This window comes from Psammomys obesus, unplaced genomic scaffold (genome assembly GCF_907164565.1).
Source record: "Psammomys obesus unplaced genomic scaffold, mPsaObe1.curated_primary_1811, whole genome shotgun sequence".
Taxonomy (NCBI): Eukaryota; Metazoa; Chordata; class Mammalia; order Rodentia; family Muridae; genus Psammomys; species Psammomys obesus.
The window spans coordinates 10,953,719-11,097,897 of record NW_026596244.1 but is presented as its reverse complement, the minus strand read 5'-3'; the positions used below and the strand labels follow the sequence as shown (position 1 = coordinate 11,097,897).

Genomic DNA, 144,179 nt, shown 5'->3' with positions numbered 1-144,179 from the left:
AAGTAAAAATAGTCACACATGGGAGGGACATTTTCATTAGAAAGAAGGAACACTTTGAAAATGTCAGTCTTCCAGAGCTGGCTTCAGGAAACCCCAAACCACCAGGGAGCTCTGCTCCATAATGAGCTTCTGAGATCAGGTGGCCTTCCAGCATCCTCTCTTCTGAGTTCCATGTTGTGAAAGCTGCTGAGATTCCTTTACTGTAATGGCTGTCTGCAGTTAATACTTGGGGGTGAGGGAGGCATCATTTCCTGTGGGATCCTTCATCTTCATTACAACTGCTTTCCTCAATGTGGAGAAGGCAGCTTTTGCTAGGACCTCTTCAACATCCACAGTGCCAACGTTCCCACTGTCTTACCACCTTTAGCTTTACTTGCAACTAATTGGAATTTTTCTTCCAGTGTTACCACTTACTGTCCATTTGCTGTAGTCTCCTCTCTATTGCATAGCTGTGTCTGTCAATGACTCATTTCCGTAAAATGTCACGAGTTTATCATTGTGAGTCAGGTAGGCAACACAATTCTCTCTCTCTCTCTCTGTCTCTCTCTCGATGTATGCATGTGTGTGTGCACGTAGCTGCGTGTGTGACGTGACTATTAATTATGCAGTCACACTCAGTTAACATGTCATGGTTAACTGGAATTGGAATTCTGTGCCTGGAAGACTGGTGTTGTTCACATGCTTTTAGTAACTGAAATCCAAGCTCCATTGATCTGTGCAGAAGGAAGGCTGTGCATGCAAGCCAGGAGGTTGAAGCAGCTGGCCACACTGCATGTAATCATGTGAGTTTTATGGATAGTGAAATAGTCATTAGGTTTGGGGATAAGTACCCCTGTGTTTTGGTCTAGTTTTATTTCACATATACTTATAGTTATTCCAAGGCTGCTTTTTAATTCAGGGTTGTCTCAATTTCTGTTCACTTCTGTCACTTGAAGGATAAAAGAGTTATTTTGGCTCATAGCATTAGAGGTTTCAGCTCATGGTTGCTTAGCTGCATTGTTTGTGACCTATGGCAAGGCAGTCCACTTGGTGAAAAGGGGTGTGTTCTGTCAATAACAGAGGGGTATAAAGGAGACAGGGACTCCAAATGCCCTTTTATAGCATGTTCCTAGTGATGTAACTTCCTTCCTGGGAACACCTGAGAACACCAAACACTGGCAACTAAGCCTTTTTAACCTGTGGGCCTTTGGGGGATGTATCCAAACTCTGACAAATTCATATGCTGAAATATGAACACTTGTGGGAACAAAAGCCAAAATTCTAAACATTCTTGGGTCAGAAAGTCCATTTATATCTCACAGGATTAGTATTAATTTACTGTCTGCATTAGCCCTTTATCAATTCTTCTTCTTTTCCTTGGTGTGTGCTACATGGCACAGGCTTTCTTTGTTATCACCATACTTTTGTTTCTTATTCATACATGTGCACCTCTACAGATTTTGTTTTCTTTTCCCTTGGAGTAATCTCAATGGCACGTTCTCCTTTTTAACTTTGCACAGTGTCATTCACTGGCTCTTATGGGAATCTCAAGTGCAAACAGGTTCTCTTTTAATCAATGCTGCTAAGTAGACCACTGTGTTTTAGTAAAAGTAATAAAGATGAGAGCAGTTGTGATGCCATTGTCTAGTGGATCTGTAGACTGAAATGAATCATAGTGCCAGTGTCTGATTTTCATAAACAATGTCTCCATTTCATCTCTTCCTGGCAAGCCCTCAGATTATGGCTGCAGGCAGTATGTGTACTTCTGTTTTACTAGTAAGTGCTGCCAGATTATGTTACCTGAGTTCAACTGATTAGTCAGTCCTTCATTAATGATGATTAAAGAGAAGGGTTTGTATTCTGGGAAAAAACAAACAAACAAACAAACACTTCAGTGTGTTTTGATGGTTTGAAAGGCAAACCACACTGAAGTGTGTTTTGATGGTTTGCCTTTCAAACCATCAAAACACACTGATCAGATATTCTACCACTGAGCTACACACACTTTCTCATATTCAGCCCATGATATTGATTACTCAACACAGCACACAACCCAAAAGCATAACTCTAGCCCCTACTACTTCTAGAACACCAGTTTGCATTGGCCTTTTACCAATAATCCCTTTATTCTTTTTTTCCTTGGTGTTTGCTGCATTATGTCAACTTTGACTTCATGAAAGCTGAAGGATTTGGAAGTTAATATCTTACAAGTCATCATTTGATTTTTTGTTAGTTTGCTTCTTAATTAGTTAGTTGCAGGTAACAGCTATATGACATTGTGAGGTATTCACCAGGGAAGATGGCTTAGACATGGGTTTAAATCAATAGCCAGCTAGCAACCACACTGGATGCTTGGGATCCCAGCATAGTCCTGAGCCTTTCTCAGGATGAGCTTTTAAAGCACAAAATACCATGGGTTGAATCAGTTAATAAAAACAGTTAGCCAAAAGCAGAACTAGAAATCTCACAACCAAGGTTAGCACACTTAGAGACTTTCCCATAGCTATAGCTCTTGTTTTAGTTTTGGTAGGAGGTGCTGTCTATAGATTGAGTTTTAAAGCCTGAATGGTACTCCCACCATGGAGCCAGCTGTGCTAAGGTCTAGGGCCCTGTTACAATGGTATATAATCAGTTTTTAAAACTAAAGGAATGAGTACCACGACACATTTCAAAATCCAGTGACTACAACTCATATGATTGTACATGCAATTTGACCAACTCCTTCCAGCTTCTGCCACTGACTTTCCTGCCATGACTGACTGCATCCTGGAACTAGAAGCCAAAATCATCCCTTCCTTAGGCTGTTCCTATGAAGTGTTTTGTCATAAGGACAGGAAAAGTGACTACTGCAGAGGTTAGAGATTTGGATTCTAGGACTTTTTACCTCATTTCTACATCCTGGAAGACACAAAAAAGAAAGATACTGTCACTGTCCTCCAGAATGAGCTGGTCCTGCCAGCGAGGCATACTGTACACTTGTTATATTTACAGCATGTGGGGGCATCTACAAGTCAGTACTTGACCTCTAAAATATGCTAAAGTGGTGGCTCAAGCCCCTAGCCTGGAGTGTGGAAGAGCCATGTGACAGCTAGGGAGAATCTTGATTTAAAAAAAAAAAAAAAGTACTTGACAGGCAGGGGTGCCCTGTCCATTGGTATTAAAATACAAACCTCAGTATAGTTTAAAAAAATTCAAGTGGAGGAAAATGAAGATTTCCTGACTTAGTGAAGATATCTTGCATTTAATGGCTTTTGCTTCCATGTAAAAAACCTTCATATAATTGTGTCATATGTCAGAGAAATTCTGTGAGTGACTTAGAAACCTCTCTTGGTTGCTCAAAGTAACACACAGATAGTAAAATAAATAATTTATAAAATTATATATTAGTAAAATATATATTTATTTTAAATATAAAATTAAAGTTCTTTAAAAACTATAAATCATATTTTAAATATGTTTAAATAGGATATTAGATGCATATTAAAAGTATTTATATTAAGTGATATGATTGCATTGTTTTCTTAACATAGTTGTTTTCAATTGCAATTTACCCAATTTTTTCTTGTCTTGTCTTATTTCATTATTATTCAACTTCATTTCTGATAGTTAACTCACAATTCATATATTTTAACAGTGTCACTTAATAGCAGATGATTAAGAAAATTCGTTGTATTAATTTGCATTTTACAATCATCACTTAGAAGAGCGGAAGCCATGTGTGATCTAGTAGGAGCCAGTTTTATGCAGCAATCATTCCAAAGACTTTGACTTTGGAATGAGCACCTACTTAAACACATTTCAAGATTTAAAACAATTTGCATTTTCTGTTTGACTAAAAGCAATGATGACAGTGTGCATGGTTTTGGAGGTCTTTTCCGTCCAGAAATAAAGGCCCCGTATTCATTCTATACTCCACCTGACAGGAGGCCTTGTAAGCTGAAGCATTTGCAAATGTGCTATGTGTAGTGCTATGTGCAGTTACTAGAACTGAGGTGTGCCAATGCTGTCGATACCCTGAGCTATATTTAGAAGCTTGACGGAAGACTTTGAGGGAGGCAAGCAGGTAGGCCACCAGAGAGATGACCATCTGTGTCTTAAGTGGAAGGAAGGGCTGAAATGGGCTGCAGTTGAATAACTGAAGATTAATTGACAAAACTTAACTCAAGACTATGATCCAATCACTGGGTTAAAAAAGGTCAAAGTTCTTGGCAGGTTAAAGTCCATTGGCTTTATCAGCAAGGCTGGGCCCAGAAAGGCAAGGTAATTATCAGATGAGGTGGTTATTGAGGTGCACCAAGGAATGCTTAATCCATAAAACAGCCTGATCAGCAGGACCTGAGGGTTAGTTCTCAGCTAGTAGTAGCTACTAGTCTTCAGAGGTTATTTCAACAAGGGACCATATTTAGCTGGGTCCTTTTCTTTTTTTGGCAGTTTTAAGTCTTCCATGTTCTTTAACAGTGATGGTCCTACATCAGCACTTCCAGAACTGGGTCTGTGGATACAGTCAGCAGGTGTAGGTTCAAACTCGCAAGTCCCATTTCTGTTTCTTTTCACTTTAAAAAAATTTTTATTTTTTATATTAATTACAGGTTATTTACTTTGTATCCCAGCTGTAGCCCCTCTCTCATTCCCTCCCAATCCCACACTCTCTCCCTCATCTACTCCCTGTCCCTAAATCCACTGATAGGGGAGGTCCTCCTCCCCTTCCCTCTGAGCCTAGCCTACCAGGTCTCATCAAGACTGGCTGCAATGTCCTCCTCTGTGGCCTGGCAAGGCTGCTTCTCCCTTGGCGGTGGGGGGAGGTCAAAGAGCCAGCCACTGAGTTCATGTCAGAGACAGTCCCTATTCCCCTTACTAGGGAACCCACTTGATGCTGAGCTGCCATGGCCTATGTCTGAGCAGGGGTTCTAGGTTATATCCATGCATGGTCCTTGGTTGGAGAATCAGTTTCAGAAAAGACCCCTGTGCCCAGATATATTTGGTCCTTGTGAAGCTCCCGTCCTTCCTCACACTGAAGGCCTCTACATTCACTAGCACCCTGTCCTTCTATTTCTGTTAGATAAGAGGTAGTCCTTTTGGAGACCTTGGGGTGAACTTGTCAAGAGGCCAGGGGCTATTTTCTTTTGGCCTCCTATAGCTGGCTCTGCTTCACTCCCACCATCTTGGGCAAAGTGCCAGACCTATAAAGCCAGAAGTTTTGTTGGGGTTTAGTAGAACATTGCCTATTAAATATCTTAGAATCAGCATCACATTTGTACAACTATTTAAAATTCAACATGAACTTTAGAAATGTGTACTTTGAGAACGGAACTCAGAAGTGCACCGAGAATGATACATTAGCAATGAAGAGGAGGTCTCTAGGAACATTTCTATTACTGTATCTTTATCACAGCTTTTATGATTATTATAATCTGATCTTTGGTCCCTAAAGGTTCCTGGGGTATGTCAGATATTACAGCAAATTGATTTTCCTGTGTTGTTGGGCTATAAAATGTCATCTTTCCAATTGTCAACCCAAGTATCTGGAAATGAGATTGGGTGGTTTTACTTATGCCAGTCCCTGAGGAACAATGCGCATATTGAGCAGGCAGACCAGTGAGGTTGTGTTTCTCACAATCCATAGGACAAATCCCTGAAAAAACAGGAATTGCCCTGGCCAATGGGGAGACAGCATTCGGAGCTTAGTTTGATTATTAGCATCCCTGTAAAAAGTTGGACATGGCCCCAGTGCTGGGGAGGGAGGTGGAGTTAGAAGCCAGTCTAGCTGAAAACAGGGGAGCTTCAGGTTCAGTGATAGACACTGTCCTAAGGACTCAATGCAGAGAGCAATAGAAAGAGACTGCCAACATCCTCCTGCAGTAGAATATCATATGCACATGTGCATATACTACACACAACACACATGCATACAACACAAGTACATACAAAAGGATTCCTCTGCCCAGCATCTTTCAAGCACTAGAATGATTGACACAACTGTAGTGATCTCAAGTTGGTTCCCAGGTGCAGGCCTAATAACTATGTCAACCTTTTCTGCTCTTGTCAAGCTTACCTGATACTACAGCTCTTCATGGTAGTCAACAAAAATTTTAATCTCCCTCTCTTTCCATGAGGATTCCCCATCTCTGCTTACACCATTCCCCTCCTCCTCCTTTAAAAAAGTAAACATTTTATCTCTTTCCCAAGGAGAACAGCTGTTTTGCTCCCATTAGACTTTGGTCTTATTCCACATCATCCTATCTCCTGCACTTCTGTGCCATCCTACCATATATTCTACTCCATGCCACGAGTTACAGGTTGGGTCTGGAATATTTCCCAATGAACCACATATTAAAAGCTTGATTGCCAGGCCCTGACACTACTGTGAGATTATGGGGCCTTGGGTAGAGACGAGCCAGAGATGTACCCTTGAAGGGGTATGTAGACCCTGAGATGTCCTTTTTGCCCTCTGCAGCTCTGCAGGTAGCCTGTCTCAGCACAGATGCAAAGCAGAAATATCTGAAACTGTAAGCAAAAAGAGAACCCCCTTCCCCTCCTTTATCTCCTACATTCATTGTGCAATGTCATCTCATCCTACCCCACCGCAGCCCATTTTCAACTCTTAGATCCTTAATGGCCCCTTTCCTCCTTTTGCATTTGAGCTCCCCAACCTTAAACACAAAATGAAAGAATTTGATAGTGTTTAATCTGCCCCTAGCCCCTGGAATTTGTGGCCCCTGTCATTTCTTAATCTGGAACTTGGCATCTATAGCTGCTTCACGTGGCCACTGCTCTATTTCCTCACCACATGATGACCTTTCAGGTTCCTCACAATCCAGTTTGTACTTCCCAAGTGTGGCTTGGGTTCCCACTCATGGCTCAGGTTGCCTGGATTTCTCCGCAGATAAGCCCTTTGCAAACCCACTGTTTTACATCACCCTTTCTTGTTTCAGTTTACCTCCTTCTCTCCCACAAAAGATACATCAAAGAAATGCCTACATTTCCCCAAACTCTAATTTAGTATTTACTTTCTGTCTGCATGTGTCCAGAATTGTGACTGCTCCCTGTCTGGCTTCCTTTCCTCCACCATGACCCCTATACACTGACATTAGACACTGGTCTTCCTCCACCACTCCCAAAATTGACCACAGTGAAATCCAACGTATTTTATTCCTCTCCTTTCTTGCTCTCCTCTGCTTTCTTCCCCTCCCCTCCCCCTTCCTATCCCTTTTTCCCTCCTCTTCCCTCGAATCTCCTCTCCTCCTCTTTGCTCCATTTCTTTCTTTTCTTTTCTTTTTTCCATGCTGAGGATTGATCCCAGGGCTTCCCTCATGCTAGACAGGTTCAACCACTAAGCACATCTGAAGCCCTGACATATTTCTATAGTGCTGTAGTTTGGTGATCATTTTTTGTATATGACTATCTCCACTACTAGCCTAAGTAAAACAAAGACTACTCTTTACTCACTATTTGGTATACAGCACCTAGTACAGTACTCTTCAAGTCTTCACTAGAGGTTGATTGGGGTTGTAACTTAGTGGTTGAACTCATGCTTTGCATGTGTAAGACTTTGACTTTAGTCTCCAGCATTGGAAAAATAGTTGCATAATCAACAAATCTGCAATTTGCTGGGAGTGATCTGCAATTTCTTTGTGAATTCACCATCTATTCTAGACCAGTGGTGCTCAATCTGTGGGTTATGACCCCTTTTGGGGTCACATATTATACAGCCTGCATATTATTTACATTATGATTCACAATAATAGTAAAATTACAGTTATGAAGCAACAACAGTAATTTTTTGGTTGGGGGTTCCCACATATGAGGAACTGTATTAAAGGGTCACAGCTTTAGGAAGGCTGAGAACTACTATTCTAGACAGTGCTAAGCACAGCTGTACTAAACAGGCTAATTTACTGTTTTTTTTATTTTAACTTTTATTAATTACACTTTATTCACTTTGTATCTCCCCATAAGCCCCCCCTCCCCTCCTAATCCTACCTTCCCTCCCCCTTTTCCATGCATGCCCCTTCCCAGGTCCACTGATAGGGGAGGTCTTCCTCTCCTTCCTTCTGATCCTAATCTATCAGATCTCATCAGGAGTGGCTGCATTGTCATCTTCTGTAGCCTCCCCTCAGGGGGAGGTGATCAAAGAGCAGGCCAATCAGTTTATGTCAGAGGCAGTCCCTGTTCCCTTTGCTATAGAACCCACTTGGACACTGAACTGCCATGGACTACATCTGTGCAGGGGTTCTAGGTTATCTCCATGCATGGTACTTGGTTGGAGTATGAGTCTTTGGAAAGACCCCTGTGTTCAAATTTTTTTTGGTTCTGTTGCTCTCCTTGTGGAGCTCCTGTCCTCTCCAGATCTTACTATTTCCAACTTCTATCATAAGATTCCATGCACTTTGCCCAACAGTTGGCCATAAATCTCAGCATCTGCTTTGATAGTCTGCAGGGCAGAGCCTTTCAGAGGCCCTCTGTGGCAGGTTCCTAACTTGTTTCCTGTTTTCTTCTTCTTTTGATGTCCATCCTCTTTGCCTTTTGGGATGGGGATTGAGCATTTTAGCCAGAGTCCTCCCTCTTGATTAGTTTCTTTAGGTGTACAGATTTTAGTAGGTTTATCCTATATTATATGTCATATGAATGAATATATACTGTGTGTGTCTTTCTGCTTCTGGGATAGCTCACTCAGGATGATCCTTTCCAGTTCCCACCATCTATCTGCAAATTTCATGATATCCTTGTTTTTCATTGCTGAGTAATATTCCACTGTGTAGATGTACCACAATTTCTGTATCCATTCTTCAGCTGAGGGGCATCTGGGTTGTTTCCAGCTTCTGGCTATTACAAATAAAGCTGCTACAAACATGGTTGAGCAAATGTCCTTATTTTATACTTGAGCCTCTTTTGGATATACGCCTAGGAGTGGTATAGCTGGATCTTGAGGAAGCAGTATTCCTAGTTGTTTGAGAAAGCACCAGATGGATTTCCAGAGTGGTTATACAAGTTTACCTTCCCACGAGCAGTGGAGGAGGGTTCCCCTTTCTCCACAACCTCTCTAGCATGTGCTGTCACTTGAGTTTTTTATCTTAGCCATTTTGATGGGTGAAATCTCAGGGTTGTTTTGATTTGCATTTCCCTGATGGCTAATGAGGTTGAGCATTTCTTTAAGTATTTGTCTGCCATTCAATATTCCTCTATCGAGAATTCTCTGTTTAGCTCTGTTCCCCATTTTTTAAACTGGATTACTTGGTTTGTTGCTTTTCAGCTTCTTTAGTTCTTTATATATACTAGATATAAGTAGAAGAAGATATCAGAAGATGGAAAGATCTCCCATGCTCATGGCTTGGCAGGATTAACATAGTAAAAATGGCCATCTTACCAAAAGCAATCTACAGATTCAATGCAATTCCCATCAAATTACCAACACAATTCTTTACAGACCTTGAAAGAAAAATTCTCAACTTCATATGTAATAACAAGAAACCCAGAATTGCTAAAACAATCCTCTTCATCCCTGATCTTAAGCTGTACTATAGAGCAACAGCAATAAAAACTGCATGGTACTGGCATAGAAACAGAATGGTGGATTAATGGAACCGAACAGAAGACCCAGAAATAAACCCATACACTTATGGACACCTGATGCCAAAATGGAAAAAATATACAATGGAAAAAAGATAGCATCTTCAACAAATGGTGTTGGTCTTACTGGATATCTACATGTAGAAAAATGCAAATAGATCCATACTTATCACCCTGCACAAAACTCAAGTCCAAGTGGATCAAAGACCTCAACATAAAACCAGACACATTAAATTGATTAGAAGAAAAAGTGGGGAATACCCTTGAACTCATTGGCACAGGAGACAACTTCCTGAACAGAACACCAACAGCACAGGCTCTAAGAGCAACAATCAATAAATGGGACCTCATCAAGCTGAAAAGCTTCTGTAAAACAAAGGACACCATCATCAAAACAAAACAAGTGCCTATAGATTGGGAAAGAATCTTCACCAACCCTCTACTGTTTTTTTAAACATGGTATTACTTTGCAGCCCAACCTGGCCTGACCCCTCAGCTATTCTATTCCCACCTCTTAATGCTAGGATTTCAGGCATATGCCTTCATGCCCAGCTTTAAACAAGGTTTTTTTTCCCCTCTCTTTTTCATGAGTCTCTTTTTCTAAAGCTACTGTCATCTTCACTCTTTTCATGTTTAGCACCATTTTCCTGTTTGCTCCTGAATAGATCCCTTTTTTAAAACAAGATACCAAGAATCAGGAAATAGAGACCACAGAGTCCCAGAATGTATGAAAGGAGAAAGCTAGCACCTGCATTATTCTTTCTGACAGGACTGAGTGTGAACAGATTGCTTAAGTCCCAGTTCACACTCCTTACTGCCATCATGAACTGCATCCTCCAACTGTGAATCACAATATCAAGTTGCTTTGGTCACATATCTTGTCACATCAGTGAGAATAGAACAATTCAGTCAACTTTGGCCATTCTGGCATTCATTCAAGGAGCAGTAAACAGATAGAGCTTACTGACTGTATTAGGCACTGTGACAGACTGGAGAATCAACTGGGAGCACGCTCTAGAGAGGAAGAGAGGTGATGAGCACTGACATTCATTGCAGTGAAGTGCTCTGCAGGCACAGGATCACAGAAGGTAAGCACCAATGCTCCCAGCCTGGTCTGTGTGTGTGCCCACTAGTAAGAGAGGGAGCAGAGGAGTCAGGAGGCAGGGGGAAACAGCGAGGGAGGAGAAGGAAAAAAGAGGAGAGGACAAGAAAGAAGGGAGGATGAGGAAGGGAGAGAGAGAAAAAGAGAAATCAGGGAGGGTTAAGAAAGGGAGAGAAGTGGGGAGGAAAGAAAGAGGAAGACAGTAGCAGACAGACATGAAGGGAGGGGAGAGGTGGATGGGGAGAGAGAGAGGGAGGGAGGAGGTAGAGTGCAGAATGGAGAAAAAGGCAGAGAGGGAGGGAGGGATAGGTGGAGGAGCCCACACAAGAGCACACTAGAGACAGTGTCCTGAGAACCAAGCAAAGGTTGTTACTATGCAAAGACTGGCAGTGGCAGGTTTCCTGGAAGGAAACAGGGGAAAGGGATTCTGAGCTCTGGGGACTGAGGCAACTTTCAAATGTGGCTAAAGATACAGGTGAGACTTAGTGTCTGCTTTGAAACACTGCTAGGTAGAGTCTTTCAGATGTCTTTTGCGGTAGGCTCCTGTCATACTTTCAATGCACATCCCATTTGTCTTTCTAAATGAGGATTGATCATCTTCGCCCGTGTCCACTTTCTTGATTATCTTCTTTAGGTGTGTAGATTTCATTATGTTTATCATATCTTGTAGGTCTATATATGAAAGAAGGGGAGTTAGTATGATGTGGAAAGGATAGGAGCTCTACAAGGACCAAATATATCGGGGCACAGGGTCTTTTCTGAGACTGACACTCAACCAAGGACCATCTATGGATATAACCTAGAACTTCTGCTTGGATGTGGCCCGTGGTAGCTCAGTAACCAAGTAGTTTTCCAAAGTAAGGGGAACAAGGATTCTAACAGGATCTCAAGGGCAGGCTCTTTGACCTCCCCACCCCCCCAAGGGAAGAGCAGTCCCGTTAGGCCACAGAGGAGGACTTTGCAGCCAGCCCTGAAGATACCTGATAAAATAGGGTCAAATGAAAGGGGAGGAGGTCCTCCCCTATCAGTGGACTTGGAAAGGGGCAGGGAGGAGACCAGGGAAGGAGTGTGGGGTTGGGGAGGGAATGAGGGAGCAGGATACAGCTGGGACACAGAGTTAACAAAATGTAACTAAAAAGAAAAATAAAATTAAAAAAACAAAAACAAAAAAAAGAAATTGCTGAAGTAGAAAATTTAAAAAAAAAGATACAGGTGAGAGTGAGGATGTTATTATTTATTAAAAAGCATTAGGCTGGTTAACCGATATTCTCTGCAAGAAGTTTATTAGGAGGGAGGGGGGAGCAGGACATGGGGAGAGAGAGAGAAAAGGGAAGGGGAGCCCCGAGAGAGAGGGGAGAGGGAGAGAGAGAGAGAGAGAGAGAGAGAGAGAGAGTGTGTAAGAGAGAGACCACCTGTTGGGTTGGCCCTTTAAAGGGACAAGGTAACCATGCCTTCCAGGTGTGGCCATCTGGCTGGCGACACATGATGACATCATAAGTTGCTGGGTAACCCGGGAGTAGGTTGTGTTCCAAAATACTAACAGAGGAGGGGAGCCCCTGACAGCACAGTCAAGACTTTTCCTTTATAGAACTCTCACCAAACACAATCAGTTACACATCTCAGAGCTCACCATTGCTTTCAACCAGCTCTCCCTTCTTCCCATCTGCTTTTAAGTGAAATCATCATACCCTACCCTCCCAGTTCAAAGAAACATTTCTAGGGGAGTGTCCTCATTTCTGACACCTAGAAACATCACCTACTCATTACTATTGAGGCAGAGTCTTTCTTGCCTCTTTTATGAGTGGCTCTTGATCTTGTATTAGAGTTGCATCTGCTTTTGGACACTATGAGCTTCTTGAAGGACACAGGCAGGCTGTTCTCCCCCTAGCCATCTTTCCAGCTGAGCACAGTCAGGCCCATGGATCACTTCTCCATAAAGCTTTAGTAAACACTTAAAATTAGCATATAATACTGAAGATAATTCTTTATCTGGCAACAAGAAAACATGTTTAGTCAATGAGATTATTAAATGTACCTACGTGCTTGGAGGGCAGCTTTTGTTTAGGGCATTTAAAGCATGTTGCATAAGTAAATTCAGTAGTTTGAGGTTCATTTACCTTGCACAACATTCATGGTGTCCTACTGTTTTATTAAGGGAAAGTAAAGCTACTAGGGTCAGCATGATGGTCCAGTGAGTGCAGTAGTTTGAAAAATAAATAAATGTATCCCATAGCCTTGGGCTTTCAAACACTCGGTCCCCAGTTGGTGGTGTTGTCTGGGTAGATTGAGAAGGTGTGGCCCTGCTAGAGAAAATATGTCACCATTTAAGCTTTGATATTTTCAACAAATGTATTTCTAAATAAAAAGCCACTAGTGGAAAGTTAGAACTTTTTAATTTTGTGGGAACTCTAGGTTTTTTTTTTTCCTGTGTATTTACTTGCTAATTATATTTTTATGAAGATAAAGATACAGGTGATTTGTTCATGCACATGGATACCCTTTAGGAGTAGTTATATTAAATAAATATATTTTAGGAAAATTATTTTTCATCTATTTAACTTTAGTATTCTCTTAAAAAGTTCAAAAAACAAAAACCCAAAACAAACCAAAAACCCTAAAATCTCCGTTCCCAAGTGTTTTTTTTTTTTTTTTGAGGAGAAGTGATGAATTTCTGGATAAACTGTCTCAAAGTGAGACTGGAGAATTTTAGAGTATGTCCACCTAAAATACAGTAAGGGGACCTTATCACTACTTCTGAGAAGCTGTGGACACAGGGTAGTTGTGAAGAGCTACCCTCAGAGCTGGGCTGTATTTCTGAAATAGAGTGCTTGCCTGGCATGCCAGGGCCCTGGTTTGATCCCCAGCAATAGGAGGGTGGGGATTTGCTTGCACCAAAGAATCTATGTTAACAAAAGTATCTATGAGTCACACAACCTTCCTTCTCTGATGCAGTCTATCCGTTCTGCTGTCTAGTGTCCCGAGTCTTTCCCTTACATCTCAGGATGCTGTGTCAGCGCTAAGCCCCTGGCTCAGGTGTGGCTCTTCTATCACTTAGCAAACCTATTTGTTTCTTTAAACTGTGGGTCAGCAAAGGGCCCCAGAAGGGAGGGTGATGGTTTCTCTCCCCAAGAAAGCAATGTTACTATATTCAGCTGCTATCCTACCTTTATTTTGGAGATATTCAGTATTTGAATAAGGTACATTTCCTCTTAGACTGCCATCATCCCTTACACATTCAGCCTCAAAACAAGTCTAATTGTGCACAAGCAGCACTTAAATACAGATGGTCTCCAAATATGGCTGCAAAGCACGGCTCAGACACTTCTGAATTATTTAAAGCAATATAATATTATCTTCTGGGAGGTAGAAAACTTTCCACCAGCTCCCTCCTGGTCCTCACCCTGCCTACTTGTTACTCAGTATTCATTTGTCAAGTAGTCTGAGTTGGAGATTGTTTTGTTATCTGGTATTGCTCTCACTTGGTGTTCATGACCAAGCTGCTTTAATCAGCAGAGGTGACCAGTACTAGTGGACTTTAAGTATTACTTCAGAGCACTGGAGAGACAAGTGTGACAGGGGGAGGAGCACAGCTCTCCCATGAATACCAGTTGGGGAGAATTTGCTTTAGAAAGAGAAATGCTTTATCCAGTTTAATTACCCAATTCAACGCTTCCATGGATCATATAAATTGTGCTGTCATTGCTTTCTGCCCCATGGATGGTGAGCACTGTTTCCACACTGCTGTCACATCCCATCCTTTTCTTAGTGTTGCATGGGTCAGAGAGAGGGAGAGGTGAGCTAGAGACAGAAGCAGTGGCAGAGAATGGATCTTGAAGCGCTGCAGCTTGGTGGCAGGAAAGCTGTGCCCACCCCAGGCCACACACAGGGAATCAGGGGGTAATTTTTAAATAGGATGGCCACTATTGGTATTTGTATAATATTGGAATCTGTAACAGAACATTTAAACTTTAATATGTTGATCTAAAATTACAATTTCTAGTTTTATTAAGTAGAAAAGCTGTGTCCACTTGTCTTCTCTGCAATGTCATCACCATCTACTCCCTGTCATGCTCAAATTTTCCTGAGGACAAAGGGCATGATTTATCATTCCTCCTAAAAACCTCACTATGGAGTTGACAAATCTGTTCTTGATGTTTCCTCTAAGTACTAAGAAACAACACTTGGGGCTACCTCTGAATATATTCTTGCTTAATATCTTGAGTTGCTTAATGCTTGCTTAGACTGATTGCCAAAGATGGATGAGCCCAATTAAGTTCTGGACAAATCCACTTGAGAGCTGAAGCCCTTCCCTTATAGCGTCTGATGACTCCTCACAAAAGGAAGCAGGAAAAATGGTTCTGTTTTGAACAAATCGATATGGAGCCAAGCTCAGGTCTGCCTTTCATTATGATTTGAGGCTTAGCCTCATTGCTTCATTCCTACAGCCCGATTCTATGGAAACCCACATTCTCGGGTTTCATTTAGCACTCCCCCTGCAAGAGGATCTAGTTATGTATGTTCTGCTTTTGTGTAAAATTTATGAAAACTAACAGAAAATTCCCTTGGAAATTTGGTCTCTAAGGAATGTGAAGCCACGTTTAGCACATTAAAGGAAGTAGTTAAGATGGCTGGCATTGTGCACAGGTGTACTAAGTCACCCCAACACTCTTCCATGTTTATGAGCTTTTCTCAACATTAAGGCATGTTTATATTTTAAAGCAAAAATTTTAAAGAATTTTTAATAGCCATGCCATTCTATACATATTTTTTATTCTTAAATTTTTTTCATGTAACTCAAGAATGAATCTTTTAAATAGTCAGTCTTAATGTGCAAATAAAAGTACCTATTCATTTTGGGGTTGAAAAGTAATAAATGCCATGATGTTAACTATATATACCCATAATATGTAGCTACCTGTTTGTGGTGGTGCTGCTGCTGCTATGTGTGTGTGTGTATGTGTAGGTTAACATTCCAGCCCTGTAATATGCTATTGAAAAATCATGAGCTCATGGTTTCCACTGCCTTATTTTGAAAAGGGCTGCTGTTGCATTACCCAGAATTGTGGTTAGCCAATGTGGCTCCTTGCATCTTAGTCTTCTCAGTGGTCATTGCTTGCCCTAGTGGTCACCATTTGCCAGCTGCTGTTGCTCTCCATATCCTGGGCCTCACCTCCATAGACTTTCCAATGGCTTTCTTTTTTTCTTGCTTTCTTATCTCCACACTCCTGTTCCTTTATTTCCTTTGCTGCTTACTGAACCCAACTCTAACACCTATTCACTGACTTCTGAGGATACAGCTCAGAGCCTAGTGAGCACATTCTCCACCACTGTGCAGCACCCTTCTGTTGGTATAATGTTCTTTTGAAATGTATACACCTTACCCTTGCTCATTCAAATGCTGATTTCTGCTCCCCCCCTTCAATCCAGAGATTGCATTGTGATACTTATTCTAAGCATCCTGTCTCAACTGTGTGTAAACAGGCCAAAATAAAACAACTAGCCACAATGTGGTGCAAAGGGAGGAGCCAGAGGACAGGAAAGAGGGAAGGAGCCAGAGGGCAGGAAATGAGTGGGAGGAGAAGGGGCAAGAGGAGAGCTCGGAGAATGGAGCTGGAGGAAAGATCTTGGAACTATGTGGAGAGATGGACTGGACCTAAGATATCACTAAAAGCAAGCACAATGTGGGAAATCTAAATGTTAGGACACTATGAGAGCTTGGAGGTTTAGGATGGAGTAACTATTGCCCAGCATTGTGCTCTAGGTTAACTAAATAAACCCAGTCTCTGTGTGGTGATTTGGTTAGACAGCTGTTTAGGACTAACAGCAGGATTACCATAAGATATATCAATAGCAAATATTAATAGTTACTTACAACACCCCTCCTACTGTGATGAGGAGAGTGCTCAGGTGTAGTGGAATGCCGGCCTGCAGGCTTAGCCTGGACACTGTGATATTAAAATTACAGCAGTGGGGTTACCCACTGGAAACCCTCAAGCCTATTAACATTCCCCAGTTAAAGGGGGGATTGTCAGTGGACCCTCACTTCAGATTCTGGCAGCCCACCTCCAGCTGCATGTAACCCTGCCCTAGCTGCAGGTATTGAAGAGGCACTAGAGTACACAGGAGGTAAGAGAGAAGAAGGTTTGGGTAGTTTAGCTGACCCAGGATATCCACACTTCTTTAACTTCATTAAATTCACTGGTTCACCAAGATGGACTTGGATGGAATCATTTAGTTGTTCTTTTAATGTTCTGTCTGGGTGAACAGGCATTTCTATTTCTGCACATCTTACCAGGAAAAATCACAAGGCAGCCTTCTGTGTCTTCTATTCTGCTCATATGACACACTTTTCTAATTCATTCCTCCTATTTGTGTCACTAGCTCATCTACCTGAAACTTTTCTCTTTCTCTTTGTCAGGGTTTCACAATACTTACCTGGCTAAAGTCCTTAGCTAGAGGTCTTTGCTGGACAGCGAGCTGTGAAGGGGCATGAGAGGGAGGGAGGGAGAAGGCTGCTCACTGGTTCCCATATCTTGGGAGTAGGCGGGCTCACAGTGAAGATTTATTATTATTATTATTAGTTGAAGATTTTCCTACAGGGAAGATTTTTGTTCATTTCATTTTGTGGCACTGGGGATCAAACCCAAGACCTTGTACATGGTAGGCAAGTACTCTACCATGGAGCCACGGCCCTAGCTTTTTAGCTTCTTAGGAAATCTGTAAACCTTCCATCACTCTTACTGCTACCTTCCATTTGTCACCTGTGTGAATCTTCCTCCAGGGCAAGGGGGGAAAACTGATCTTCATAGGCTCTACAGATTTTAAATTGGAAAGAAACCCATTCAGATTTCGTTGTGCAGGTTCACTTTTGCTTCTAGTACAGTACAGTACGCTTACTAACAAAAAAGTAAGTGTGGTTCAGCACCCATGTGTAGCAGGGCTGTGCAAAGTAAACAGGACTTAACAGATCCAGTAGGATGCAGGCCACAGCACATGTTACTTAAAAGCTCTGTAGGGAGGTAAGACTAAAACACGTCATACAAAATCACAGAGAAATGGACTTTGTGCTAAAGTAGACTGACTAAACACTAATAGTTGAGAGGCACTGTAAAACTGGAACAGGAACTCAAGGGGAATAATTGAGTCAATGATGTTTAATTGAATGAAAATAACTGAGGCATTCATACAAATACACTTGCTGTCTGACAGAGCTGTTGCTTGGTACATGGACCTATGCTTACCTTCATGTGTTGTTTGCACCCTATGTCCTTTACTAGTTGAGCTTCTGAAATACCAATGCCTCATGCTTCATATTACCAGCATAAGAACACATCTCTGTACACTATTGATTAAATAGTGAAAGCAAGTACGTGAATGGAAAATAAAACTATCACTGGATCTGGGCTCCTTAATCTCAATAGGTAAATTCACATCAGTGACATTAAAGATCATGGTGGGAGAGGCCAGCTTGGGCTACAAGAGACAGTATCTCAAAAAAGAATCCCAGTTTAAGGGGCTTGTTCCCATTTGATGTGGTCAGGAAGCAGGGTTGAGACTACAAGACAGCTAAAGGGTTGGAATAATGACTTAGCAGTTAAAAACACTTGCTGCTCTTGCAGAAAACCAGTTAGTTCCAGCACCAAAGGAATCTCCCAGCTCCAGGAGATCTGGCACACCTTCCTGCCTTTGCGGGCACTTGCACACACAGGGCACACGTAAGCACACATATCCACTCTGAGATAAATACACTTTAAAGAGAGGCAGCCTGAGGACTGACGGTGAGCACCACCCTATCTCCAGCAGCTCCAGGGCGGCACTGAGGTCTGCTCAGATCCTGGATGTCAGGGAAAATCAACATCCACAGCTAACACATTCAAAAGGACACATAACAACTCCTGTGGCATTCCTGCAAAAAAAAAAAAAAACAAAAACAAAAAACCCAAACCAAAACAACAACAAAAAAACACTGTCTGAAGTTCTGCATGGGGAAACATGAAACACAAACTCATGTCTTAGAAAACTAACAGAAGCTCTATATTCCTCCACATGTCAATATCATGACAAAGGCACAGGACTAACAGTGGGTGGCAACACACCACGGATTGTGTTTTCTGCAAAGGCAACTACTACAACAATCAGAAAATTCAGTGCACGCCTGCAGATTAGGTAATTATATCACTGATAACTCTCTGACTTTGATAATTCTGTGATTATGTAAAGGGATGTTTTCAACTTTGAGGGAATACAGTAAAGGGTAGGATAACACCAACTTGCCAGTAGGTTGGAAAGAATGTATGTGCACACATTTGTCCACATATATAGGTAAAGGGTAGAACATTTTTGGAGAATCTGGGTGAAGATCATGTGGGAATTCTTTGGACATTTTTTTCAAATATTTAAAAATCTATTATTATGGCAAATTAAAGGCTAAAAGAAAATGTGTCTCCTTTCCCTATTGTTTGGGTCCTTTTCATTTCAGGGTTGAACATCCTGAGTGAGTTCAGCTTTGACTTTCATCTCATGTTCAATGTTCCTGAGTCACACACCTAGCTGCCTCACTGATCAGAGAATCAGAAAAAAGGGTCTAACCTGGAACCCCAGTCGCCATGGGCGGCGGTGTCTCCAGAATCAGACAGCCTACAGCCACCATATTCTACCAAAAACCAGAAAGGGCAACAGACACCAGGCCAGACATCAGCATCTAGAATTATAATCAGTCCAAACCCAGATGCCTAGACTCCTGGGAATTATTTAGAAAGACAATGACAGCTAGGATAATATGTCTCCATGAGAACAAAGCAATTCTACTACACTAGACCCTGAGAAATGCATTTTAGCTATAGTGTGAGACAGGGACTTTGAAACAGCTTTTATGAAATAGCTTTAGTTAGAAGTCCTTAAGATGTTATAAATAAATCCGTTAATGAAATTTATGAAAACACAAAAAACAGCAGGTGAAATGAAAAATGTTCAAGACATGAAAGTGGAAATAAAGTCAATGAATAAAACCCAAACTGAGAGAAAACTTGGAATAAAAATTTTAGGATCTCATACAGGATCCTCAGAGGTTCACCAACAGAATACAAGAGATGAAAGAGAGAATCTCAGGCAATGAAGACAAGATAGACTAGATACCTTAGTAAAAAAAAAACCATTAAATTAAAAAGATCCTATGAAAATAGCAAATCTAAGAATAAGACGAATAAAGGAAGTAGAAGAAACTCAGGTCAAAGGCACACAAAATATTTTCAACAAAATCATAATAGAAAATTCCCCTAACCTGAAGGAGATGCCTGCCAAGGTACAACAAACATACAGAATACCAAAGGAAATGAACCAGAAAAGAATCTCCTCACAGCACACAATAATCAGAACACTACATACAGCCCCCCCATAATAATTAAAGCTGCAAGCAACAAAGACCAAGTAGCATATGGTGATAGACTTATTAGAATAACACCCAACTTCTCTATGAAGACTCTTAAAAGGCAGAAGGGCCTGAACAGATGTTCTACAAGCTCTAAGAGATCACAGATGCCTGCCCAGACTACTATACCCAGCAAGATTTTCCATCACAACAGATGGAGATAGACATTCTATAAAACAAAATTTAATCAATATGTATCTATAAACCCAACTCTACTGGAAAGAAACCATCAACCTGAGGAGGTTAAACACGCCCAAGGAAACCCAGACCAGAAAATCAAAAGAGAAGTGAAAAGCCACACTACAACAAAAAATCAGAATCACCAAACACTGCTCATTGACAATTCTCACTGACAACAGTTGCAATTCCTTCAATAAAGAAATACAGACTAACAGCCTGGATTTGAAAACAGGATCCATCTTTCTGCTATATGCAAGAAATACACATGAACATTAAAGATATATAACAGCTGAGGATAAAAAGAATGGAAAAAATATTCCAAGCAAATGAATCCAAGAAACAAGTAGTGCAATTATTTTAATATTAATATTTTTTTAATAAAAAAAACCCAAACAAATCAGAACTCAAACCAAAACTAACTAGAAGAGATAGGAAAGGAAACTATCTTCTCATCAAAGGAAAAATCCACCAAGCAGACACTGCAATTCTTAACATCTATGTGTCAAACACAAGGTTACCCAAGTTCATAAAAGAAATACTAGTACAGCTTAAATCACATACTGACCCTCACACAGTAATAGTGGAAGATTTTAATACCTACTCTCACCAATAGACAGGTCATCCAGACACAAACAGAGAAGTGATGGGGCTCAATGACATCATAAACCAAAATCTACTAACATATTTATAAAACATTTCACCCAAGGATAAATGAACGTACCTTCTTTTCAGAAGTTCATGGAACCTTCTCCAGAATTGATTGTTGCAGGATATTTGATCACACTGTGAACTCCAAGAAAAACCTGTTTGTAGTTGTGGTGTGGCTCAGTTCTAGGGCATACACCTTTCTTTAAAATTTTATTTTATTAATTACACTTTATTCACTTTGTATCCGCCCCATAGGACCCTCCCTCCTCCCCTCCCGGGCCCACCCTTCCTCCCTTTTCTTCACACATGCCCCTCCCCAAGTCCACTGATAGGGGAGGTCCTCCTCTCCTTCTTTCTGATCTTAGTCTATCAGATCACACCAGGAATCCAAGAGCTTTTTGCTTGAACAGGGTTAAATAAAGTCAACCACAGGTCAATCGGTGGAGCAAGCAACCAGTTGACAGGGAGTGAACATAGAAAAAAACATAGAGAGTAAGAGAAAGAAGGATGGATAGAGAGATGCACAGAAGTAGAACAGAGAAACATTCATTTTGAGGGGTTTTGAGACAACATGGAGAAAGTGTTTTGTTTTGAGGTGCTGGCTGAGGAGGAAGGTCAGCGGGGTGCTTTCTCTGCCTCTTTGAGCTAGCAGGCTTTCACCCCAGCATCTGGCTCTTGAGTCTTTATTGGTAAAATCGAACAACTGAGATTTTGTTAAAAACAATCACACACTTAGACACAAAGCAGGTCTCGACACAAGATGCCTGAAATAACACCCTGCATCCTATCTGACTACCATGGATTAAAGCTAGATATCAATAACAGCAGAAACAATAAAGTCATGGAAACTGAACAACTTCCATGAAAAATGGATCAATAAAGAAATTTAAAAATATCTTAGAATTGAATGAAGATGAAAATACAACATACCCAAACTTATGGGCCACAATAAAGGTAGTTCTAAGAGGCAAGTTCATAGCACTAAGTACCTACAAAAAAAAAAAAAAAAAAAAAAAAAAAGTTGAAAGGATCTTATATTAGTAACTTAATAGAACTGAGAGCTCTAAAATAAAAAGAATAGACAATACCCAGAAAGAGAAGATGGCAATAAATAACCAAACTAAGGGCTGAAGTCAATAAAACAGAAACAGAGAAAAAAGTACAAAGAATCAATTCTTAGATAAAATCAATAAGATTGACAAACCCTTAGCCAATTAACTGAAAGGTGATGAAAGAAAATCCAAATTAACAATGCTCCATACCCAGTGGTGGATGACTAACACAAAGCCAACTCAATGGCATTCTTGGAGGTGCTTCTGTCTCATGTTTTGTGATTTTTTTTTTTTTAAACTTCATAGGTCTTTTGAGTAAATAAGTGTTTTATGTTTTTATGGGATTTCTGTATGTGTGAATATGCATGTCTCTACACTAATATGTGTTTTTTATGCTTTTTATTTGGCTTTTTCTTCTGTTCTGTCCTATTCCAATTTGTTTGTTTTCGTTTTAGCTAATTTTATCTATTATTATTCTTTAGGCGCCTGTTTATTTTCTAAGAAAGACAATAGAGGCATGGATGAAAGTAGGAGGTTAGCTGGGGGAGAAATTTGGAGTTGAGGGAAGGGAAATTGTAATCAGAATATATTGTGTGAAAAGTGTTTTCAATAAAATAAAAATAGAAAAATAGTATCTTGTTATGTTATATACCTATATATACATCTAATGTTTCCACATAAGGCTGTGCGTTTCCTTCAAAATAAAGACTTTCCTAGTCCTTTTAGTTGGTAAAATGTTATAACAACCTACTTTTTTCCTTGACTCTTAAGGTGACTTATGAATTAGCTGCTCAATTTTTAATATTACATATGCTTAAGCAACATAAAAATCAACTTTTGCATATGATTTTATTCTATAACTTAGCATGATAGGACATTAGAATGATTTTATATAATAAAGATTTGTTTAAATTTTTGTTGGGTATGGTGGGCACATGCCTTTAATCCCAGCATCTGAGAGTCAGAAGCAGCCAGCTAGATCTCTGTGGGCTTAAGGCCAGGGCTACAAGTGAGACCATTTCTAAATAAATAAATAATTTTGATGAAGTACTTGAAGAGCCCAATTTTTCCATAATTTCTATCATCATGATTCTTCCACCAGCACCTCACATAGAACTGATTTAATCCTAAAGATTGATATTAGTAAGAGTGAACTATCAACCAATGAATTAAAGAAATAAAGGCCCTTCTAACAGATGTGGACAAGGCATACGTGCTGTTAAGACAAGACTCAGTGTCTCTCATTTTCCTGTTAACATCACAATGTAAGCAAATGGCATCCTCTTGTCTGTCTTCACCACAATTTCCCTGAGTTTCCTGTCTGTAGCAGACATCAGACCTCTGCAGCCTAGTGCATGCTAACACCACTTAGAAGGTTTGGTAGCTTCTGCAGAGTCTACAGGACAAGATGGGGAATGGGAGGGTTATCTTTTGCTTAACCAGTACTGGGGATGGAGCCCAGATCCTCACATGCTCAGATGAACTACACCTGTCCATCTTACATTTTGCACCCCCTTCCTCCATTCCTGTCAGGTGAGCAAAGCCTATCCTTTGCCCTGGTTCTCTCTATTGTTTGAACCCACTCCTTCCCACCAATATATATGTCATGCTGTTTTTCTTTTCCCCTTTTTCTGAGACAGGTCCTCAACATATAGCCCTGGTTGGCTTGGGTCTCCCAATGTAGAACAGGCTGGTCTCTAAGCCACAGACATCTTCTGCCTCCTGAGTGGTAAGATTACAAGGCAGGAGTCACCATGCCAAGCAGTTAAGCTGTTCTTATTGCTATGTTTTTCTCTCCCTCCCTAATTTCACCCCCTTTAATGCTCATATACCCTCATGGAATCTTCAATTAAATAAACAAAGTGAAAGCTTCTATTTGAGCCTGTCTCTTTCCTGCGTAATTCCTTGAAATAATCTATTAGATACCTTCATTATTGTGTGTGCACAGGACCCCTTGTGGAGATCAGAGGACAGCTTTCTCCAGTTCTCTTGCTACCATGGGCTGTTCTGGACACAACTCAGGCAGCTTTCTAGTAATCTGCACTTACCTCACCTAGCCCTTTCCCTCTATCCCAGCAACTACAACTTGTCAAATATAAGTGGAAAAAAGAAGTGAAAGTGACATGGTGTGGGAACAAGTACAGGCTGATTCTGCTGAACCTCCAGGCAGGGCACAGTGCATGGCATATAGCAGGTAGGCAGTAAGGGACACATGACTGTACATGGATGGATGGAAGATCATGCCTATTTCCTCTTACCCACCTTCCTCTTTCGATGCCTTTGATGTAGTTTTCTCCTTGGAGGGGGAGCAGTGAGATTTACAATCCCCTGTGGGATGAACAAAAGTGCAGAGACAGATCAGATCACTCATAGCCCATGTTGAGCTCACAGTAGAAAACTAACTGCAGAAGGTTGTCTTCAGCTCTCCACATTGCTATGCACACACAATAATAAAGGCTTATGATAATTATTTCAAGGAATTTCGCAGAAAAGAGAAAGACCTGGGCGCAAAGGCCCAGTACTCCATGGAGTGGTGGCCTCAGGCCTCAGTCTGGTCCAGGTCCCTTCATGGGGACCTCAGCTTTAGCCCTGAACTTAGCTCCTGAGTCTTGTGGTGCTAGGCTGGCTTGCCCTTGTGGCCTTTGTCCTCGGAATTTAATCATGTACATAATACATTAGCACAGACATTCACGAGGGCCTGAGCACCCCAGAGCCCAGCCCAGCGGAGGCACCAGCTTTCCCAGTACTTGACTGTGCCGGGGTCTGCTGCAAAGCGCGCGTGGTCCAGTCAAAAGAGCAGTGCAGCGATCAGCTCTCTTTAGTCTCCCTGGGCGGCAGCGCTTTACCGAAAGCCGCAACAGCTGAGTGAGTGACGCAAAGCTAAGACCCTTGCATCAAAGAAACTTGGCGACACTCCGGTTTTGTTGGAGGATGTTGGGGTTTCTTGATGACCGTTGGAAGGCGCGCGCTCAACAGGCGCTGGAGCCGTGGAGCGTCCAGACTGTTGGGGTTCCGGTCGCGCGCGCGCGCTGGGGGAAGGGATGCAAGGCGAGCAATTCCACTTCTCCGCGTGTCACCAGAGAGCACCTGGCCGCCGTGTGTCTAAAACTGCAGAGATCAATTTAGATAGGCTCCGCAGGCCTTCGCGGCGCAGGCACTGTGTAGAATCAAAACAAATTCTTTAGTAACCCAAGGGCCACTGTTATCAATACCGGTTACAGCTGGATTCTCACTTCTCAGCGCCAAGAAAGGCGCTCCATTCGCGACAGGTGCAGAATCGTCCTTTCACGCGGCCACGCCTCTTACATCTCCCACCCCACGTGGGCTGTTTAAAGGTCTTGGGTGAGGCAGAGCCCTGGAGAAGTCAGGGTGCAGAACGCCCGCGCCCAATCCGTGTTCTCCGGCCTGTGACCACATTCGGCAGGCACGCCCTCTGCACCTCTATAAAAGCCTCAGCGAAGAGCTCTCCCGGAGCACCGCCCTCGGGCGCCCTACCTCGCCAGCTTCACAAGCGCGGCCACCACTGTTCCCAAGGGAGCCCGGCTTTACTTCCTCGCCTTCTCGACCTCCAGCACGGCGTGGCTGTGCCAGCCTCGTGGCTTCTCCTCCTCCGCTGACTCTCCTGACCCTGGGCGGCCCCCGAGGTTCCGATCCGCAGGTGAGCAGCGCCAGCGCCGAAGTCTGGCGAGCTCACCGTGCACAGCCCAGGTGCGGCCCGCGCAGAACTCTGGTCCCTGCAGGATGAAGAACCAGATGCTGGAAGCCGTGTCCCTCCTCCTGGAGAAGCTGCTTCTCATCTCCAACTTCAAGCTCTTTAGCGAGTGCGCTCCAGGAGGCACAGGGAGGAACCGTCCCTATGAAATCAGCTCTTTCCTCCGGGGCGATGTGCTGGAGGTGTCACGGACCCATTTCACCCACTATGGGATCTACCTAGGGGACAACTGTGTCGCCCATTTAATGCCCGACATTCTGTTGGTCCTGACCAATGACAAGGGACGCACTCAGAAGGTGGTCTCCAACAAGCGTCTCCTCGCGGGTGTCATTTGCAAGGTGGCCAGCATCCGTGTGGACACAGTAGAGGACTTCGCCTACGGAGCAGACATCCTCGTTAACCACCTAGACGAGACTCTCAGGAAGAAGTCCTTGCTCAGCGAGGAGGTGGCGCGCAGGGCGGAGCAGCAGTTGGGGCGGACCCCCTACAGCCTGCTGTGGAACAACTGCGAGCACTTCGTGACCTACTGCAGATACGGCGCTCGCATCAGCCCGCAGGCTGAGAAGGTATGCGACCCGTGGCAGCTGGGGCTGGGGTCCGGGGTCTTTTGGGACAACCCCTACCTCACTAGCGAGTTCTAGATTAAGTAGAGAGTTACAGTGTTTCTAGGGGAGGTCTGGTAAACAAAGACAGGCAGTTTGCCTAACAGAAAGGATATCCTCAAAATGGACAGTAAAAGGGTGTGGCCACACGGACCGCTTCTAGTGATTCCTGTTATGCTGTGTCAGTCATCCTGGTCTGCACACAGGACGTACATCTGGGGCGAGGGACTTGGAACTTTCCCCAAGAAGTGCAAGTGACAGGAAGGCATCCAGTTTTCTCTTCGTTTGGCGCATAAAGTGAATTTTCGTTATAGGCTCAAAATTCCTGGTGGGAGGACATTCCCTTTCTTCCCGTGTTTGCCTCAGACAGGTTTTTCTCTGGTGTTGTGACTTTAATTCCCATCCTCATTCATTGTTAAGTATCTCCTAGCCATCAGCCCCAAAGGTAGGTTGGACTTTAGGTTCCCGGAGATGAAAACAATTTTCAGGGCCCGTACATTTTGAAAGGTAATTTTTATCCTTACTTGGGAGTGGCACCCAAGTATTAGAACATGATGAAGTAAGCTACAAGTCCAAAGGGGAAGGAGATTATTTTTCAAAAAAAACTACTTAACTCACAAAAGATAGTTTATGTTTTTAATCCTGCACTTCATTAGCAAATGGATGCTTCTCAGCCTTGACTGTAATTATTAAAGCGGGTGCTAACATTTGCTCCTCTTAATGGATCCTGGTCAACCACACAGTAAGGTTTGGTGATATTCTGTATGTTTAGATGCTTTTGAAACGAAGAACAAGCAATCACACTCTATAGTCTAGATTTAATTGACATACCTTGAGTAATTTTTTGACACAGCAGAAAGTGAAGCTATTGGACTTTTATATATTGCTATATTAAACTTCTTACAGATTTTTTTTTAACTGAACCAGAATTAACTTATTCTAGGAATCATTTTCTATGGTAAATTTAAATACAATTACGATACAGTGCAAAGATTCAAGAGTCTCCCCCGTTAGCCAAGGCCTGTTTAGAGGTAAACTTCTTCACATTTACAAACATTAGCTCCAAAGGTATGCAAAAGAAGCCACAATGGATTTAGTTAAGAACCAAGCCAATCATTGCTGTAAGGAAAAATAGTTTTCCTTTCCAAAGTGAGACTTGCCCTTTCATACCACACAAGTGACACTGTGTTACCTTTTTCAACACAAAAAAAGGTACAAGTGCTTTTTACAAACAGTATAATATTAATCACATCAAGAGCTAGTTGGGTGGTTTCTAATTTGGAGATATTAGTGGGGCAGCATACTCTCCAGTGCAACTGAGTTTCTGTGTTTCCCTCTTCATGACCTAACAATCTAGACCCAGCCTAGAAGACTAGATTACCTCAGGAAAAAAATTCTCAGCCAAATGTTCTAATTCTAAGAACTTTTTTTTTTTTTAAATAAAAGGGGCATCAGCATATTATTTCTACTTTGACATTTTAAAAAAGATTTTTACTTTTTTGTTTCTAATTACATGTATGTGTGTGCATATGGGCACAACTGCAGGTGCCCTTGGAGGCCAGAGACTTGGCATCCTGGGAGGTGCCAGGCAGGTTGTTAGTCATCTGGAAGTCAGTGTTGGGATGAATTTGAGACCTCTGCAAGGTCTCAGCACGTATTGTTAAGCCATCTCTCCAGCTCCATGGTTTCAACCTTCTAGAAACACAAATCATTATTTGTTTCTGGGTCTGACTGTTTAAGTCTTCTTCACAGCTTTCCCATCTTAGATCAGCACGACAAAGCCATCTCTTCTCAAATCTGAGTTTACAAAAAACTTCAACGCCACGCCAGTGACTGACGAGATTCACTGGGTCCAGGTGCTTACTGCTCAAACGTGATGACTGCAGCTCTATCTCTGAACTCCACAATGGAAGGAAGGAGCTGACGTCCAAAAGCTGTCCTCTTGCATTCACACAGGTGTTATGGCACTGGCATATACACTCAAACCTCTCTAATAAGAAGCTTAAAAATGCACTGAACAAGAGCCTTTACGTTTTTGTGAGATGTTCTCATATCTTCTGCAATTCTCTTATTCTTTTTTTCTAAAAACTGACAACTTCATGGATGTATATATTTTTATCACATACCTCCTCCTACTAAAACTTCCTTCTTCTTCCAGCTGACCCACTTCTACTTCACAAATTCTCCTCTGACTTTCATGGCTTTCTGTGTCTGTGAATCAATGAGTTTAGTAGTGTCTTGGCCAGTGTTCTATTGCTGTGATGAGACATGAGGAGTGCAGCAACTCTTATAAAGGAAAGTAGTTAGTGGGGTTAGTCTATTATTATTGTGGTGGAAGTATGGTGGCAACCAGGCACTTAGGTTGTTGGAGAAACAGCTGAGAGTTCTACATCCAGATCTGCAGGCAGAGGAACAGAGAGCCACTGGGCCTGCCTTGGGCTTTTGAAACCTCAAAGCCCACCCTCAGTGACACACTTCCTCCAATAAGGCCACACCTATCCCAACAAGGCCACACCTCCTATCCTTTCTCAAGTAGTGCCATTCACTGATGACTAAGCATTCAAATACATGAGCCAATGAGGGACATTCTTAATCAAACCACCACAGCAGTTAAGATTATTTGTATAAGCATGGGTTGGGAGTTATTTATTGGAGTATGGACAACTAGCAAATGAAAAATTGACACCCTCTCCTTCATTACCCATTAACTTTCCAGTGTTGTCTCAGGAAGGGTTAACGGGCCTCCCAAGACCCTCTAAGACTTGCCTGTATTGCATGCAGGAATGGTGTCCTGGCTCAGTGCAGGCAGGCACAGCTGCTGTGAGTTCCTAGCTGTGCTGTGACCAAGAGACAGCATTTTCATGTCACTCTTTCCATCCTCCAGCTCTTATATTCTTTCCACTCCTCTCTTCCAATATTGCTTGTTTTTTTTTTTTTTAGAAATCATAAAATTGAGGCATTTTAAAACTGATATTGAGTGTCAGATTATTGCAAAATTAAAGTCTCTTTGCTTTTAACTTTTCTTGTTTGTTATACTTTTTCTGCTAATAATCTTTTGTCTAACTTGTCATTGCTAGAATGAATGCAGATACCTCTTTACAAATGACTCAATGTTTACAAAAGTGAACTTCTTGACACCTTCTATACATTTACTATTCTTTTTTTTTTAAACAGGATCTTCATGTAGCTAAGGTTGACCTTAGACTCCCAATCTAGCTGAGGATGACCCTGAATCTCTGATCTTCTGATGCCTCACATCCAACTTACACTGTGCTGAGGATCAAACCTAGGGTGTCCTGCATCTAGGCAATCTTACCTCCTGAGCCACATTTCTAGCCTTTCTGGCCTAATGGCCAAGTGCCTACAGAATAGGGGCAGGAGAGAAGGGAGGAAAGGAAAGTAAGGAGGTAAAGAGGGAGAGAAAGAGGGAGAGACAAAGAGAGAAGGGGACAGAGTACATGTTCATTCATGCACTCATGTGCATCCACACACAGGAAAGAGAAACAAGGTCTGTGTCCTGGGCTGGCCTCTAACTGTAGATAGGCAAGAAGGACCTTGAACTTCCAATATTCCTACCTCCATCTCCCAAGTGACAGGATTATAGGTATGCATCACCACACTTCATTTCTGTGGTACTGGGAGTTAAATCCTTAGCTTCACGCATTCTAAGCAGGTACTTCCCTAGCTGAGATACCACCTCAGATCCCTATTCAGCTTGACTTTAACCACTTCATGACAAAGCACTTGTTATTCTGTATCTTATTAGTTTAGTAAAAGAGACACATTTGCTGTCTGTCCTGTATATAATACTTGGATGGCTAATAGGTTATTGCATATTTCTTTAGATATTATTTAGAACTATGAATAGAGATGGACTTCCACTCACATATGGACTAAACAGCATGGTCAAGCTTGGCTTAATGACATTTTACATATATCATTAGGCTATTTACTTGTACACAGAAGGCACTTATATCAGTAATGGAATCTTACAGGACTGCTTCTACATCTGTGGTAGGTCCTCAGTTGAGGTATCACTATGAGGTCCTGACTGTAGTAGGCCTGCTCATTGCGTTCATCAATAATTTAGAATTTCAGGCAGGCACAGTAGTGCATACCTTTGGCCCCCCAGAATTCTAGGTACTTATATTTCAGGCCATCCTGTTCCAGACAGTGAGTCCCAGGCAAGCAGGGGTAATGTAGTGAAAGCCTGTCTCAAAGCAATGAAAACAAGAATTTAAAAACCAGGGCTGGAGATGGCTCAGCAGTTAAGAGTTCATACTGCACTTGCAGAGGACCCAACTTTGGCTCTCAGCGCCCTCCTTGGGCAGATCATAACTGCCTATAACTCTAGCTCCAGGTGTGGGGCTGTGTTTCTCATGTGCTGGCCTCTATGGGCACCTGCACTTATGTGCACATGCCCACACACAGATACACACATATATAATTAAAAATAATAAAAATAAATCTTAAAAAGTAAGAACTTTAGAAACTTTCCCAGCTGCTCAGGAGATTTCATTAAGCCCTGGAGTTCTGGGTCAACTTGACTAACACAGCAAGACCATATTTTAAAAAAGGATCTTGAGTCTGGAATGAATAGCAAAACTCACATGAAAACGACAGTTGTTAATTGTAGCAATGAAAATGATAACTGTCAAGAATATAGTAGTGATAATAATCACTGTACACCTTATTTTTATGCAGTATAGAGAAGAACACTATTCTTCCACATGAAAGGTATAGGTTATCTTCAGGGCTATCCCTTAAAGGTGGAAACTATATTTAATCCCTTTATTTCCAGGAGGCTATGGCAACCCAGTGTGACTAACTCTTGTCTTTAGATTGTAAGAATTATAAAAAAATCTGACTGATTTCATCAAATTTTAGGGTAGTGAAGTAGAAGAATTGCCTAATTTCTGTTCTTGTTTTAACTCAAGTTTAGAAAATTCTTCCTTAGGTTAATTTTAGAATATGATAATTAAAATTAATTAATTTAATGCTGTTGTTAATCTTTAATGCTGAGTAAATTTTACGTGATTCATTCTATAGTTTTCTATAACATTCTGAGTATTATTTCATAAGTCACTGGAAACAAAGTTTTCCTGGTGAACACAAAACAACTGGGAAGACTACTTAGTGGTGTATGTATTTCTTTTTAGCCATGGTTCTAATAGTCTCAACTTTTGTTTTCCAGTTTTATGAGACTGTGAAGATAATCATTCGTGATCAGAGAAGTTGTCTTGCTTCAGCTGTCTTGGGATTAGTGTCTATTGTCTACATGGGCCTGGCGTCATACATGACGCTTCCTGCAATTTGTATCCCATTCTGCTTGTGGATGATGTCTGGCTAGCTTCCAATTTGAATGTGCACATATGATGTCTGGAAATACGTTTCTACTTGTAGAGCACGAAACATTACAAGCATTGTTGAGAAAACTGTGGCCTGCAACACTGTGTTCTAGATAAAAAGTGATTAGGAATCTAACAAAGTGCTTACCGTGTAAGCGGGAACAACGCCTTTCTGTGTCTACTTGGGCAGTTCTGCGGCAGAGCACCATGAGCCCTTGGAAGCATAACAACCTGTCAGAGCTCAGCAGACCCAGAGAAACAGACCCTGAGGTGATAGCCACAGGAAAGCATGTGGGTTATTCTTTTCTCCTGTAGTCACTTTGCTGTTAGGCTTATCGGCTGAGATCACTAATTTTATTGTAATGTATTCTGCTTATTTAATGACTGATATTAAAGTGAAAATTTTCCCTCATTTAGATGAATATGTTTGATAATTGGCCAAAAAGAAGCCAAAGCTCACATTCTCTTTTGCCTTTCTTCATGTAATAATATAATTTCAAGTCATTCAAGAATATTATTTTCATGTTCTGAGACCAGTGTTGAAAGAGCTAAGAGTAACTGGTCAGAAAGCACAGAAATGTTTTCTCCTGTAGAAACAGTGACAGTAGCTATTCATATTTACTTTTGAATAATCAGATATCTATTTTTCTTTTTAATGCCTATATGACTACTTTCAAATACAGCAGAGATATAGGATTTACAAACTCCAGCATCTGGTGCATAAATGTGCCAAATAAATATACCGATATCTGTATACACATAGATTGATAAGTCAACTGTATTTCTGGCTGCTTTATTACACTAGTGTAATTATTAATGAGGAGCTACAAAAGTGAACAAAAATCAAGTCCAGTGTTTTTCCTGTGCCTGTGCCCTTGAATCTGTATATATACACACATATGTATGTATGTATGTATGTCACAGGATGGACACCTTTTAAAGCTAAATTTACTAATGTCCCTTAAAAAAAAGAATCTCAAATTTGTTTTACAGTCAATTTTCTACTTTAACTATGGTTTACAAACTTATGTATGTCGCAGCAGTATATAAAGCCTAAATAAGTAGAGCCAAAAAACATTACTCTGATACAATTAGTAATTCCAAGCAGGGAAAATCACTGAATCCACTGGATCATAGTGGAGAGCCAGCAGTGTTAAAAGCATGCCTTCAAGATTGTCTCTAAAAATGGCACAGGTTGGAGTCACATGGCATGTCCTGGACTTGTTTTATGAGAGGTGGTACACGCCACAATACCTGTACACAGAAGGCTGAAGTAGCAAATGGAGAGCTCCAGGACTGGATGGGCTAGAGGACAATACTGCATGTTGTCTGTTAGCTGTCAAGACTTACAAACAGGCCCTGGAGAGATGACTCCACAGCTAAGAGCTATTGCTACTCCTGCGAAGGACCAGGATTCAGTTGCCAGTAGCTTCTGTAATTCCATTGCCTAAGATTCAATACCAGGTTCTGGCCTCATGAATACAGCATACATGGTAGACAAAGATAGAGGCAGGCAAGACATACACACACACTAAAAATAAAGCTAAAAAAAAAAAAAAAAAGAAAGAGAGAAAGAAAAGAAGGAAAGAAAGAAAGGAAGAAAAAAGAAAGAAGAAAAAAAGAATCACAGAATAACCAAGCCTGTAATCTGAATGCTTGGCATGTGGAGAGAGGAAGACTCGAGTTCAAGACCACCTGTAAGACTTGTTTGTATCACCCAGAGGGGTTCAAGACCAGCTTGCACTACATAGAGAGATATTTATGGAGGAAAAGAGGGTTTTTGTCAGTGATCCAACTGGAACAAACTGAAGAACAGATTTTAGTTCCGTTGATATTTTATTACCCAGAGTTTTCCTACAGCAAATTCAGTTGGAATATAATGATAATTAAACTTTAATGTTCCAATTAAACATTTAGTTGTTTAAATGTCTTATATCACTTAAACATTGAATGGAAAAATTAAAGAATATAGGTGTTCTATGGGCCTCTTCAAACCATTAAATTACCTTAAGTATCTGTGCATTCTGACAGCCATTGTGTTAGTGCCTCCTCCCTTCTCATCCTAGTAGGAGGGGTTTAAGTGAACTCATTATAACCTTTTTGCCAGACATCAGTATTGTAGGAAGCAGAAAATACTGTTTGAAATTAAATATACTCAGTTAGTGGTTTCTCCTTACCTCCTGTAGAAATCCCTGGGCCTAGAAGTAGCATAAGCAATCTTGACTCTCTCCATGTTATTACACTAAGAATCATTCATCACTCATTGGATGTTCAGTCTGTGCTAGGCATCCAAGTGCTACAATTTCATGTCCTGGTATTATTTTACATTTTTTGAGACAGAGTCTCACTCAGTAGACCAGATTTACCTCTAATGAATTCACTCATAAAGATCATTTGACTCTGCTTCCCAAGTGCTGGGATTAAAGGTATGCTCCACCACTTGTAGCCCAATATTAATTTTTAGCCAGCTACAATAGCATGTATACAGTGTGGTGGAAATATAGAGAAACAAGCAAGTAATTCTGTCTCAAGAATTACTTGAAGGAGGCAATAACAAGCAGAAGCTGAGAAACCATGAAGTAATTTTGTTACACTGACATCATTCAAATGTACTTGGAAGAGGGAAAGAAGGGAGGTCCTGTTTGGTAAATGTTACACAGCACCAGAACTGATGAACTTGTAAATAAGAGTATCCCTTTTGTTTTTCCCATTTGCTTAGTTTGTTAACAAGGTAGGAAGAAAGATGTCAGTTATGGGAGAAACCTTGGGCCAATCATTTGTTTTCTAACCTGAGGCAGCAGGTCATAAATTTCTCTAGCCTTCATCAGTCAAAGCTCATCTTTATGATTCAAGTTCCTCATATTACTGTATTTCTATTCTATTAGTGATAGCTAAGTCATATCTGATGATGTTTTATGTCATCTCTTGATTTGTTCTTTGCATAGATGAAGGCCAAACGGTCTTACCTAATTTAAGATTAATGTAAGTGTCAGGGAGTAGGTTGTAAATGGAATGAAAAGATATATGAGACATGGGCTAAACTATATGGTCTAACAGTCATAGTTGTACTGGAGTTTCAGTGATTGACATCTGAATAGAGGTAACTGAAGGCACACAGAGAGAAGGGACTCATTTTAGTTGTTGAAACCAAAATCAGACAGTGGGCCCTGAGACTTAAATGATGGGACAGGTTTTGTAAAGAACATTCCACACATGGGAACAGCATGAGGAATGCACTGAACTCACCTACAACATGCATCATGAATAGCTGTGAGGCATTCTACATCAGCCAAAGGCAAGTAGTTTAGGGGCTAGCAGCGGTGGTGACTAGACATGCACAAACACAAAGCAATCCTGAGATACTGTAAGTCTCTTGTAAACCAAGAAGTTGGACTTTCTGGCTAGGCAGTGGAGAATTGGAGTACAGCAAAGTAACTCCAAGAATAAAGCAGAAGGATGGAGGTTGGGGTGGGATAAAGAGACCTCACAGTGAGTTTAGCTCAAGTTTTTACTCTGTCTAATAAGGATTTTCAACCTTCCAAATGCTGCAACCATTTAAAGCAGTTCCTTATGTTGTGGTAACCCACAACTATAAAATTATTTTCACTGCTACTTCACAACTGTAATTTTGCTACTGTTATGAGTCATAATGTAAATATCTGATATACAGGATATCAAATATTTGACCCCTGTGTAAGACTTGTTTGATGCCCCAAAGTGTCATGCCCACAGGTTGAGAATCACAGGTCTAGATGAATTGATTACATCAAAAGAAATTAACTTCACAACTATACATTGAATACTCCTGACCTTTGCTCTGCAAGGCATGCTCCTTTCTAAAGACACGCAATCAAGTTTGGATTGACTGTTTTAAATCTGTCAGAGCCTATTTCTTACTTTCCTGTTTTCTATTTCATATTGTTCATGTCCAAGACTAAAAGCTGTTTTCCAAGAACACGTAGTCACTGCAATGGCAGAGATTTTTTGTTATGGATAAGAAGTATATTGGAAGAATCTTCATCTTATATGATCTAGCTGGGTTTTAATTAACCTCAATTTTTTAAAGTTAAACTAAGTTTATATCGATATACATGTACTTTGAATAAAATCAGTTCTATTCCTCATTTTCTTGTCTTTCAATTTTAAATACCTAAGGGTAGACATCAAATAGTTTTTGAACTCTGTAGCCTGAAAAATATTGCCTCTCTAAGCTATTTTACTATTACTAACTGTAGCTCTATATAGTGGAAATGAAAAATTTATATGGATCTGACTGTAGACTGATACGATCTTTGTTACCCACATATTTAAGCCTACCTTAATTATGAGGGATGAAAAAACAAATCCTTCATGCATCTGAAAAAATTAGCCACAGTAACTCATTAGAGCTAGAGCTATGCAACCAGACTTTTAATGCTACCAAAGCAACCTGCAGCTGTACTCTGGCTGTAACTGAGAAGGAAATGAGGTCTAAATTGAGTACCAGGGAAGGAGGATGTTAAAGAATGTAGTTTCTCTGGGTACTGACTAGGTGCCCTATCTGGATTCTGCCTGCCCTAGTCTTGCTATCTCGGATGATGGAGGCTTGTAGGCTGGAAGACTCTCTTCATATCAGCTGGTCATTAGATCCTTTAGATCCAGGGTCCCCACCCTACAGCATCTAACTTCATTATAATCTCACTTACATACTAAATAACACATTCCAGTATTAACACAGCTAGCAAAAAAGGTAGTTCACAAATTCCTAGAAAAATCTCCTGATTCCCAGTAAGACATTAAAATTCCTTGCCTTTAATAGATCACTCTTCCCTTTCTTCTCACCCTATGTCTATAATCTTCCAACCCCCATGGGCTGAGAAGTTGATTCTAAGTTTCTTTCTCGTTTTTCATTTTCTTGGTGAAGAATAAAATTCTCCTTTACTACTCAGTTGCTGGTGGCATTATTAGCTCCACAATTCTAAGGGGAGAGGTTTGCTTGAGGGCAAAGGGTAACAATATTGTTAGGCATCCAATTAAAAATTAGAAGAGTAAAGACTACAGAGATATCCCAGCAGTTAAAAATGCTTGCTGGTCTTGCAGAGGACCTGGGTTCTGCTCCTACACCCACATGAAAACTCTCAACTGCAGATAATTCCAGTTCTAGGAGATGTGACAGCCTCTTCCTACCTCATTTGGCACCAGGCATGCATATGGTGTACATACGTACATGCAGACACTCAAAACACATAAGAAATTAAATCTTAAGAAATATCAGAAGCCTTCAAAACACTGAGGAGTTACTTCTCTCTCATGAATTTTGAAACCCACCTCTGGTGACCTTAGTAACATTAATTTTAAGAAAAGAGAAAAAAAAATCACAAGTGCCTTTTGACAAAATTTGAAACATCATTCAAAAGAAAGGAACATGGAGGCAGCAAGGCTTTGTTAAAGCTCTAAGAGAAGGGTATTTTCTCCTGGTAAAGTATGATTATTTTACAGACTTTTTTCTTTAACTAAAAAAAGAAATCTACTCTGTTTTATGCTTTTTGTTTAAAAGCTGGGAAAAAAGTTATCTCTCTGCTCCTGATAAAGAACAAAGACTAATATTGTATTGCTCTCCTGTTAAAACTAAGAGTTAATTAAACAGAACAAAAGAATTAATTCTAATGGTCCTATCAATGATCTGTGCAGGAAAATGCCCCAGAGGAAAGCTGTCTGTTACAGAGACTTTAGAAAACTATATAACACCTACCCAGACATGTCTTTATGATGGTCTTGGGCTGTCCACAATCAGTCTGTGAGAGTTTTCCTCTGCCAAGGCTGCTTTGGCCTTTGCCTACTCTCAACTCTTTCAGTTCTATAGTAAATACTGCCTATTTTCTCTACTGTGATCTATGTGTCATTTGAATCCATTCAATAGGGAACACAAGGTTAGGAGGCCAAGGGGGAAGCCAGAAGGAGATCGCTAGAACACTATCAATACTGAAGTAAAGAGATCTCTGTTTTCTAGGCCATTTCAGGAACAGGCCACAATGAACATAAAGGCACAAAGCGATGTGAGAGCACCTAACACAGTGGAGTTCATACAAACTAAGAATAATGCTTTTTGTGTTTAAGCTGTGCTTTCAGAAAGACATTCCCTGTCACAATGGCTAAGATCAATAACACAAGTGACAGCTCATGCTGACAGTGATGTGCAGCAAGGGGAACACCTGTCCACTACTGGTAAGGTGCAAACTTGTATGGCCACTATTGAAATCAGTGTGGTGGTTCCTCAGGAGGATGGGAATCGATCCACCCCAAGATCCAGCTGTACCACTTGTGGGCATATACCCAAAGGATGCTTCATCCTACCACAGAGCTACTTGCTTAACTGCTGCTCTACTCATAACAGCCAGAAACTGGAAACAGACTAGATGTCCCTCAGCAGAAGAATGGGTAAATAAAACTTGGTACATTTATACAATGGAATATTATTCTGTTGTTAGAAATAATAAAATCATGAAATTCACAGGTGAATGGATGGAACTAGGGAAAAAATCATCCTGGGTGAGGTATTCCAGACCCAGAAAGACACACGTAGTATGTATTTGCTTATATGTGAGTATCAGCTGTTAAATCAATAGTAACCAAACTGCAATTCATAGAAACATACAGGTTAGCTATAGAGTAAGGGACTAGGGTAGCAGACAGCTCTCATTAGGAAATAGTTATGAGTGGGTGGGGTCTGGGATAGGAAGACCATGTGGGGAGGGGAAGGCAAGAGACACAGAAAGGAGGGAATACTGAGAGAAAGCTAAAATAAACGGCCATATGAGAGGTAGTGTGGAAACCTAATACAGTAGAAGCTTCCTAAAATACATACATACATGAAGGCAATCTAAATGAAGTCACAAAATAATGGGGGAGACAGAGCCCTAACTGGTCATCTCTTGTAACCAAATAAAGCATCCAATCTCAGGACTGGGTTACATTTAATTGAGTTGTTGGACAAAGGGGTCCCATGGAATTTTCATAATATCCCAGATTGTTGCCAAGACCTGGAAAAGTCCATGATTTAATTAAAGAATAATTACCCCCTCCTATTACATAGTAAGTTGAAATGATACATCTCCATACAGGACTAAAAGCAAAGCTCAATTCTAATCTTTAAAAAAAATCATTAAAAAATTTAAGTGTGTGTGCTTGCATGAGTACACAGTGTGCTCGCAGGTTCCTGTGGAGCCCACAAGGCAGCTTCACATCCTCCGGAAGTGAGGTGATAGGGGCCTAGGGGCTGTCATGCAGACTCAAGGAACAGAATGCAGGTCCTCTGCAAGAGCAGTAAGTGCGCTTAACCCTCTCAGACAACTCTCTGCTGCTCAATTTTTATTCTTGACTAGAAGTAGTCTTGCTTCAGTGTCCCTCAACAAGCCCTGAAGCTTCTGCTTCTTCATAAGGTAATTCAGGAGGCACTTCCCTTTTCAAGGACAGGGAAGGTGGAATCCAAAGCTCACATGTAATGGGGTTCCATACCCTGTGGCTTTCAAGCCTTCTAAAGTCTGTCTAGCTACTTTAAAATTTATTAATGTATGTAATGGTTTTATGTATGTGGGCCACATACATGCAGTGCCTGGAAGTCTCCTGGAACTGAAGCTACAGATGGATGAAATTCACCCTGTGAACTCAGAACTACGCCCAGGGCTTAATCCCTGAGCCAGCTCTTCAGCTTCCTTTCTATCTCAACAAAGGGACCTGATCAGACTGATCAAGAAAGCAGGTATACACCAGTTAACTCCAATGGTGCCTGTCATAGCCTTGAGGTCAAGTGCTTTTACATCAGATCATTTCCTTGGGCTAATCATTTATTGCCAAGATACACTACTAAGTTCCAAGAAGCTATTCTCTGCCTATAATGAACTACAACGGACCTTCCTTTGAAGATGGGTAAGATGGAAGGGAATATCTGCTCGTCATTCTGCAATGGTGTAGAGGATGGATTGGATGAGAAAATACACAGGCAGAAAAGTATTTGTCTTTTATAGGACATATATAATTAAATCTTAGATGAGGATTGTGAAAGACAAATGATGAAGAAATAAGCTATTGGCAATGGAGATAATGGAGCTTCATGGATGACCTTGATCAGGTGAGAAAGAGGATCGAGTGTTTTATACAGAGCACACACAGAAATGAGCAACCATTGTACCTATAGCCAGGTGACATGTGAACATATGTGTATTAATGTTCTGGTTTCTTCTTTCCTCTTACTGTCTTAACTGTCTCTGATTTTTATGTCTCACATTGGCTAATAAATCATAAAATAACTTGCTCAGTAGCCTGAGAATAAGCCTTCTGGAAAAGGCACAAAAAAAAAAATATATGTGAGGGATACTGAGTTATAAGGAAGTACTTGGGGAATGGCTGTATAGGAGCCATTTAGCCATTCTAATGTGCTTAGGAGCTAATTTAGGATAGTTTAGGGGAAATGTGCCTCAGGAGATAAGGAATAAATTTGAGCTGGGCTGTATGAGCCATCTAAAGACTCATAGTTAGAAACAAAAGCGATAATTAAAAATCACCATCATAGAACTGTTCAGAACTCAAGACTGGGGATATATTTTTAAATTCCTGTACCAGTGGTTGTTGAGGCTAGAGATGTGACCATCTAGGGGCAGTTTATTTATTTTTAAATTTCTTAAATAGGAGGCTGGAAGACTAAGTTCATAAATAAGGAGAAGGATGAAAGAATGAGAGTCATTTCAGAAGGAGATTTGGGAATAATAGTTTCAGAGGCAGCCTGAAGAATAGTGTTAGACTATTAGAACAGAAAGATCATTCATGGCATGAAGTTACTGGAGTAACTTCTATGCACTGAAAAGTATTCACAGTAGAGTTGAAAAATAAGGAGACTGGGTATAATACTGATTAACAAACACTACTCCGGTGCTAGGCATGAGGGTGTTAAGAAGTTGAGGGGGAAAGGTACATTATACATTGCAATGTAAACAAAAAACAGCTTTGAACCTCTGAATTAGTTTAGTGGGCAAAGTAATAAAAGAGAAAAATCTAAAAGACTTTGTCTTAGTCACTGCTCTGTTGCTATGAGAAGACAGCATGACCAAGGTAACTCTCAGGAAAGAAAGCATTTAATTGGGGGCTGGCTTACAGTTTCCAGGGGTTTAGTCCATTATCATCACAGCAGGAAGCATGGTGGCATGCAGGTCCTGGAGCTTTAGTTGATAGCTATATCCTCCTTAGTTGCAGGCTCAAAGAGAGATGCTCTTTTGAAATCTCAAAGCCCACCTCCAGTGACACAACTTTCTCCAACAAGCTGCACTTCCTAATCTTATTATCCTTTTAGATAGTGCCTCTTCCTGGTGACTAAGCATTCAAATATATGAGCCTATGAGGCCTATTCTTATTCAAAGTGCCACAGAATTAAAAAATAGATTACAGTATAGGGTATCTTTTTTCACTCCTCTGCAATGTAGAATAAAATACAACCTTCAATTAAAAAGCATACATCCAGGGCTGGAGAGATGACTCAGTGCTTATGAGCATTTACTGCTCCTCCTGAGTTTGGCTCCTAGAATTCATGTCAGGTATTTGCCTGGAACTCCAGGTCCAGGGGATCCAACACCCTCTTCTACACATATATAATACTCACTCAAATAGAAACATACATGCAAGCAAATAAAGTCTTAAGGGGGAGGGGAAGATTGGGTTTGCAGAGATGGCTCAGCAGTGAATGAAAAGCACTTGTTTTTGTAGCAAGGACCAAGGTTAGGTTCCCTGCACTTACATGTCAGCTTATAACTGTCTGTAACTCGAGTTTCAGAGAATCCAATGCTTTCTTCTGACTTCTGCTGGGACCCAGCACACAGCTGTACACAGATACACACACTAAGAAATCACTTGTACATATGAAATAATCTAAACAAACAGAATAAAATAAAACAGGAGGAGGAGGCAGCAAAATTGGTGGTGGCAGCACTCTGGAGGCCAAGGCAGCAGGACCTTTGTTATTCGAAGCCAACCAGGGCTCAGAGTGGGACTGTGTCTCTAACTGACTGAATAAATTTATCAGGGGCTGGAGGTGTGATCCAGTGTTAGAGTCCACACTTAGTATACAGAAGTCCCTCATTCAACCCTCAGTGTGTGTACACATGTATGCACATATACACAAATTTAAGAATAATTGTGAGTTTATGTTTATAATTCTTACGAGGGCAAACACTCAGGGCTATGCAAAGAACCCATAACTATCAGAGGTTTAGCTGAACCAAGTGACATTCTCATTTTACCAGTTTCTTTATAAAGAATACATTTTCCTCAGTCCATTTTTATTAGGTCAAAGGAATTGGGGATCATGCTGCCCGAGATACTGGACTCAAGTATCTCGGGCAGCCATTAAAATACATTGAGTTAAGTCTTTTATGTTTCTTCCCTGGCACACAGAAAACAAAATAGTACAAAACTCAAATTCTCAGCCCTTCTGGAGACGTGCTGAGCAGCATGATCTCATAAATATTCATAACTGTTGCTATTAAATATCCACATTTTATAGAACTAAAGCATTCTTAGAATACATAATGGGAGGTCAAAGAAATTTAAATGTGTACTATGTTCCCAAACTGGACAAGGTGTTTCTTATCTCTTGCTTCTACTGTGATCCAAGCCATGTAGATTTTGTAAGTACCCTTTTCTGGTGCCTGGCTGAATCACCTCTCCTTTGACAAGGAACATGTTTGTGTACCTGACAAAATTTCTTTGTTTGTGTTGAGTCACATAACAAGTCAAGTTGCAAAATTTATCACATCAATAGTTCTTGTCTCGTAAGTGTGGTTCAGCCTACACCTGCTCCAAGGATCTGCTTAGGACAAAGGACTGGAGCTCTTAAGTGTCTATGTGGTCCAGACACCTAATGTGACCAGGTGTCTCACTGCTGGGTGAAAACCGAAAAGGGAGCAGTTGCTACCTGCTCAGTCAATACTGAGATGTCTGTTTTCTCCAAGCTTTCCCTGACTGTTCACCACACACATCTCTTTACTTCGCTTCTGGCCCATCACACACAGACGACTACCGGGGAACTTGATGGCAAATTTTTACACCTTACACAAATATTGGAGATTTATGAAGACAATAAACTTCAAAGTAACTATTTCTGAAAACAAAGAAATTTAAGGTATAAGATAAGATAGGGGAGGAAAAAAGTATGGCTTTAAAAAATTGGGTAAAAATTTATAGCACCTCAGAATGGTTGACGGCTATGTCCTCTGTTGAATGATGCTTCACTCGATCACTCGATCACCAAGAGTGCCTACTGATGACATATGTCTGTGTGTGTGTGCGTGTGTGTGTGTGTAACCTTGCATGTTCTGAGGATAGAACTTGTATGAGGCATGCAATCAACCACTAGCCTATATTTCAGCCCCCATCTGAGACCTTTGAGAAAAGGGTCTTTTTGCATTTATTTCTCTTCCCCCACATAGTGGGATTATCCTTCATTTGTGGTTGCTTCTACAGTTAGAATTCTGTGTTTACGAAGGTGGAGGGGACTATGTCCAGTGCCTGAGCATGTAGACTCAGGGCTTTGCTACTGAGCTATATCTCCAGTCCATCAGAAACTGCACCTCAGTCTGACTACAACTTCACTTTTTCCAAACACTTTCCACTCCCTTTATCCATCTTAATCTCCAGCCATGTGGATAAGGACTTTAAGACTTCAAAAATTTATATTCCTAAAGTTTATAGAGAAACTTTTGCTTTAAAAGATATTAGAAAGGAATGTGCTTGAGGGAGGAAAAAAGAAACCTGCCGTTGATCCCAGCACAACTGAGGCAGGAGAATCACCATGAGCTCAAGTATAAATGCTCCAACTGAAAGAACTTGGTATATGGGGGGCTCATCTTGGTTGTCAGCTTAAGAAGACTAAGACTCAGCATGGAAATAAATGTTTGGGCATGCCTATGGTAGGTAAACTGAGGTGGAAAGTTCTACGCTACAGGTGGCACTGTGGCGGGACTGACTACACAGAGACAGTGAGCAGAGCACACTCAACGCTCTAATAACTGACTGTGGACATGTTGTCAACAGCCACCTCTGGCCCTTGCTGTCACAGCTTCTCTGCCTCGGTGGGCTGCGGCCTCCATGTCTGTAAAGTAAACCCTTCCTTCCTTACATAAGTGCTACTTAGAGGTATTGTGTCACAATGGGGTAGGTAATTAATATAGTAATAAAAAATAATGACCTAATATCAAATATGCAAGTCCCCCCCAAAAAAACATGAAAAAAAGACATGAAAAAATGAAGGTAATATACTCATCCAACAATGACTGATTTCACAGTAAAATTTTCTAGTGAGAGTTAAACAGATGAACTCTCAGACAAAGAAGTTAAAAAAAATTATAAGAATTTTCAACAAGGTAAAAAAGGGACAGTAACTTCTGAATTAAAATTTTAAAAATAAAAAGCTCAAGAAATAAAATAAAAAATACCAGAAACCTCATTCACAGCTGAATCAAGCAGAAGGCACACTATTAGGGATTTAACAAAGGAAAGATACATTAGCAGAGTCAGACAAAACAGATGAATTAATAAAGAGTATAAGCAAGACATGAAAGATCTAGGGTGCAATCCCTTATTTCAAGATATACTACAAAGCAATAGTAATAAAAACCCACATGCTATTCATATAAAAACAGATATCAATGGAATTGAACTGATGACCCAGAAAGAAACCCACACACCTAGAGACATCTGATTTTTTGACAAAGAATCCAAAACCATACAATGGTTTAAAAAAAAAAAAGTGTCTTCAAAAAAAATGATGCTAGTCTAACTGGATGTCTACAGAAGAATACAAACAGAGCCATATTGATCACCCTGCATAAAACTCAAGTCCCAGTGGATCAAAGACCTCAGCATAAAACCAGACACACTAAGCCTGTTAGAAGAGAAAGCTGGGAAGGGCCTGGAACTCATTTGCACAGGAGACAAGTTCTTGAACAGAACCCCAACATCTCAGGTTCTAAAATCAACAATTAATAAACGTGACCTCATGAAACTGAAAACCTTCAGCAAGGCAAAAGACACTGTCAATAGAACAAAACAACAGCCTACAGAGTGGGAAAAGATCTTCACCAACCCTACATCCAAGGGCTAATATCCAAAAAATATAAAGAACTCACAAAATTAAACACCAACAAAACAACCCAATTAAAAATGAGGTACAGAGCTAAACAGAATTCTCAACAGAGAAATATTGAATGGTGGAGAAACATTTAAAGAAATGTTCAGTGTTCTTAGTCATCAGGGAAATGCAAATCAAAATGACTCTGAGATTCTATCTTATACCTGTTAGAATGGCTAAGATAAAAAAATCAAGTGACAGCATATGCTGGTGAGGGTGTGGAGAAAGCTGAATGCTGCTCCACTTCTAGTGGGAGTGCAAACTTGTACAATCACTTTGGAAATCAATCCAGTGCTTTTTAGAAAACTGGGGATAGTGCCACCCCAAGACCCAGCCATACCTCTCCCAGGCATATATACCCAAAAGATTTTCTACCATACAACAAAGATATTTGCTCAACTATGTTCATAGCAGCTTTATTTGTAATAGCCAGAAACTGGGAACAACCCAGATGCCCTACAACTGAAAAATGGATAGAGAAATTGTGGTACATTTACACAATGGCATACTACTCAGCTATTAAAAACAAGGAAATCATGAAATTTGTAGGCAAATGGATAGAACTAGAAAAGATAATCTTAACCCAGACCCAGATTTACATATGGTATGTGCCTACTTTTAAACAGATACTAACCACATAATACAGGATAACCTTACTACAATCCACAGACCCAAAGAAGCCAAGTAACAAGGAAAACCCAAGGGAGGGAATAGAATAGAAGTGGATGGAGAGAGGAAACTGGGTGGGGGAGGGTGTATGGAGGGGAATGAAGATAAGAATCAGACGGGGTAGGAGGAGAGAGGGCAAGGATAGAGAAAGGAAACCAACGGGGGAGGACATCTCTGAGAGAAGCTGCAGACCCATGACAGAGTTGGCTCCCTGGAGGACATGGGAGTGACTCTAGCTGAGACTCCTAGCTGTGTGGGACATGAAGACTGAACAGGCTACATTCGAGCCAAATGGGACTTCCAGTGAAGGTCACCAACCCACCCACAAAACCTTCGACCCCAAATCTACCCTGCCTACAGGATGTTCAGGGATAAAGATGGAGCACAGAAAGAGGGAATGCTAGCCAATGACTGGCCCAACCTGAGACCCACCCCGTAGGAGAAAGCCAGCCCTTGACACTATTAATGATACTCTGCTATGCTTGCAGACAGGAACCTAGCATAACTGTTCTCTGGGAGGCTCCACCCAGCAGCAGAACAAAACAGAGGCTGAGACCCACAGCCAAGCATTAATTAGACCTAGGGGTATCTTGTGGAGGAGTGTGGGGAAGGATAGAAGGTCCCAGAGGGGACAAGAACCCCTCAAGAAGACCAATAGTGCCATCTAACTTAAGCCCATAGGAGCTTATAGAGACTGACACACCAACCAAAGAACATGCTTGGACTGGACTTAGGCCCACGTAACACATGTAACTAATGGACAGCTTGGTCCTCATGTGGGTCTCCTAGCAACAAGGGGAGTGTGAGTTATACCTGACATGGACTCGGTTGCCTGCTTTTGGATCATCTTCCCCTAGCAAGGATACCTTGCTGGCCTCAATAGAAGAGGATATACTAAGTCCTGATGGGCCAGAGTGGGTTTGTAGAGGGGAGGGCTCCCCTTTTCTGAGGACAAGGGAAGGGGGGGAAAGGAGAAAAGGGTCGGAGGGTGAGACTGGCAGGAAAGGAGGAAGGTGGCTGTGATCAGGATATAAAATGACTAGATGAATAAATTTATTTTAAAAAAAAAAGATCTAGGGTGCACCATTAAAACACAAAGCTTACAAATCATGGGCACAGAAGGAAGAGATACACAAATTACAGACAAAGAAAACACAGTCAACAAAATCATAGTGCCTTTAATCACAGAACTCAGGAGGCAGAGGTAGGTGGTTCTCTGCAAATTCAAGAATGGTCTACTCTACATAGTAATTCCAGGCCAGTCAGAGTTACACAGAGAGAACTTCTCTCTTTCTTTCAAAAAAAAAAAAAGAAAGAAAGAAAGAAAGAAAGAAAGAAAGAAAGAAAGAAAGAAAGAAAGAAAGAAAGAAATCCCAGAAAAGAAAGCCCCTAAATCCTTTTAGACAGGTAACAATACTGAAAGCAACAAAAGAGAAAAAAGAGAAGCAACAAGTTAAACATGAGGACAACCCCATTAGAATAACAGCAGATTTATAACAAGAAATCTAAAAGCACGGAGTAATGCATTTTAAACTTGCAATGGCAATACCACTATCTCAGAATACTGTATGCAGCAAAACTATTCTTCACAATTGAATAAAAAGGCAGGCATTTCACAAGCTGAAAGTTTTCATGACATGAAGCTAGCACTGCAGAAGATACCTAAACTAACTCTACACACTGAAAAAGAAAAAAAAAAAAAGTAAGCACACCATGAGGACATTAAAAAAAATAAAGGAAAGGATGAACAAATTATTAGAAACATCAAATATTACAAAAACAAATTAGGTGTTAATCATGAATTAACACCTACCTCTCAATAACTCTGAGTATTAATAACCTCAGTTCTTCAAGATAAAGCAAACTAGCAGACTCCATTAAAAAATAGTCCTCTGTCTACTTGTTGTTGCCTGCAAGAAACACAACTCAATGGCAAAGACAAGCAAAGTCTTAGAATTAAAACTATGTCAAGCAAATGGACTCTCAAAGCAAGGAGATGTAATTCTGGTAATATCTCACAAAGACAACTTAAAACAAAAACTAGAGATTTCATGTTAAGGTTTATGCTATTCATGAAGTCTCACTGGATTTTCTGGCTCCCTTTCAAAGCACTCTTCCTGGAGAATGTGCCCTCCAAGGCACTAGATCAGTGGTTCCCTACCTTCTTAACTCTACAACCCTTTAACATAGTTCCTCATGTTGCAGTGACCCTCAACCATAGAATTATTTTCTTTGCTACTTCATAACTATAATTTTGCTATTGTTATGAATCATAATCTAAATATCTGATATGCAGGATATCTGACATGTGACCCCCAAAGGGTCGCAACCCACAGGTTGAGAGAGACACATCTTAGTCCTCCTCAGGTCCTTGCCTGTTTCCTAACAGGCTGTAGGTAGCCTTTTTAGTCTGTGGCCCATGAAGCTGGTTTATAATAAACTCTCAAGAGACTGTTAAAGAAAGAGATAATGATCCAAGAGATTGTTAATAATTCACCTGAATATATTAATTTCAAACATACCAAATATCAGCACATCCACATTTATGAAATAAACACTGCTGGATATAAAGGAAAAAGGGACTTCAACAGAGTAATGGTGAGCAACTCAACATCTCATTCTTACTCTCAGAAAAAAGTCACGGGTTTCATATTAATACCTTGATATCTACATACAAAGACCATGATTTCTGTTTTAGGTTTGATTGCTGCCAATTCTAGGGCCATACAGATAGGATGTAAAGATGGCTCATTCTCATCACCAGAAAAATTATTGTTGAAGCACCTACCTGACCTTAGAATCATCTTGATAATGGCTCATGGTTCAGAGTAATGGGGCATTCTCACGATTCAGTTATTCTGTTGCAGAGATCACATCATCAAGAGAGAGTGAGGCAGTGGACTGGTATTATAATTGTGCCATCACCATCAAAAGCAAAACCAAAATACACACTTTTGAAAGGGTGTCATCTTGATTAAAGAATAACCAGATCAAAGCAGAGCGGTATCCTGTGCCGGAGTTCTATACTGATGCCACGGGTGAGTTCTAGAAACACACAGGTAATTGCCACGTTGCTGGATCTTTGTCATGACTACCAGATACGAATGGAGAAATCACTAGCAGCACAGCGACCTTTATATAGAAAAATGACTTTTCTTTCTATCAAGCCTAAGCTGGAAAGCAAACATTTATAAGGACTTCCCATTGCTTTTCTTACCTTTTTCGGTTTGTATTTTATAGAAAATTTATGAAACTAACTTCTAAATTATCTCAAAGTTTGCATTTCATATGGGTAAGATATACTTACATAGAACCAAGTTGTTCTAGCCAACTACTACTCATATTCCTTCCATTTTAGGAGATTTTTATTAATTTTAAATCATGTCTAAGTGTGTTTCTGCATGTGGGTACATGCCCACACAGGCCAGAGGTGCCAGATCTGCTAGAACTGGAATCACAGACAGTTGTGAGCCATGGGGACTGAATTTTGGTCCTCTGGAAGTACAACAAGGTTTCTTAATTGCTGAGATATTTCTCCAGGGCCCCTTCCATTATTTAACTTTTTCTTCCCATGCTTGTAAATCAGCATAATTTCCCTTTGAGCTGCTGGCAGATCTTCTCTTCTGTTTTTCCTTCAGCAAAAGCTATTACCTGTTTCTAGTTTCTTTCCAGCCAAAAGAACACCTACATTTCATATCTTTCTTCATCTCTCCCCATAAAACTTCTAAAAAATGTAATTTGGAATTTATTCTTAAGGGATTCTAGTGGCAAAAAAAGATGTCCTTTCCTTGGAAATAAAGTCTATTCCTTTATTTTATGGCTGCAGAAAAGTCTTTTATATAAAAGATTTCAATGAAAAAGACAGCTGCTAATGAATTTTGCTTAATTAAATCTTAAATAAGATTTTGACTGAAAGGGCATATCCAACAACATGAGTCTTTAACACTGTCTTTCTAAAGCTAGTTTTTATGGCCTCACTCTAACGACCTTTAAGAAACCCTTGTTTACTTGGTGTCCTTTAAACTGGGGGTGGGGTGTGAAAACAAAAACAGAACACATTGGAAATGTTAACTAGCTCACCGGCTACCTCCAAGAACTCTTTCAGGCCTCACAGTAAAATGTCGCCACCTTCTGCTCTTACAGGTTCCTACAACTCTTAAAAACCAGTCAGTCAGACAGAAAAAAGAAAGCCGTAAATTTCACTGCTGGCAAAAGGACAAGGCATCGGCACGAAAGTGAAGAACACGCTCCTCCTGGAGGAACACAAAGCCTAACCACTGTGTTTAACAAACCTCACTTCGAGGCTTGGCTTTCCACTTGTTCTGACCGCCCCGCGCAGAGCTTCGGGCTGACCACGCTCCGGGTCGCCCGAGCCCCGGCACTGCGCGGAGCGCCCTCGCCGTGGCACCCCGGGACGGCACACGCCGGTGCCGGAGCCTCTAACCGCACCGGCGGCGCGCACGGCCGCAGCCATCCGCGCGGGTCCCCGCCTGCGTCCCCGCAGTCCCGGGAAAAGAGCGCAGGGCAGGCGGCCTCAGGGACCGGCCCTCCCCCGCGAAAGCCCCGCGGCTGCTCTCGGTCACGCTAGCGGCCCAGGGGTCGCAAACTCTATCCGACGACACGGCAACTCTCTCATCCTACCTACATCTCCCTTAAGGGAAGCGCACCAGCGCGGACCGCAACCTGTTCCCTAACGCCTTCAAGTCCCGCACGCGCCAAGCCCCACGCTCGGGGGGGGGGGGGCAGATTCGCTTTCCTCGTCCCCGATTGGCCAGCGAGCCCGCCACTCCAACTCCCTCCCTCCTGTCGCAGGCGCCTTCTCGGGATTCCCGCCCCCCCGCCCCCCCGCCCCTCCGGGCGGCCGCTGATTGGTCGCGGCGAGGGGGCGGGGCCCGCCTCTTGAAGCTCGCTCGGCTGAGGCGCACGCCGAGCCCGAGGCGCGGAGGCGCGAGGACCGCACGAGCCCCGCCGGCCCCGCCCCTCCCGGCCCGGCCCCGCCCCGTCCCGCGGCGACTGCTCCGGCCACCGCTTCCGCCCCCCCGAAGCGCGGCTCCCAAGCTCCGGCGGCGGCGGTTTGCGCTCGCTCGTTGGTCCAGAGAGTTTAGGTCTGGCCCTAGAAGACCCGACGGGGTGAGGCGGGGACGGGAGCTGCGGGGGTGACCGGCAAACCGCTGCCAACGGCCGCCGTCGGGCCCCCTCGCGCTCGGCTCGCCGGCGCCGCCGTCGGGCGCGGCCGCGGGCTGGCCTGCGCGGCCGCCCCGTCCACCGCGGCCCCGGGGCCCGGGCTCCCGGCCGCCGCCGTCGCCGGCCTCCTGCCGCCGTCGGGCCCGCCCCGACCGGGACCCAGCCCGGGCGGCCGGCCGCGCCCCTGCGTGAGTGGCTGCCGGGAGCCAACTGCCCGCCGCGCCCGCTAACGCACACGCGGCGCAGCCCGGGTGTGGGAGGACCGCGCAGTGGCCGCCCTGCCGGCTGCGGCCTCCCGCCGGGGTGCGCCGCCTTCCCGCTAACCTCGCAGGGGGGACCCGACGGCACCTCGTGGCTCCTAGCACTCCGCCCCATCTCGCCCTCCAAGGGTTAGTTAAGACCGGAGGGTGGCAGAGACAAGGCGGCTTGTTCCAGAAACTTCCGAATCGGGTGTCCCGAGCTGTGCTAGGTAGATCCGTTTCCACGCGTACGTGTTTAACCTAGTGCCTCAATAACTGTTACACGTATGCCACCGGCGGTGTGAAGGCTGTTGTTAGCACTGTATCCGCCACACAGCAACAGGGCCTCGTTTTCTGTGGGCAGAATATTTTAAGCGCTAATTTTCATATCAAAGTCTTGGACACTAACCTTAATGCCCAAACTATATGACATCACATGTAAAATTCAAGCAACCTTATAAGGTAAGGATTATTTATACCAAGAATATGTCGCAAGTCTATAGTGTGTGGCTGAAGTTAAGGCGTAAGTGTTCAGTGGTGTTGTTTTGTTGGTGGGAAACTTGGACTTTAAGAAAGGATTGCCAATAAGTAATTTCTGTAAAAATCTAATGCTGAGTGTTTGTTATTTTAGTATCTGATGGTTGGCAAGATAAAAAAAAAAAGAGGGAAAATGTAATTTCTGTGGTCAAATTGTTAAGATTTCAAATGACATAGAAGGCTAAGAAAGGATAGGTAGTGTATTTAGTTTGGATGGGCATTTGTAGATACAAATTCAAAGAGCACATAGCATTTGGGTTAGTATGTAAAATTTGTTTACAGTGATTTGAAACAAATTGTACATATGTGAGAGAGTACAGGGGCTTGGGTAAAAGTCAGAGGACAACTCTGAGGAGTAGGTTCCAGAGGTGGAACTCAAGTTTTCAGGCTTGAGTGGCAAGTGCCTTACCCCACTGCATATCGTGGTCCCCAGTGCTTTTTCTGAATAGTTCTTCATTTTTAATCTTAAATTTAAGTGTGTTCTACATGATGAAATACCTATTACTAAAACTTTTAAACATTATATTTAACCTTTGCAATTAAACACGCTCTGATTCATTAATAGAAAAAAGTTTGAAATGAAAATCCATCTCTGAACTTGTATTTAGAAATTGTTTTAGATGTATAGGACCACACTTTATCTTTCAGACATGTGGCCTGTAAGACCCTGTCTCATTAAAATAAATGTTGTTCAAAATCTCCATTAAGCAGCCCTCAGGGATTGGCATACCATGCTCAGTAATACTGAGATACAGGGAGCCACACAGATACGATGTACTTTGTAGAAAGGGGTTGTGTGTCTTAAATTGTTAAACTACACATAGTTTTAAAGTCTTAAACTTTATGTAATGTTCCCTTTTATCATCTGAGAACTTTTTGTGATAGTACAGAAGATGAAGTTTCAGTTTGGTTAGAATACGAATAGAACAAGTGTTTAGACAAGTAACTTTTTCCTGTATGTTTTCCAAACATTTTGTTGTACTTACTGTTTTCATTGCTGCATTCCTTGGAAAGGCAGTCCAAGTCTGAAAAGATGTAGAATATGTGCACAGGAGCACAGTTGCCTTGGGAGCTGGAGTCACAGGCCATATTGAAGTCACATAACATTTATCACTGAATTATAGAGAAGGGCACACATTTAGAACGAATACAGGTTTCAGATCTTTTTCTGTTTTGTTTTTTTTTTTTTTGTGATAACTCATCCCTACCTTCTGGTTAAGTTAAATAACCTTAAAATAAGCAGAAATGAGATGGTGTGTACTGTTCCGAAACAAGAAAAGGAGGAAGAGAAGAGCTTTTAGCTATAGTTGAGCCTTTAACATGTTGTTTTACTATATAAACAGTCTCAGCACTTCAGAGGCTGAGGCAGTTGAAGGGCAGCCTGGGCTAAGTAGCAAGCTTCCTCCCTTGCAGAATTTGCACATAGACATTTAAAAGTGACTATTCATGGGTGGATATTCTGTGTCATGGTAGAACAGTGTTGGGTTAGATACTGCAAACTGAGGTTTTAATCACTGCACAGACTAGAGGGCTTTTTGCGTTTTAGGTTTTTGAAGTTTTTGTTTGCTCTTTAATTTAATTTAATTTAATTTAATTTAATTTATTTAATTTTGGAGACAGGGTCTCACTATGTACTCCTGGCTGGCCTGAAACTCCCAGGTAGACCAAACTGCCTTCATAGTCACAGAGGTCTTCCTGCCTCTGCCTGCAGAGGGCTGGGATTAAAGTCATGTGCCGCCGGGTCTGTCCAGACTAGGAGATTTTAAAGGTGTATTCTGATTCTCTTTGGACAAGTGGATGCTAATTGCTTTTTGTGTGTTTCCTCAGGCAATGACCACTATTTCCTTTTTTTTTTTTTTTTTTTGAGTCTTGGTTTCTTCTTTGATTGGTAACTGATGCTGTTTGGTATGCCAACCCCAAAGATCTACCTCATCTTTTTTTAAAAAGGGTTCTAGAGATGGAACTCGGGTTCAAACATTTTTCTGATTCCGCTGTTTGCCTGGGTTATTTTTTAAATATAAAAAGTAATGTCTTACGGAGCATAGGCAGAATAGACAGCATCATCGATGAGATGCAAGTAGGTAAAAATGTTTAAAGTGAGAGAACATTTGCATAGGCAGATACCTACTGTTCTCTGCCTCAAGGTGTTTGTCTCAGCGTTTTTATTTTGTTATATATATATTTGACGTTTTGATTACTACACTTATTATTACACTTTATTTACTTTGTATCCCAGCTGTGGTCTCCTCCCTTGTTCCCTCCCAATTCTCTCTCCATCCCTCTTCTCTTCTCATGCCCCTCTCCAAGTACACTGATAGGGGAGGACCTCCTCCCCTTCCATCTGACCCTAGCCTATCAGGTCTCATCAGGACTAGCTGCATTGTCCTCCTCTGTGGCCTGGTATAGCTGCACTCCCCCCCAGGGGGAGGTGATCAATGAGCCAGCCACTGAGTTCATATCAGAGACAGCCCTTGTTCCTCTTACTAGGGCACCTAATTAGAGGCTGAGCTGCCATGGGCTATATCTGAGCAAGAGGTCTGGGTTATCTCTGCATGGTCCTTGGTTGGAGTATTGGTCTTTGAAAATACCCCTGAACTGAGATTTTTTTGGTTCTGTTGTTCTCCTTGTGGAGCTCCTGTCTCCTCCAGGTATTTCTGTCTCCTCCTTTATTCATAGGATTCTCTGCACTCTGCCCAAAGTTTGGCTACGAGTCTCAGCATCTGCTTTGATACCTTTCTGGGTAGAGTCTTTCAGAGGCCCTCTGTGGTAGGCTACTGTCCTGTTCCTTGTTTTCTCCTGCTTCAGATGTCTATCCTGTTTGCTCTCTGAGTGAGGACTGAGCAACGTCCCTAAGGTCATACTTGTTTAGCTTCTTTCGGAGTATAGATTTTAATATGTTTATCCTATAGTATATGACTGAAATCCACTTATAGGTGTGTCTTTCTGCTTCTGAGATACCTCACACAAGATGAACCTTTCTAGATCCTACCATTTGCCTGCAAATTTCATGATTTCCTTGTTTTAAATAGCTGGTTAGTATTCCATTGTGTAAATGTACCACACTTTCTGTATCCATTCCTGAACTGAGGGACATCTGGGTTGTTTCCAGGTTCTGACTATTACGAATAGAGCTGCTATGAACATGGTTGAGCAGATGTCCTTGTTGTAGACTTGAGCATCTTTTGGATATATGCCTAGGAATGGTATAGCTGGATTTTGTGGTAGCACTATTCCTAATTGTCTGAGAAAGTGACAGATTAATTTCCAAAGTGGTTGTACAAGTGTACATTCCCACCAGCAATGGGGAAGGGTTCCACTTTCTCCACATCCTCTCCAGCATGTGTTGTCACTTGAGTTTTGATCTTAGCCATTCTGATGGGTGTAAGGTGAAATCTCAGGGTCGTTTTGATTTGCATTTTCCTGATGACTAAGGATGTTGAGCATTTCTTTAAGTGTTTTTCTGCCATTAGATATTCCTGTATTAAAAATTCTCTGTTTAGCTCTGTACCCCATTTTTTAATTGGTGTATTTATTTCTTGGTGTTTAAATTCTTTAGTTCTTTATATATTCTGGATATTAGTCCTCTGTCAGATAAAGGGTTAGTGAAGATTCTTTCCCAATCTGTAGGCAGGCGTTTTGTTCTGACTACAGTGTCCTTTGCTTTACAGAAGCTTTTCACTTTCATGAGGTTCCATTTATTGATTGTTGCTCTTAGAGGCTGTGCTGTTGGTGTTCTGTTCAGGAAGTTGTCTCCTGTGCCAATGAGTTCAAGGCTCTTCGCCATTTTTTCTTCTAACTGATTTAGTGTGTCTGGTTTTATATTGAGGTCTTTGATCCACCTGGACTTTAGTTTTGTGCAGGGTGATAAGTATGAATCTGTTTGCATTTGTCTACATGTAGACATCCAGTTAGACCAAAACCATTTGTTAAAGATGCTATCTTTTTTCCATTGTATGGTTTTGGCATCTTTCACAAACTGAAAGAAAAAAAACCACATGACAATCTCCTTAGATGCTGAAAAATCATTTGATAAAATCCAATACCCATTCATGTTTAAAGTCTTGGGGAGGTCAGGGATACAAGGCACATCCCTAAGCATTGTAAAGGCAATATACAACAAGCCTATAGCCAACATCAAACTGAACGGAGAGAAACTTAAAGCAATCCCACTGAAATCAGGGACAAGACAAGGTTGCCCAGTCTCTCCATATCTCTTCAACATAGTTCTGGAAGTCCTTGCTAGAGCAATAAGACAGTTGAAGGAGATCAAGGGGATACACATTGGAAAGGAAGAAGTCAAATTATCACTATTTGCAGATGATATGATAGTATATGTGAGTGACCCCAAAAACTCTACCAGGGAACTCCTACAGTTGATAAACACCTTCAGCAAAGTGTCCGGATACAAAATTAGCTCAAAAAAAATCAGTAGACCTCCTGTATACAAAAGACAAAAAGTCTGAGAAAGAAATTAGGGAAACAATACCCTTCACAATAGCCACAAGTGACATAAAGTACCTTGGTGTAACCCTAACCAAGCAAGTCAAAGACTTGTATGAAAAAAATTTCAAGTCTCTGAAGAAAGAAGTAGAAGAAGATATGAGAAGATGGAAAGATCTCCCATGCTCATGGCTTGGCAGGATTAACATAGTAAAAATGACCATCTTACCAAAAGCAATCTACAGATTTATTGCAATTCCCATCAAGTTACTAACACACTTCTTTACAGACCTTGACTGAAAAATTCAAACTTTATATGTAATAACAAGAAACCCAGAATTTCTAAAACAGTCCTCTGCAATAAAAGATATACTGGAGGTATCTCCATCCCTGATCTCAAGCTGTACTATAGAGCAACAGTAGGAAAAACTGCATGGTACTGGCATAGAAACCAACTGGTGGATCAAAGGAATTGAATAGAAGACCCAGATATAAACCCAAACACTCATGAACACCTGATTTTTGATAGAGATCCCGTTATTGATTGTTGATCTTAGAGCCTGTGCTGTTGGTGTTCTGTTCAGGAAGTTGTCTCCTATGCCAATGAGTTCAAGGCTCTTTCCCACTTTTTCTTTTATCAGGCTTAGTGTGTCTGGTTTTATGTTGAGGTCTTTGATCCACTTGGACTTTAATTTTGTACATGGTGATAAATACGTATCTATTTGCATTTTTCTACATGTATACATCCAGTTACATCAGCACCATTTGTTGAAGATACTGTCTTTTTCCCATTGTATGGTTTTGGCTTTAAAACAATTCTCAATTTCATATGGAAAAACAAAAAATCGAGAATTCCTAAAAACAATCCTGTACAATAAAAGATCTTCTGGAGCTACCTCCATTCCTGATCTCAAGCTGTACTACAGTACAACAGTAATAAAAACTGCTTGGCACTGGCATAGAAACAGACTGGTGGGTCAGTGGAATCAAATTGTCTGTGCAGTTTCTTTTTTTAATATGCATGGTGTCAGGGTGCTATATGGTGATGGGAAAATGAACACTATACCTTAACAGTCTGGTGGGAGCTGAGGGAGGGAAGAAGGGTGCACAGGTGGAGAAGGAGATTGGCCACCACAGCACTCGGAGGTGGGTTCTGTGTAAAAGCAGGTACTAAGGAATACCTGATTTAGAACTGGGAGCTGTGTTTTGGCGAGAATTAATAGGAGGTTGAAGGAAGTAAGGAAAGCTGGGATCAGTGAACACGAGGGCTAATGGATGAGAGTGTGGCACAGTTGAGAGTCACAAATGAGTACAGAATTTTTGGGGCACATAGCAAATGCAGTTTGGGGGTGCGGCAGAGACTCAGCCAGATTAGAAGAGGTCCACTGTGGCTTTCTACATGAATTGGAGTTTGCTTTAAGGAACAATAGGATGAGCCAGGCCTGTAATACCAGCACTTGGGAGGATTGCTGTGAGCTGAAGGCAAACCTTTGTTGCAGAGGTAGCAAGATCCTGTCTTAAGACAAACAAAGCAAGCATAGGAACATAAACAAAATCTGTCTGATGGGGCTCTTATAAAAGAATACACAGAGAAGTGAGTAGGAAAGGTGTATTTTCACAAATGATGGCAATTTTTTAAAGTTTCTTGTAAATTGCCCCATAATTTTTATATGCCCATATAAGAATCAGTGAATATATGCATGCTTATCTAAAAGCCCTACATTTACAATTAGTATTGTTGTGAATACATTGTATTCTAGAGTATTCTTTGAAGTTTTTCTATATTTAGTACACAGAGGCATGACATTTACAAATGTTTTATTAATTTTATTTTGTGTCTATTTTGTCTGTGTGAATATATGTATGTACGTATGTATGTGCATTACATGCATACTCACAGAGGTCAGAAGAAAGCATCTGATCTGTAACTGTAGTTATAGATGGCTGTGAGTCACCATATAGGTGCTGAGACTCGAACCTGTGTTCACTGGAAGACAAACAAGTGACCCTAACTAAAGAGCATGTCTACAGCTCCAGGCAAAACATTCTTTTTTTTTTTTTATTAGACATTATTAATTTTTATTTATTTGTTTGTTTGTTTGTTTTTAATTTTTTATTAATTACACTTTATTCATTTTGTATCCCTCCCGATCCCACCCTCCCTCCCCTTTCTGCATGCATGCCACTCCCCAAGTCCACTGATAGGGGAGGTTCTTCTCTTCTTTCTGATCTTAGTCTATCAGTTCTCATCAAAAGTGGCTGCATTGTCCTCTACTGTGGCCTGGTAAGGCTGCTCCCCCCTCAGGGGGAAGTGATCAATGAGCAGGCCAATCAGATTATGTCAGAGGCAGTCCCTCTTCCCATTACTATGTAACCCACTTGGACACTGAACTGCCATGGGCTACACCTGTGCAGGGGTTCCAGGTCATCTCCACGAATAGTCCTTGGTTGGAGTATGAGTCTCTGGGAAGTTCCCTGTGTTCAAATTATCTTGTTCTGTTGCTCTCCTTGTGGAGTTCCCGTCCCCTCCAGCTCTTACTATTTCCCACTTCTTACATAAAATTCCATTCACTCTGCCCATCAGTTGGCCATCAGGCTTAGCATCTGCTTTGACAGTCTATACTGCAGAAGCTTTCAGAGGCCCTCTGTGACAGGTTTCAAGGTTGTTTCCTGTTTTCTTCTGGCTTTCAGAGGCCCTCTGTAGCAGGTTCCTAGCTTGTTTCCTGTTTTCTTTTTCTACTGATGTCCATCCTCTTTGCCTTTCAGGATGGGGATTGAACATTTTAGTTAGGGTCCTTTCTTTTGCTTAGTTTGTTTAGATGTACAGCTTTTAGTGGGTTTATTCTATATTGTATGTTTATATGAGTGAGTATATACCATGCGTGTCTTTTTGCTTCTGGGACAACTCACTCAGTATGATCCTTTCCAGGTCCCACCATTTACCTGCAAATTTCATGATTTCCTTATTTTTCATTGCTGAGTAATACTCCATTGTATAGATGTACCACAGTTTCTGCATCCATTCTTCAGTTGAGGGGCATCTGAGTTGTTTCCAGCTTCTGGCTATTACAAATAAAGCTGCTACAAACATGGTTGAGCAAATGTCCTTTTTGTGTACTTGTGCCTCTTTTGGGTATATGCCTAGGAGTGGTATGGCTGGATCTTGAGGAAGCGCTATTCCTAGTTGTCTGAGAAAGCGCCAGATTGATTTCCAGAGTGGTTGTACCAGTTTACATTCCCACCAGCAGTGGAGAAGGGTTCCCCTTTCTCCACAACCTCTCCAGCGTCTGTTGTCCTTTGAGTTTTTCATCTTGGCCATTCTGATGGGTGTAAGGTGAAATCTCAGGGTTGTTTTGATTTGCATTTCCCTAATGGCTAATGAGGTTGAGCATTCTCTGCCATGATCTGTTTGGTTTTATCTTCCTCTAATTCTTTACGTATTTTATTTGTTTGCTCTATTATCCTCTTCATCAACATAGATGTAAGGTCATCTTCTTGATTTTCTATTATGCTGCATTGTTCAGGGCTGTTTGCCCCTGGATGGCTGGGTTCTGGAGATGGCATATTGCTCTGTCTTTTGTTGGTTGAGCCTTTACGCTGACCTCTACCCATTGGGCTGATTTAGGTGTTGGCTGTTAGTTTCTGTGCTTCCTGGAGTCCTGAGGTAGGGAGTATCCCCTTGGCCGGAAGATGATTTTTCCTGAAGGAGTCCTTCTCTGCTTTTTGGTTATGGTCACTGTATGGCCAGTGTTTCTCAGGAGTTGCCACTGCTCACCTCAGGTTTATAGCCCTGAGAAGTAGCTGTGGTCTATGTTAGGCAGGGGGGGATCTCCTCTTACCCATAGAATTTCTCACGACAGCTGCCCCACTGCTGGCTTTCTTGTTATAAATTTAGTGTGCTGCTGCTCACTAAATTTCCATGTACAGTCCTCTTGAAGAAACTGCTGATTCCCTAGCTGTGGGGTTTTCTCCCAACAGGGAACCTCAGTCTGTTATCCTGGGGCGCACAGTTCTGTCTGGGAAAGTGGGAGGTGCACTCAGCAAGTCTCTGGGTCAGAGGCTGATTGCTCTGCTCTGGACCTGGAGAATGTGCACCTAGGTTGAGTTGGCGCCTGGGGGCACTGTTCTGGTCTGGAGGCTGGGTGCCTCACTCTGGACCAGAAGCTGTGTGTCTCTGTCTGGGATGGCGGCTGCAGGCACTGCTCTGGTCCAGATGCTGTGGGTGCAGCCCTCTTGAAGGACCAGGGATTCCCACAGTTTTGACAGTCTAGCTAGGGATAACTGGTTGATCCTTGGCACAGTATCTGAGGGCTGCTGTAATGGCTCTCTGGCTTTTGTAGGTCTGAGGATGCAGCTGTGTGTCCCAGTGCCCTAGGGGAACTCAATAACGGTGGCAGAGCACAGCGCTCCTGCCTGCACTAGAGTCTGCGTGAGTCCAGGAAGGGTTTTGGTGCTGGGTGTCCTAAGCATTAGAGCTGTTGACCCCCTCCGCTGGGGGTTTCCTCCTGCCAGAGACACGCAGTCTGGTGCTCTGGTGCCCTGGTGCCCACAGTTCTATCTGAGGCGGCGAATCAGGCGTGCAGACAGGGCTCCGTGCTGGCGCCTGTGTCCCGGCTCTGGGTCCGGACTGGCTCTTGGGGCACCCGCGGAACCCGAGTCTTTTCCAGGGAATGTCTGGGTAACCTGAGGTCGGTCCCAATCGTTTCCTGCTCTGTGGGGTTATCTCTCGACTGGGAAATCCAGTCTATGGTGTTGTGGGCCCACAGTTCAGTCTGGGACCGTGACCAGATCACGCTGGCATGTAGCTCTGGGCTGGTGACCAAGCGCCTGGCGGAACAGGGATCTCTTCCGCGGTTTAGCTGGTTGAGTTAAAGCTGATTGAATCCCCCACCGTGGGGTATCCTCTCACCTGTGATAAAACACAAGTGATTTATGGCCACGAGTTCTGATTGCTGGTCACTGTGCCAATCCTGCTGTGCTGCTCCTCAGAATGAGAGTCCTCCTGGCACCACTATCTTGCCCCGCCCCCGACATTCTTTAATTGCTGGTCAACACGCCGTGCTGAGGTCGTATGATGACTCTTAACCTTGTTTGTGTAATCTGTTGATAGTTATTTTGTAGGTTGTTGCTTTTATAATACAGTGATCATTGAATTTGTGCATATCTTTGTATACTTGGGCAATTCTGTCTTTAAGCTTAAACATATATTTTGTTTTTAATAATAATTGTAAAATAGCCCTATAAAAAGTTTTTAGTTTAAAGTATTAAACTGTCAACAGTGAAGGTTTGTTAATTTTTTTCTAAAGGTTTTGTTGGGTTCTTCAAGAAATAATGTTTGATTACCTGCTGTAGGTTCTAGGGAAAGTGTTGACAGCTCAGAGATTGGGCCATAGGAAATCTGCTGTTCCTTTGTTTGGCCTATAAAGGCTTATTAATGTTTTTTTATAATTAATAGACAAGTTTTTAAATTTCACATGAAAAAATCTCTAAATTTATGGCTTCATTTAAAGAATTGGTACATTTTCTATTACTGGGTATCTTTGTTCTTTCCCTGTTGCTGTAATAAAATATGCTGGCAAAATCAGTGTAAGGGAGGGTTGTTTGGTTCACATTGCAGTGATACAGTAGTCCATCATTTCAGGAAAAGTCAAGGAGGTAGCAGTTAGAAGTGGTTGGTCCCATTGCATATGTAGGCAGGAAGCAGAGAAGAGAGGGATCCGTCCACTAACGTCTCAGCTCATTTTCCCTGCTTTATACAGTCCAGGATCCATTTGTGAGGGAATGCTTCTGCTTACAATTGAGATGGGATTCCCTGTCAGGTAACATCCAGACTAACCTCCCAGATGCACATCAGAAGCTATCAGGTGACTCTGGATTCTGACAGGCTGATAGTCAACACCGCCCATCACAGTGGGAGAGACACATTTCCTCATGGTAACAGTTTTCTGGAGTTGAGAAGATCTTTCCATTTTTACATGATGCACAGAAATTATCACTGAACGTGACCCATACTTCTCCTGGGGTCTCGTATTTGTCGCTAGGCATTTGTTAGACCTTGTATGAATTTGGATTAATCATTTAATAGATACTCAAATTTAGAATGTTCAAACCTGACCTATATACAGCCATAAAATCTGTTCAGCCTTCCACTCTTCTCATTGCTCAGGCTCAAACTTTGTTGTTATCCTCAATTTGACTCTTATCCTATGAAGTTGGAAAATTCTGTATGATGACCTTTAAATGAGATTGAGTCTTAACACAGTGCACCTCAGATTTTGATCTCTCTCACCATCATTCCACCTACATTGTAGTAGTAGCCTTCTCATCAGTCTCTTACTTCTTTAAAGCTTTTTAAATATTTTTAGATATTTTAAAAAATTGTTTTTGTAATGCTGGGGATAGAACCTAGGGCCTTGTGTATAGGCAAACACTGAACTAAATCCTCCATCTGTAAGACTGGATAAAATTATTTCTGTGCTCACAGTTCTCAGTGTGTCTCATTTAATTCCACATTAAAACAGTTGAAGTTACCTAGCTTAAAAGGGAAATGTACCTTAGCTGTCATTACTGCACAAAGAGCTCCCTCCTCTTTTCACTTGTTCCCTCAAAGGTGTGCCCAGACACTAACGTCCATAATTCTTGACAGTGTCCAGAGGTTTGTCTCCTCAGTATTTCTAGATCAGTGGTTCTCAGCCTCCCTAATGCTGCAGCCCTTTACAGTTTATACAGTTCTTCATGTGTGGTGACCCCAACTATAAAATTATTTTTGTTGCTACTTCATAACTCTTAATTTTGATACTGTTATGAATTGTAATGTAAGCCTGTTTTTTCCAGTAGTCTTAGGCAACCCCTGTGAAAGGATCATTCAACCCCCAAAGGATTCACCACCCACAGGTATTAATAATTAGACCTGTCTTCTGCCATCTTCCAACTGCCACATGTCCTTATCCTGCCAGCCTGGTAGTGTCCTTCTTATATAGTATATATGACTTATTAATAGGTATTTGTTTTCTATACTAGGATATAAGGGTCAAGAGTTTTTGGTGTTAATTTGCTGTTATATCTCAGAAATAAGGGACACAGTTGGTACTCAGTGAATCTACTCAGTACACAAATAAATGAAGATATTGTATGTGAGAATGATTTTTGGCAAGGGTAAGCATATGAGATCAAGGTGACTTGGTTTTGAATTCTTTTTATACCACTACCTGGCTCTGGGATCTTGAATAGTATAGGTTTCCCACTCCCCTCTGGGTTTCTTTCTTTGTTTCTTACTTGGAAATAATTTTGTTGTAAAAAGGTGTGTAGCTTTTATTACTTGTAGAGATTAGAGATGATACTTATTAATGTCTTTGTATTTATAATAAACCTGCTAATACAAATCTCTTCCTATTCTTTGCTGGCTTGTAGCTTGCATTGCAGCTTTGTTTTGAAGCCAGCTATTGTACAGATAAATTAAATAACTAGTTTCTATAGTTGTTTGCATATATTTAAAGTTGACATGAAACATTCCAATATATGTATAAAATTAGTGTTTCTGAGCAATTGTTTTAAGATTAAAAAAGTTCTAATGTTTTTACTTAGTCATCATCTGGTTTGTTTGTCAAACATTTCCTTTTATTCTTTATCAAATGTTTGTCCTACTAATAAACAGTCTTATGAGCATATTACACATGAAAAAATTGAGGTGTGCAATATAACTAATAGTTTACTCTACTTTGTAGATAGTGAGGAAAAGAGAGGTTATGAACCCAAGCCATCTCACTCCAGAGCCATGCTTAGTTCTGAAGCACTAGTTGAGAGCTGTGGTGACATTCTCCCTTGCTGTAGATCAGTGGTTCTCAACCTTCTTATTGATGTGACCCTTTAATACAGATCTTCATGGTGTAGTGACCCAACCATAAAATGGTTTGGTTGCTACTTTGTAACTATAATTTTGCTGCTGTTAGGAACTGTAATGTGACTATCTGATAGACAGTATACCTGGTGCCACCCACAGGTGAGACCTGCTGGTCTAGAGCGAGCTGATGGCACCCTCTCCACTCCCACTCTCGACAGAACCCACCGTGAGCGCGCGCATCAGTGCTTGCGGTCAGCCCGAATTTGTATTTGCTGGGTCACACCTACATCACCTTTGAGAGGTGAAAGTTCTCTGAAGAGAACCGTGTGGCTTATGTCAGCAGTGAAGACACCTGAAAAATTAGAGTGTACGGCCATTCTCATATTTATCAAGGCACTTACTTGATCCATATGGAAATTTTTAGTAGCCCTTTTACGTATGCTGTGTTAGTCAACCTTAAGAAAGCAGTATTGTGAGGACTTATATTGGTATGTTTAAATGAATATGTGTAAAGAAATAAATTGTCAAAATTGTATAGAAAGAGAGGCTAAAATTAAGGTACTGGCTTGAAAATTTACTTCTTCCATTCTAAAATACTAACCAGGCACAACTCTGCTTAGCTTCTAACATTACGCAAGATTGGCCATTACAGGGTGGTATGGCTATGAACAAAATGTACTTCTAACAGTGCTACACAGGGCCTGGTTTCCATTTTATAGTTAGGAAGAGTATATTTGCAGCCAAAATATTTTTATAGTATACTGTCCATAATATGAATTTAATTTGTTTTGTAATTATCTATAATAATACGATGTGAGAGAGAAAACCCCAGTGTTGATCATTAGAAAATATAGTAATTAAGTTAATTTTAAAAACTAAAATCCAGGGATAGGGAGATAACTCAGTTGGAAAAGTACTTGTCATTTAAGTGTGAGGACCTAAGTTGGATCCAAGTTAAAAAATAAAACAACAACAACAACAACAAAAAAAAAAAAAAAAAAAAAAACTGGACATGATGGCATGTTCTTGTGATTCCAGCACCTGAGGAATCGCACCCAAGGTTGATTAGTGGCCTCTACATGTGCATATGTGCATGAGCACACTCAATCTTGACACATGAACACACACATCCACACATTTTATATAGGATGCTGAAGAAAGACTGTGTCTCTTTTGCTTTAGTTCTGAGCCACCCAACTAATAAAAGTCTCTTAAGCTGATGCTACTTGGATATCAGGTTTCTTCTCAGATGACTGGTGATTATATGTGTCTGTTTGCTATCTGGTAACTTCTGGTATATACAAATGGGCAGACATGAAAGTTTGTTTCTGGAAACTGTTGAAGCTCTTGAAGATTGCTGAGAAAGTGAACTATATAGGCATCAGGTCATGTGTATCTGACAAGTGTGATGTTTGTAGTCACAGAAATTCATATGACAGAATTCATATGGCCTGTATGACAGAATGATTTAAAACTCTGGCTTTGACAAAGATTGGCAGTGATCATGGATTCACTGATGAAAGTATATTTTCCTATTTTGTTACTTTCTTTTTAGCTAACTCAATTTTGATTTCTCATTCTTTCTTATTTCTTTCTCCTTTGCCTCCCTTTCTCCTACTCAGATTATCTAAAGGTACTGCTTAATTGATGAGTATCTTGAGAAAGTTTTCCAGTTTCTACTGTGGGGAAGCTGGAAACTGCTTTGGCAGACCTTGAAGGGAGTAGCGAAGGTTAGTCATCATACTTGTCAACTACAACTATCCTTGGCTCTGTGCAATCCAAAGAACTGCTCCCCAGACTCCGGGAGCTGTGCTTGAAGTTACCATTATTTGACTTTGTTTTAGGAATTGCAGCCATGAATGAAGAAAGCACGGATGGGACAAATGGATGCAGTAAAGTACGGACTGGCACGCAGAATGAAGCTGCATTGCTGGCTCTCATGGAAAAGACTGGCTACAACATGGTCCAAGAAAATGGGCAGAGGAAATTTGGTGGTCCTCCTCCAGGTGGGGGTTTGCTTATATGTGTCAATTAGATGAGGTGTGTGTCCCCACAAGCATCCCAACCTGTCTCAGTCATGACTTGTGACTTTGAAGAGATTATGCATTTGTTTAAAACCTGCTCTTGTTTAAGAAGTGATTGAGAAAGAACTTGGTTTGGATTGAGAAATAAATCAAGTTTCAGGGTGTCGGGAAGGGGGAGTGTACCCAAGGTGTTAAAGACAAGTCGTTTGGGGAAGAATCTGAAGGAGCAGTGCTTAGAGGCGTAGTATTTGTACAAGTTTCAGGTAGACAGTGTATCTTACACTCTAACAATGTGTTTCCTTTGCCGAGATCGGAGTGACCAGAGACTCTGGCTTCCAGTTCTGCAGTTGCATTACTTGCTACTGCTCTCCCCTATCTGGTTCCAGTCAGGCACACAGGAACCCATCTTCTAGTTTTCTCTTTTTTTAATTAAAAATTTTGTAGGGATTTTTTATTTATTTTTTTATTATTAGTTACATTTTATTAACTCTGTATCCCAGCTGTATCCCACTCCCTCATTCCCTCCCAATCCCCATCCTCCCTCCCTCATCTCCTCCCTGCCCCTTTCCTAGTCCACGGATTGGGGAGGACCTCCCTCCCTTTCATCTGACCCTGTTTTATCAGGTATCTTCAGGACTGGCTACAAAGTCCTCCTCTGTGGCTTAGCAGGATTGCTCCTCCCTTGGGGGGTGGGGAGGTCAAAGAGCCTGCCATTGAGTTGATGTCAGAAATAGTCCCTGTTCCCCTTACTAGGGAAAACCAATTGGTTACTGAGCTACCATGGGCTACATCTGAGCAGAGGTTCTAGGTCATATCCATACATGATATGGATATGTGAAGTATCAGTCTCAGAAAAGACCCCTGTGCCCAGATATATTTGGTCCTTGTCAAGCTCCTATCCTCTCCACGTGATACTAACTCCCCTTCTTTCATATGATTCCCTGCATCTGCCGAAGGTTTGGTTATGAGTCTTAGTATCTGCTTTGATACACTGCTAGGTAGAGTCTTTCAGAGGCCCTCTGCGGGAGGCTCCTGTCCTGTTACTTTTTTTCTCCTACATCTAATGGCCATCACATTTGTCGTTCTAAGAAGATTGATCATCTTACCCCAGGTCTTTCTTGTTTATCTTCTTTAGGTGTATAGATTTCATTATGTTTATCATATCTTTTTGTTTTTTATATTAATTACAGTTTATTTGCTTTGTATCCCAGCTGTAGCCCCCTTCCTCATTCCCTCCCAATCCCACCCTCCCTCCCTCATCTCCCCCCTTTCCCTCTCCAAGTCAGCTGATAGGGGAGGTCCTCCTCTGCTTCCATCTGACCCTAGCTTATCAAGTCTCATCAGGACTGGCTACAATGTCCTCCTCTGTGGCCTAGCAAGACTGTTCCTCCCTCGGGTGGGGGAGGTCAAAGAGCCAGCCACTGAGTTGATGTCAGAGACAGTCCCTGTTCCCCTTACTAGGATACCCACTTGGATACTGAGCTGCCATGGGCAACGTCTGAGCAGGGGTTCTAGGTTATAACCATACATGGGCCTTGGTTGTAGAATCAGTCTCAGAAAAGCCCCCTGTCCCAGATATATTTAGTCCTTGTGGAGCTCCTGTCCTCTCCAGGTCTTAATAACTCCTCCTCCTTTCATATGATTCCCTGTACTCTACCCAAGGTTTGGTTATGAGTCTCAGCATCTGCTTTGATACACTGTTTTTCACAGTTTTTCAGAGGTCCTGTCCTGTTTTTTGTTTTCTCCTACTTCCAATGTCCATCCCATTTGTCTTTCTAAGTGAGGATTGATCATCTTACCCAGGGTCCTCCTTCTTGTTTAGCTTCTTTAGGTGTACAGATTTGAGTATGTTCATCCTATCTTTTAGGTCTAGTATCCACTTATAAGTGAGTATATACCATGTGTGTCTTTTTGGGCTACCTCACTCAGGATGATCTTCTCAGGATGATCCCACCATTTGCCTGAAAATTTCATTATTTCCTTGTTTTTAATTGCTGAGTAATATTCCATTGTGTAAATGTACCACAATTTCTGTATCCATTCCTCAGCTGAGGGACATCTGGGTTGTTTCCAGATTCTGGTTATTATGAATAAAGCTGCTACAGACATGGTTGAACAAATGTCCTTGTTGTGTACTTGAACATCTTTTGGATATATGCCTAGGAATGGTATAGCTGGATCTTGAGGAAGCACTATATTCCTAGTTGTCTGAGAAAGTGCCAGATTGATTTCCAAAGTGGTTGTAGAAGTTTACATTCCCACCAGCAGTGGAGGAGGGTTCCCCTTTCTCCACAACCTCTCCAGCATGTGTTGTCACTTGAGTTTTTTATCTTAGCCATTCTGATAGGTATAAGGTGAAATCTCAGTGTCGTCTTGATTTGCATTTTCCTGATGGCTAAGGATGTTGAACATTCTTTAGGTGTTTCTCTGCCATTCTATATTCCTTTACAGAGAATTCTCTGTTTAGCTCCGTGCCCCATTTTTTAATTGGATTACTTGCTTTTTAGCTTCTTTAGTTCTTTATATATTCTGGATATTAGCCCTTTGTCATATATTGGGTTGGTGAAGATCCTTTCCCAGTCTGTAGGCTGTTGTTTTGTTCTAACGACAGTGTCCTTTGCTTTACAAAAGCTTTTCAGTTTCATGAGGTCCCATTTATTGATGGTTGATCTTAGAGCCTGTGCTGTTGGTGTTCTGTTTAGGATTTGTATCTTGTGCCAATGATTTCAAGGCTCTTCCCCACTTTTTCTTCTAACAGGTTTAGTGTGTCTGGTTTTATATTGATGTCTAGGGGGACATAACAGACACTGAGAAAATTCAAACAATCATTAGGTCTTGCTACAAAAGCCTATACGCCACAAAATTTGAAAATCTAAATGAAATGGACAATTTCCTGGTAGATTCCACTTACCAAAACTAAATCAAGATCAGGTAGAAAGATTGAATAGTCCTGTATCCCCCAAGGAAATAGAAGCAATCATCAAAAGTCTCCCTTTCAAAAAAAAGCCCAGGGCCAGATGGTTTCAGTGTAGAATTCTACCAGACCTTCAGAGAAAGAGCTAACTCCAATTCTCTTCAAACTATTCCACAAACTCTTTCTATGAAGCCACATTCACCTTGATACCTAAACCTCACAAAGACCCAACAAAGAAAGAGAACTTCAGACCTATTTCTCTTAATGAACATTGATGCAAAAATACTCAATAAAATACTTGCAAACTGAATCCAAGAACACATAAAAGATAACATTCACCATGACCAAATAGGCTTCATCCCAGACATGCAAGGGTGGGTCAGTATACAGAAATCCATCAATGTGATCCACCATATAAACAAACTGAAGGAGAAAAACCACAGGATCTTCTCCTTAGATGCCGAAAAAGCATTCGACAAAATCCAAAACCCATTCATGTTTAAAGTCTAGTTTTCTCTTAACTTCTCCTTTCCCAAATAACCCTTGTACTTAACTCTCTTTATTTCATTCAGGTCATTGCATAAACTTTATTCTCAGAGATTTACCTATTTTATTAATGGTAACATCTCTTGTAGTACTAAATTTTCCTCACCAAATTTTATTGTTTATACATTGTAACCTAGAGTTTTGTTAAAATAAGTTTCACAAGGGACAGGCGGAACTTTGTGTTATTCTAACACTTAGAATACTGCTTGCCACATAGGTGGTTAACAGCCAGTTTGTTGAATAAGTAAATGATTTAGTTATAAATACAGCTTTTTCAAATTTAATTTTTTTATATTTATCTATTTATTATGTATACAATGTTGTGCCTGCATGTACACCTGCATGTCAGAAGAAGGCACCAGGTCTCATTATAGATGTTTGGAAGCCACCATGTGGTTGCTGGGAATTGAACTCAGGACCTCTGGAGGAGCAGTCAGTGCCCTTAACCTCTGAGCCATCTCTCCAGCCCTAGAATTTAATTTTTAGTTTTATTTTCATTTTTCAGGTTGGGAAGGTCCACCTCCCCCTAGAGGCTGTGAAGTTTTTGTTGGAAAAATACCGCGTGATATGTATGAAGATGAGTTGGTTCCTGTGTTTGAAAGAGCTGGGAAAATATATGAATTTCGGCTGATGATGGAATTTAGTGGTGAAAATAGAGGGTATGCTTTTGTGATGTACACTACAAAAGAAGAAGCCCAATTAGCCATCCGGATTCTTAACAATTATGAGATTCGACCAGGGAAATTTATTGGTGTGTGTGTAAGCTTGGATAACTGCAGATTATTTATTGGAGCAATACCCAAAGAAAAGAAAAAAGAAGAAATTTTGGATGAAATGAAGAAAGTTACAGAAGGCGTTGTAGATGTGATTGTTTATCCAAGTGCAACAGACAAAACCAAGAACCGTGGTTTTGCATTTGTTGAGTATGAGTCACACAGAGCTGCTGCTATGGCCAGGAGAAAGCTGATTCCGGGTAAGATAGGCCTTTCAATGGCTGCTTTACATTAGCCTCATTATATTCTATAGTATACATTTATTATATATCATATGTTATAGAGCATTATTAGCAAGTATATAATGCCACATGAAGATAAATAATTGTTTTATTACAGAAGTAAATTAAATGACTATAAGGTACAAGAAATTGTTCTTACAAAATGAATTACACTTGATAATTATTGAATGTGTACATACTTTAACTATACTTTAATATGTATATAACTATGACTTTGTTAACTATGTCTAATAAAAACCCAGAGAGCATTATTTCATTATGTAGTCATCAATCTTTATGGTCTTGTTCATCTTACCAACTCTTAAATTCTGTCATAAGTTCTGATTAGCTTTGCTTTAGTAAGAACTTTGGTGTACATAGGCACAAGTGATTAATCAGATATATTGATACATGCTTGAGTTTCTGTTTAATCAGAGAAATTATTTTATGTAGCTTATATTTAGACTTATATTCTTAGTTCTAGTTACCTTCAAATCAGTTCATATATTTTTCTTTTCAGGAACGTTTCAACTCTGGGGCCACACCATTCAGGTAGATTGGGCTGATCCAGAAAAAGAAGTTGATGAGGAAACCATGCAGAGAGTTAAAGTTCTCTATGTAAGAAATCTAATGATCTCAACTACAGAGGAAACCATTAAAGCAGAGTTCAATAAATTCAAGCCTGGTGCAGTGGAACGAGTAAAGAAACTTAGAGATTATGCATTTGTTCACTTTTTCAACCGAGAAGATGCAGTGGCGGCTATGTCTGTTATGAATGGAAAATGCATTGATGGAGCCAGTATTGAGGTAACGCTGGCAAAGCCGGTGAATAAAGAAAATACTTGGCGACAGCACCTTAATGGCCAGATTAGCCCTAATTCTGAAAACCTACTTGTATATGCTAACAAGGAAGAGAGTCACTCCAAAACTCTAGGCAAGCCACCAGCTCTTCCCACCCGTCTCAACGGTCAGCATAGTCCAAGCCCCCCTGAGATGGAAAGATGTACTTATCCTTTCTTTCCTGGAACAAAGCTGACCCCGATTAGTATGTATTCTTTAAAATCCAATCACTTTAATTCTGCAGTGATGCACTTGGATTATTACTGCAACAAGAATAATTGGGCTCCACCAGAATATTATTTATACTCCACAACCAGTCAGGATGGAAAGGTACTCTTGGTGTATAAGATAGTCATTCCTGCGATTGCAAATGGGTCCCAGAGCTACTTCATGCCAGATAAACTCTGCACTACGCTGGAAGATGCAAAGGAGCTGGCAGCCCAGTTCACGCTGCTTCATCTGGGTAAGTTGAGAAGTGCTTGACAGCTGACATTAGAGAATACTGTGGTAGATTATGTAGTTGTTGATTTGAACTCGGAACATTAGTGCTGAGTCTCTAAATTTTATCTCAGTTCTCTGAGACCAGAGCAGGAGGACTACAAGTTCAAAACTCATAATTAATTTTCCTGAGACTTGGTCGGACTTGGTGAGAAGACTTGTATAGTCTTCTCACATTTTTCTTTTTAAGCACTACTAACCTAGAGGGAAGATCAGTTTTGGTTGTAGAGTTGGTTATAGTTCATTTTGGTTATAGTGCTTCATGACTTATTGTTTCTTAATGACTAATCCTCACTTGATAAAAAGTCTGACATGTTACAGAATTTATTACATGAACCAGTTTTTCATTCTCTCTTTGCATCTTTGGTAGTGTCTACACAATCAATTTTTAGTGGAAAGGGTTAGAGATTCATAAAATCACAAATGTTTCTTGCAGGTAATGTGTAGACATAGCTTTATGCTCACCAATCTGGAAATATGTTGTTATGACTCATGAAAGACAGAAAGCATCATTAAGAGATATCGATGATGATTCTCTTCAAATTTCATGTTTAAAGCACTCCATTTTCTTAAATGTTGTTGGGATGATTGAGAATTAGGGTATATAAAATATGCTTGCTTGATAGTCTGAAGAAAAAAGTATTATACCTCTCTAGAGTTATCCTAATTCTTACTATTCTTGGAGAGTCTTAGAGATTATGCACTTGTTCACTATGTTGATAGCATATTTTTATGGAGATAGAGGTTTGTCCATCCAGTTGTCACAGAAAGATGAGATTCCACATGGAGTCAGAAGCTCTTCATTAGCCTTTCAAGTCCCCTCTGGGGATGCTTTTAAATTTTACTATTACTGTTCAGGGATAAAAGTATCTGTGTGTCTTGTGATAGTTTCTATTGCTTTAATAAAGTACCATGACCAAAAGTAACCTGGAAAGGTAAGGTTTTGTATGGCTTACGCTTTTCATATCATAGTCTGTCACCAAAGGAAGTCAGCCCGGGAACTCGAGCAGGGACCTGGAGGCCAGAGGACTTGAAGGAACAGTGTCTGCTGGCTCTGTCCCCATGATTTGCTCAGTCTGACCATCAGCCCAATGATGGCACCATCTATAGTTATATATATCGTATATCAAGAAGTACACCACAGGCTTGCTTACAGGCCAATTTGGTGGGACAGTTTCTCAACTGGGAACCTTCTTCATTAATGAGTCTAGCCTGTGTCAAGTTGACAAAAAGTTAACCAGCACTCTGGCAGAGGTGTCCAACCTGTCACATTTTAACACAGGATTGTCATACACAAAGTTCACACTTGAGAGCTGCACAATTGAGGTTAAAATCTACCAAGCAAACCTCAATATTTAGAGTAAGTTTACGGTTTGCTGTTAGCAATACTGGGGTGTGTGCATTCCACGTGCCACAGGTTAGACACCTGCCACAGGTGCATGCAGATTGTTTAAATCTCTTATTTTGGATTGTACAAATCTTATATCAGAACTTTTCATTTAAAAAATAGAACAGTTTGTGTTTTATGTATTTTTTCTTGTTTCTGTTCATTACTAAGGAAAAATAGTTAATAGAATATTATTGGTATTTGTTAAAAGAAATTGTCCTGAGATGTAGCCTTAGCAGGTTCATGGCCCTGTATTAAATCCTCAGACTTCCAAAAAATATTATAGCAAACTCTGGAGAATATTAGGGCACAGTAACCAGGCCTGAGGCTGTAAGTAGGGAACTCCATACAACAGTGCCTACTGTGTTTGACTGGAGTCTAAATGGAGGCTGTTGAAAATAGTGTTTAAGGAAGTGGAAAATCAAGATGAAGAATCGAGGAAGCCTTGGTCAGAAAGTATATGGTCAGAAAGTATATGTGAGGTCTTTAAAGATCAGGGTCAGGAAATGTGTGTAGAGAGGAAGTGATGCTGTGTACCATGACAGTGGAGTGGCAGTGTTCTCACTTGTTCTTTCCCTCAGTGTTGCTGGATCCTTACTGTCAGGCCTTAGAGGGCTGCTGCCTTTCTTCCCGCTGTGCCTTGGGCAAAAAGTGAAGGATTTTATGCCACAGTTCAGGCTTGGGGTTAATTGGTAGCAATGATAGAGAGGTGATAGTGGGTAAAGTGTGTTCTCATATTCTAAGTCTACCAAACCCTGGTTTTGTTTTCTCAAGGTTTTGAGAGTTTGTTACTGATCCGTAAGAGTGCTTTAAATAGGGCTTTTAGTGCAATACATTCTTTGGCATCATTTTTTTAAATATACATTTTATTATTATTATTATTATTATTATTATTATGTTTTATTAACTCTGTATCCCAGCTATATCCCACTCCTTCATTCCCTCCCAATCCCCACCCTCCCTCCCTCATCTCCTCCCTACCCCTTTCCAAGTCCACTGATTGGGGAGGATCTCCCCCCCTTTCATCTGATCCTGTTTTATCAGGTATCTTCAGGACTGGCTGCAAAGTCCTCCTCTGTGGCCTAGCAGGACTGCTCCTCCCTTGCGGGGGGGGAGGGGGGAGGCCTGCCATTGAGTTGATGTCAGAAATAGTCCCTGTTCCCCTTACTATGGGAAACCAATTGGTTACTGAGCTGCCACGGGCTTCATCTGAGCTGGCACCATTTTTAAAAAGCATTTCAGAAATATAAGTTTGTAGAGAGTATGAGTTACTTAAAGATATTTTCTTTGGATATAGTAATTTTTTTTACAATTTGTGTTGATATTCCTTATAACCCTACCAATTTAGTGCCTTTTTGCAGTCAATGAGTCAGTGTTATCCAGTTTTATCTTGCTAGGTTTTTCTAATGACTTTTCTAAGCTATCCATTTACCACCAAGCTAAACCCAAGGGCTTCGACTATCTTGTATTTGCTGTAAACAATCCTTTAACTTTTATTTTCCATCTCTTCAGGAAGATGCTGTTAATATCCATATAGTTGTCATATAATCTTGAACTTGCAGTCCCCATTTTTGTTTATTACAAAACAAAAATTTTATTTTTGTTTATTTTTAATTAATTTATTTTTTATTAATTATAATTCATTCACTTTGTATCCCAGCTGTGGCCCCCTCCCACATTCCCTCCCAGTCCCACCCTCCCTTCCTTTTCTCCCATGCCCTTCCCCAAGTCCATTGATAGGGGAGGTCCTCCTCTCCTTCCCTCTGACCCTAGCCTATCAGGTCTCATTGGGACTGGCTGCATTGTCTTCTTCTGTGGCTTGGTAAGGCTGCTGTCCCATTAGGGGAGGAATAGGAACTAAAAGATGCTGTGTGTTTAAATGACCATCTTTGTTTGAAAAACAAAAACACCACCCTTTAGGGATAGGAGAGACCTGAATGACTATGAGAAGCCATGCTGTTCACTTCAAATAACTTTCCATCTGAGGAACCTTATAGCAGTGAAAAATGTAGAGGCAAGCTCTTTTCTGATGAAATCACTTTTGGAAAAAGAAGGCCAAGGAGAGGGCTAAAGTCCAATAGACACCTCTCCCTCCCCCCCAATTTTCACTCAAAATTAGAGTCTGTCTTTTCAGGTCAGAAAACCTTCCTTATCTGAGTCCTCTGGTGGGATAAGCAGTGATGCATTCATTTACTTATTATTAGAAATGAGTGCTTATCTGTAAAATTAGAAATCTAAATTTTATTTCATGTGAAGTGAGTAGGGTATATTCAGTGAGTTTACACACACACACACACACACACACACACATGTATGTATATCTAGGTTACTGAGATAGAACTTGTTATATTGGCTCAAACTTGACTTGAAATGACTTCTTTCTGGTTCAGCCTCCTGAAGTCAGCGAAGTAATGGGTCAAATGCAGACGTATAGGTTAGGATAACAAGTTCTGTATTTAATGTTTGGTCAGTGGAGGCATTTGAGATTATTCAGTATCACTTGTTTTGAATCTGGGCCTGTCAGTTCATTGCCATTGCTTTTCTAGATGATCACACGTTTAAAAAAAAAAAAAAGGTAGAAAATAAAGAGAAGAAAGAAGGTCTTGAATATGTGTTGCTTTGAGTGACCTCATTAAGTAATGTGTCAACAGATCACTCCAGACCAGGTGCGTCTTTCCCTCTTTCAGAGTGGTGGTAGATTTTTCTTTTGTGACCACTTCGTGTTTTCAAACAGGGATGAGATTCTCTGCTGGAAAGTCTTCTGTCACTTGAGGTAGCTTTGGTGATCTCTGGCAGATTTCGAGACGAGTTGAAGAAATTGAAAAGACGTGGCTTTAGTTAATTGAACTTTCACTAACCTTCAGCTTAAAACAATTTACAATATGACTTTCTAGGCTGTACTTGCTTTTGCTCTGAGCAAGTAATTTTCTAAATCTGGTTTGTAGAAACATTTTATGTATCAATGTTCATGTTTTTAATATCACTGCTTTTTTATCTATTCAGTCTGCAGCTGATATATATTGCATCTTTGATTTAAAATGACACATAGGACTTTATTTTTTTCTAAGTGTTGAATGGAATTTTGTAAATATTTTATTTTCTGTCTTTACATATAAATTAGGTTTTTATTTCTAGCTAGATGCTGAGGAAAAAGTATTACTGTTGTGAGGTTTTACATGGAAGAAAACTGGTGCTGTTATCTCATGAGCTATTATTTCCAGATTGATGGGCAAAATGTAAAACATAAGCAGGATTTTACATTTAGAAAATTTGTCAATTGTTTTAAAATGCAAAACTTTAGCTTTTTATTAAAAATATTTACTAGATATTTAAGCTAATTATAAAAGTGGTTATATTATAATGGAAGCTTTCATTATAAATAGAAGAAAATACTGTCAAAATGTATTCCTTCTAGATTTAAGTAGAGATCTTTCATACTGTCTCAAGTTGATATGTAAAAGAAGTTGAATTTGCTTTAAAATTCACCTTGTCTAATGAGAAGTAGCCATCAGTTTTAACATTTTACACAATTCATTTTCACATGACCAAATGATAAGACCAAAATTCCATTAACTCAACTATGTGTCTTTGGCCCTTGAAGAGGGACTAAATCTTTTGAAATGTGTTTATATATTCCTATTGGAATTTTCTTTTTCCTTACGATTCTTTGATGACCTTAATATTCATCACAATTTTTATCTTGACAGTACTTATTTTAATTAATGGGCCACTAATGCTATGCAGTTAATATGAATGAAGCAGCTTAATGGAGGAGTAAAACCAAAGCACAAAATTCTGTAGTTTAATTAGGCATTAAGTCATCAATAGTGTGAATGTATATGGGATATGAGTTATTTGGCCTTTAAACTTCAGTACCTTCACCTCTAAAATGTCAGGGTTATTTGGTGGGCTCTCAGGATTTTTTGTTTTTTAAGACAGGGTCTCACTCTAGAACTTGCTAGCCTGGAACTTGATATGTAGATAAGGCTGGTCTTAAATTTACAAAAAATACTCCTTCCTCTCCCTTTTAAGTGCTGGGATTAAAGGAGTGTTCCACCACACCTGGTTTCTAAGGATTCTTTTTATCTCACAAATTTATAGTTTTGTTTAAATTATTAAGGGGCATGTTCAAATATTTGTATGTTTGAACCTCAGCATATTTATCTCTGCCAGTATACATATTTGGGTTCTGATAATTTAAAATCAGCAGCTTTTCTAAGAGTTAACCCTTTATCAGCATATTATTTCTTTATATAATTCAAAACTTACATATGGCCGCTCCTACCCCGCTTTTGAGATACGGTCTCAACTATGTAGCTCTGGCTATCCTGGAACATACTTTGTAGACCAGGCTTGCCTCAGGCTCACAGAAATGTGCCTGCCTCTTCCTCCTAGTGCTGTAATTTATATATTTTTCATAGCTGAACAACACTATGAAAAAGTGAGTCAGTCATTCAGCTTTTTTTTTTTTTTTTTTTTGGTGATGGTACATCCTTTTGGTTATTCTCTGCATCTTTGTGCAAATTACTTTCTTCCTTCTTTCCTTCTTTCCTTCCTTCCTCCCTCCATCCCTCCCTTCTTTCCATTCTTTTTTTTCTTTTTTACAAGAAAGGGTTTCTTTGTGTAATCTTGGCTGTCCTGAGCAACTCTCTCTGTATACCAAGCTGGCCTTGAACTCACATAACCTTCCTCTGCCTCCCAGTGCTGGGTTTAAAAGCATGCACCACCACTGCCTGACTTCCTATAAATTGTAGTCAAACCAAGAGTCTAAGATTCCATAAAACAATTATTAAGAAGTTCCGAAACACTTTTGTAACAAGATCTAGAAAACTAGGCCAGTATTTGTTCCATAGTTATATTTATTAATTCCTTAAAGTGGTTTCCTATGATTTTGCTTATAAATTAAATTATCTTAATCCTTTATGGTATAATTTCTTAGTATCTTTGTGCTGAGTGTATGTGTATGAGGCCATCTCTGTGACTACCATGGCTATTGGAGTAACAGTCTGCAGGGACAAGAACGCAGTTTTGTTTGACTAAGTAGCCTGTATTGGCTCAAACCAGGAGTCTGACCCTGAGTGGTTTAGTTTAGACATATTTAAACATTGCAGTTTGGTCAAAAATTTCCTGATGATAATTAACTCCTCTGTACACAATGACGCTTGAGACATTATTATATTGAAACTCTGTGAAATACATATGGCATCTCCCATGAAAATGGGCTCTGTAGATTGATTACATGTGACACCTTCTAAAAAGACAGGTTCTATAGATTGACAAACTCAGAGTAAGGGTCTGGAGGAGGGTGCAGATCATATATACAGATAGTGCAAAGGTCACTAAGCTGTAAACCATGTCCACTCCCAGCCTTCTGGGCAGCTCTCCCTCTGAGGGAACAGTGCTGTGTGTTCAGCATTCTTTCTCCCGGAGTGCTCAGCAGTGTGCACCAGATCCCTGTGCCTTCTCTAACACAATCCTAAAATTCTTCTTTAATATATTCATTTTCAGCAGTAGCTATTTGTAATGATAATTGATTTTCTAATTTTGTCATTTAACTCATATAATGGTTTAACATTTTCCCCTTGTGTTAAATATTCAAGTATATTACAACTCGTGGTGGATGTCAAAGGCAATTCATAGTTCTGCCACATGGTGTCGCCTAAATACATGATTTTATTTAGCTTTAAAAAGATTTTTTATGTTGTCGTTTTAAGCTTCTTCGTTTTCTTTTTGATTTTGAGTCTGGGATACTAATATGAGACATGGAACTTTTCTCCAGACAGTCATTTCTGGTTAATTAATATTTAATATGCAACAACAGTTTATGCTAAGGTAATATAATGTAGAGAATGAACTAGTGCCTAGAGACAGATGTTTACAGTAAGGGTTTTTTTCTGACAAGAATTTATTTTGTGATTCTTTTGTTGTTGTTGAGAAAGGGTCTCATGGAGTCCCAGCTGGCCTCAGACTTTTTATTTAGTTAAGGCTGGCTTTAAACATCTGGTCCTTCTTCCTCTACCCTACAAATGCTGGGATTATGAATGTAAGTTAGTGTTTCCATCCATTTTGTTATAATATTCTACACTTATTCCATATACCTTTGCTTACAGACATTTGTTTAAAATCAGGTAGATTCCTAGTAGCTAGCGTCCAGAGTATCATCAATCCTAGAGCTCATTCTTCTTGTACAGGTGTTCTTTATCCAAGCCCTGGTAGCATATTACCTCAAGAATAACAGGCTTCTCTATAGGCTTACAAAAGGAAGTGATTATTTCAAACCTTAGTCATCACAGTCAATTTGAATTTTTAAGAAAACGAGAATTCCAGTAGCTACTTGGGTGTTTTTGCTGTTTAAAGTGGATATTATTGGGTAGACATGTATTAACTACACATGGGCCCTCATCTGTCTCCTAGAAAGTTATACTTGAACTATGATACCGGCATTGGATTTTTATATAGGTAGTAGCTCATATTTTATGGAAATAATTTGTTGGGTAACTAAATATAATCTATTATGTATTAATCTGATCCAGTCATCATAGTATTTATAACACACTGATACATTGATAATGTAATGATGTGTGCTATCATTCTCTCTAGATTAATAGTTTAGACTAGCAAGTATATAGGGTGGAGGCAGGTAAGGAGGCTCAAAAGTGAACAGCACTTGCTGCTCTTCCAGAGGACTCGGAGGGTTTATCTTCAGAAGCCAAGCCACACGGCTCACAGCAAATGCAGATGGTCCCTCAGCACTCTCTTCTACTGCCAAGGGAACAGCACTCATGTGCACAGACCTAGTATGCACATCATTCTAAAAATTAAGATCTTAAAAGGACTTCATAGAGTGGGGCGGGTTTTATAGCTTAGTTGTAGCCTTCTTTCTTTGTATCCTTGTCTGCTGCACAATCCCCTTCTGCCCAGAAAATGTGCGTGGATCCACAGTCATTGCAGAACATTAGCTAATTGTACTTACATTGCCAAATAATTTGGTAATTCTGCATGGAACCAGCCTTTTGTTGTGTGTTTAAAGCTCCCCCTTTGCCCCTCTACAGGCAATAGGCTTGCACCTAGCGCGCGCGCACGCACACGCGCACACACACGTGCGCGCGCACACACACACACACACACACACACAGCAGGTCAACGCTTGCAGAAAATAAAAGCAAATAACAAATTAAAAATACATGTTTTATGTATGAACTACATTTTATGTAGTTGACAAACATAAACTAGTAAAAAATGTAAATCTAGAATAGAGAACCTCAGCCTTTTTTTTTTTAAAGTTACAACAGATTGCTGTGGTTGTTTTTTACTTTCTGTTTTGTATTTTTAAGTGTGTTACATGCTCTTTTAACATCTTGTTTGTAATTATGTTTTGCTTGTAGATTATTGTAGTCCACGAGCCTGTTAGCTTACTTTTTTCATGTTTATTTCAGCACTGTGTGTTCATGTCTGCTTGTTTACTGACCCAAACTGCAAGAAAAATGAATATTGTATTGCCATTATCTGCATAGTTTTTCTCCCTTCAGCTCTCCTTAATTTTTTTTTTTGCGGGGGGGGGGGGGAGTAGGCCTGGAAAGGGACCAATTCTATAGCTAATAGATTTGTTAAAAATTGGGAACATAGAATTCATAAGGTCCAGGTGGGCCATTATGAACCTTTAATAGACAAGTTTGAAATTGTTTATGATACTAAAATTTTGCAGTGTTTTATTTTTACCAAAGTAGTGATTAGAGCAGAGCAATGTCTGTTAATTTAATGGGTTCTTGTTGTGGGTTATTAATATTAATTATTGATTTATCTTTTAGTTAAACAGTGGTTGTTCCTAAACCAGCTGTATACCCAAATCACACAGAGCCTAGGGTTTTATTTAATTAACCTAGAGCACAATGCTGGGCAATAGTTATTCTATCCTAAACCTTCAAACCTGCATAGTTTCCTAATACTCAGATTTCCCACATTGTACTTGCTTTTAGTCATAGCTTAGATCCGGCTCATCTCTCCCTTTAGATCCACGTCCTCTCCTGCTGATCTCTCCTCTCTGACTCCCTCCCCCCCACTTCCTTCTCCTCCCCTCCTGACCAAGATGTCCTACTCTATTCTCTCTATTGCTCAGCACTGACTGTTTGTTTTATTGAAAATACAGAGAACAAATGGTGGCATGTTTACACAAACTTGAGATGGGCTATGCTTAGAATATACATCACAGTGCAGTGTCCAGATTGAAACCAGATAGTGGGGTAGAGAAATCAGCATTTGAATGAACAGGGATAAATTGTATACATTTCACAAGAACATTATATCAACATTTCCCCCTTTAAGTTCAATAAAAGGCTCGCTTTCTTTTTATTTTTATTAATTACAGTTTATTCACTTTGTATCCCACCTGTAGCTCCCTCCCTCTTCCCCTCCCAACCCCACCCTCCCTCCCTTTGCTCCACCCATGCCCCTTCCTCAGGCTCCTTTTCTTTTAATACAATAATAATTATAAAAGTTTTTAGAACTATTAGGTAAGATTTACATGTGCAGTGTCCAGTTCATGTGCATTTGGCAACATAGGAGAAAGTATTTGATTATCCTACCTTGACAGGTTTAGAGTTCTATATCTAAATTAACTTTTATCCTTATTGGTATCACCTATATGAAAACATTTTCTTAAATTCTAAACAACTTAAGCTTAATTGTGGAACTCTAACTGTTTGGTCTTCAACCCTACCAGAGACTTTAGAAGGAATAAACTTAATTACTGGAGTAACTAGGAATTGCCTGTTAGCAGCTTCTAAAAAATAAAAAATTGACAGAGACAGTTTGCTGCCTGAACAGTCACTCATAACTCTCTATAACATTGGAACATCATCTTCAGCTTTTTGGCTCAGTATATTTGACAGACATATATGTGAAGCAGGCACTTTTTTAAGACTTGCTTACCCTGTCTTGGCAGAATTCAGCAGTCGACTTGTCCTTCACTTAAGCTTGCCCATTTTTGGCAGAATGTTATCTATCTCGAAATGAGGGCATTTTCTATTGACAGGATGGCTCATTTGCCACAGTTGAACCTCCATAAGGAGGTTCTTCGATGCTCATCATCATCTTTGAGGTAGGCTGGGTGCTGACAGGAGATGACCTGTCTCATTGTCAAAGAATCTTTAAAATAATAAAGACATTTTTAAATGCCATATTCTGTAGATCTCTGAAGTTTTTGAAGACTTACCTGTCTTTATGTAATCAACCTGTTTATAGAGTCATATCTGTCTGTTAATAGCAGTTTAAAAGTATAGGAAGTAACCTTGAATTTGTATCAATATACTAAAATTTACCAATGTATTAAAATAGACTTATTTTTGCATCAATATACAAAATCCTATACCAGAGTTAAAAGAACCTTATTTGAGAATAACAAAGCCTTGAGTAGATTCAATAACTTTTTATCTTAGTATTCCTATAAGATATCCCTGTATTATTCCCCGTTCTTTTTTTTAAAAATCCCATTTCTCCTTATCTAAGAAAGAAAGAGAAAAGAAAAAGAGAAAAATCCCCGCTTTTAACCTTGTTTTCTCTCTGAATAAGACCATTAAAAATTTATAGCCATCTCCCAATGGCAATAAACATTCATAGCCACAGAAAACAAACCTACCTAAGCCCCCTTAAAGGAAATTGGATGTTGTTCTCATGAATATTTTTAGTTGACTTTTTGGACACTCAGAAATCCTATTTGGGGACCCAAAGGAAATTGGGAAAAATGATTAATTAAGCAAACATTAACATTTGTGGTCCAGAGTCATTGAATGTTGGGAAATTTCAAGCTTAGTAGAAGTCCTGTTTGGAACAGTCTAAAATGCTGGACCAATTGAGATTAGTAGCTTTCTTCAAAGCTCTCTTAGGAGCAGACTTTCATGAGAAACAGCAATCAAAGCACTTGGTAGGAACAAGCAGAATGCTAAAACATGCAAGATACTGGATCTGTCAATGTCTCAGCATGCTGGGAGGATGACTTCCGTCAGATTTGATCCAGTGTCTCTGGTGTCTGGTCCGTTTGTTCTGCAAACATTGTTTCTCACAAGCATTATACAGTCCTAATATTATAAATGTATGAGATATGCGAGATGAAAACGAACTATAAACCAATTTTACCTATGCCATTAAAAATGACTTAATAAATTTTGAGGATATTTTAATCAAGGATTTATTGGTGATGTATTGTTGAAGTTCTGGCTGGAGAAAAGTTTTATGTTTCAGTCAGTTTTAGAGTCCTTTGCATGAATGACTGATGGTGAATGGATGGTCATTTTATGTTACGTGTTGTGTTTGGTTTTCTTGATTTCTCTCTTGTGTGTGGCGGAGATCTTCAGGTGGTCTTCCTCTGTCATCTCTGATTTTTATCAGTTTTGATGGAACCCATAATTTCTCTTTTCCTGTATGAACATACATAAAACCTCTCTCCCAGCGTAACACATTCCCTGTTCTCCATTTTGAATTTGGGACTTTTACATGCTGCTCTAATTCAGCAGCCCTTTCTGAATTCCATTGTGTCTTAGCAGGAGTGCTGCTTATCTCACTTAAACATTTTTAAATTGATAAGTCATTAGTTAATCTATTTTGGGGAGATATATTTCCCTTCTGTTTTATGACCATCTTTTTAAAATTACTGTTTGACTTATAGGATTGATTATAAGTTATATCTGTAACAGGTTTCATGTCATAATGTCTACAATATTGTTGAATTCAATGGATAGACATGCTGAAGCACCATCAGCCCCAATTTGCCAGGGGATCTTTAAAACATTAACTATCTCTAACAAATGTGTCACCTTAGGGATCATGCTCTCCAGAATTTAAGGCCCACTGGAATTCTGAATATGAATTTATGGCATGGTGCATTTATTTCAGTTCTCCAAACACTATAAAATGGTGCGCAGCCAGTGTATAACCTTGTTCCAAGACAACACTGAACAGGGTCAGCATTTCTACTTCAGCACATAGATACTCATCAAAATTGAACCTTAACAATACACACATACTGTCCAGTCTGACCAAGCTGGCTTATAGCTGAAGATGTTTTTTCCAGCATCTCAGTGAGTGGCCATTTTGTAATATCTTCAAGCCTCTGTGGACTTTTCTCATCTGGAACCATCTCTTTTGGTGTTATTGTATGTACCAGATTGGATTCCTCTGAAGGCTCTCTATTTTGATTCAAAGATTCGCCCAATCTCTGTTTTGTATTTTGATCTTTCCCAAAGAGGGTTTATAAAACTGAAATCATCAGTGAAAAAAAAAATATATATTTGTATGCAAAGAGAAACAAACTCAAATGGTATCCAGAAGCATTGTATCATTGTGTCTTCCTTCATTTTCAACATAGAAAATTATCTTTTTAAATATCTTATCATTTCCCTAAGGACTTTACTTTCTTAGACCCAGCTTCCCTTTCAGACCTTACCAGTTCAGATGCTAGAGGCTTCTCTATTTGTCTCTGGCTCCTGCTTCCAGGGAAAGATACTTTTTTCTGCCTCTCTCACTGGATCTTGACCTCTTCCTTACTCTGGGAAGTTACTGGGTCCACAAATGTTTGCTCCTCAGACCTGCAAGAACCCCTTCTCAAAGGGATTTCATTTTCTGCCTTGGCTAGCTTTGAGAAGCTTCCTTGTTAATGAGCCGCTCCCCCCCCCCCCACCTAAAGAGGTATGTATGTAGGGTTTGTATGTAACAATTTTTGTTTTTATGCAGCCTGCTGGAGGCCTTGCTGCTCTGTAGGGGATCTGTCTGATCAGGAATCTTTGAGCCTTTAGTTTAGGAACTATCGTTGTCAACCAGGGAAGAAAAAATTATTTGACAAATTCCTTTGTATGAAATTTAGGTATACCATATATAAGCATGTGATGGTCCCAGAACATGAAAAAATTTGTTTTTCTTTAAAACTTAATGGGGAAGTGAAGAGTCTTAAGCAGAAATAGGATTATTTGCTGTGCAAAGTACTTGTAGTTTTGAGGATTCACACAGATGAAAAGGTCTTTGTTTTGCCTGTGATAAACTTAGTATACTTGGTTTTAGTTCTTGTACTGAAACATACAGGAGGTGTTTGCCACTTTTCTCAAGTATGCACCAGCCTTTTAAAAAATCCCACTTCTCTGAGATCTGGTTAGGTGGTGGAGTGACAGGTGAGAGTTTATGAGGATTTATGCAGACTTGAGGACCAGAGTCCGGATCCCAGCACTCCACATAGGGAGTGTGCTATCCCGTGGACACCGGTAACAGCTCAAACGATCGTGCCCAGGCACACATTTACACGCACACACACCTTCACCTCACACACACACAAAATTAACTTTTAAAGGGCTTTTAATTATTTTTTACTTGTTTCTTTTTTGTGATTTGTGCTGTAACCAGAGAGTTGCTACATTACCTAACATTGGTTGAGGCCAGTGGCCAGGCTCTTTGATAAAAGTTTAAGAATCCTTAAATATCTTAGTGATGACAAGTACTCTCTTACTAGAATAGGAAAATTAATTCCATATTCTTAAACTTTTGTCCGATGTTTTATTGAATAATGAGTTTTCAGTTAAGTGAGATTCTGGAATTTATTGAGATTTATGTGATGAAAAATTTCTAGTCAACTCTTAGGTACATATACTTAAACCTGAGGCATGAGTGTATTGGCACTACATAATCTATATATAGTTGGATTCTTTATTTAATTATATCTATTTGTTCTGGGATGCATTTAAATGTCCTATTATTAAAATGTGCAAAACTGAAGGATTAAACAAGGAGAAAGTGATTAGGAAAATAAAACCAAGCAAAACTAAAAAGGATACAATAGGGCTATGTAGCTACATAGTGAAGCCCTTTAAAAAAGGAAGAATGATTAACAATCATAATTAAGTAGATTGTGCTTATTTAAAAAATAGATATGATATGGGCTAGAGGGAATATTTGAAAGAGTGTAAAAGGAACTTAGACATTAAAATTTTTCTGTGTATGAACACAAGTTTTTATTTTCTAAATCATATAACTTGTTCATCTTTATTATACACATTTCTTAATTTATATGTTTTTATTATTAGATACCTAAAGTGGCAAGGAATGAAAGCCAGTACGTAAATGCTTGGATTGTTTTCTTTTTGTTTGTTTTTTAAAAACAAATCCAGAACTAAATCATTCTGTTCTGCAGAGGCTCAAATTAATATAATTCAAAGCAAAACAGGAAAGTTATGTAATCTCTAGACTAAATAATTGTATACAGCTCAGGATATGTAGAATGTTTGCTTTGGAGTACCACACTCTAGTCAAACCATGACAACTAGTTAGGGCCGGAAGACTATAGAAGCAGAGAATGGATAGCTGAAGTATCTGGAACTGTTTGGTTTGTAGCAATCATATTTATACAAAAGGACTACAGTTGCTGTCTTCGGATGTAGAAGAAAGAGTTTAACATTTATCTTCAATGTTCCAGGAAGAGGAAATAAGTCTAGTAGAGAAATTTTAGGGAGGTAGATAATGGCAAGTTTCTAAAACTATATAAGCCTTTAAACTACTGAATGCAAAGACACTGCTACAAACTCAAACCTTTAAGTGATTCATATTCTCAGTCTGCTTATATTTTCTAAACAAATGTATGGAAGAAGGAGAGGGTGGGGTTTTCTTCTGTAACTAGATCTTGCTATGTATCCCTACTTGGCCTTGCGCTTGTGACCTGCTCAGATCTGCTTCCCAGGTGCTGGGATTAAAGGCATGAGGCACCATGCCTGGCAAGGGTTCATTTTCAGCAAAAGGCTAAATTTTTCTTTGTAACTTTACCATATATTTCCAATTAAAAATCAGGATTTTTCTATTGGTAAACATCTGATAACAGATTGAGGCCTTGTGAAGTTTTATTAAGTGGTTATTGCTTAAAAAAATAAAACACCTCACCCATGCTTTGCCTCCTTTTTAGAGATAGTTGTGTCTTTTCCAGCCCTACAGGCTCTTACTCAGACCACTTCAGTGTGCTGTAGATCTGTTAGACACTGTTCTATTGCTGTGAAGCGACACCATGACATCCGAGCACTGGAACTCCTCAAGTTTTCTACTTTAGATTTCCTGGTGCTCCTTTTCTCCTCAAACTGTTGGTTTTGCACTTTTCTTTTTCTAGTTTGTTCCTTTTTATTGTAGATCTGTGTAAGAGTAGCTAGTAATAACCAGATGACACACAGTCAGTACTAAGCTGTCTTGAAATCTCTGCTGCCAAAATGTTTCTATTTCACCTCAGGCAGGTTTTTAGGACAAGGGGGAAAAAAAAAGGCACATTCTTTGCAAAAATATCACAACAATGGTCTCTGGGCCACTTACTAATACTCTTTCCCTCTGAAACTTGTTGAACTGGACCCGCATTCAGATTGCCCTCAGAACTCTCCCTGTGCTGCTTCTAGGGCTGCGTCGTAAGCCTCACTTTTTTTCTCTTCTGAAGTTCCAAAGTCTTCCTCTAACAAACAGCATGGCAGCATGCATGGCACTGGAGAAGTACTTGAGAGCTACGTCTGTCCTCATCTGCTGGTTGAGACAAAGAAATCACAAGCTGGTATGGGCTTTTAAAAACCTCAGTGCTCACCCCCAGGGTCACACTTCTTCCAGTAAGGCCACACCTCCTAACCCTTTCAAATAGTGCCCCTCCCTGGCGATGAAGCATTCAAATATGTGAGTCTATGGGGCCCTTCTTATTGAAACTTCCACTGTGGAGTGGGGACATCTGGCGGAATATGAAGTGAATATGTGGGAACATTTTGAGAACTTCTTGTTTACAAGCCAGCCTTGGCGGTTACAGTTTATATGGTTCCTTGCCAGTCAGTGCTATATGTATCAGGGTAGCAAATGGTAATTCTTTTCCCATCCAGGTTCTAGACATATTTCATGTTCTCTTGTTTGGTACTCTGAGTTTATCCTTTGGTTATGTTGTATTTCAGTAGGTACAACCATATACATTATCGTAAAAGTATGTTTAACTACTTTCCCCCATTGTTGCTCGAACACCTACAATGGCTTTTCTTATTTTAGTGTGTTGTGAAGTCCTGATTCTAGTGCAGATGCTCTGTCGTTTGGTGACACCATCTCCAACCCACCCTGGATGTGTATCAGCTGCTCTGATCATCTCAAGTTTGTCATCTCACTAGTCTCTAGTGCTGCTAGCTCTGCTTCCTTCCTCTACATAGCTCTTTGCATGAAGCCTCTCTTGGATATATTAACCTCAAAAGATTTGTTCTGTATTACAATGTCAGGTGGCAGTTTACTGTAGGAATTTTATGATGCTCTTTATTTACTATTAGGCAGTATATATATATTTTTTTTTAATATGATCTTGCTGTACAGTTCATGCTGGCCTTTGAACTCAATATATATCCCAGGCTACCCTCAAACTTCTAATCTCCCTGCCTTTACTTCTGATTGCTAGGTTTATAATCATGTACCACGGTGCCCGCTTGTTTATTGTCAAACAGTTTTGGTTCATAAAGATTTATAAAGTCAAGGGATTTTGTGCCAAGGAGAATTGGTTGTTTCTATCCCCTTCCTTGTATAGGTGAATGCTATATCATTTATAGCTCCTTTGTAGTAGTGTTTTTCAAAACATTTAAAGTGGTACATATGCTATAAGGTTGAAAGAGTCTGAGGAAAATCAATTTTGGCTGTGCCTTGGGTAGAAAAAAGAAAGAATTAGAAAAGAAATATCCATGATATGGAGTTGGCAGGCTCAGACACAGGAATAATTAAATTGTTGAATGATGGTGAATGGTGGTTAATACTGAGTGAGTAATTTTCAAAATGATCATAAAGTGATTGCTCAGTTATGAGCAATCTTGAACACATGGATTTGGATATATGTATATTATATGTAAAATGGACATTTATAATTTATATGTTCAGTGGAGGAATGGATGATTATGGTTTCACTAGCTTTTAAAGCACCTCAGGAAACATGGTTTGCTGTGGGTCAGCAGATGTGGTCTAGAATAGTATAGTCACTTAGTATGTAGACGTATAAGTCGATTGCATATCTTGTATCTTGTGTGTGTCTGGCTGTGTGCATGCAACGTGTGTGTGCAGTGTATGTGTAGTGGTTTGTTTGCTTGTTCGTCAAATTGACACAAGTTAGGGTTATTTGGGAAAAGGAAACCTCAGGTGAGAAAATAGCTTCATTAGATTGGCCAGTGGGCAAGTTTGTAGGACATGTCCTGATAAATGATTGATGAAGTTTTGTGAGCTTGATTGATGGGTGGTACCACCCCTGGGCAGGTGGTCCTGGGCTATAAAAGAAAGAAGAGTGAATGAGCTGTGAAAAGCAAGTCAGTAGGCAGCATCCCTCCATGGTCTTTACCTCAGTTCTGGCCTCTGTGTTCCTGCCTGTGAGTTCTTTCCCTGACTTCCAGGGCTGTGATTAGGACTGTAAAATGGAATGAACCTTTCTTTTCCAAGTTGCTTTTGATCATGGTCTTTATAATAGAAAGCAAACTAAAACAATATAATTGGAACATTAACACCATCAACCTTTGTTTTAACTTTAAAAATAATAAATAATTGGCAGTTTCTGCATACTATTTGTGTGTGAGAGATAATGAATGAATGAATGAATGAATGAATGAATGAATGAATGAATGAATGAATATGTACTTGAAGGCCAGAGGAACAGAACCAGAGATAAGATACTTTATAGTGCTTTTCTACTTAATCTTTCTGCCACATAATACAAAATTAAAAGTAACACATTTAGTGACTCTCCTTCTACAAAGAAGAGGTCCACTGCCTGTTTTTGACTCATTTATTCTATTCTTGACTTTTTGACGTTCCTTTTATTTTCACTAGTCTCTTGAAAAGTAAATAACCTCCTAAAAATGTTTCTCAGAATACATTAGTAATTGCTAATATGTTGTGAATTAAATTCGACCAGCACATCTGTAAATCGTTAAGGTCTTTGCTCATGCTTTGCTCATGTTGTGGGAGCTGCTTGGAGATGCTCTCGTCTCTTGTTACCATTTCCCCTTAAGCTTTTGTTAATGCATCCAGCTTTTGAAGGGGTTTTGGGCATCTGAACTCAGGTAATCAGGCTTACCAAGCCAGCTCCCCATTCCATGTGTTCACAGTTAAGGAGGAATGCCTTTTTTCCATGCCTCTGCAGTGCCGCATTGGCGCCAATCAGTGGCCTGTGTGCCACATGCTCCATACGGTGAACTAGGTAACAGTCGTCAATTTTGTTTATAAACCTTAAAAGTAAGAACATCTATCTGAAAACATTCTGATTTTGTGTGGCTATATGGAATTGGCTCAGCTTCATGTTTCATATACTTGGTGTTTGAAAGGTTATTCTTGCCACATTAACAAGTATTATTACTTGTCTTAGAAATGTCTAGGACTGTCTTCAGATGCCACCATTCTCCATTTCTCCTTGCTTTTATCATCTGCGTACACCTCATAGACCTTTATACTTTACGTCAATATTTTCCACCTTTCTGAGTGTTCCGTCTGTGTATTTCTTTTTTAGTGTGCCAATAAGAAACATTGATTTGGATTTCTCAGCTCTGGAATTTTATTTTACTTTATTTACTTGTTTTGATCATGTTTTGCTTTATAGCTTAGTCTGCCTATGCAGAGCTGATTTTACACACCTGTGTCACCATATCCACCTCCATTTAGGATTTCCAATTTCTTCTAAACATTTTAGCCTTCAAATTCCCAAGCATATTAGGCATAGCTATTTTTTATTGCCATTTATTTTTTATTAGTGTATTCTCATATGTGCTCTGTAGGTGTGTGTGTATGAGTATTTTCACTGCATGGATGTGTAGGTGTGTCTGCATGTGGAGTGCAGAGGTTGACATCTGGCGTCTGCCTCAGTCGTGTCTATTTATTGAGGCTGGGCCTCTTGTCCAGTCTGTCTCCTCCTCTGATAGCTTGCCCTGAGGACCCTGCCTTCATGCTCCAAGTTCTGGGATTCCATCCTTCCGGGGTGACCCTGGGGCCTCCAGGCTGGCCCTCACACTTGCGGCACGCAGGTCGTTGACCCCTGCTGAGCAGTGATTGCACAAGATAAGTAGGCTTCACTCTGGACTCATGCTAGCTGAGTGTGGCCTCCTCCCTACCCTCTGTTCACTCCTCAGTGAGTTCACTCCTCAGCCGCCCCACTGATCCCTTCCGCATTCCAAAGAGTGTCACTACTACTTTCATGGGGTTTTGCTTTTAAGTCTAGAGTTTGCATATAAGAGAAAATGTGATGATTATCTTTCTGAGTTAATATCACGCAACATGGTTATCACCAGCCCCATACGTTATCTTGTATGTGCCATGGTTTATTTACAAGTATCTTTTTCATTTAATTATTGTATACATGTGAATTTTTAATTTGAATTTTTATTTTTAATATTAATTACAGTTTATTCAGTTTGTATCCCAGCTGTAGGATGAGTGTGTGTGTGTGTATATGAATGTGTGTACATATGTATGGGAACACGTGGTGTGACATCCATAGGAGGGTAGAACCAGGAACCAGTTCTCCCACAGTGTAGATCCCAGGAGAAACATGGATGTACGGATACTCTGTGGTGTGCAGGCACAGAATACCTTGGTATATCCCAGATGTTTGGTATAGATGGATCATGTGACCCCTCTTAGTTTTTGAGGAGCCTCGTACTGAATGTCATAGTACCCCTACTGGCAGGGATAAGGATCCCTAGTCTTTGTAAGCATTTACATTTTCCTGATGGCTAAAGATGCTGAACATTTTTTTCATAAATTTATTGGCCATTTATATTTACAGTCTAATTCATTTGCCCATTTATTGGTTGAATGATTTGTTCTTTTGATAACTAATTCTTTGAATTCTCTGAATTTTGGAGAATAGTTCCCTCTTAGTTGAATAGCCGGCAAAGATTTCTCCTGTACTGGAAGTCACTCTTTTTATTTTCTGTTGCCTTTGCTCTTCTGGCAATCTCATTTGCCAGTTTTTGTCATTGTGCCCTAAGCTATTTAGAAAGTCACTTCCTATATCTTGACATATTTTCCCTTATAGTTTAGAAATTTCAGCTACATTACATATTTGATATATCTTAAATTGGGGTTTTGTGAGTGTGTGTGTGTGTGTGTGTGTGTGTGTGTGTGCGCGCGCATGCACGTGCACACACACAGTGTGGAAGATAGAGGTTTAGTTTTAACTTATAACAGAATTTCAGTTTCTCATCGCTGTCTTTCCTCTGATGTACACTAGCAAGCATCTCTGGCAAGAATGAGCTCTTTTTCCACTGGTATACATGTGGGGGGTTGTGCCATTGTTGACATAATTATTTTAATATCAAGGCTTGAAATTTTTTATATAAATATCTTAGAGATATGTTTTTGTTGACTGCTGTTTCTATCGGCTGTTAGATTCTATTTCTGTTACCTGATCTGCTTTATTTTCTTGTATTACTATTTTTATTGAGTGCCGGATCCTACATATGGAAAATTATAGAGAATTGGAAGTCTAACATGATATTACCTCAACTCAGAGAGGAGTTATTTTTTTAATCACATCACAAAATTGTCTTATTCCTAGTGGGAATTGAGAAGGTTTCTAAGTTCAGTTCATTCAGTTTGATGTTCTACTTTTGTCCAGTTTAGTCTGCTGGTCACTTTCACCAGGGTCAGCCCTGCCTCAACAGGAACTCCTCCTCAGCTTATTGTCTCTGAGCTCCAGTGATTTTTCTATGTATCATAATTTTCCCTTGTTTATCATCTTCCTTTTGCAAATTTACCAATCCTTACAGGGACAAAGACATTTCCCAAAGAAAAGTGTATTTATTTGGATTTGCAAAGTGTCTTAAGATCATGACTCAATAATTTGTTATTCCCTTAGCTGTTGTCAATATCTTTAGATAAATGTGTTTAAAAACAAAAATGATTAATGTTACCTAGTTTAGTTCATCACGTGGTAACACGTTATTGTGAAATTTTTGTACTCAATTGTCTTTACAGTATTATTTAAACTCTATAGTGTTTTTGGAGATCATCAGCCATGTTTTACTTGTGCATACTTTTATGCAGTTTCTTATGGAGTTGGATATATACTCTTGATGAAAAGGTTCAAGTGATATGAAACAATGATGGCTAAAATGATTGGATGTTACAGTGGAGATATGTGTAGTTACAGTAGTTTCCTAGGAAAATTGACTTGTCAGGCAAGGTTTTGGCCATCTCTCTCTTCTGAAAACAGGAAGGAAATGATACTTCATGTAACTGTGCCTGTAGAGAGAGCATTTACAGCTCCTGAATTGGCTTATATTTCTCTGCTTTCTGAAATTATGCAGCCTCACTTTATTTTTATTTTAATAGGGGAATATTTTTTAATACACTGATGAGTAAGAACTTGATTGACCTAGAAATGTTTTTCCTTATGATGTACTAACTCATGATTTTCATTTAGATATCAGAATACTGTTCTCTTTGTTCATCTTTTCAGAGTCCAGAAATGATACCTGTTTGTCAGTTGTCCTTTTTTCTGTTTTTTTTTTTTATTTACCAATTAAAAAGTTTAAAATAAAGTTATCAAGGGTTCCATGCACTTCCAAGATAGGGATAGCATCAATCTAAAGACTCAATTCTCTTCTGTCTTCACTGCTTACAGACAGGGAACACAGTCTCTTCAGCCTGGACCTGTGTAGAAGAATTTGGAGGAAATAAGCAGGTAAGAAAATATCTCTTAGGGATATTGTGATATATTTAGTTCTCAGAAAAGCAGTTTTAAGCTAATCCTCTCATGGCTCTATGAGGAAATACCAAATGAAACCCTGTACAGCATTTGTTTATAATAGATATACTAGGTATAGGCTCATTAAGGAAAAAAAAATTTTAAGTTAAACAGGTTTCCATACTTCACATAATTTCAAACTTTCCAACAGGACAATGTTCTGATATCTAAATTGAACCACTAGGGTTTTTTAAAAATTTAAATCAGATATAATTAGAATGAATGCTACATTTTGATTATCTTGTGTTTTTCAAACTAAGCTTAGAATGAACATTTTCTACATTATTAAAACAATATTTTAACTAAATTGTTTATATAACAATCCACTGTTTAGTTTTCTAACCAGGGTTCAAGAAAGAGAGTTTTAGGTGGGCTGGGGCTTCAAGTTGATAATTTTCAAAAATTCCCCTTTTGCATGTAAAGGAATTATCCCTGTGTAATTCTGTGTTCCCAAGTAGGTTGCTTCACCACTGTGTAATGAGAATGCTTGCAGTACTTTCAAAAGGGTTTCAGTTGTAGCTGATTCTGAATGGTCATTTTTCGCATGTACTAAGTGCTAGACAAGTATTATCTGCCATTAGTAATGCCTATAAGAAATATGTTTGTTCTTTTTGACACTTAAATTTTAGACCCTAAATTTATCCTCACTTATTTTTTTAGCAAAACTGTATCTCCTAAACTTACAGGTCTTAAATCTTACCTCAATCTTAAACACCCAGTGCTTTTTTAAAACTACCTTTTTTTTTAACCTCTTGGGGTTTAAAGTTTGTCCTAGGGACACTGATTGTGAGGACTGAGGTACTGGCAACAACAGCAACAAAATGAACCTTGGGAAGAGTTGCTGTCTTTAAATGTCTAAGTCTGTTCTCTTCACTGTGGCTCAGACACTTTATCAAGTGAGCTACTACAGCTTTGGGCTTGTTCTGAAACATAGACTGTTCTAGCTCAGTCATGGGTTTTGCTCGTAGAGGCTGCTGTCCAGATGGTTTAGAAGCTAGCCTCAGAAGGAGTCTGCCATTATGATTTCTTAGTCCACAGGGAGCCTACTGACAACTTGCAATATGCTTTATTTGGTCTTCTTGCTTCTTTAAAAGAGCAGCTAGACTAATTTCAGTGTCAGTACACTTTGTTCATATGTGGTCCTCCTTCATCCTTATGTTTGTGTGCCACGTTTTGGTCTGTAGAGGCATTTATTGTTCATGCTTTCTGACTGTTTCCCAGTACTGGGAAAGGAGGTAAAGGGATCAGAATCAAGCTTATCCTTGGCTAAATATGAAAGGGCAACCTGTGATCCATGAAATACTTTTGGAAGGGGAAGAGGGAGAAGGAAGGAAGAAATCTCTATTATATTAGAAGATTCTCATGCTTGATTCCCACTACCAGTGCAATTACAAAAATTTTTAAGATAGAGGGAAATGAAATGCTACATGCATTGAGAATGGAAGTTGTGGAAATGGATAGGTGCAAGTCACATCCAGGCAGCTTACAGAACAGCACCTTTACTTGACTTTTATTCTGCTGGCCATTTGAAATGGAGACCTTTGGAGATGTTTTCTTTTAAATACCCTGTTTAAGGTTTTTATGAAAGCTTGGCCAGATGGAAATAATACCTTCCTAGGAATCAGGAGTTCTAAAAGTTTTAACTTGTTCTTTATCCATTTACCTATCTGTCTTACCTAAATCGACTGTCTTTTTCTTTGTCATTTATGTGAATTGGCGTCATTTGAATTAAATACATAGAAAGTTTTAGCTTGTTCTCAGTTTTCAATTTGAAATTAGATTAGTAAGAAGTTTATTAGAATCAATAGTCAAAAGACAAAACAAATGTTAATGAGCCAAGAGACTTAGCATATCTGAACAATGATGTTTACATTTGTAATGAGCACATTTAGTCGTAAAAGAATCTAAATTAAGGCAGCAGTGAAACACTATCGTGTACTGACGTAGCTATAATTAAAAATGATATACCAGGTTTGGTGGTGCATACTTGTTATCACATTTGAGAGGGAGAAGTAGGAGGATCAAGGCAGAGGAAGCCAGTCTTTTTACAAAGTGCATCCCAGGCCAGCCAGAGTCAGAGCAAGATGCAGTGTACAGCACCCTCCACCCGCCTGTGTATATGTTGTGGAAGATGTGGTGTGACCAACTGCTAGTTTCATATTTTACTATCTGAATACAAAACGATTACAGTGAAGGACTCGAGAGCATAGTATCTCTACCCCATACCACCGCAGCCCTTTTCCCAGCCTTTTATCATTGCAAAGAGAAGCCATCACAAAAGGTTTATAGAAGAATGAGCATAGAGCATGTGTGTTTAAGAATAGAATTATTTGTGATGTGTTTGTGAAATCTTAACAAGCATCTAACTGAAGTCTTTCCCTTGTCAAATTCTTATAGTTGGAGATTTTTCTCATAGTATCTTACATGAATAATGTTGAGTCCACTTTTAATTTTGGATTTAGTATAGTTTTCTTGAAAAAAAAAAGAATATATACCAAGTGAACTGTTGTTTGCTAAAGGTTTTTGGTAGAGGACTGCCAGAAATGCTAAGCATTACGCTTATAGCCAGATATCTAGCTAGTTTTTAAGTCTTCCCCGCTGGAGATACCTTCTGAGTTCACATTTTACAAGTAGACTCCATTACTTCTTGAATAGATGTAAACTCAAAGGAATCATGATATCTGTTTGAAAACTACATTTCCTATCTATTGAAGTCACTTCTAACTCATGTTGTTGATGACTACATTAGTGAAATTTGAAGAACTAAGTACATTAGAGGTATGTGACTATTAAGGAACTGTATTTGCATAATAATCTTCAGAAAGAAATACTCAGAACTTTTTAAAGGACAGTTATTAATAGATATAACATGTAATGTTTCAGTTTATATTTCAATACTTGAGCCCTTGGGTAACATAGAATCTTGAAAAGAAGAAATAAATCTGATGTTAGAAAAGCAAATGATTTCAAAGAAATCTCTGTTTTAAAAATACCCAAAATATTTTGAACATTGCTTTAGACATTTCAAAACATGTTTGTATTTTCTTAAAACAAGCTGCTTTGTTGATCTTGTGGTACCATTCATAAAAATTAAGTTTAAAATTAATCTACTTAGAGTTTTACAATGCTAGCAATTAAATCTATTTGCAACTGAATTTCATTTTTTTTATTTTTTCTTAAATAGGTCCTTTCTGATGTTGCTTGAGCTTATTCTCCTGCAGTTGGTCTCATTCCTGTTCGTTAAACATTAAGTCCCATGACAACATTAAGTTTTAGGCCTCATAGTGAATGATGTTGGAGGGGGAAAGCTTGACCTGTGTATTAAATAATCTTATTCCATTTCTTCCATTGTGATAATACCACGGTTTTTATAAATGATCACTTTACAGTCACAGTCACCGCTTTGACTTATACTGTAGTAAAGAGCATAGTTGAGTTTTTGGAAAGTACAGGATCTACAAATTTGGTCAATAAAACACACACATACAGAATTACTACAATTAAGGAAGCAGGAAATTATTGGTACATAAGATGAACATTTGTTTGAAATTAATGTTCCAAATATAATTGTTTTAATAATTTGGTTAATTTTGGATAATTTTCTATACTATTAAGTTGATAATGGTTTTTGAAGTTCATTTGGTAGAGATGATTCATTTTTCTGTTTATGGTACCAGTGAGACACTAATGTTAAATTGATGTGTTTGGTTATATAAATGTTTGTGCCAGCATTTAAATAATGAAATTTTGGACAGTTAGTTTTTACCAGAAGTCTATGGGCAAATGTTTACGCTGGTTTGATGCCTAATATAGTTTCCAAAAAAAAAAAGAGAGAGAGAGAGAGAGAAAAGAAACGGAATTGTCTGTTCTTTTATCTTTTTCTTTATGATCTACCCTTGGTGTCAGAACCACGTTTAAGAGAAGCTTCTTTATTGATTAAAGAGAAACCAGAGCTTCTCTCTTCCTGTGTTAAGAAAAAGGTACCCAAGAAGCACGGTAGTAAGTCCTTTCAAGCAGTGCTGCCAGTTGACGGGAGTTAGTGTTTGCACTGCAGTGAGAGCAGCCGCTTTGTTACAGTGTCATTGGGTATTTAGGTGTTAGAGCATTATGTTAAGATGTGACTATTGTTTGAATGTTTTGTCTTTTGAATTAAATTTGTGCCCACAAAGATGTGCAGCATAATTGTTCATATATTTATTTACAGACTACAGTTTCCGTCGCAGCTCAATAAATAGTCTTTCCCCTGTTAGCGCTACCCTCTCTTCTGGGACTCCCAGCGTGCTTCCTTATACTTCAAGGCCTTACTCTTATCCAAGCTATACCTTGTCACCAACAATATCACTTGCTAATGGCAGCCATGTTGGACAACGACTATATATCTCCAATCAGGCCTCATTCTTCTGAAGAAAGTCTGGATACATTAGTATAAACATTTCTTTGTGTAAGGCATGAAAATTAAAATACTGTTGTATTTTAGAATTGGGTTTGCACATTTGACTTAAAAAACAATATATTTAACCACATCAACTATAATTCAGAATGCCAAGAGTGGTAGGATTTGCAAACATGCAATTAAAAGTTATTCAGTGATAGCAAACTACTACTATTCTTTGTAAACTTTGGGGGTTTTTAATTCCTGAGCTTGAAAAGATTCCAGTAACTTATGGTTTTATATAACAACTTTGTAAAACAGCATTTTACAAATATTGAAGTACTTAAAGACACTGGTTGTACTAGATTAGATTACCAAGGATCGCTATCTATAGTGGAGTTTGGAACAGTTATGTAACCAGAAGCATCTAACTATTATGTAGAAAGAAATGATGAGACAAAAAAGATTAAGACACAAATTTTTGGCAGTTGTAATGAAAAATTAGTCTACCATTGTGGTCCTTGAAAGTAACTAAATATTTTAGTTGATATTTGTTACAGAAATAAATTATAACTTTGCTGTTAATATATTTAAGGTTTTTATAGTTTATATGCTTCATTTATGTTTTGATATTCATTGTTTGGGTAAGAAGTGTTAATGTTTTTTAAATGTTGAAATCATGTGTTGTTTAATTTTTATACTTCAAATTCTTTGACATTAAATATATGATGCTACTACTGTGTGTTTTGTTTTTATTGGAATTCATATACACAAATATCTATCATCTTTGAGAACATCTTTTTCCTTGCCAGGTCAACAGTTGCAGGGTCTTAGGTTTGATGTCTTTATAAGATCAGCGTCAATAGTATGAATAGAAAGCAGTTTTGGAAAAACAAAATCACTTTCTTTTTTTTAATTTTTATTTTTTTAATATTAGTTACAGTTTGTTAACTTTGTATCCCTGCTGTATCCTGCTCCCTCTTTCCCCCCCAACCCCACCCTCCCTCCCTCACCTCCTCCCTGCCCCTTTTCAAGTCCACTGATAGGGGAAAACCTCCTCTCCTTTCATCTGATACTGGTTTATCAGGTATCTTCAGGACTGGCTGCAAAGTCCTGTGGCCTAGCAGGGCTGCTCCTCCCTTGGGGAGGGGGGAGGTCAAAGAGCCCACCATTGAGTTTATGTCAGAAAAAGTCCCTGTTCCCCATATTAGGGTACCCACTTTACTTTCAAGTGCCAGTAGAAATGTTTCATTGGTAGAGTCACAGAATTTCCCCTTTGTACTAAAGAATAAATAATGAATTCAGATCATTGTAACTTCATCAGTTTGTTAGCATACATGGATAATTATAATGATGGTTTTCATAGTTCATATCAGATATTTTAGATATCAAAATATTACTTTTGTTCAACTCATTGTATAAGCAGTAGAGGTAGGGTTTGCACACATACAATTTAAAATAGTTGCAAATAATTTTCTGTCTGCTTAATTGATTTTTCTAACAGAAAGTTATAAAAAGAAATAAATGAATCTTAGTTTTTTTTTCACTGCTAAGGAAGGCTTATTCCCCACAAAGCACATGTATCTTCATGAACTCTCTTCTGCAGTTCAGTCTTTAGATTTTCTGACTCAAGGAGTATAGACACTAAATCAGCACTGCATATATTCCACAGCACAGCTGTCTCATATATGATAGGCTCTTCATTGCATATCATCCATTCAGAAACACACAGTGAATGTTTCCACCTGGTGTGAGACTACCCATGGACACCGTGCTGAGTCACAGACACACATTTACTTTTTCATAGAAATGTTTATAATAGTCCAAATCATGTTATTATAAATTGTCTCAGAGACTCTTCATTTGAGAGCTACCACCCATACAGAATTGGAAGACCCATGGTGATGGTGATGGTGATGGAATGGTGAAAGTATGAGTCTTGGTAGCAGGCCTTACAATAGTAAAGCCAAACATTGGCAGATTTAAGAAGTCACACAGTAATGGCATTTTGGGGATATGTTTGTATTAGTGCACGCGTTTGACTTTTGCACAACTTTCGGCACTTTCTCCTTCAGTCACGAGTACCGCAGTCGCTGCATTTCTGTGGAACACTCCTCCGTGCAGTGGTAGGGTGAGTAGCGATCTGGTCCATAGCCCGTGAGCGTTTCCTAGACCAGTGGCTGTAACCGACTGAAGGCCGCCTTAGCTTCTGCACAACAGGTCAATTATTTATGGCATTTTCCCCAAAGGAAGGCTGCCTTAGTTGGTTACAAAACCTTTGATAGGTCTTAGATAGGGTACAGTTCATTGGGTTGAGAAATGGCCCAATTGGAAACCTTTTTGAAATAGCATATGCAGCTTTTTGCAGAACACTATTGCTGAGCTTTGAGAGTATTATGTACTAAAGAGCTGTGGTCTTGAGAAAGATGGAAGGCCACAATAGAATTTGTTAGAGTGAATAAGGCCATTTGAGGCAACGACTCTAATTTAGAAGCCATAATAAAAGGAAGGTAAAGCCAATTTTTAAAGGCCTTTTGGCAAGAAAGAACTATAGGTTGTATCAAAAAAACATTAACTGTATAATATTGGCACAATGAACAAAAAGCTAATTTTATGTCAAGTGTCCCTGAGTATGTAAAACTCCATGCTGTCTCTTACCTCATCCATCTATTTTTATAGAGACCCACATTAACATAATCTATTCGATTTTTTTGTTGTTGCTGTGATAAAATTCCTGAGAAAATTTGAACAGGGAATATATCCTTTGGCACATGTTTTGAGTTTTCCTTGTAATCTTCCGTCACCTGGGTTCATTGCTGTATGCCTGAGCTTAACACATCTGGGCGGTGGGTAGAACAAAGCTGTTATCTCAACACATGGAGTTAAGGAGTGGAAAGTGACTATGACTCAGTCCCCAAATCCGGAAGTACTATGGAGGAGCAAGTAACTGAACTGTTTGCTGCATGCAGATTTGGTGAAAGCTCAGTTTGTTTCTGGGAAGTTCAAAGCCCCACCCATCTCTCATCCAGCCAAGTCCCTACTGTCTTTTAAAATGATGCAGTGGGCTAAATGCATTCTGCCCAGTCCTATTCAAGAAAGTGTAAAGGAACCCAGCCTTGCCCCCACACTATTAACCTCATGTAAGCCCAGCCTCACAGGGCAGGCAATTTCTCTCTGGACATCTCCTGCTCTTCGTTATGCAGGTGGCACTGGCTATGTGTGCTTACATCTTTGCTGCAACAGATCTTGTATGTGGTGGAATGCAAACTTTTCATCCTGTAGTTCTTGACAGAAATGGTATCTTAGTGATAGTTTCTATTGCTGCTTAAAACAGCAAGACCAAAAGCACCTTGGGGAGGGCAGAGTTTGAGCTTATCCTTACACATTCCATTATACTTCTACATGACAGTCCTTCACCCAAGTCTGGGCTGGAGCCTAGAAGCAGGGACCGGGAGGAATACTGCTCACTGGCTTTCTAACACAGCTCAGGACAACCTGCGTAGGGTAATAGTGACCCCACACACACTGTGGCCTTGGACCACCGCATCCGTCTTTAATCAAGAAAATATTCTATAGGCTTCCCTATGGGGCACTTTGGTGAGGTCCTTTTCCTTATTAAGGTTCCCTCTTCTCAAATGACTTCAGCTTTTGTCAAGTGATTTTAAAAAAAAACAAAGCAAAACAAATTAAAAAAAAAAAAACAATAAAACAAACCTAGCCAGGACCAATGAACTCAAAGAGGGCTAGCATTCAACTAAACCGTGGTTTAAGAAGAATGGGGCCATCACACACATGACATCTGACTGGATCCTTCCATTTCCAAAGCTTTTTTCGATGTTAGTAACTTATGCTCTCAGAAGACTTCGAGGTTAGCTCCTCAGAGATGAGATAGCATGACTCCCCTACCACCAGGCCTTCGTATCTTCCTCTCTAAGTCTGAAGTTCCAGACTGAGTTTCAGCACAACTGCATGGGTCTGATACTGCAAGATTTAGCATGTCTTGGTAAGGAGCAGGAGAGAATGAATGTGCCTGGGTTCTTGATCATGGAGACCAGCCTAATCAGATGGTCTATGAACACTTTTCAGTGACATGAAATTTAATAACGTTGGTAAGGATCCCAGAAGATGGCATGAAATTGCTATGAAGATGGCCCCTAGGTGCCAGGACCAAGCTAAAATGTGCAAAAGTGGTAGTTAGCCATGCCATGGGAGGCTGTGGGGTGGCTGTGCTGGGGCAGGGTAATGCTATCGGACACCTAAAGCAGCGGCAGCTGCTGCTGCTGCTGCTGCTGCTGCTGCTGCTGATGATGATGATGATGATGATGATGATACGATACACAGCCATTGCTGCAGACTTCCATGTCGCCCTTAAACCTGTTTCCCAGACACAGGTAAGCTTTTAAGAATTAACATTAGGAAATCCTCTTCCAGCCTTACCCAGATTTATAGAGGTCAGGTCTTTTTGGAGCTTACCATATGTTTCTTCAAGCCTCACTCCCAGTGAGGTCTCTTAAGTGGATCCCCTGGTGGGAGTGGAGATCTCTGCTTCAGAAGGTTGTGCTGTACTTTGTTGCTGGGACATACACCACAGATGTGAAATGCTGAGGTCCAGACCATGCCAGGCTGTCTGCACATCTGGAAAGACATTTTCCTCATCTTCCTTCAGAATTCTGATGGCTTGATGTTCTGCTCAGATATCAGCTCCAAAGTCCTCTGTGATTGCAAGGCGGAGTTAATGCCTCAAGTCCTCATTTGTGTATGCTTTACTCTCTGACTCATCCTATCGAGTGAAGAGCCATCTGTCAAGCATGAAGTCTCATCTCTGTTCTAAGCAGAAATTATCTTGCTCCAAACTTCTACTTTGTGTGTGTGTGTGTGTGTGTGTGTGTGTGTGTGTGGTTGTTGTTGTTGTTTTGTGTTTTAAACAGGATCTTACTCTATTCCCTGGCTGGCCTGCAGCTTACTTTGTGGACCAGTCAGAGCTCTGCCGGCCCCCTCCCCAAGTGTTGGAGTTAAGGGGTGTACCACTACACCTGGCCAAAATTTTGCCTTCTATTACTGGGTACAACCAATAATACCTGGAAAGTGTTTAAGAACATTTTGTTAATTTTATCTGGAAGTGACTCAAACCCCAAGGTAGGCATTTACTATCTGGTAGATTTCAAAGCAAATTCAAGTTCCTTGGGACTCTTGGGGTCTGTGGAGTCCAAGCAGGGTGGGATTATGAGGCAGGTTGCTAAAGTGTACATGGCTATTCTGTCCCCCAGCACTGAGGCTTCTCTAACTACTTTTAATAAAACTGACTTTGGGCAAGATTCTTCAACTTCAGTGAAACAAGACGTAAACAAGTGACATTTGAAAAGCAGCTTAGGAAGTATCGGAATAATAGGCCCTTTTAATAAAAGCACATTGGTGTGAAACACTTCTGTGAATAAGGAAAACTGACTTCCTACATTTTCCTGTTACCAAGGGTAGTCTTTAGGTTTCATAATGTATTTTGAGAAACCCTGTGGAAGAAATAAAGGTTAGGCATTTCCTTTTCTCTCCCCCCTCTCCCTATGTTCCTGCTCTCTCCCCAACCTGTGGAAGGCAGCCTGTAAGGACAGTACTGGGAAATTTTTACAGAGGTCTTATCTTTACATCTGTTAAATTTTCCAACATATTTATGGGATTGTTGGTAATGGCATATGGTAACTTGTAGAGTATTTTCTTAGCAAGATAAGTCATTTTTTGACTTGGTTGATGTCCTCTATCAGGTGCTGTGCAAATGGAGAGGAGGGGACAAATTTAGGTTTAAGTGTCTGCCAGCTGCTCTGCCAAACCCTAAGGTCACGCTCACAGCTGGACTGCTGGGAAAACAAGGAGCCATAGTATGCCAATAAAAAGAGATGACTTCTTTTCATTTGCCATTTCAAGTGTCTCTCAAATAAGGACACATATTTAAAAACACTTATTTTTATATTACGTTGTAGCAGGCAGGGCTGGAGTGGGGAAGTCAGAATTTTTTTATGTTTCATGTGATATCTGGGAAGGCCACAAGAGGGCATCAGATCCCCTGCAGGTGGTTGTTACTACCTTGTGGTTGCTGGGAAGTAAACCTGGGTGCTCTGGAAGAGCAGCCAGTGCTTTTAAGCACTGAGCCTTTGCTCCAAGCTCCCTTGGGATTTTTTTTTTAAACTGGTCTGTATTTGTTGTAAAAAGTAAGATGTTCTGTTCTAGTATCACATACATATGTGTAGTGATATGATTTATTTATATTTACCTCATTGGCCTTGTTCGTGTGTGTGTGTGTGTGTGTGTGTGTGTGTGTGTTTGCTTAGCTGTTTGAGATGACCTTGTGTAGCCTAGGCTGGCATGGAACTCCATGAGGTTGGCTTTGAACTCCTTCTGCCTCTTACCTCCCAAGTGCTTGGATCACAAGCATCAAAGCTTCCACACCAGGCTTCCATTATCCGTTCCTTACCTATTATCTTCTCTTTTGCATTCATTTCCATTTCCTGCCCCAACCCCTAGATTGCACAAAGTAGAGAAAACAGTCACACTCGTCTTTGTAAGGTTGGGTTGTTGCACCTAACACAATGATCTCCTACTCCAAATATTTTCCCTCAGACCACATGAGGGTCTGTCGTGTGTGTACAGCACATTTTCTGGCCCCACTCATCTGTGCATGGGCACTTAACACCCGCCGTTACAGCACCTTCGCAGTCAGGCGGCCTTGTTATTCTCGCTGTGGACGCAGGAACAGCACAACTACCTCCAATGGCAGCTCTGTTTTTTAGCTTTTACTTGTGTGTGTGTGTGTAAACTTCATATTGATTTCCACAGTTGCTTAACTATTTTACCATTCTACCTGCAATATATGAGATTTGACTTCTCTCTATGGCAGCTAGTATCTACTGCTTTTGGTTGGTAGCCATTCTGGCTGGAATGAGATGGACTCTCATAGTTTTGACTTGCATTGCTCTGTTGACTGGAGATGTGAAACATTTTCATTGTGTTTATTGGCTGTTTGTAGATCTTCATTTGAAAAATGTCCATTCAGCTCATTTTCGGACAATAAGGTTTTCTTTACAACAAACACATCAGTTAACTTGATTTGCCGTTTTGTCTTGTTCTGAATAAAATCATAGTGGATCTTACATATTATAATAATGTAAGTCTGATGGAATTCCATTTAAAAAGCTTTGTTTAGCTTACAAAAACAAAAGTCAACACTTACATGCTAAGAATAAATCATTTTATACAGGAAATTAGAAGCTTTCATGATCACTATAAGGAAATGAAGAAAGAGAAGAAAGATATCAATGCTCATTTCCTCTGGAAGTGCCAAGAACTCACCAGTAAGCTGCTGTAAGTCTCAAGGCCCTTCCTGAAACTGCTCACAGTCACCCCACCTGGCAGCATCAGAGGCCACGAGTTTCAGGAGTGACCGCAGTTGCGAGGCTGCTGAAAAGCTAACTTGAAGTATTTGCTGCTGCCTGGTACTGTTAGCAGGGTCTTGTAAGAAAGTGGTATGCTAGAAATAGCTTCCTTCCTTACAGAGGAAGAGTCCCAACTCCAGAGCTTTGTGGTGGGAAGCTGAGATCTTCTATCCCTCCAATCTCAATCATGGGTCTCACAGGTGACCTTTCCTTAAGTCCTCCTTCCCATTTCTCAACCAAACCAAAGCGGACAGCCTGGAAACAAAACTGAATTAAGAATATTTTCTTGTACGTTTAGCATTTCAGGTAACTCAGCATGCCTTCCATTAGGTGAGAAGAAGGCTGTGGGCTTTGCAACAACACACATGCTTAAGGTTTTTTGCAGAGTAGATAGCGACCTGACTGTGCTTTACCAGTGCAGGGACTGACAGCAGCAGGTCAAGCCAGGAGCCATTACATTTTTGAGGGTCTTCTAAGGCCATGGACATGAGACGCTTCACCTGTGACTGTTGACAGCAGTCCATAGGGTGGTGGTTATCTTTAGTTACCGATTTGACTGGCCCACGGTAGACAGCTGCTTGCTTAGACATTTTTCCATGTGTCTGAGGGAGAGTAACTCACTCAAGAGGCTGTGTTTCCCTCTCTAGCATGGGTAGACCACTCTAGTTGGCTTACTGTGTGAGTACAAGAAAGAGGAGGCCACCTCACTGGTTGGTATTCTTGGAATAGGACATTAGCGTTTTCTGTCTTTGGGCTCAGAGTTGGATTGAAGTCACTGCATCAGCTTAACTTGGTTTTCAGCCCTTCAGAACTGTAAAGAATTTATGCTATCTTCTCCATCTTTTAAATTTTAATGTTCTTTTTACTTTTTAATTATGTGTGTCTGTCTGTCTGTGGGCATGTGGTGCTTGTGAGGCCAATAGAGGACAATGGATTTCCTGAATCAAGATACAGGCAGTAGTGAGCTATCAGATGTGGCTGCTGAACTTAAATCTTCTGGAAGAACAAGTGTTTTCTTGACCCCTGAGCCACCCCTTATTTATCTTGGGGAACATTTCACAGCTTTATTTCATGGACCAACTTAAAACTCCATGTTCTCATGTGGAGTTTTTGTTGGTGTTTGCTCTATTCTGAGGGTTGCTATGGTATCAATACCTAAGGCACCATAAAAAAGCTTTGGTCACATGAACATTTCCCTCAACAGTTTTCATCATATAATTTAGATGCAGCCTAGTTAACAAAGGAAAGTGTGCATCACGTGGCCTTTGCTGGAAATGTCATCACAATTGGAAATTGCCTTTGCAAAAGACAAACACTGCTGTAGCCTTTTAGTCTCAGGTGTCCCTTGGCATCAATCCTAGGCTGTTTTGTTCAGCATTGTCTTGTTTGGTTCTCTTGTTTACCTCAGATTTTAATCTTTGATAGAAGCAAAATTGCAAAATAAGGTCTAGAAATGGTAGAGACAAAAGAGTTTCTGAATAAAGATCACAGCAGAGATCAAACCAAGGAGGCCTTACATCTATTTGACCACTTTAACCTCCTTGTTTCTTGTGTTCAACTTTAACAGCATTATAGAATATCTTGCCATAGACTTATGTTGCTGAAATTCACTCAGGCAAACTCACTCAGTTCTGTATAGTGAATCTAAAATCTATTCCCTGCTCTTAAATTATTTTATAAGCTTTTTTGATATCTTAAATTTTCTTAAGGTATTTCTGTGCTTGTATGTATGTGTGCATTTTAACAGAACAGATCACACACTGTCCTGTTGAAGTGCTTTAATTGTTGAACTATTCCTTATCTAACAGGGCCACAAAGTTCTCGAAGGGTGGCAACCTATTGAATACATCTGTGAATTTTCCAATGCAACTTTTGGCACATGATAGGAGATAGGAAATAAGATGAACAGATCAAGGATCATGTTTGATTAGAGTGTATCTGGCACTTTAAGTAAGTTCACTGGCAGAGGAAATCAATTTGATAGATGTAATTGCTCTTTTAAGTGTACTACAGATCTAAGAATTTAAGGTATCTCACAATAACTTATGGAGACAGCACACACATTTTAAAAAGTCTTATGTTTTAAGTAAGTTTGCAGTTTTCTATTGAGCTGTACACACCTGTCTATGAGCCAAATAAATAAATAAATAAATAAACCTTCTCTCTCTTAGTTCACTTCTATCAGGTGTTAGAACACACAGAGAGAGATGTCCTATGGATAGATTGTTTAAAGAATTGATTCAGATAATAACATATAGATGGGTAAGTTTTCTGAGATGTCAGTTATTACCAGCCAACCCACAGCAGCTGAGGAAGTAATTTGTTTGGATTTGTATAGATGGTTGTGCTATTTCTTTTTGTGTCAAAGCAATACAGAAGGGGAGAGTGAGCCGTAGTAGCTGGTGCTGTGGCTAATTTCCTCAGCATCTCTTTAGCCAACCTTTCAGATTCGTAAGAGGGAGAAAACCAGCATTCTACACGCTACCTTGTAGAAACACCCAGGCACATAACTAGTAATCAACACCGTATGTTCATTGTATAACAAGCAGAGATAATTTGGAGAGTTTGCCTTACATAAGAACCCACTACAGTTGATTCATTCAGGCAGACCCTAATGACAGCCTGCTAATCAGAGGCAGAAATGAAGGAGTGAGAAGAGGGCAAACCAGTGGGTAAATTTGTGAACTTGGACAGGTACCTGCACTTTCTGGTTTCTATTGCTTTATAAAGTGGTGGTAAGACCTCACTGGTGGGGAGAATTAAATCAGTTGTTGCACAGGAAGCATTTGGAACAGTTTTTACCAGTGAAAAACGCTCAATAAGTGATTATTAATTACATGCAAATGACTGGGCTAAGAGCTGTCAATGTTAATGACTCTCAACGATAAAGTAGTTCCACTCTGTTAGCAAGTTTAAAATAGTGTGGTGGACGGAGGCGAGGTAGCCAGCTTTCTTTACACAGGCTCACTTTTATTACTGCACTCAGCATCACCCCTATGTGAGCTCCAAATGTCTTCCTGCCGTCTTCTGTGCCCACATTTTCTTACACCTTCTACAGTCCTTGAAAGTAAGAGCAGGCAACATTCATCATTGGCACTTATTGTTCCCCCCATCCCCTAGTGCAATAATTTGCAATCGCAAGGTTTTGAAAGTTTGTTATGAACAGAGAGTAAGGCAAGTCCACTTGTGTTCAGTGTGTCTCTAGAGGCTTTGAGGTGTTAGAGGCAGGAAGAGAGCCCTGGATCTTGCCTTACATTAGAACCCATCATTGTTGACTCATTCAGGCAGACCCTAATGGCAGCCCTTATGGTTGCCGAACTGAAGCTGACCTTGATAGCTGCATGCCCAATATTTTCATCTTGCTGATGAAACCCTGATTTTGTTTATGTTTTGCTTAAGTATATTTGGAAGTTCAAGGACAAGTATTATAGTTTGAAAGAGACACAACAGGGCAGGCAAAGAGTCAATCATCACAGGTGCAGGAAGATGGAGAAGAAGAACAGAGGAAGCCATGCCTTTTGAGTTGACAAACAGCCACATGGTGGAAGAGAAGTGGGGCTCAGAGAACAAGTGACCAGTGTCTAGAATGCTAGGGTTTTCACCAGCATTAAAAAGGAAAGAAAAGAGGAAAAAAGAAGCAGATAAAAAGAAAGAAAACACAAAGTGGGAACTTGGTTTGTTTTATGTGTTAGAACTCAGAAAATGGGCAGGACTACCCACGTTGCTTAGTGGCTCTTCTGTAAGCAGCTTGGTCATGTGGCTGGATGGTCTGAGGCCCATAATGTGCTTATGGGTTCTTGGCATCTGGAGAGAATCTGGCTTTAGGAGTCACCAGCAGACCAGGAAGGGCTAGGCTTGAGGAACTGGATTCTGGGTCAAGTTTTACAGGCCTGAAAAGAAGATATGTTTTGGGAAAGCATTTCTTTCCAGCTCTATGGCTATCTGCGTGTGATACTCCAGCATCCGAAGCCAGCCTGTGGTCCTGAAAAGAGGCAGCTTGGAATGATAAGGAGGAACATTCACTTTTCTATCTGCATAGATATTACTTACTGCTGGAACTAGACAGAGCTCATTGGCAATTCTACCCACATTACTCCCTGTAATAGACTTAAGTGCTGAGAAACCTGTTTATTTGAATAAGTGGAGGGGAATGGAAGATGATTACATAACAGTGCCTCATTTATTCCTTCTGAATAATTGCTCTAATCAGAAATTTATTTGGGGTGATCTGTCTGCTGACATTAGGTCCTTTAGTTTCATCAAAAGCAAAGATATGAAAGCTGTCTAAATACAACAGCAATAGAGATGTGTAATGCCCTCAGTAGGGCAGTGACTTTCTCCACCTGGAGAAGAGAAGCAGAATTATGCTTAAAATTCAGTTATATCCCAAGGTAGACATGCTTTAAAATTTACATATGAAAAACAAGGACTGGACACTGTTACTACAGTCTAATCCTAATAGTCCTTGGGAAATCTGCATACTCCCAACCCTTTATTGCATTTCAATTACTAAAGATTTAATTTTTAAAAGATTTTATTTATTTTTATTTTATGTGTATGAGTGCCTGACACCTGTGGAGATCAGAAAGGGGTATCAGATTCCCTGGAACTAGCATTACAGACAGGTGCTGGGAATTGAACCCAGGACCTCTGGAAGAGCAGCCAGTACTTTTAACTGCTGAGTCATCTCTCAAGCTCCGAAATTTAATTTAAACATTTTAAATTATGTGTATATGTGTGTGTTTCTGTGTGGGAATAGGTACCTGCCAGTACAGGGACCTAGGGAGTCCAGAAGAGAGAGTCAGGTCTCCTGGAGCTGGAGGTACAGGGGATGGTGAGTGGCCTGACATACGTGTTGGGAACTGAGCAGCAGCTGCTCTTAACTGCTTAGTTGTCTCTCCAGCCTCTGAACATAGCCTTAATTAATTAGCTTAACTGTCTTTGATCTTGCTTAAAAGGCTCTTCTCTCTTTCTAGATCCCTAGAAAACCTCTTTAAAACTTCAGCATGAGCCTGCCTTCCCTGAGATGCTTGGCTGGCTTCTCGGATGGACCTGCTCTGGAGTTGTGAGATGTTCTGTTCTCAGCTCACGTAGTGCCGCATGTGTTTGCTTGTTTGTGTACTTCCTGTCTACTAGCAGAACTGCAAGACCCGGCTGAACTGAGAAGTGCTGGTAAGAGATGGGTAGGTCTAGGCATGTCTCTATGTGAGGGATGGTGCTCCGGAATGGTAGAGAGGAAATAGGGGTAGAAAATACCATAGATGTGAATAGCAGATTCACTTTTGTAGTAATTATGGGAAAGTGAGGAACTCTGGGAGTTATGGCAGGCCGCTTAGTTTTACACTCACTCATAACAATGCATTTTGGGGGAATGGATAGCTTGATTATCTTTTCCTCTCTCCCTTTCAGCTAATGTGTCTGTGTGGTTAGGTTTCAGCTCGTGGAGTGGGGGCAGAGCACTTGTCTAACACTGCACAGCTGGCCCCGCCTGGGACTGTCTAGACAGTTTCTCCTTCTGCAGAGAACATGGCAACCCGGAGCTGTGTAGGAACCTTGAAGAGCCACAGCATAGTAAATGAACCCCAGTTTCAGAACTTACATAGGTAAGAAATAGAGCTCTATTATAGTAAGCCCTGAATGTTGGCATTTTGGGGTACTGTAGCTAACAGTACCCTCAGTAGTAGAGAGATTAGCCCCTGGAGTACAGTTCTCTAGTGGCAACTTTGCAACCCCCAGGCAGCAAAGAGCAAGAGCAAGTAGACCTCAAATAGCACAAGTAGGGCTGACAGCCCACAACAGAGGTGGGAGTTTTGAACAGTCAGATGAGTTTGATTACCTGGAAAAGAAAGAGGATTGATGGTGAGAGACTTCTTGAGGAGAGAAAACAAAGAAACCCATCATGCTTTCAGGATTCTGCCTAAGAAATGTCATGCAGTGCAGGCATGATGCGAGCAGTAGAGTAGTCTAGAGTAGTCTAGAAGGTGGTGCAGGAAATTCCATTGCAGAGGATGCAGTTCTTAACAAGTCCCAGGCTCCCACACAGTTGCAAAATTCCGGAAACAAAGGTAGGGGATTCAGAGAACACTGGGCTAGGGAGCCCTGCCTGTCAATCAGAATCGGGACCAGATAAAGGAAATCTTTATTTTCCTGGACACATTTGCCTCTAAACTACCTTCCAGAAGAATTTTACCATTGCTACAGAGCAGTGACAAGTTCTAATTTTCTTTTTCATATGACAATGTTTACTGTGGTCACCTTGTTGGTGCTATGCTATATATGTCAGATGTGAGTGAGTGTGGGTCATGGTGGTAAGGAGGTCAGACAGCTCATACTCTTTATGTAACACATCACTGTATCAAAGGAAGACATTTCTACATTCAACAGAGAATAACTTATATCACCCAGACACCCTGTCTGCGTAGACTAAGTAGATGAGATTTTTGCTTTTATCCTTAGAGACGGTGTGGCTGCCCTACTTGCCTGGAGTAGAATGGACACTTGATAGGAGCCGAGGAGTTCCTGCCCAGCCATTCACACACACCCTTTCATCTTAGGAATGTCACTGAAAGATAATTCTTAGCCTTGTGCTAAAAATTGCATTGTATTTCCTTCAAGTCTGTAAGTTGGATCTCTATCTCCAAATATGTCTGCGTTTGGAGATGGGGCCCAAGAGACAAGTAATAATATCAGGGGAAGTCCCCAATCTAATGTAACTGTGGCCTTGGGAGAAGAGGAAAAGAATGGCACTCCCTCTTCTCTGAAGACCCAATAGGGAGATATTTGCCTGCCAGTCAGGAAGTGTGCCCTCATTTGGAACTGGCGGCTTTGTCTTGGACTTCCAGGCCTTTATAATTGTGAGGAATAAAATTATGATATTTAAGCTATCAGATACCTATACGTTGTACGGAAGATCACACAGATTAATAACTATCCTTAGATGTGGTCTTTTGAATGACTTCTATTTAAGAGTCTATGAAGAAGAGTGATCTGGTTCATGTTCAGAATTTCAAAAGAGAAAAAAATAAGTCATTTTCCCCTTATTTTAAAATGTTCATGTCTCTTCTAACAGCTCAATCAAGACATGTTCAAAATCAATGAAATGGAAAGTGCTTGATTCCTTGAGTCACCCGTGGCAAAGAATGGCCCACTCATCAAGGACACCTATTTTGGCTTCCATCTGTCAAATCTTGAACAGATAGTCTATTACATCATCTGGAATACTACAAGATAGTATAGGAAAAGGAGGGGATGTTTTGTTTTGGTGTGTGTGTGTGTGTGTGTGTGTGTGTGTGTGTGTGTACACTATCTCAATATTTTTGATGTCAGAGGTGGAAGTTTAAATTCATATCTTTAGAGAGAAAAAACTGGGAGGATGCTCCAAGAACAAATTTAAGGATTGCCTATATTTAAGAGGTTAGAATATTGAAAAAACAATTAAGGAGATGAAAAAGGAACAGATAGCCTGGGAAACAACAAGGTGAACATTTTAGGGGCAGGGAGAAAAGGAGGAAGCTTCAAGGAGCTGAAACTAGAGGGAGTATGCTGTGCTCGGTCTGGAGGATAAACACTTGTCAGGGAGAAGGCATTTGTACAGAAAGGAGGGGTTGGTATTAATCGAGAGAAAAGCCATAACAGAGAAAGCCAAAATTCTTGAGAAGAAATAATTACCTGTTCCCTTTCTCATTAACCCTTTCTTGAATGTAGAGCCTAGAGCTTTCACATTGCAGAAAGAGAAATTCAGTGATATTTATTATTCCTTAAATGTTTGTCTAGTTCATTCCAGTAGAAACAGATGAGCCTTTCTTGGCTCATTTTCCTGACCAAAGCATGAGTTCTACGAGTCCAAACTAACGTTTGTAGATGCATCACTGTCACCAGCGACGCAGTGCCCTGTGACTATTTGACACGGAGAAATGTTGGAGTAACTCCGGATCAAGAAGACTGTATTAGTCTTAGACTTCCACTTTCCGTCTTTTGAACTGTGACTAGAAGTTGTTTCTTCTTCCAGGCAATGCTCTCTGGACATCAGAGGGTTCCTAGAGAGGCTAGGCACTCTACAGTCAATTCTCAGCTGAGATGGGAACTCAACAGTTACACTCAGCACTTAGACCAGTTGTGAGCCTTACCTTCTTCAAAAGCTAACCCCTCATCCCAGGCTGAGAGCAGGGGGAGTTGGTGGGTAGAAACACAGTTACTTTGAGCTTTAGTTTTCTAAGTCCATTATTTAAAAAATACCCAGTGTTCTTCATATCTATTGCTCTTCATTAATAATTTCTACATTTGATCTTAGCCAACAGGTCAAGAAGTGATCATTAATAATTTCTAATGAAAAAATTTATTTGTGAAATAAACATATAGATGTCTCATATTCAAAAGATATACTTCAATATCACCACACCCTGTGAGGAGGGCAATACTAATTCATGGGATGAGCACCTTTTGAGATGATGGGCAGGAGCAAAGAATACCTTCCTGAACATTTAAGTTTCGGAAGCCCCCAAATTGCCTCACTCGGATAGTTCTCTATTGTTATAGCCAAACTCAGCCCATTAAGTCTGAATTTATTCTCCCAGGAAAGAAAGCCTGTTGTTCAGGAATAGGGGGCTCTTTATTGGTTGCTTTAGTCTTAATATAGAGATCAGTTGGAGACTTTGTAAAGGCTTTGCATTGTTTGCAGTTAGGAACCTACCTGCTTTCCTCATCATCCCATTATAGTATCTTAACATATACATGTGGCATTAATGTGGCACTGCTATTAATATACAAGAAATATGATCTAACAACTTTCAGAAAATGGGAACGTTAGGGGAGAATTATACTAAAACCAGAAGGAGCCTAACATTAACCTTTTCAGGGTGATATTTATTTCCTTGGTGAGAAATGAGACAAAACGAGAAATGACCACATTACTAAAACTCAAATTTAATCAAAGACATACAGGCAAATATCAAGGTCATGCCAATTCTGTGTTCTTCTTTGCATTAAGTATATACCCACTTTGAAAAAGAACTAAATTGCTTTAGTTGTATATAAAGCAAATACCTGGTACCAAATCTATCTTTTAATGTTTGCATGTATTTCCATGTAAAATATTTTCATTAAGCAATACTCTTAGACTCAAAAGAATTAAGATTCCTTTAGTATTAGTAATCTCATTGACTCTTTATTTCTTAATATTTTGAAGAATTCCTGCTTCATTCTTGGAGGTATCTCATTGACTATTTCTTAATATCTTGAAGAATTTCTGCTTCATTCTTGGAGGTAACAGCCTCATACTTTCTCTCTTGGCACTCACTTCAGTGGCCCGGGGGATTCTTATCTAATGGATTTGTCAAGCCTCTCTAGCATTCTTGCTTCCTCACTTTGACTCATTCTAAAGTGCACACTTGGCTCTATGCTTAACTAGCCACACTACCAAGAAGTGACATTTGAATAGCTTTTCAAAGGGTAATGAAACAAAGATACATTTATAGTGAAGGCACCCATGGGGACTCTGGATGCTTAGAGATCTATGAACTTTTTAAAGTCCTTTTCCATATTGTAATTCTAGACCCAGGTGACATCATGCACTTCCACCACTTCCACCAGCACTTCCACCAATGGGGAGACAGTTTACAAGTGTCCTACTTCCATCTCTGTTGCTTTGAAAAAAAACCTAGAGAAGGAAAGGTTTTATCCAGCCTTCAATTCCTAGCTACTATGTATTATTGGAAGGAAGTTAAGGCACGAACCAAGGTAGGCCATCACACCCATAGTCAAGGGCAGAGGGCTGAGAGAGACACGTGCTGAATGCTGTCTACCTGTTGCTGTGCTCAAGCAGCTTTCTTCACTCTTAGACTGCTCAAGGCCCAGCCCAGAAAGTAGTACCATCCACACTCACTGTGGATCTGCCCACCCTGGCTAACAATCCAGACAGTCCCTAACTGACATGGCCACAGCCCAACCTGACCTAAACAGTCTTTCAGCTAAGCGTCTCCACTCAGGTGACTGACTCTAGGTTATGTCTTGGTAACACTTAAAACTAAGCAGCACAAGAAGTATTCCTTATTCCTTTAGGATCCTAAAAGAATAATAGTTACATCCTCCATTTGGTTCAGAAACTGCACACTGTCATCAAAATAACAAAAAGATAGAATGAAGTTATTTGAAAAAAAGATCTAAAACCAACCAGAAAATGACAATCAGATAAAATGGGAATTCCTGAAAATAGGTGAAATGGAAATAAAATAATGTTAATGGAAGTTGAAAGAAGATGAAACCAGGAAATTCTCCCACAGGTCCATAATGAAATCACAAATGCTCAGAAATGTTTATGATAGCAGAGTTAGAGGTGATCTAACATTCTCTGAAGGGTAGGGATTTGGCAATTACAGGGTATGGAGAGCTTCTACTATGGACAGACTTTATAGCAGTTTGAAGCTGCCCTTTTACCCCATGAATTCATGGAAAGAACAGAATTCTCACAATTATTTAAGAACCAGGATGTGGGCCACATTTTTAACCTATGAATGGAAACTTGAAATATGTGCTCAGAGAGCAACAGTACATGTTTCCCAACAGGTGAGACTGGAAGGGTGAAACAATACTTTATAAGCCTCTCTGAAGCCTCCCTGAACAAGGCCCACAGGGATGTGGCCATTGTATTTTCTTCAGTAGAGAGGAAAATTTTGGTAGCATATTGAAACAAAACTCAGCATTTTAGCTGGGAATGAAAATCTTTTGTCCTCCATATAGCTGATATTTAACTATTGTAACATTACATTTAGTTCTATAATGTGAAACAGAAATCAAAAGGCATCATTGGGTAAGCACTTGGGCATTGGCAAGAATGGCTACAGTGACACTGTAAAAAGATGATAGCAGTCACATCGTCTTTCCCTCACATCAGCTGTGTAGCATGCGAGCTGATGGTTCTACAGCTGTGTCACTGTTGAAGGAAGACAAATGCTTTTAAAGAAATTATTTTCTGTTATAATTTCATAATATATCCTTTAAACTCATCAAGCATGGAATTGCTTTAGAGATTCTGGTCTGTTGGATTGCACGGTAGGTCAAGACCTGACTCAGAAAGTTCACCTCTTCAATGATACGGATTTGTTAGTTGATTATCCTTTCTCTCTCTCTCTCTAACCACTTAGACAGATATATCAAAAGGCTGGTATTCCCTCGTTATTTCTCTGTCTAGTAATTCTCTCACCAATACTGATAATACTACCTCCTGTCTCTTAGATCATTGAGAATATTTGTTATCTTCAAATATGGAGGGAAGCAAGATGGCTTTCCTGTCATCATACAAGAGGTATGTGTTTGGAAGGTACCCAGTTTGCATCAGGAATTTGTTAGTTTTCCCTATTTCTTTGTAGTGCAGAAAAATGGACAAATATCTATTTCTGCTGAAGTTATCAGAATTTAAAAGTACACAGCAGAGAAAACTTTCTTTTGATGCTTCTGACAGGTATAAATGCTACCATCTCCTTGGAGAGGTGTGTGTTAAATAGACTTTTAAAGAGCCTACAGTCTGCAGGCTGAAAAGATGACACCACAGTTAAGAACACTTGCTGCTCCTACAGAAGATCCGGGTTTGGTTCTCAGCAGCCACATGGGGCTCATTACTTTCTGTAGGTACTGGACTTTTCTTTGGCCTCTGTAGTTATGTTATACATGTGATGCTCATATATATTATATATGCAGACAATCATTAATAGAATTACTTATGGACCAAATATGAAATTTAGGCTTCATTGTCTTTTGTTTTTATTTAATTTACTTCTTGCATTAGTTTTATTTTTGTCATTGTGGCAAAATATAAAAAAAAATCAACTCAAAAAGAGTGAAAGGTTTATTTTGGTTATAGTCCCAAAAGATTCAGCCCATGGTTGGTTGGCTTCGTTCCAGGGCTTGAACACTGTGATGGGGAGTATGCGGTGGAGAAAGCTTCCCACCCCTGGAGACAGGAAGAAAAGAGAGAAAAGAAAGGACTCCTCAGGGCTTATCTGATGATTTGAATCCTCCTAGTGTGCCCCATCCCGAAAGGTTCCACCATGAGCTGGTGACCAAACCTTTAACCTTAGCCTATGGGGGCACACTTCAGATCCAAACTAGAAGGAACACTTGTACTATTTATTTTTTGATAATGCTGTGTTTTGAGGCAGGGAATTTATAAGCTTACTAAAGTTTGATTTTTTCCTTTTTTTTTTCTTCTTTGACAAGGTCCATTAACTCCCAGAGGTGGGCCCTGTGCTTTCTCAGACTCCCACCATCTAGTCTTGTTTCTAGCTCTTTTTGCTTCTCAAGCCTCAGGTTCGCAGCATATGGAGTAGGCAATGCTCTTATTTTTTTGAAAGTAGGTAGCTAACACTTCATTCCAGTTAACCAATCTCCTGTGACAGGAGGAGCCCTCAAGTTTCACCCTTGCACCATTTTCCACATTAGTCACTTATGGATTAAATATCAGCTGCCGACTGGGAAATAATATTTATGTTTAAGAACATTGGGTATATTTTGATAATATTTAATTAAATATATTTTAATGGTTACATAAGAAATGGGGAGAAAGAACAGCGAATGCCTTTATTTTCCATTGCATTGTATCTACATATCTACCTGCCTTATTTGTGAGCCTTCTTATATGTTCAAAAGCCTTGTGCAGTGGCCCATTGTAAGCATCAAGTAGATGTCACTGAAATAAATACGTATTGATGCCATGAGGGGGCAAAGCTACGGAAACCTAAAACAGGTTTTTAGTGAATTTGCATATGGTAAATGCCTTCTGTTCTTGGTTCTGTGAAAAGCCACTTTCACATGGTTACTGCATCTGGCTTTCTCCAGCTCTGTGGTCAGTCTTTGGAGAAATCTTGCACTTTCTGCCTTTGCTGACAATGTCCTTCTCCTTGCTTCTGCTTTAAAATAAAATCCAATCAAAAATTTTTTTTTTCTAGCAATTCCAGGAATAGCAGGTTGTTCAATTCCAGTAAAAACTATGCACCTGCTTGCTGGTCCCGTTTACAGCACAGCTTCCTGCACTCCAGCAATCTAAGTGGAATGGAAGCACGGTGATTCATACAAGGCCATTTCTATGGGATTTTAAAACGTTGTCTGCAGAGGTGAAGACATTTCTAGCCTACGAAAACTTCAGTTGTCGATGTATTCTGTACATGAAAGGGCAAAATAAAATCCTTTTTTTTTTCTTGCTTCTGCCCTTTTTAGAGTAATTCTTAAAGTCTAATCTAAAAGGTGGCAGAATTTAATGTAGACTGTTCATTTAATTACTTGTCCATTCATTCAAAGCTGGGACTATAAAACATGAACAAGAGCAGGTTCTTAATGTCGAACTATTTTATTATTTCTTCTTACATTTCAAAATCAGCTTAATTCTAAGTATTTATGATTATTAAAATCCTTGAAACAAGGTCTTATGCAGCCTAGGCTCAATTGGAACTCACTATTTAGCTGAGGATGACCTTGAACTTCTAATCCTTTTGCCCAGTATACCCCCAAGTACTGAGTTTATGAATGTACGTCACAATAAGTGGCTCTGCTTCATTTTTTAAAAGGAATCCTGTGTAATGGAATTGGAAGGCTCAAATGCACTGGCTTGTCATGGGGTAACAGCCATCACTGCCTATGTGGGATGCTTAATTCGAAGTGGATTATCTCAACAATTCACACCCTTGAATCTTATAAAAGTTAAAAAGAACCTATGGAATATTTCCTCCTATGATGTGAACTGCCATGCTGAGCTCTCTCTCTGAAACTGTGAGCTAAATAAACTTTTTTTTTAATTGCTTGTGCCACCCCCCACCCCCCTTTATGTCACAGTGGCAAAAAAGAGCACAAGTAAATGTTGGGAAGACACAAGCCATGCAAACTGGCAGTTTATCTTAAAGGGAAGAAACTCCTCGGTTTGTCAGAGAAACTGCATCAGGTTCGTCTTCATTTCTGTCCAAGCACCTTCCACCTTTCCTACCACGGGCTGTTCTTCAGAGGCAGTCTCCGTTTCCCACAAACCAACTCCACAGATAGCGCATCTGTCGGTCATATTTCTCCAACTCTGTAAGCAATGCCTGGGGAGACAGGATAGCTTGTTGAGGGCTGAGCTGTGATCACATACTCACCTACCAAAGACAAGAACTTAGCAAGGCCAGCATGGGCCCAGAAGTTATTTCCAGGCATTTCACTTCCCTCTCTGCGTGGGAGCTTTCAGGTAGGTTTATTGAAAGTCATGTTTCTGGAGGGAAGCACTGTGTGCTCACTTAAGCCTCAGACTGTGTAGGCCATATACAATAGACAATATACCCAGTGACCTAGAGTTCCTCCATGGACCATCATGCCCCTTATCTATCTGATTAGGTAAACACATTTGTGCAGCTTGTCCTGTGAAAAATGGTTGACGTGGAGGATCATAACAAACGGTGTAGTCTGGGTTCTGTGCTAAGTGGTGTAAAACTCACTCTTTGTTTTTAAACAATATTTTATTTATCCTTTGAGAATTTCGTGCAGTGCTTTGAACATATGCATGTCCCCACAGTTGCTCCTCAACCACTCCTTTCACTGTCCCATCCTTTCCCACCCAACTGTGAGGTTTCTGCTCTTTCTTGTCCTCGGGAGCAGAGCCTGCACTAGCGTGCGACTCTCCCTCTGCCCAGCAGCTCCCAGATGCCAATGGCTCCGTACTGGCAGGGTGCCATGTCCACCTCCCATGCTCCATGCTGGGGTTTTGTCTGTGTGGCTTGAGCAAGTCTCATGAATTTTGTCACCATTGTGCTGTGTTCATGCTCTGTCCTGGTCCTTAGAACGTGATTTTCAGTACTACCCTCTCTTCCGTTTTCCTGGGAAAAGGGAGAGATGCCATAAAAATCAAGAAGGACTTCATCAAGGTAAGTTGATGGGTGCAGCAGGAGACTCATAGTCATCCATTGTTGACAGTGAAGAAATGTTTCCATTTCAGGAAGCCAAGAGAATTTGCTGTTGTTCCCTGTTAGCTTGGGTCATCTGTGTCAGGAGGAAAGCATAGTGAAGAAGTAGCTGTGCCTTTCTCTGAAGAGATCCTGCTGGCCAGCGGTATTGGGGAGGAGATTAACAGAAAAGAGTGGGAACACAGTAATATCTGTGGGAGAGTAGGATCCGTATCCATAAGTGAGCTGCCAATCATACAGACTCTCGGGTGCTGTTCTCATATATCTGACTGATCACTTTCCCCCTTGGCTGTCTAATAACTCCCTGAAGCTTAGCACACCAACAGTACAATTATTGATTTTCTCCCTTTAGTAAATCGTATTCTTTCCTAATCTTCTCAGCAAAGAGCATCATTAGTCACTTAAGCCGTTTTGTCAGTATCCTTGGATGGCCCTCATATTCCAGAGTAGGGGAGAGAGCCCTAGCTGGTGGCAGCTCAGCATGTCCACTGCTTCTCTTCAGCTCTTCTGAATCTAGCCTTCTAATTGTTTTAAACTTCTGCTTTACCCCCTCAATCTTTTCTCCCATTTAATATTTAAGATGCTCTTTTAAACAATAAATACAGATTCTATACTTGGAATGTGTTTAAGATTCTAGTCATTTACAGATAAAATTCAACAAAATAAACTCCACTTAGTGTGGCCAACTCACAGAGTAGGAAGCTTCTCCTTTCCATGCCATTGCCACCATGCTGCTTTCCTGTGGTCCCCTGTCCCTGATGCGACAGGCTTCACACTGCCCTCCCTGCCTATGCTTTCATTCCGTTTTAAGTCCACGATGCCCTTCTCACAGGTCTTTGTACAGCTGACATTCTCTAGTCGTGAACACCTTCTTCTTGTCCCTTCTACCACCCCTGTCATTTCTCCATAGTGTTTATCACTTTGTGAAACCATCTTCTCATTTCTTTATCTCCTGTCTCTCTAAAATTGTGGGATTCCAGAAAGTTCATATTTCTCTGTTGCTCTCTGTCACACTCACAACTCAGAATACCGAAGGCCCACAGTGGCTTTTAACACATATATACTGAATGACAAGATTTATAAGCCAAATGACATAGGACACCTGTTTTATTAGGCTTAGCATATGCAAACAATCATTTTAAAACTGTGATAATCAGGCCAGGGGTGTGGCTCAGTGCAAGAGCCAAACAAAACCAACCAAACATGGAAAGAAAAGAAATCTATTTTGAATGCTTGTTTTTTGTTGCATTTTAATAATTGAATATTTAAGCCATTCTCAGGGTCATTGTTTCAAGAAATAAGTGATTAATATGGAAAATATTTTTTAGTAGAGCAGTAATTTACTAACCCTCTGTTGTTTACCTTTCTTTCCTGCTTAAAAGCCATGCATCATCAAGTCAGAACTTCTACACAAGTCAAATGCTTTTAGAAGTGTTGACTCAAGTGTATTTTTTAGTTTTATTTAAAAGTTATTGCAATATTGAACGCATCTCTGATATTGTTTTGTTGTCATTTATGTAGACTGTGTTGCCTTTACCATACAGAAAACTCAATATCAGTCAAAGGAAATAAAATCCAGTAGTATATATTTATCAGTGATTTTAAAACTGACAAATCTTTTCTCATTTTAGCATGAATGTCTTATAGTTTATAATATTTTATAAATGCACAATTATTATTAAATTATTTTATTGCAAAAATAATTCCTGTGTTACAGAACCAAGACAAGTTGCCATGTTCATAAAGCCATAATGTGACATTACTTTATGGCAATAATTTTGCCATTGGGAAGTTCAGAGAAAAAAGGAGAGGAAAGAAAATATTAAAACAAAACAATAACAACAACAAGTTGGCCTTCATGTTGCTCTTGGGAGAAAATATGTAAAGCAATAGTTGTAGTCTGAGGTCCGAATAAGTAGTGTAATCTAGAAAATAGATTAGAAAATATCCCGGGACATTTTTCTGGTTTAATTTTTATGTATAGCTGTGGAGGAAAAAGAATCTAAGACTCTAAGGAGAGACATCCTTTGCTCTTGTAGAGGTGAGGAGAAAGGAATCCTAGGGAGATCCACCTCCTAGGAGATCCCATGGAGACCTACATCCCAGGAGATCCCAGGTGAGACATTCGTCCTTAGGAATTTGCAAGGAAAGTGGACTGAGGCCAGGTAGAAGTGCTTTCTGATCCCAGAGTGAAGCTTGAGCGTGTGTTCTGTCAGAAAATGTGTGAGATATGTGAGAACTGATGCTTTGGGAAATGGTTTTGGCAGAACTGGACTAAGAACAGAACTTCAGGGCAGCAGGCCTAGAAACTACTGCAGTAGACCAGGTAATGAGTGGTGGAACAGCAAGGATTTGAAGGAAGCTGTGTTTGCTAGTGAAAGAAACTGGAGCTCAGAGAGGGTGAGTCATCTGCTCCAGGTCCCAAAGCGCAGTATTGACCTACAGGAGTGACAGCAATCCGTAGGCTTCTCCTACGGTGAAGTGGATCCAATTACACTGGACTCTGTTGTTCTGTAATAGGATGCAAATGTGCCTGTAAAGCAAGAGACCAGATACAGCATGCTCACACTTACTTTTGAGCCATTATAAAATTGAACACAGATGTATAAATAATGGTGAAGGTGGTAGCTGAATAGTCAGTTACACAAACCTCTTTGTCAGAGAGAGAAGTAAGGCTCTATGTTTTCAGAGAAAACCTGTATTTTAGCATTTTCTTAAACACCTGTACATGCATTGTATTATTTCAGCATGAAATGGGATTTTCATGCACTGACAGTGACAAGAGCCTTAGAAGGATGCACACTCCCTTTGCCCTGAAGATGGACCAATGCGGCACATGCTGGATCAGATTTTGGCCGCTGTTGCTATCTCTTCTTTATTGTTCTGGCGGAGCTGAAGATAGCAGGCAGTTCTGCAAAGATTACCCATCTCTGCTCACACAGAGAGTGGTCAGCTGTTCAGCAGTTCTGCCTGAGAAATTTGACAAACTTCAGGAGGTACAGACTTTGTGTTAACATGCCCAGAGCCACACTCATAACTAGTAAGAATCACAGCGGCATTTCCCATGGAAAAATCAATGACCAAAACCGAGCCTTTAAATAAATCCCCGAGTCCTTGTCAGCATGACCTTGAAATTGTTGACTATGACTGAGTCAGGTGGCTAATCCAGCACTGAGCAGCTGAGGTGGGAATATCAAGAGCTCCTGGCCAGCACAGTGAGGCTCCAGCCTGTAAAGCCAAGAGTGAGAACATTGGACACAACAGAGATCTGAACAGTCTCCTTTAACACCTACTTGCATTTGTTAATAACTGGGAACATCATGTTGAACCTCAGATGTGAGACTCACGTTCTGATGATAATCTACTACATTTGCCCAGTGAGCAAATCTAGGAGTGTCTCACCATCAACCCCTCACACTGTGCCCCACCATTCCGAAGCTTAACCACCAGCCGTGGGAAAGAATCAGCTCACCGCTACTAAAATAATGAGACTCTGAGTAGGAAAGCATGGGGAGACTGCACCCCAGATTCAGAAACCAGTAGAGATGGAGCCTTCCATTTGTTCAGCCTGTTCTTGTTTCTGGGATTTTTGTTTGTTTGTGTAACAGAGCTACCTATGGGTGAGGCTGGTCTCAAATATCCTGTGTAGACAAAGATAGCCTTCGATTCCTGATCCTTTTGCCTGCCCTCCGAGGATTCCAGACATGTGCCAGCATGCCTTGCTCTGCAGTATGAATTTCCCTTTCTTCCTAGTAGGGGCTTCGCTGCTGTTAGACAACAGTGGAGGTAGGTAATAAGGGCAGCACTCTGCTTCTCTCTCCCTCTCAGATGAGGAATTAGAGAGGATGTGCGAGGAAGTGTGCATCACTGTTTTGTGCCCAGTGTTCATACTACTCTGTCATTCCGGTTCTGAGGGTGAAGTCCAGCTTCCGAGATGCCCACAGTTATTATTCTCTGCATCTCTTGGGAGTCTGGGTTCTGAGCCCACAGTTACTTTGTGTCCCGATGAGCTGAGATGTTGCTATACCAGTTAAATATGGCTTCCTTGGTTGAGAGAAAAGCCTAGAATTAGCCCCGAATCCTTTTCTCCCTTCAGTCTTTTAGCTATAGAGAAAGCAGCAACACTCCAGCTTCCTTTTCTTTTAGGCTATAAGAGGCTTCTTCCAGGAAAACTCCGAATCAATATTTTTGCCTGTGTAGACTCCTGGGATTTTATCCCCATCGAGGGAGATGCTGCACCTGCCTGTTCTTAGCAGATAATGTTGATTCATGCTTCACTGACAACACGGGGCAGCCAGAGGGTAACACCAGGACTGGTACCTGCCAAATATCACTGCACGCTCATGTTTTCCTTCGTAGCTGCTTTCCTTCCAGTTTCAGTGGGGCAAACAGCTGAGGTCGGTCCCACCTTCTGTGTTTCAAGCACCATCTTCTCCTGACTTCTTAAGATTCCAGCTCCTGGGGCTCTCCCATTCCCCTCTTGAAGGCTTCTCTCTCTGTGTTCAGTTATGCTCTTCCTCATTGGGATATGCATACGGTCAAGCAGCAGCCATCTCTGAAAAGGCTTTGAATCAGAGCCTAACCTGGTTACCTAACTCTGATTCACACTGTAACTTGTTCATTGTTAAAACACCCAGCTAGTAGGTGGCAGCTAGGGTCTTTAATCTGGTGCTTCAGGGCTTTGGTGAGCCTGAGGCTTGAGCAGCATGACAAATGGAGAGCAACCTGGGATCCGAGGCAGACCTCATCCAACCCAAAAGACAACTGGGAAGTTGAGGCCAGTGTGTTGGCTCAGCAGATCCAATCGCCTGTTCAAGCCTGGCAGGTTGAGGTCTGTTCCAGAACCTGCAAGCACGCTGGATGCACGCGGTGTTTTTTACAACTGTGACAGGAGTACTCCTGTGGGGAGGTCGCAGTGAGGTCAGGAGGGCCACCTGAGGCTCTCAGGCCACACCATGTAGCCCAGAGCACAGCAACAGAAACAACAGACCCTGCTCTAAGGCGAAAGGAGAGAATCAACTCCAGAAAGTTGCCCTCTGACCTCCACAAAAGGCATCCAGAAGGTCACGAGGAGGAAGAGCATCCCAGATGATTGTTTTTGTTTTTTTTTCCATTTGCCACTGACTTTTACAAGTCCTTCAGTCAATCCCATATGGCTGTTACCAAGGCATGTTACATAAAAATATAATTAATGAGTTAATTTATTATTTTGTCTGTGTATGGAGGTATGGACACACCAATGCCATAATGTATGCGTAGAGGTCAAAGGACAACCTGTGGGCAACTGTTCCCTTCTCCCTTGTCGTTCTCAGGGATCGAATTCAGGTTTTCAGTCTTAGCAGAAAGTGCACTTTCCTGCTGAGCCATCTTTCTGGCCCTCAAACATATTATTATTGTGACACAATTTTTGCATATAGTGAAATGCTTAGATATTAGGTGCACAGAGGAAGTTTCAGTTTTTGATTTTTGGTACTAGACTTACTGCTGGCACTCATGGTCTGAGTAGCTGATATTTACCAAAATTTTGTTTACATCTGTGAACTTCTACTCCTGTGAAGAGTTGCTGGGTGAGTCTGGGTTAAAAACATTGAGTGTTGGCAATAGTGAAGGACTGACTAAGCATTTCCGTTAATGCTATGTGTCCATCATTGTATGGTCATTGTGAGGACTGGGCTTTTCTGTAAGTACTGAGCGCTAACCAATTGTGCCACTGGAGCATCCTGGACTTTTCTGATTCTGATAAAAGTCTGCAATTTGTTATCTACACCTTGCCCAGTTATGTGCTGCAGCCTTGACAGGAGGAACTACTCAGCAATCAGGAACTTCCCACTCAAAATCAGCAGCTCCCCAGGGGCAGTCTCAGAAGTGTGAAACAGTGGCCTGAGGCTTGCTGATTCTATGGTTCTTCCCCAAATTGCCAAAAAAAAGTAGCAATTAGCCACCTTTGGTGAATTTCCACATCTGGGTTGTGTGTCATGATCAATCAGAAGCAGGACTCAGGCGTTAGGATTAGTAGAATCATGTTTACGCAGCAAGCTGCCTAAGACAAGTTCAGTCCAGCCAACAACAGACTTGGTCATTCGTCTATTACAAACCCAGCCACTGTGGTTACTGCCTCTGCCCACGGTAGTGTAGTTAGCACTGCCTCTGGCCTGTGTGCGCCATGGTTATAACTCCATCACGGGAAGTCTTTAGCCATGTTTCTTCACGAAGGGCAGTGACCAACATGGAGAAACACTGGCTTTATCACTGGGCAATTTTTTTTTGAGACATAATGATACATTCTACTCCCTAATGGCTGTATAGAACTATGATCAATTCAGTCGATATTGTGGGGAAGGGGAGCTTAATATAGAAAAGAGCTTTCTGAGAGTTGCAAATGTCTACCAACAAGGTGGCTGTTCCAGCAGACCAGGCATTTTCTGAGATGATGTCCAAACAAAATCCACACAATTATGTCTCCATAATAATGTGATGTGAAATGGAGCTGCTGGACTAGCTGCATTTCTAAGTCTGTTCACAGAGACTGTGATTCATGTGTACTGTTGGAGTGCCTCACTGGTCACCAGCTCAAGGGCGAGCAGAGGGCCTGGGGAAACAAGGTGTACAAAAGCTAGCAACTAGTGAAATTAGACTCTTCTGAAAACCTGCGTTTTCCAAAAACACCAATAAAGCACAGACTTAACCAGTGCTGAGTGTCTGTGGTTGCCTCCATGTAAACTGTGGGATATTGTGGGTGTCATTAATAGCCAGGCTTAGTTACAGTTAAAATGTTCTAGTATTCCAATTGGGTTAGCCAATTGTTATTCTAATCAGGAAGGCTGGATCTCAGACAGTTACTACAATCCTTCTGTGGTCCCAAATGGTAGGGATCTTCTGAAGATCACAAATCCCAAAGCCAAACAGTTGGCTTGGATCTTGACACAGCTATTTTCTAGTTACTGCACAATAGCTTATCTTCATGTTGGCCCCTGAATCTGAAGATGGGAAGAGAGCTGACACCTACATTATAGGTTGCTGTTGGGACTAAGTTTATTTATATTTAATATTAATTCAATACATAAAGTATAGGTCTTTGACAAAACCCAAACCTCACAGGGAGGCTGTGGAAAGATGTTCCCTAATCATATCAAGGTTTAGGAAGTTAGAGTTATCTGCAAAAGTCACTTATCCCAGCAGTGGGTATGACCAAGTTGAATTGGGTTTCTTTCTAAGCAGAAGGGGCATAGACCCAGGACTATCAAGGCAGAGCTGTAGAGTATTATCCACTTGAACTAGTCATTCTGAAGGATGGAAAAAGACATGATCAGGGAGAGTAATTTCAGCTGAGCACCACAGCTTGGCTGAGGTACAGACTGCAGCAGTAGAGAGATGGGGAGGGAAAGGATGCCTCTGTGGTAATGAGTAGACTAAAAAGGATGGTCAAAAGTGAAGTCTCAACATATGGGAAGATTCAGCATTAAGCAAGCTTTTCCTTTTGGCTTGGTGGATCACACACACCTTCCAAATATTTCTTTTGGCACTCTGCAAAGTTGCTATCCTACACATTGTAAGGGGACAAATTAAATCATGATGATCACAACAAATCTTTTATATGAAAAAGGTTTATTAGCTGGAGGTGAAGAGAGGGAGAGAAGGGAGAGCAGGACATGATAGGAGGAAAGAGAGAGGGAGAAAGAGAGAGGGGGTGCCCCAATAGAGAAAAGGGAGAGGGCCAAGAGACAAGAGAGAAGAGAGACCAAGAGAGGGACCACATGTGGGCTTGTCTCTTTAAGGGGCCAGGTAGCCACCATGCCTTCTAGGTGGCCACCTGGCAGGCAACACATGATGGCATCATAGGTTACTAGGCAACCCAGAAGCAGGTTTAGTTCCAAAGTCATAACACACATCACCAAGAATCTGTTTAAACCAGTGGTTCTCAGGCTATGGGTCACAAGGCCTTTGGGGGTTGAACTTAGGGGTCACCTAAGACCATCTGAAAACACAGATATTTACATTATGATTCGCAACAGCAAAATTATAGTTATGAAGTAGCAACAAAAATATTTTTATGATTATTATAATTTATGATATTTATTATGATTATTATTTAATCATAAATAATTATAATTTATTATGATTATAATAATATAATTATTATATTATGATGATGATTTTTATAATTAAAGGGTCCCAGCATTAAGACATTTGAAAACCACTGGTTAAACACATAGCCAAAAGCCTTATTTCCCTTCTTCCCTTCTCTGACTTCCTGCAATATCTGAGGTCTGACCTGTCTTCTCTCTTGGAAGGCAATATGACTCTTTGGAGACCAGATATCCAAAGAGTCTGGCAAAAAGGAGAAAGGTGTCAGAGAATAAAATCACTGGATAGATGCCAGAGTGCCAGAGGCTGAGGACTGTGCGTGAAGTTCAGCAGCAGAAGGAGACAGTCAGAGACAGAAAGTGACAGGGGGTCTTAGAAGGAAAAGCCAAAGGACATACAGGCTTTCATTCGTGTGTTGCGTGCAGGAAAGAAATGCTGACGTTGTTTGGGTGTGCTGCTGGAATAGAAGACATGTCTAGATGACTTTACAAAGAACCCGAGGACAGAGCAAACACTGTGAGAGGGAGCAGAAGAGAGAATGCATCAGACATGCCTAACAGCTTGCTGACGTCATTCACCAGAAACCGTTAGTGACCCACCTCAGCGCCTGTAGTTCTCATCTTCCTGCATTTCCTTTCTGAGCTCTCCCTGTTGTTCTTTGTCTCCTCTTGGGTAAACTGAGTCACAAAAATGATAGAAAATGTTTTTTTCTTGTTAAAGCATATGCCCTGTTGCCATGGTACTCCCTGCAGTTTTCTTTTATGAAAATTATAAAGAAATATACTCAAGAAGATCAGATACAAGATCATTAAAATTAATGTGTAATTACTTTTTAAAAAACAATCTTTTTAAAAGACAGTGGGAAGTATTTGTATTTCAAGTATTTGGAAGAAAAACACAATTAATCTAAACTGTGCTGATTGCTTCCGCAGGCTTTGGATGTCCCATGTTGATAACCTTTCTTTAATTTTGAAGAGCACACTAGGAGAAGAATAATGGACTCACTCATTCGTTAAACAGATATAACCTGAGCTGCTAGACTCTAGAGCTACACATGGTGAATGAGCGTTCCTCGTGGGGACGTCTACGTATTTTGCAAAGGTGAAGTAGTCAATATATTCTCTGCTTCTGAAGTAAGTTATAAAATCTCCTTGTCTCCTTTTCTTCATCTGTATACTGGGACTGTTGTGGAGAAAAACGCTTGGCAAACAGCTAAATCCTCAGCAATTGTTTTAAGGACAAAAGGCGATGCCTTTAGGAAAACTACAAAGCAGGTCCTGGCATTTGATTTATTAATCACCATAGGTTGGGTGACCTTGGAGGTCTTTGCTTTGTGAATCTTATTCTGTTTTCCCTTAGCTGTGGTCAACAGAGCCGTGGCCATACCTGCCTGGTAAAATGTTCACTATTTCCCACCTCCAGGAACCTGGATCATTGAACATTTATTTGACTTAGTGGATATAAAAAAGGGTTCAAAGCCCATTAAAAATAATTGTATTTTAAAAGAAGCTTACAAAGTAGTGGGTTTCTGTAAGGATTTTTTTAAATCTATTCTTGGCTTTGGTTAACTCACCCAGACTTGCTCTCTCCTGTTCTCCCACTGTCATTGTTTGACTTGTGTTGGGTATTCCATTCTCTTTCTTTGATCTGTGGGTCTTTTTGTGTGCCAGCACCATGCTGCTTTTATTAATATGGCTTTGTAGCATAACTTGAAATATCATTTTGTTTTTTAAATAATGTTTTTATTAATTCTTTTAGAATTTTATAAAGTGTATTTTGCTCATCTTCATTTCTCCTTCCCAACTCACTCAAGGTTCTCCCTGATCTCTTTTAAAAATCCCTGTGACATTGTCAGTCTGTTTATCTTATCCCTCCCCTCACCATAATTAACCAGCGGGGACGCATTCTTCTTTGTCTCAGTACATAATATATAGACACTCGTGATATCACACCATAAAGCAGATTATTTTGGGTTGGAGAGATAGATGAATGAGTAAAGCACTTGTCACTCAAGCCAGATGACCCACGTTCAATCCATGGAATCATGTAAAGGTAAAGGGAGAGAACTGACTTCACAAAGTCATCTTATGACAGGTGTATTCTTCATGGCCTATGCATGCCCATACACATACATCGTACATACATAACATCTGTGTTAATAATATTAAATTAATAAATAAAAAGCTTACTAATTGACCAATTACGAATTAATTATATGTGCCTCTTCATGTGTTAATTTTATAAGACCATAGTATATGGAAATTCTTTCAGGGGAAGTCGTGTGAACTGTACTAATCCTGACCAAATGCTACTTAACCATTTCATGCTGTGGATCCAAGCACAGTCTAGTCACTCTTTCTTTCACCTATGACTGCTTCTTTTGCTCTGAGCTTTCGCATCTATTCACACATTTATTTAGGCATATATATCTACAAATGGTAGAGAAGTGAGATCTACTATTCCACCGAGACTTTGGAATAGAGAGGTAATTGACTGGAATTCACTCTCCCTGAAAAGAAGATATGAGCCATAAAACAAACGATGGAGAGGTCAAGTGAACACTGGACATTCTCTGTCCTGTGGATCTAAATATGCAGGTTGGCCAAAGGAAGCTTTAGTGAAGGAGAAAACACACACTCCATTCTGTTGTTGCCCTCTTTGATTATTCTAGCAGAGTGACAGAGCAGGATGCCTGGTCCTTCTGTTAGACAAGTCCTAATCCAGTTACATTTCCAGTTCAGTGACTGGAAGTGACCAGTGCTCTAATCAGCTGCCCTGTATTGCTCATGCTTATTCATGCTACTGCTTATACATGCTTATTTATGTTGATCTGCCAGATGCCACAGCAGCTTGGAGCTTTGTGTATTTTCAGACATGACACCTTCAGCTCTGGTTTTCTCCTCATGGGTTCCATGCTGAACCTGCTATCCAATTTCAGTGTTGCCACTAACAGTCCTTTTCCAAATACGGTTTACTTCTGTTCTATTCTCCCTGTCTCAATAGTCACTTCTCCAGGCACCTGCCAGAAGCCATGTTTTCATTTCATAAATTCACAATTTGGGTCAATAACTTCTTTGTGGTGGGTGGAGTTATATCCTGAATCTAGATTTAACCATTAATTTAGGTTAATGGTTACAGACACATCTCACAAAAGAGAAGCACAATTCACTTTTTGGAGCAAACCTTTACCTTCAGATTCTTGTAACAGAAAAGCCAAGGCTCATCATCTCCTTCACTTTCTAATGGCTAGTGGTCACTCGGTGTGCTAACTGGAGAATGTCATGTGTGTAATCACCCATGAATCTCCTGATACAAGAAGTGGCAGTGTTTTATGGTACAAAATGTATTGGTTAGTGTACTTTTCTCTATTTTATACTTTCTGTGAATAATGCGTTTTTTTCTTGGTAAATTTGGCAGTGCATCATTTGAACTGAAGAATTGCTTGAATTGCTGTAGGAACAACAGTATATAAAACCCACCATGATACTAAAAGCATTCCCTCAGATGTTTTTAGGGGTCATTACCTCAGGGAAAGATGAGACCATTAACTATCCAAAATGCCAGAGCAAGAAGAGCTCTCCCTAAGTGTGTTCTTGGTTACCCTCAAGCACTCCTCAGAGTGTTCTTAAGCCACAGCTGTCCTGTCTAACGCTGGGACTGAGAGCTCTTAGGAGGAGTGAAGGAGGCATGGTTTAATAAGCAAAACACTGAGCCTCCTTTTCTGTGAGCTTACAAGTGGAAAAAAAAGATAGACAAGCTAAAGAGAGTGAGTGTTGTCTGGACAGATCTTGGGTGCTTATAGAAAGACTGCAGTTTGCATGTCTCTTTTGTTATTTGAGTTTCCTGGAAACTTGTGTGTACTATTATTATTTTCACAAGGAACTCAAGGCTCCAACACATAAGAGGTTTTCCTGGTCACTTGGTGAATGACAGAAGGCGGACTGTAACTCAGATCTCTTTTCCTTCAAAATCCATTTTATCAGTATCCCTCTGCAGAAGATGACATTATCCTGACTTTACTCAGTGTGTTTTTAGACTGAAACCTTTGGAAACCTTTAAAGTATCAGGGAAAAGCCCTTTGTATCTCCCTTAGGGTTGAAGAAACACCATGACCAAGGCAACTCCTATAAAGAAAAACGTTTAATTGGGGCTGGCTGACAGTTTCCGAGGTTTAGCTCCTTATCATGATGGTGGGAAGCATGGCAGCATCCAAGCAGACATGGAAAGGGAGCTGAGCTCTACATCTCAATCCACAGGCAGCAGAAGGAGACTGTGTGCCACCCTAGATATAGCTTGAGCATATATGACCCCAAAGCCCTGCCTCCACAGTGACACACTTCCTCCAACAGGGCCACCTCCTAATCATATCACTCCTATGGGCCAACAATGCAAACACATGAGTCCATGAGAGCCATTACTATTCAAACCACAGTATTATGACACATTACCTGCTTTTATCTCCTTCTTTCCTTATTTCCAGGATTCAGTTGGCTGAACCTTACCAGGTTCAGAGCTGCACTCGGTCTTTGCCACTCCATCCTGCTTCTTGAGTCTATTACCGGAATATCAGCGCAAACACATTCTTGGAGCTGTTCTTATGAACAATGCCTATGTTTGCTTTATAATGGGGCCAGGCACTGCTCTGCTGGTAGGTATACTTGAGGAATTGCTTTCCACAAGGGTACTCATGAGTTTTCACAGTGTGGCTTGGAGAAATTTGCCCAGTATTGCTGAATCTCAATCTCTTCATATAAAACACTGGAACAGGCTACAGGGAAGGCTCAGTGTTAAGAAGTGTTAAGAAGACTGTGTGCTCTTCCAGAAGACCCAGGTTTGAGTCCTAGATCTTCGCCCACATGGTGGCTCACAGCTGTTTAACTCTATTTCTGGGGGATCTGATGTTCTCTTCTGGCCTTCATGAGCTCCAGGTATGCAAATGGTACACAGGCAAAAAAAATGATACACAAAGTACAAAAATTAAAAAACTGGCCTACTAAAGTAATAGAGTTTTAATGTAAGAGCTTGGTAAGGATTGAATACGATTATGTGTGTCCATACTTTAGCTGGAGCAAATCTTGATAAAATTCCTTTTCTTTTCCATTTTAGAGTTTTGAGCTAGCACTTCCAAGTGATCTTACCATCCTGAGACCTTTTATCAGTTTTTATAGAAATCAACTCTAGCTCTTTTCTTAGTTTCTTGAGCAAAACCAATATAAGCCTAAAACAAATTTGAATTCTTATGAATCCGTCCCTCTGATCATCATTCATGTCTCTGTATTATACAATGTGCCAGAAAAGCCTCAAAGCAGAGAAGAGTAGATGGCATCCAATGTTGTGAAAGGCTTTTCACAGAAGTTAAGTCAGTCAGAATGTCAACTTCTTGTACTTTTAATGTGTTGGTTCTTTGTGTTCCTCTTCATTGTCTGTTATCAGTTCTGAGAGTTTGGTATTAATTTTTCAGTTTCTTCCTTGAATAAAATCAACTTCACCCACTCACTTGGAAATCTAGACAAAGTCTTTTTGTCGGTGGTCAGGAAACTTTAAATTATTCATGTATTCTCTCTGCTGTTTTACAGAACACGTAGTTACTGTTTCAGGATTGATTGCTTTAAACACTCACAATACAGGCTTGTTTTTTAGATCACCAGATGTGCCAGTCTATTTAAGTCGTTCTCCCTTGTCCCTTCTGCACACTGTGTTTAATTGGATTTGCCTAGGTGAAATTGTTAAATGTTATGATGTCTTGTGGGGGTGAGCATTGTTCTGAACGATGCTAGAATTGAGAGTCTTACCCTGGAAAGAAAAATGTGCGTCCTTGGGGTCCACACTTTTAGGATGAGACCAGACTTTTAGCATGTACAGCTCAAGTGTACATGCTGTAGCCAAGTTGCTTCCTCCACCCAGAAGCAGCGCAAATCCCTATCCAGAGAGAACCAGTAACCGGGGCTCCAGGTAGAGGGAAAAGTACCACTGAATAGTTACTTTACTCAGTCCTTGGAGAGCAGTGACAGAGCCAGTGGAAGGCTGCCTCTCATGACAGAGTACTGCAGCCAGGCCTGCCATGTTCGCTGAGCATGTGTCTCTTCAAATGAGCAGCCTCTGCTGTGAAGCTGGATGCCCTGGGCTGGCTAAGACCTGCTCTCTGCTGGAGACTCAGCACCTGGATGCTGAGGCGCCGAGGCTGGGTGTTAGCAGTGTGCCGCGACCCACATGCTTCTCCTTGTGTGTTTGCACATAAGGTGATGCGTCACCAAACTCTGTGCTTGCTGGAAAAGTGATCACCTTCAATATAAAGCATTGGAAAAGTGTTTAATGAATCCAAACTTGGCTCCATAATGAAAACCTTTGAAATAATGTCAGTGGCATAATTTGAGAAAATGCAAAGTCAAATGATGAGTAAATACTATACAAATATGCTATTTTGATCAGATAATACAGCTCATCGGATTCGGAGGCTGAGGTGAAAGGAAGCAATACGTACATCCCCTTGTCGGCAGCCTGTACTGTTTTAACTTCTCTTCTTCATATTTCCAGAAAGCTTTACTTCTACCAAGATGTGAATGGCGGACTTTGGCACCCAGCATGGTGAAGCCTCTTTTTAAAATCAGGATCAGTGTTGGACCACAGAGTCAATGCGATACTGACCACATAATTAGTACTTAAATTAAGGGGAGGAGCCCGTTGCTCGCAGAATCAGTTGCTCCAATTCACGGTTGTACTAGAACCTGCCATGATTCTGAAGCTTTGACAGTGGGAAAAATCAACCCTGAATACACACAAGGCAAAGGCCCCTGGAAGCAATCAATGCCCAGTGTTTAGAGGGAGGAAGCTGTGAGCCCATCTCACCTGGAAGGGTTCTGCTCAATTGGCATTCTTTTGTTGCCAGAGGTTAGACATTTAGCACACTTCTGCTTGGGCATCAGGGGTTACAGGGTCAACATTTTTGCACAATTCCAGCACTCTGTCTAAGAACCTATGACTTCTTGAGGATGGCGATATATTTGAACTTTGAACACATTTTCTGGGACAGTGCTAAATAAACGTGATAGTACCCTCTGGTTGATAGTTTAAGTTATGCCCAGGGTTTTTCAGACATTACCCAGAACTGTACAAAGCATTTTGATACATTGTGCCATCCTCATTTTTATAGAAGAGGAAACTGAATATTGGAGAGTTCTTCAACACTTTTGACTAGCTCACAATGCAGATTAGAACACACATCCATGCTTGTCCCTTCCCCATTCTGGTTTTCCAGTCACCTATGCATCCGTGTATTATGAAGCACCTATAGGTCACTGCAAAAGCCAATGGAGGAGGACTGGGTGGCTCACTGCTGTGCTCACCCAGTACCATGCAGTGGAGACGGAAATGGGGTGGGCGTTAGCTTATACCATGACGTGATCTGTTTCACAGTCACTCTCAGCTATTGGTTCCTAATGTCTCTTTAGATGTGACGAGATGCTGGCACTGTTTCTACAATATCCTGTTTCCCTGAAAGATGTGCCCAGAGTCTTAAGAGCAGACTATCTTTGCTGGAAAATCATTTAAAACTCCTTTCCCTTTCATCCTGCATGTGCTTTGAAGTTAGGTTGTGCCCAGTGAGTGGCTTTCTTGGCACTGCTAGACTGCCCATGACTGCACTTGAACATCTGCTCCATGTTTGAGAGGCGCCCACTGATGACAAGCTAGTGAAGGGACTTCTGGGACTTACATAATAGGCTGAAAAGTACGCTCTAGATTGAGTTTGTACCTGAAGAGAAGACAACATTGTGCCCCTGGAAACAGTAAATTTTATTTTGAAAATCAAGACACGTGATTAGGATATTTCAAAGATGTTTATCCCAGTATTTGCCTCCGCATGATAAATATTATATTAAAAATTTTCTTTTGAAAACAGGAAAATGCATCTAGCATAATTTCTAAATTATAAGTAATGTTAAAAGCCAGGGCCTTTCAACATCCACATCCTCTTCCTTTGTAATGCTGTCAAATAGGGACCCTGTTTAGTCCCTGTGGCCATGGTACCCCTCAGCCAACCTCATTCTTAATGACACACAGAGAAAAACATCAAAAGACACAAAGGACATAGCCGAAGCTGCTTTCAAATGCTCTGTACTGTTCCAGTTACACCTGCGCCTTATAAGTTGGAAGTCACAGGGGTACCCAGGTGGAACCTATCGATCCATGGGCCCAGTGAAGCCTCTTGCTTCAGGAAGGGTAGGCAATACTCTGACACATGGAGAGCTCCGTTGTAAATGGCTTGTATGTGCTTTTGGATAGTAAAGGTTCCCTCTTCTTGTCACTTCTGAGTGCATCTTTCCTTGCTTTAAAAAGTGCCTTGTTAAAAAAAAAAAAAAAAAGCTACCTTTCATTACAGCCCCACCTGATGGGGCATTGCTTGCCTGGCCAAAAACAAGCCCTCAGTAGTCACTCCCACAGCTACTGAAAGGTGCCAATAGAAGGCTGCCAACAGGGTTCTTCTCCAAAAATTGCTGTTGGCTGGAGAAAGCAGTAGTCTCAAGCCTCTATCCCCTCTGCCAGCCTGCCGACATGGAATTAAAGTTCTGATTCCTTACATCCCTCTGAAGTCATCCCAAGAACCCACTCAGCCCCAGAGTTCCCATTGCATCGGCAGTGGATTTGTGTGGTGCCTGGCAGTCCACCTGCCTCTCTGCCCAGTCCTTCCCCCGCAGCGTCGCCCTTCATCCCAAAGCCCCTTCCCAATAAGCTTGCTGCATATGCTAGAAAGCCTGTCTCAGGTAGGGCTTTGCTGTGAAGAAACAGCATGGCCATGGCAACTCTTATGAAGGAAAACATTTAACTGGGGCTGGCTCACAGTTTCAGAGGGTTAGTCCATTAAAATCGTGGCGGGAAGCATGGAAGCGTGCCGGCAGACATGGTGCCTGTGGAGCGAGAGTTCTACATCTTGCTCTGCAGGCAGCAGAAGGAGACTGTTCTACCCTTGTCATAACTTGATCACAGGAGACCTCAAAGCCTGCCCCCACAGTTACACATTTCCCCCAATAAGGTCACACCTACTCCAAAAAGGCCACCCCCCCAATAGTGCTACTTCCCATAAGCCAAGCACTTAAACACATGAGTCTATGGGGACCATGCCTATTCAAACCACCACAGAGCTCCCCTAACTGTGACAGTCACATAGTGGGGTCATTTGGGGTACATATGACAGTAGTGTATAAAGATCCCATTGAGCACAGTAAGTTTCAGAGCTGATAAAAGAACTGATTAGCCATTTATTTGTCTGAAGGAGGGTTGAGAAACACGGAAGGAAAACTACAGCCAAGAGAGACATAGATCTTCTATTCTTTACTTCTTGATTTAAATGCAATCTATAAATCTTGTACAAATTTCAGATCTATATTGAGATAATTGATGTAAATGTTTCCTGTGAAAGGATTATTAGTACTAAGCTAGTTGGCATTCATCACTTTACAGTTAGCATTTTCATTTTTCACTTATATTTCTATGTACATAAGTAAATATGTATGTATGTGTAATCCAGTGTAAGGTATGTGCTCATATGTGTAGTCAAAGGCCAGAGGAGCATGTGGGTGTCCTGCTCTATCATTATGTACCTTATTTTCTTGTTTCAAGGTCTCTCTCTGAATCCAGAGGTATTCTTATCCCTACTCACTATAGCGTTGAGGTTGTAGGAGTGTGTCTGGCCATGTGGACATTTTTCCTTGGGTTCTAGTGATTCGTGCTCAGATCCCATGGTGGCTCAGCAAACATTCTTACCTGCTGAGTCATCTCCTCAATTCAATAGATTATGTCTTTAAATTTTTAAAAATTATTTTATGTGTATGAATGTTTTTCCTGTGTGTTTGTGCATCATGTGTGTGCCTAGTGCCCACGGAGACCAGAAGAGGGTATCAGACCCCTTGGAACTGGAGTTACAGACAATTGTGAGGCCCCATTTGGGTGCTTGGAATGGAATCTGGGTTCTCCACAAGATCAGCCAATGCTCTGAGCTGCTGAGCCATCTCTCCTGCCCCAACAGATGTCTCTCAACTCGCTGATTGTTTCTTATGCTATGAAGTTGCTGTTGTTTTGCACTTTCATCTTCCTTCTGTCTATTCTTGCTTTCGTTGCTTATGCTTTGTGGGTTATATAAAAAAATCATTACCTTAAACAACAGCGAAAAGATTTTCTAGACTGGGGCATGGCTATTTAAACGAGGAGCCTGACATGATAATATGTGAGTCTGGTTGGGCTCTCCAGAAGGCGTGGAGAAAGCCAGGCATGGCAGTACTGAAGAGGCTGACACAGTAAGGTCCCTGCTGACCAGCCAGCAAAGCCAAATGGTGAGTTGCAGGTTCAGTGAGAGACCTGGCCTCAAGTAGAGACGTGAGGACACCAAACATTGACTTTGGTGTACACACACACACACACACACACACACACACACACACACACACATCCATATATGTATAAATGTGCTTACATACACAGAAAATGAAAGAGGAAGAAAAGTTGTCCCCTGTTTGTTTCCTCAGTAGTTTTATAGTTTCAAGTCTTACATTTAAGATTTTAGTCAATATTGAGTTAATATTCATATACAATGAAAGTAAAAGGCCTGATTTCATTTTTATGCATGTCAATATCCAGTTGCTAGCACAACTTCAACTTTTTATTTAGAATTTTGTTTTCGTTGTTTTTAAAGATAGGGTCTTGCTATGCAGCCTCAAGTAGCCATGAGTATATTATCACCTGCCTCAGCCTGTGGAACATTGAAATTACAGCACACAGCATAGCAGGCTCCCATCTACCCTTGGAGAGGGACTATCTTTTCCCAACCGAGCACAGGAAACTATCAAAAGCAAATTAAATGTGGAGATTTATTTCTAAGTTCTTTTTTTCTCTTCTACTCTTCTACTGGTCTATGTGTCCATTTTAAATGGCAATTGCCATGCTATTTTCTTTTCTATATCTTTGTAATACATTTTAAAATCATATGTGATGCCTCCAGTTCAATTCTTTTTACTCAAAATTGTTTTGGGTGTTTGGGATCTTTATGGTGAGTTTTAGGATTTTTTTTTTCCATTTCTGTAAAAATGCTATAGGGTTTTGATAGGAATTGTAATGAATCTGTAGGCTACCACGTTGCTAGTATAGGCATTAAATTATATCAATTCTTTCAATCTATGTACAGAGACTAGATTTTCATTTGTGTCTTTCTCAGTTTCAGTATATAGAGCTTTCATACCCTTAGTTAAATTCATTCCCTATGAAAGACAGGAGTCTTTAAGAAAGTTATTTTCAATTCATTGTCAGGTACCTTGTAGATCTCCTTTGCTTTGGTGTCATTTTATTTTATTTTATTTGGTACTTTCTTTCTTTAGGAGTGTCATGGCATTTAAATTATTCCTTGGTTGTTCATGAAGCTGCGGTCTTTCCCACATGTCTGTGAGTTTGAAGAAGCAGACGCCTTTCACCTTTACGACGAGTTTCAGCAGAGCATGCTTCTTATCTGCGAGTCTATCCAGATATTCTGGGTGGGCTATGTGGTGGATGCCATGAGCAGGCTTGCTGCTAGAGTCATAAAGTAGGTTGGTCTCATGCCTGAGACATTGGTTTCTTTTCTTTTCTTTTCTTTTTTTTCGTAATGGTGCTGGTGTCTATATGGAGGTCAGCTGCTCAGTTTATCCTCCTCCCAGCTCACCAGCTCACAAAGGATTTCTTTCTCTGTCCTGGGCTTTAAGAAGGAGTGACCCACAGTGTGAAAATATCCTCCATAGCTCTTGAATGTCTTGGATTCTATTTCTGTGTTTTCTTAGGTGCTGGGCCTCTGTCCTGAACTCCTTCACTCTGAAGGTATTTCTGCCTTGGAAGGTTGTCTACCTTGACACCAGTGTGGAATGGGCCCTGAGTACTCCATCCTCCATTTTGCTGATATCACTCTGCAAACACAACTGCCTTTATAAAATGATAACATTTTATCTGCTGATACTCCAATACAGTGAACCATGTAAATGTGACTAGACCATGCTCCTTCCTCTCCCTCCTGCTCTTGCTGAAAACTGGCTAAGATGACCATGGTGGAGGAAGACCCGTAGCTGAGTGTAGTTGCTTATCTTAGGATTTTGTGTTCAAGAACTTAGCACTTACCTTCCCAAGAAGAAGAAAAACGTTTAAATTTCACCTTGATATCAACATGCTATTAGGTCATAGAGAAAGAACGAAAAGTAGGAATATATATATATTTTTTTACTTCAGTTTGTCTTTTTAATAGGAAAAAGCCAATTTAGTTAAGAGTTTTCTACAAATGAATCTCCATTTTTATTAAAATTATATTTATATAATGAGGTTCATTTTCCAATTTATTTTAGAGTCTTAATTTTGATTTGTTCACCTGCAGATTGTACAGAAGTGAAAAGGAGAGTCTCACTGTTTACAGATTAAAGGTGCTGATCTTTTCTGTTATTGGTTATAAGAACAGTGTAGGTGCACAGCACTAACGCTGAATGGACAGGAAATGTGTCGGCTTAGGAGAGAGCTGGAAAGAAACAGAAAGTTTAAATTGTGTCCTAAGGAAGCTGCTTATTTTGTCACATTCATTCTTTGTGCATTTAAAGCACCAGGGATCTGTTTCCTGTTGACATGGGATAAATTGATTTTAGACACTTGTGTCTGTTTTTTCTCACAGGACACTGTGCTATTCTTGAAGAGTGCTGATAGTGTGATGTACAAACTGTGATTTTGTATTGGAATAAAATAAGATTATATTTTTATGTTGATCAGTAATCACATCCCATTTTCCTTTATTAAGGAAAACATATTCTCACAAAGCTCTCTTTTATTCTCTCCACTTTTCTGAGCACTTTTGGGCAGGTTTGACCTTTTCACCATGGAATGAGATGGTGAGACACCAACAACGCTTCTAGCACTTAGCGGATTATGAAACTATCTCTCCTCCCCAACTGTTCTGCTTCCGTGTTTGCTCAGGTACCTGGTGTTTCTCCTGGACTCATTAGCTGAATGTATTTCCATGCACCAGTGGTTATCCATGTTGGTGTTAGTGTAAGTATTTTCACCCTGCTGTTTGCTGATGTCACTCCGTAAACACAGCTGCTTTTATAAACAATAGCACTGAGCTGCTGGCGCTAGAAGGTGAGTGAGTTGCTGTGACTACACCAGCTCCTTTATACTGGAAGGCCCCTCCCCCTCGCCCTCCTGCAGTGCAGGCTCTCTGCACTGGCTAACACTGGCCAAGTTGTCATGATATGAGGTGCTAATGAGATGAGCTGGAGTAAAACAGAGAAAAGGCAGCAAGATTTAACTGCTGTGATGCTCAGGATGCATAGAGAACCTGCTCTGATCTGAAACGTGGCCTTGCTTTCTATGTATAGATTGCTCTGTGTATCTCTTTTGGAGGAACACATTTAAGTTGCTCAAAAAAGAAATACCCAACCCGGATCTTGGTAATTATAAATTGACCTCATCAGTTAGGAAGGCCAAGTACGAAGTCTACTTGGAATTGTAATGTGAGCCCCAATCGTTACAGCTTTAAACTTCTGAGAGTGTGAGGGCGGTAACCATGGCATCTGTGGCCCCAAGGCTGATTCCGCTCATCTGGCTGGCTAGCTGGGTGCTGCCAGCCTTCCTCGCCACTCCCACAGTGATGCCCTGGGTCAAGAAGACAGCCTTCCTTGAACAGAGGAGAGCTGCCATTCTGTCTAAGGCATATGAGTAGCCATTCTTCCTTGTTTGAACCTCCAAACAAGCTATGTTGCCAAGGGAACTTAAAAAACAAAACAAAACACATAGATCATAGTGGCACAATGGGAAGAAAGGAACTCACTGGGGCTATAAAGAGCATCTCCAAAAGTATAAAGAGTGTGGGGAGCCTCTTGTGGAAGTGAGGGTCCCAGGCGCTAAAGGCCAATGAAGGCTCCATCCTTACCTCCCCTTATACTTCATCTTTCCTCCAAAGTCTCTGAGCTGGGCCATGGTTATTCTTTTCCCTGGAGAGTTAAAATACAAGGTAAATTAGGCTTGAAATGAAGAAACCTCACAAGTGTCTAATAAAATGAAGAAAGAAACCTAACCTAAAAATGAAACTTCCTGTAAAACTTCAGCTAAATAGCATCCTCATATATATGCACTCCTGCAGGGAGGAAGCAGAGGAGCAGTCACAAGCTCCATTTTACTGTCATTCTGGAAAGTGACCCAAACAATCATTTTACCTGAGTCTTAGCTTCTAATGTGTAAAATGATTGTAAAACATCATTTTGTTGTGAGCATTATTAGACTCAAGAATATATCGTGGACTGTGGATGTAGATCAATCTTCATTCAGAAAGGCAAAAGGGACAGACATAGAAGAGGGAGAAAAAAGGGAACAGAACAGGAGCCTACCACAGAGGGCATCTGAAAGTCTCCACCCAGTAGGGTCTCAAAGTAGATGCTGAGATTCATAGCCAAACTTTGGACGGAGTGCAGGGAATCTTATGAAAGAAGGGGAAGATAGAAAGACCTGAAGTAGACAGGAGCTCCACAAGGAGAACAACAGAACCAAAAAATCTGGGTACAGGGGTCTTTTCTGAGACTGATATTCCAACCAAGGACCATTCATGGAGATAACCTAGAACCCCTGCACAGATGTAGTCCATGGCAGCTCAGTGTCAAAATGAGCTTACTAGTAATGGGAACAGGGACTGTCTCTGACATGAACTCAGTGGCTGGCTCTTTGATCACCTTCCCCTGACAGGGGAGCAGCCTTAGCAGGCCACAGAGGAAGACAGTGCAGCCAGTCCTGATGAGACCTGATAGGCTGGGGTCAGATGGAAGAGGAGGAGGATCTTTCCTATCAGTAGACTTGGGGAGGGACAGAGGAGGAGAAGAATGGAGGGTGGGATTGGGAGGGGAAGATGGAGGGGGCTACAGCAGGGATACAAAGTGAATAAACTGGAATAAATAAATAAATAAATAAAATGTTGGCCCAGCATGTATGAAGCCCAGGATTAATTAGTCAGCACTGTGTGAACCAGGCATGATTGTTGGGATCAGTAAGCAGGCACTTCTATGGCCAGCCCCAAGGGACCTGATAGACCGGTTATCAGGCATTTGTGAAGACACCCTGCATGCCCTTGATCACCCTATAAGAGAACTGGAGCCCTCCCCTCTCTCTCTCTTCTTCCTCTTCCGCTCTCTTCCTCTCTCTTTCTCTTCCTTACTCTTCCTCTCTCTCTCTCTCCCTCCCCCTTCCCCTAATAAATCTCCCACGTGGAACCGATCTCGTGGTGTGATTTGTGAACCCGCGTGTAACCTTCACATTCGCACGTTTCCTAACATTGGTGCGTTGGGCCGAATTAGGTTACCTCCAGCAAGTTCACCGAGCGCCCCGGGGCTTCTGGGGACCTATTTCTCCTCAAATCCGCCCGAGATCTCCACTTTCCTTCTACCAGTTCACTACAAATTCATCCAATGCCGGCTAAATTGGTGAGTTCACTTTTGGTCAGCATACCCCTTTCACTAAACCACATCTCTACTAGGGCCTCAGTTTCCCCTGGGAGAGCTTTCCACAACGCGGTTCCTCTCTACCTGCTCTTGCAGAAAGCCCTAGACCAAAGAACCGTGTTCTTTCCGCCGTGCCATGGGGCACCGGGCCTCAGTCGCTGGCCAATATCTGATGAGATATTGTACCAGATCGGACCTATCTGTCCAGAGACTCGCCTTCTGGGATGCCATTAAAAGGCCTCGTCTCTCTCTCGCCTCCCGATGGAAAATACCCATACGCCGCAG

At 40.5% G+C, this 144,179-nt stretch overlaps 2 protein-coding genes across 3 annotated transcripts; both read left to right on the top strand.

Moving 5' to 3' along the window:
• The first annotated feature begins 25,441 nt into the window (after nt 1-25,441).
• Nucleotides 25,442-35,741, top strand: Lrat (lecithin retinol acyltransferase). The gene is made up of 2 exons (XM_055596648.1): nt 25,442-26,233; nt 31,464-35,741. The coding sequence occupies exons 1-2, from the start codon at nt 25,697-25,699 to the stop codon at nt 31,617-31,619; spliced, it is 693 nt and encodes a 230-aa protein (XP_055452623.1). The 5' UTR covers nt 25,442-25,696; the 3' UTR covers nt 31,620-35,741.
• A 14,765-nt stretch (nt 35,742-50,506) lies between these two features.
• Rbm46 (RNA binding motif protein 46) lies at nt 50,507-97,860 on the top strand. 2 transcript variants are annotated; one of them, XM_055596628.1, is made up of 7 exons: nt 50,530-50,569; nt 65,302-65,409; nt 65,524-65,685; nt 69,669-70,136; nt 70,678-71,460; nt 93,500-93,559; nt 96,807-97,860. In XM_055596628.1, the coding sequence occupies exons 3-6, from the start codon at nt 65,535-65,537 to the stop codon at nt 93,553-93,555; spliced, it is 1,458 nt and encodes a 485-aa protein (XP_055452603.1). In that variant the 5' UTR covers nt 50,530-50,569; nt 65,302-65,409; nt 65,524-65,534; the 3' UTR covers nt 93,556-93,559; nt 96,807-97,860. The 2 variants fall into 2 exon arrangements, with proteins under 2 accessions (XP_055452604.1, XP_055452603.1); XM_055596629.1 differs by lacking the exon at nt 65,302-65,409 and having other exon boundaries at nt 50,507-50,569.
• The last annotated feature ends 46,319 nt before the right edge of the window (nt 97,861-144,179 follow it).

Coding starts and splice junctions, on each gene's coding strand:
- Lrat (XM_055596648.1), top strand. CDS start 25,697: ATGAAGAACCAGATGCTGGAAGCCGTGTCCCTCCTCCTGGAGAAGCTG. Junction 26,234..31,463: donor TCAGCCCGCAGGCTGAGAAG/GTATGCGACCCG, acceptor TTTGTTTTCCAG/TTTTATGAGACTGTGAAGAT.
- Rbm46 (XM_055596629.1), top strand. CDS start 65,535: ATGAATGAAGAAAGCACGGATGGGACAAATGGATGCAGTAAAGTACGG. Junction 65,686..69,668: donor ATTTGGTGGTCCTCCTCCAG/GTGGGGGTTTGC, acceptor TTCATTTTTCAG/GTTGGGAAGGTCCACCTCCC. Junction 70,137..70,677: donor CAGGAGAAAGCTGATTCCGG/GTAAGATAGGCC, acceptor TTTTCTTTTCAG/GAACGTTTCAACTCTGGGGC.